Source organism: Octopus bimaculoides, chromosome 2, assembly GCF_046866305.1.
Source record: "Octopus bimaculoides isolate indiv1 chromosome 2, ASM4686630v1, whole genome shotgun sequence".
Taxonomy (NCBI): Eukaryota; Metazoa; Mollusca; class Cephalopoda; order Octopoda; family Octopodidae; genus Octopus; species Octopus bimaculoides.
The window spans coordinates 130,759,593-130,903,771 of NC_142929.1; the positions used below are offsets into that span (position 1 = coordinate 130,759,593).

The 144,179-nt window shown below is 35.2% G+C and overlaps 6 protein-coding genes and 1 long non-coding RNA gene across 22 annotated transcripts in view; 4 read left to right on the forward strand and 3 right to left on the reverse strand.

Moving 5' to 3' along the window:
- LOC106879232 (uncharacterized) overlaps positions 1 to 9,897 on the forward strand; it is a 35,652-nt gene extending 25,755 nt beyond the window's left edge. Inside the window, exons 2-5 of one of the 4 annotated variants that reach the window (XR_016240746.1) lie at positions 4,854 to 5,004; positions 5,943 to 6,182; positions 8,821 to 9,244; positions 9,580 to 9,897. This is a non-coding gene — a long non-coding RNA (uncharacterized LOC106879232). Of the gene's footprint in view, positions 1 to 4,853; positions 5,005 to 5,942; positions 7,132 to 8,820; positions 9,245 to 9,579 lie in introns of all 4 variants that reach the window. The other 3 variants (XR_016240745.1, XR_008263429.2, XR_001410606.3) reach the window with 3 other exon arrangements.
- A 31,537-nt stretch (positions 9,898 to 41,434) lies between these two features.
- On the reverse strand, positions 41,435 to 87,321 carry LOC106879229 (valine--tRNA ligase). Of its 8 annotated transcripts, none has more exons than XM_089347677.1 (28): positions 86,367 to 87,321; positions 83,353 to 83,530; positions 79,944 to 80,019; positions 77,858 to 77,961; positions 77,223 to 77,347; positions 75,479 to 75,643; positions 73,854 to 73,935; positions 69,123 to 69,242; positions 68,203 to 68,311; positions 67,109 to 67,288; positions 65,438 to 65,562; positions 63,411 to 63,514; positions 62,104 to 62,185; positions 61,668 to 61,744; positions 60,304 to 60,394; positions 58,514 to 58,619; positions 57,729 to 57,799; positions 56,706 to 56,831; positions 55,382 to 55,486; positions 54,717 to 54,785; positions 53,951 to 54,029; positions 52,782 to 52,909; positions 51,028 to 51,177; positions 49,317 to 49,523; positions 48,129 to 48,240; positions 46,036 to 46,208; positions 43,490 to 43,639; positions 41,435 to 41,959 (listed from the first exon to the last, which is right to left on the reverse strand). In XM_089347677.1, exons 1-28 carry the CDS (start codon positions 86,375 to 86,377, stop codon positions 41,891 to 41,893), a joined length of 3,174 nt encoding a protein of 1,057 aa, XP_089203803.1. In that variant the 5' UTR covers positions 86,378 to 87,321; the 3' UTR covers positions 41,435 to 41,890. The 8 variants fall into 8 exon arrangements, with proteins under 8 accessions (XP_089203803.1, XP_014784201.1, XP_052821557.1 ...); XM_014928715.3 differs by having other exon boundaries at positions 86,575 to 86,763; XM_052965597.2 differs by lacking the exon at positions 86,367 to 87,321 and adding an exon at positions 85,213 to 86,321.
- A 928-nt stretch (positions 87,322 to 88,249) lies between these two features.
- Positions 88,250 to 106,412, forward strand: LOC106879230 (prostaglandin E synthase 2). Of its 2 annotated transcripts, none has more exons than XM_052965599.2 (6): positions 88,250 to 88,358; positions 94,077 to 94,292; positions 99,149 to 99,348; positions 102,030 to 102,242; positions 103,834 to 103,948; positions 106,045 to 106,412. In XM_052965599.2, the coding sequence occupies exons 2-6, from the start codon at positions 94,161 to 94,163 to the stop codon at positions 106,192 to 106,194; spliced, it is 810 nt and encodes a 269-aa protein (XP_052821559.1). In that variant the 5' UTR covers positions 88,250 to 88,358; positions 94,077 to 94,160; the 3' UTR covers positions 106,195 to 106,412. The 2 variants fall into 2 exon arrangements, with proteins under 2 accessions (XP_052821559.1, XP_014784204.1); XM_014928718.3 differs by lacking the exon at positions 88,250 to 88,358 and adding an exon at positions 89,929 to 90,319.
- Positions 106,413 to 108,538: 2,126 nt separating this feature from the next.
- LOC106879227 (bublin coiled-coil protein) lies at positions 108,539 to 114,724 on the reverse strand. The gene is made up of 2 exons (XM_014928707.3): positions 114,581 to 114,724; positions 108,539 to 111,082 (listed from the first exon to the last, which is right to left on the reverse strand). The coding sequence occupies exons 1-2, from the start codon at positions 114,705 to 114,707 to the stop codon at positions 110,904 to 110,906; spliced, it is 306 nt and encodes a 101-aa protein (XP_014784193.1). The 5' UTR covers positions 114,708 to 114,724; the 3' UTR covers positions 108,539 to 110,903.
- A 75-nt stretch (positions 114,725 to 114,799) lies between these two features.
- LOC106879226 (spliceosome RNA helicase DDX39B) lies at positions 114,800 to 124,271 on the forward strand. Of its 2 annotated transcripts, none has more exons than XM_014928706.3 (10): positions 114,800 to 114,847; positions 116,006 to 116,238; positions 116,579 to 116,706; positions 118,091 to 118,370; positions 118,631 to 118,749; positions 120,098 to 120,229; positions 120,925 to 121,034; positions 122,226 to 122,370; positions 123,460 to 123,607; positions 123,702 to 124,271. In XM_014928706.3, exons 2-10 carry the CDS (start codon positions 116,031 to 116,033, stop codon positions 123,713 to 123,715), a joined length of 1,284 nt encoding a protein of 427 aa, XP_014784192.1. In that variant the 5' UTR covers positions 114,800 to 114,847; positions 116,006 to 116,030; the 3' UTR covers positions 123,716 to 124,271. The 2 variants fall into 2 exon arrangements, with proteins under 2 accessions (XP_014784192.1, XP_089203812.1); XM_089347686.1 differs by lacking the exon at positions 114,800 to 114,847 and adding an exon at positions 115,437 to 115,551.
- A 1,791-nt stretch (positions 124,272 to 126,062) lies between these two features.
- On the reverse strand, positions 126,063 to 134,133 carry LOC106879225 (uncharacterized). The gene has a single exon (XM_014928705.3). The coding sequence runs from the start codon at positions 133,714 to 133,716 to the stop codon at positions 128,047 to 128,049; it is 5,670 nt and encodes a 1,889-aa protein (XP_014784191.1). The 5' UTR covers positions 133,717 to 134,133; the 3' UTR covers positions 126,063 to 128,046.
- An 8-nt stretch (positions 134,134 to 134,141) lies between these two features.
- Positions 134,142 to 144,179, forward strand: part of LOC106875939 (GTPase-activating protein and VPS9 domain-containing protein 1) — a 93,545-nt gene continuing 83,507 nt past the window's right edge. For all 4 annotated transcript variants that reach the window (XM_052965593.2, XM_052965594.2, XM_052965595.2 and 1 more), the window contains exon 1: positions 134,142 to 134,203. The gene's annotated coding sequence lies outside the window, so the exon portion shown is untranslated. The remainder of the gene's footprint in view (positions 134,204 to 144,179) is intronic.

The window sequence follows — 144,179 nt, forward strand, 5'->3', positions numbered from 1 at the left end:
GACCCGAATGCTTGCAACAGAGTAAACTCTGCTAAAGACACCCAATGTGTCTGATGTTAGGCAATAGCGGGATTCCAACTAAGAACGGAAAGGGACGGAACAACTACTACAAAGCATCTAACCCAATGTTCTTACAATCCACCGCCTTGGATAAGTATAAGTACTTTTTTATTGACTCCGACCCTACCCCAAAAGGGATGTAAGGCAAAGTTAACCTCAGCGGAATTTGAATTCACAGAGTCTGAACGAAACATAAACTGCGAAGCATTCTATCTGCCACTCTAACGAGTCTGCCATTTCGCCACTCCTGGGCATCCCATCATGACTTGGGCCTTAGTAATGAAACAAAGTAATTAAACACATTCGGGTTATAATATTTATTCATTTATTTATTTATTTATTTGCTTACAAGTTATAAATTGTTGAAACTATACCACTGAATTAAGACAACACTATATTAGTGAATTGAATGAATTAACGTTTGAATATACGAATAGATTAAACAGTCTACAATTGAATTATATTTGTGAACACTTTCAAAGGATATATATATATATATATATATATATATATATATATATATATATATATATATATATATATATATATATATATATATATATACATATATATATAATGAAGAAATAAATAGGGTAATTATCCCCTTATACAGCACAGCTAATTAGCGCTCTAGTTGAGCATCAGGAATATAAAGTCAAGAAAGGTAGTATGTACAGGACTGCGCACAATTAATAAAATTCATTTTGATAATCTGCTTTCATTTTATGGCACGAAGGTATTAAACTTAATGCCGCTTTTAATACTAAACTTTGCCCTCAGTCATATAAAAATTAATTTTAAAACTCCCTAAATTAAGGATTTTAGTTCCTCACATATATCGGCGAAGTATTAGAAATGTATGCATTTATTTCTGTATACAGAGAGAGAGAGAGGGGGGGAGAGAGGAGAGAGATGAGTGTTTATGTATTTGCCTCTAAATATGTGTGTGTGTGCGCGCGCGCACTTATGTACATCAATATCACTATGTATATGCATCAATATCACTATATATATATATATATATATACATATATATATATATATATTTGAGAGTAAGTCTGAGGAAATCTGTCCTGCTACTGTCTATCATTGATTCTAGGCCAAAAATTGTTGGTATGTGGAAAGGTTAAGTAAAGCGAAATGGCTCAAGCTAGAACCGAAACTGTGTCACGAGTAGCCAGTCATAGCGCAAAGTTGTCCTACATATAAAACTGTACTCTGCTATTTTACTTGGAGAAATCCAACAAACGTAAGCGACACCTCCGATATACCACTGTCTTATAGAAAACATTTATCTTAATATAATAACCACATACTGGTATGGTAGTCGCAGTGAACCAGTTCTTGCGAAGATCCTGCTGAAAACCATAGCACTTAGATTTTCTCAGCCTAATGTATCGACATAAAAGGAAAATTATTACCCTAAAGATATTAACATCTACGTAAATATGACCCAACCAATCAACACTGGTTGATTAATTATGGTTGACACGGCACACTTCAAAGGAAGTGTACGAGTTTTCCCGCCAAAAAGATTCGTCGATGATTCTAGAAGGGTAGCCTACAGTTATAAAAGATGGCAAATTCCACCTCAGGTCGGAGTTACTCAGCTTTCTTGAGAAATCTGACACATATTTCATAGTTCTGTCTTAGCACGTTGGTTTCTTCCCTTCTTTTACTTTCCTTATGTAACATGATTACGGCGTACTCGGTAGAAGCCACCAACCTTAACTTGTGATGTCGAGTAACGCATATTAATTATATGTAGCGATTTAACTTCCTTGCACTACTTTCATAACATAATCTAGCAATTTGTATTGTAAAATATTTCTAACTGCTATATTCGTTGTACTTTGTTATATTGATTTATCAGATGTACGCTTGTAAATGTAAACGATGTACATTAATAAAATATTTGAAAACTCATGTAAATTTTTGTGTGGCCATAGATTTCAAACGCAGCCTACCTACTTTTGTGAGCAACAACTGAAGAATACATGACTAACCGGCACACTGAACTGTAATTGCCACGTTGGAACTCTGAGCAAAAATATACAAGAATGCTATCGGTTACAAATGCTTTTCATAGAATGATCATGGTATATTACTGACCAATCACTAATCCAATATGTAAGCTATAAATAGACAAAATTGAAGATCTGTACTTCTAAATCACAAATTCAGTCAAATGTATACAGATAGGTTGAGCGAAATGTATACATGGTAGCTAATCATAGTAACAGTCAGATCATCCCTCATATCATACCTGTCTTATGTATGTATGTATGTATGTATGTATGTATGTATGTATGTATGTATGTATTATGTCATTATTCAATTTATTTCAAGATTAGTACGAATAGAGAAAAACCAGTTTCTAACCTAGATCCAAGCTTCCTTGATTGGAATTTCAACATCAACAACAGAGTATTTTTGTATGTATGTATGTATGTATGTATGTATGTATGTATGTATGTACGTGCGTATGTATATACAGGGGTTGGACAAAATAATGGGAACACCTAACATCATAGCATATCATAATTTTGAAATACCTATAAAACCGTCAAAAGCTTGTTTATTTTTATGTTTTTTGATTATTATTGGTGTTGCTTAATATGTTTTGCTAAAATTGCTGTTTCTTTTCAGATATCAGAAAAAGGTAATTAAAATTCATTAAAATGACAGATCTATCAGACTTTCAAAGAGATCGAATTGTTGGTGTTCGTTTAGCAGACGCTAGCGTAACTAAAACAGCTGAAATGTTTGGTGTATCAAAAAGTACTGTCTCGAAAGTAATGACAGCCTTTGAGAAAGAGGGAAAAACTTTCTCGTCGAAACAAAACTCCGGAAGAAAACCAAAACTTTCAGATAGGGACCGTCGGACTCTTACGCGAATTGTTAGAAAGGATCACAAAAGTACAGCTCCCAAAATTATTGCAGAACTTAATGACCACCTCGAGAACCCACTTTCCACAAAAACTGTTCGCCGGGAGCTGCCCAAAGCCGGATTTCACGGGAGGGCTGTAATCAGAAAACCACTACTTTCAAAACAAACGTTGCAAAGTGTTTAGAGTGGAGTAAAAAACTACAGAATTGGTCCCTTGAGCAGTGGAAGAATGTTATTTTCTCAAACGAGTCATCCTTTAACTTATTTCCGACCACCGGCCGAGTATACGTGTGGAGACAGCCAAAAGAAGCATTTGACCCAGACTGCCTTCTTCCAACTATTAAACATGGAGGAGAATCTGTGATGACCGGGGGTGGGGGCTATATCTTGGAAATCCACCGGCCTAATGGCTTCCCTTCATGGCAGAATTAATAGTCAAGACTATTTAAGCATTTTATCTGTTCAAATTCATCCTATGGTTGCGGAACTGTTTCCGGAGAGAAACGCAATCTTCCAGAATGATAATGCACCAATTTACACAGCTAAAGCTGTTACTGAATGGTACAAGGAACATTCTAGTGAAGCTGAACATCTTTTCTGGCCACCACAGTCTCAGATTGAACGTTTATGGTGCATTTTAGAAAAACAAGGAGTCGATATCCTCCACTATCAGCACTACAAGAACTGGAGACTGTTTAAACTGGAGAATGAACAAAAATTCCTTTGGAAACAATTCAAACTTTGTACGAGTCCATACCTCGTAGAATTCAAGCTGTAATTAATATCAAAGGTGGTCCTACCTCTTATTAAAATAAATTTGTTTGAAATTATAAAGTATTTCCATTATTTTGTCCAACCCCTGTATATGTTCAGATTTGTATGTTTTGTTTTATGCATGTATTCTCATGCATATAGTTGCATATCTAGACATACTCATATATACTTAAATGATAAACTTCTGGCAAGTTTTACAGATTTTTACAGTTCCAGTGGTGGATTGGATCTGTAGTCTTCGAATCAGCTTTCTCCTTTCTGCTTTTGAGAAGCCTAATTTCTCAAGATTGGTATTTAAGCAGTATGTTATATATCCCAGTGCCCAAATTATTACAGCTATAAGCCTGAACTTGTAATCTGGATAGAGTAACTGTAGATTTCTCAATAGTTCAGCATAGGTATTTTCTTTTTCGCTGATCTTTAGCTTTATGATGCTTCTGCTAATTATTCTTAAAGCTCAATATTACACATCTCTCGTCTTGCAATACACCTTCTGAAAATCCAACTATTATACTTCACTGGTTGTTTTAGGCATGGTGTTCTAAGACTGATTAACCAATGTGTCCTTCCTTTTGATGAACGTTTTGCTCTTATTTCTAGCAACTCGAGTGGCCACTCAAACTCTCTCGTTCGTTCGTTATTGTGTTCTGTAGTAAAGTGTAGTGCTGCTGATAATACTGTTGATGTTTAGTCCCAGTTCAGCCATATCGAACAGACATATCGTTGGTGATCCAGCTGTGACAATACTATTTTTGATCTGCGTCCAGTAGCTGATTTATTCTCGAAGCTTGCCAGTCAACTATCCAAAAGACTGCAAGCCTCTTTGGCAGAAGAATGAAATGAATTTTCAATATTTGATTTTAAAAATTATTTTTATTATATTATAGTTATTTTTTTTTTATAGAATTCTGTAATATTTCTCTTTACTAATTCCGAGTTCTAATTATTTAATTTTTTTCTTAGATCTAACAACTTTTCAAATATGTACAGACTAGCAACTACTTCGACACTAGGCTTGTGTTGGACGGCATTGTTTTACGGTTTAAATATGTTGCTATTGTTGATCTTATTACTACTGCCAGAGCACAAGTGTGATAATGTTTTATTACGTCATAATTTTTTTAAATAGGTGGCGTCATGGCTTCAGAACCGTCTCTCTAATGTATCAGATGATTTAAACAAATACGATTTCAAAAGAAATTATACATTTCCTGATTCTCTATTCGTTTCCAACCAACTTACATTTACAAATAACTGTGGAATTTCTATGGATACAACTGGTAAATTTATTATTTCTTGTCAGTAGATTCATTGGAAGATTCACAATATAATTTTCACTTTGTAATTTATAAAGTAGAATGTATTTAATAAACTGGTTATTAAACTTTTGAATATTTTACATTAAGTGTAGAAGCCGTATAGGTTAGAATAGTGAACAGTGATTGCTTTGAAGTAGCTACTCAGTTGAAAATTTCATCACGATAAATTGAAAAATGGTGAGTAAATCACTTCACTCATGCTGGTAAGTCCTTAGTGAAGGTTTCAATGTCACAATTTTTCGTTTTCTATCGATGAAAATGACAAAGCTGTTATGTATAGACTAAATAAACAGATAGCTTCCGTGGTAAATTATTATAAGTGTGTCAGCTGTCGTAGTTTAATAAATCTGATATTTTACTTTTATATTGATTAAAATCAATTTGGATTTTGAGAGGAACAACATAACAGGTGTTACAAGATGCCTCCACGGAAACAAATTTATGTTCTGTTCTTTATTCTAGTGTTGATCCCAAATTTATTTAATGAACGTAATGTTACATCCGAAAGGAAGGTTATGATACTGGGCTATTGCTACTGTTGCTAATGAGATATCTATTTATCCCGCGAGACCACGGCTCTGTTCGTGGAAAGATTGTTTCAGCCTATGTTTGCAAAGAAGCATCTTATCCTACTGATAAGGCTTACATGGCGGACTGTCTCGGCTGTAGCAATTACATTTAAATTTAAATGTACTGTCTGTCAATATTGTTTGGGTACATTTTTTATTGGTGAACGCGTTCGTTTCATTTCTTTCCTTGCCCCCCCCCCCCCCAAACATGTCTGAACTTTCCTCTTTCTAAATCCCCACTTATTTCATGCCTTTAGCAGAGCGAAAATCTGCAATGTCGTCTCACCTCTCAAAAAATTAATTTTCAATGATTTCATCTTTCTCTTACAGATATCTTTGAAACAAAGATGAGAGTGTCACCTTTATGTTCGCTTTCCAAAACATACCCAGGGTTGGAAAAAAAAAGCATGAAATATTGATCTTTGTTATGAAAAAATCGTTAGAAAGACAAACACTTGGTGATGCAACCAATGCGTAATGACTTGGACTGATTTACAAAGATAATGTATTCCAGATTTGAGATTTGCACTTCACATTCAGCATTGTATGGTAGAATATACAGAAACTAAAGTAAATAATATTGTAAAGACATGTAATCTAATGTTCTGTTGTTTCTGCCAATTTGCTGTCTTACACTGATATGTACTACACCTAATAGAAAAGTATAGCTGACACCTATAAGAGTAGATAACGTGACTGCTTAGTAAGCAGTCACGTTACCTGCCTTTTGTGTATGGATGGATCAAAATATCAATGTGCATTTGAGGATATCAAAGAGGTTGATAATCTATAAGCGACAGCATTGTTTGTTCCTATTTGCTTGGAATCAAAGTTATTACACATCCTGTGTACAACAGCCCAGTCAAAAGATCTTTTCCGTAATGAATGGGTAAAAATTGGAAATAAAATTTGTTTTCAAACATGATTAATCTAATCAATGATAATATAAAGACAAAATGAAATATGCTATTCCATTATGTTTGTCATGAAAAACAAAAACAATTAGCAATTTTTTTGCTTCATCTGGTTTTTAAAAAATTACTGATCACAACAGAAATCGATGTATATTTTTGGTGAGGGGTGAGGGATAAGGAAGACAGCTGAAACATATTCAACATAGAATTTACTACAAACCATGTAAATATTTATTATATTTTACATTCGTTGACATTTAACCTCTAACTTTAAGAGAGAGATCGCAAATTAAGTTTTGTCGCATTCATGTATATATATATATATAACAGACGCAAGCGTGGCTCTGTGGTAAGAAGCTTGCTTTACAACCACTTGGTTCCGGGTTCACTCCCACTGTATGGCACCTTGGGCCAGTGTCTTCTATTATAGCTTCGGGCCGCCCAAAGCCTTCACTAAGGACTTACCAGCTTGTAAGTGGATTTGGTAGACGGAAACTGAAAGAAGCCCACCGAGATGCAATTCGAAAAAAGCCCGCCTCTTACATAGATATATACGGATAGACAATCTTCTATGTACTATGCTGAATACATGAGGTGTTCGTCTGGTATGTTGATTTTTTTGTTTATTTTTATGTGTCTTGACCATACTATACTGATGAGTAGAAGTTGCATATTACTGTAATAACTACGAAATCATGGTCTATAGTTTAGTTTGTTTTTAAGGGGCTAGCTTTGAGAGCTGCATTTCCTCGCGTTCGGTAAAAATGTGTTTATTATGGTAGTTTGACCTTTGAGTCCCTCTTAGCGTGAGGCATTCATGTATAGTAATGCCCTTATATAATATAATATATATATATAATATATATATATATATATATATATATATATATATATATATATATATATATATATATATATATATATATATATATATATATATGTATGTATGTATGTATATCTCAACACACGATCTCAGATCAGGTCACTTGCTATGCAAGTACACCTCCGTATATATATATATATATATATATATATATATATATATATATATGTGTGTGTGTGTGTGTGTGTGTGCGTGTGTGTGTGTGTGTGTGTGTGTGTGTGTGTGTGTGTGTGTGTGTGTGTGTGTGTGTGTGTGTGTGTGTGTGTGTGTGTGTATAAATTCAAAATTCAAATAAGTTATCATTATCTTAAAAAATAATGATAAAGTGGCCACCAAACATAATCCAAACCCTGACTTTTAATATATATATATATATATATATATATATATATATATATATATATATTATTTACAATAGTTTTAGTGACCAATATTGGTGTAATTAGGGTGTGTTCCCCTCAGGCCAGCACTAAGTATGCCGTCCCCACAACGTCAACCTCACAGACCTTAGCATATTCTTAGTTCGTAAAACCCATTCCTGTTAGTAAGCTCACTGGAAAATTGAATCTAGATCGAAGACTCGGCACGTCGTAACTTTACCTTCACTCCATTGTATTCGCATTGTGAAAGCACGCGGCGTAGTAGTTGGGCTGTTGTATTCATGATCGTATGATCGTGGTTTCGATTTCCGGACTGAACGTTGTTTGCTTGAGCAAAGCCCTTCATTTCATGTTACTGCAGTCCACTCAGTTATAAATGAATTACAGCAGTATATAGGAAGTTAACCCTACGCTGGACCTTCGTCTCGTTCGAGGAGGGAACGCTGTAATCTCAGTCACTTAATTGCCATGGAAACCAAGTTAAGGTCCGAAATATATTTTCTCTTTTTTTTTTTTTTTGTTTCAGTCATTTGACTGCCATGCGGAGCACCGTCTTTAGTCGAGCAAATCGACTCCAGGACTTATTCTTTGTAAGCCTAGTACTTATTTTATCGGTCTCTTTTGCCGAACTGCTAAGTTACGGGGACGTAAACATACCAGCATCGGTTGTCAAGTGATGTTGGGAGGGGGACAAACACAGACACACAAATATATGCACACACATACATACATATATATATATATATATATATACGATAGGCTTCTTTCAGTTTCCGTCTATCAAATCCACTCACAAGGCTTTGGTCGTCCCGAGGCTATAGTAGAAGACACTTGCCCAAGGTGCCACGCAGTGGGACTGAACCCAGAACCATGTGGTTGGTAAGCAAGCTACTTACCATACAGCCACTCGAGTAAGATATTATAAAAGATGAATTTTGGTGATGGATTTTCCTTTGTTATTTTTAAATTTTAGAAATTTCTTACTCCAGAAACATTTTCCCTTTTAAAATGTTCTTATTATTGTTGTTTAGCCCTAGGTCAGTCGCAGTTGAATGAACCTATGATCAAAGGCACTTCAGCTTTGTATATCTAGGACTTACTCTTTAAAGCTGTAAGATGTAATTTGAAGCAATTTATCAACTATTTCAAGCATGTCGAGCGACCATGTAGATGTTCTTTCGTAAACCTTCGCTCACACACGGAGACATAATAGAATATCTCATATTTTAGTCCGGAGAGAAGACAGTGCCCATGATTCTTTATAGGGGCAACCGAAACTGAAGAGAGGGAGGAAGGTATCCTCAAATCGCAAGTCTGGTCCAACTTCTTGCAACAGACTGGACTCCGATAAAGGCATGCAAGATGACAGAATTTGGTGTTTAACAGAGCGATAGATTAAGTTCATCATCCAGTTAGTTCATGGAGAAATTTGAACTGGGCTACATATATCACAAGGTAGCCATTCTCACATTCTTACAGTTTTACCATTCTACTACCATGATTTTTGTATTCTTTTATCGACCCCGAGATGAGGCAAAAGACAAATTTCACCACAACGGGATTTGATCTCAGACCGTAGAAAGTCAGAATAAATACAGCTAGTTTTTCTCTCCGACCGACGTTCTAACGATTCGGCCAATTCACTTTACATATAAATGCAGTTTTATCTTTATTTTCATTTCTTTAGAATGACTCTGAATTTTGTCGATGTGGTATCGAAGAGTTTATGATTTAGTTTTTAATTAATTATTTCAGAAGTCTAATTAAATGCTTCGTTCTCTTTTTTATAGATTGCAACCGTTTCTCGACACGATCAGCCAATGATAATTTGTTTGATTAAAACAACACATTCGCGTAGTCGCCAATACTTTCCTCGAGTGGTCCATCATTACAATATGTTTTACAACTGTCTACAGCACAATTCAGCTGCAGCCTTGTCACTGCAGCTTTTACAGACAAAGATTCAGCGTAACACTGTTGTCAGTCTTACTATAAAAAAAAAGTAAAATTTCCATTAAATCATGAGATGATCTTAGTGAGTCATTCGCAGATTCAGTGATTCATGCGGTGAAAATACATACTAGGTTATAATAAATTTATTTCTCTGATTGCTTTTTATTATTACTGATTAATTCAAGCGGTGAGCTGGCAGAATCGTTAGCACACCAGACTAAATGCTAAGCGGTATTTCTTCCGGCTTTCCATTTTGAGATAAAATTCTGCCGAGATTGGTTCTGTCGTTCATCCACTCGGAGTCGATAAAATAAAAACTAGTAAAGTACTGGAGTTGATGAAATCGACTAGTTCTCTTCCCTGCAAATATTGGGCTTTGTGCCTATAGGAGAAAGGATTATTTGTAATTAATTCTAATTTTGACACAAGGCCAGTAATTTTAAAGGCAAAAGGTTAGGCGATCACATAAACCCCATTGATCAACTGGTACTTTATTCTTATTTCTTTACTGCCCACAAGGGGCTACACACAGAGGGGACAAACAAGGACAGACAAACGGATTAAGTCGATTATGACCCCAGTGCGTAACTGGTACTTATTTAATTGACCCCGAAAGGATGAAAGGCAAAGTCGACCTCGGCGGAATTTGAACTCAGAACGTAGCGGCAGACGAAATACCGCTAAGCATTTCACCCGCGTGCTAACATTTCTGCCAGCTCGCCGCCTTTCTGGTACTTTATTCTATCGACCTAAAAAGGCAAAGTTAACATAAGCAGTATTTTGAAATCAAAGCGTAAAGTGCAAGAATTGCTTCTAAGCATTTTTGTTTGACGCTCTCACGTTTCTGCCAACTCGCAGCCTTTTTATTAAACTTGACTATTTATACCTTGGTTAAGCAGAACCTGTTTGAGTGAAACTTAAGAGAATTTTAATTTTCATTTAAAATTCATTGTATTCAGTGTTTGAACGCATCTCTGGTAAACGCATTGTTTTTCAGAAACAATCTCCGGTTTGTTGGCGTAAACCCTCTCTTTCAGGTATCCCCATGAGAAAAAATCTGGGCTAGTCAAGTCAGGGGAACGTGAAGGTCAGTTGACATTGCTGTAGCGGGAGATTATTCTCTCTCCAAAGCACTGCCGTAGCAACTACATTGTTTCTCTTGTGGTATGAATTTTTCATGTGGAGATACCTGAAAGAGAGGGTTTACGTCAACAAACCAGAGACCCTGTGCAATTGAAGGAGACATCAATAGAGAAATCTGAGAAGTGGGGTCTGAAACTCTTGAAGGTGTTATGGTGCAAGTTTTGGAAAGAGCACGGGCGTGCAAAGCCGAAAATGACTGCCATTTAAGCGATGTCAGTTTTCATACGTGATGTAGTGGAGTTGCAAAATTTAACTCGTGCATATTAATTTCCATTATGTCCGTTATATTGTATTAAAATTTCATGCATTTATTTGTAAAGTTAAGGAAGTTATTAAAAATTGAAACTCGTTAGTGACTTTTGGGACACCCTGCACATGGTAACGCATCACATTACAAACGGGCTTTTATAGGGGATGTCTTATAATGATGAAATACATTTAATTAGTAATCATTTTCTATGTTGTTGCTATTTAACACTGTCAACGCCAACAAAGCAGACACACGATCAAAGGAATTTCAACTGTGTTCATCCCGTGTTTTCAGTGGCTTTTAGCACAGGCATGGCTTTGTGGTAAAGAAGTTCGTTCTTCAAACTACATAGATTTGAATTCAGACCCGCTGCATGACACTAACCACTTCTTGTGGTAAGTAAAGAAAGCATTATTTACTAAGTGATTTCGTTTGTTATTTATGTTGATGTTATTTAAACCAAGTAAGCTTTAATCATACAGACTTGGCCATTCCGTTTATATCATCAGGCATAAGATACTATGGATTAGGGACTCCATGAGAAATTTAGTAAGGTGGATCAAAGATTCTCTCAAAGTTCAACAGGACTGTTAGTTTGCTTTATATATACATATATAAGTATGTGCGCACACACACACACATACATACACACACACACACACACACACACACACACACACATATATATATGTATATATATATGTGTAAAAGAGGTCATGGGCCAACAGATTTTTGGGATCTGACGATACGCCATAAAGCTAAACCCTTTATAGACGGGAAACCTAAGGTAATCTCATAAACCGGCCTTCCTCATATATATATACACACACATATGGAAGGGGTAGCAAATCTTCCCGATCCCTCTTTCGTTCTCGAAACCCTGGACCGATATGCCGGCAGGACCCCACACACACATACACCCAATAGTCTCTTCATAAGGTCGTATGTCCCTTTTTAAGGCGGTAGAATATGATTGGAAGGAAACTTCACAACTATTTCTCGGTAATCGTCTGTTTATTTTCTTGTGACGTCACATAAATTTAATTAAATTTTGATGAATGTAAACCAAAATTTAACGATGATACTGAGAATGGACAGAGGCTCTTAGTAATCCTGTAAATGTAGTTTTTATAAACGGCGTGAAAAGTTCTACAAATTAACCTCAAATATGAAAAATATCAAACATAACGAAGTCTAGGAAAAATCTATATTTCTTTAAATAAACAACTAACCGAAATAGTCTGTCCTCTAAAGATATAAGGAATCAATATTTTACATCTGTTATATTATTTAATGTCAATAAGTGTAACCTTCACATTGAGATCAAATAGATAACCTTTTCCACTTTAAGCACATGGAGTGAAATTTATAGGGTGGGGACTAGTCAATTACCTCGACCCCTGTGAGCAACTGGTACTTACTTCATCGACCCCGAAAGAATTAAATGCAAAGTCAACCTCGGCAGAATTATAACCAGAACGTAAAGACGGACGAAATGCCGCTAAGCATTTTGTCCAGCGTGCTAATGACTCCGCTAGCTCGGTCAAATAGATAATAAAGCCAAAATGTGCTTATAGAAGTGACACAACAGAATCCGAATAAGTACGCAAATAAGAGCTACAAAGAGTTCACAAAGGGAAATAACTTTGTTGTGAGAAAGTAGAGAAATATGATGTTTCGAGCTGAAGTCTTTATCGAGAAGAGGAACTTCTTTTCTAAACATCAGAGAGCTCTGCACTTTCATTTTGGAAACTACGTTTACAGATGTAAATATGTATTGATGCTATAATGCATCTTACTTCTCCTTTTCCTTCTCCTTTTTCTCCTCTTCCGCCTCCCCTATTCTTCTTCTTCTTCTTCTTCTTCTTCTTCTTCTTCTTCTTCTTCTTCTTCTTCTTCTTCTTCTTCTTCTTCTACTACTACTACTACTACCACTACTACCACTACTACTACTACTTCTGCTGCTGCTGTTGTATAGCATGTGCATGTCTGGTTTATCAGCAAGGATAAGAATAATATTTCAAAATTTTTAACACATCCCTGCAGAATGGAAAGTGAGTAGCATTCGCTACGGAGATTTGTCTCGGAAATGATTTAAAAAAAAAAAACTTCTTGTATAAAACACACATTAATACAAACAGCGCCAGCAGACTACAAAACACGGTGTTTCGTCGTGATTTCGCCACCTCAGTGATAGATATTAATTCGGTTATTTGAAACTAGACAGGATCTTTTGTCACTACATAGAAAACTGGAAGCAAAATATCGCTGGCGGGTGTTGAAGCTTGGTAAGGTGGAATTAAGTCAGTTTAAGAACACGAATCAAAGAGGATTAAAATCATGACGTCTACATGTATTTTTGATATGTTCCTGTACACTAGAACATGAAAAGCATTCGCTGCGGGATTTTGTCTCCAGGAAAGAAAGACTTTGTGTGTGTGTGTGCGCGTGCGCGCGCATGTAAAGATAGATAAATAGATAGATAGATAGATAGATAGATACAAACATAAATACATAGAGAGAGAAAGAGGGATGTATAGAGAGAGAGAGACATAAGATAAACCTCTAGCTATACGTGTAGTCTATTACCATGAGTATCTTTATCGTTTAATCATTTAAGTGATATTGAAAGATACACATGGAAACTGATCAAACATATAAAGATGCATATTTGTATTTTGTATGTATGTATGTATGTATGTATGTATGTATGTATGTATGTATGTATCTATCTATCTATCTATCTATCTATTTATCTATATATCTACTTGTGTTATGTATTTATAGATTTATAGACATATACAGTAAACGTTGATGTATCTATATATGCATACCTCTCTGCATTTTTATCGTTATTTTTTTAAACGCATACACACTCACACATAATACACTCAGAGACAGGGACAAGAAAAGAAAGAAGCGTGAGAGATGTGAGGGTGAGTTTGCCTGTGGGTGAATGAGCGAGTATGTGTGTTAACATGCATTCTTGCAAAAATGTACAATACAAGCGTCTACAAAAGCGTTTAGCTGTGTCGACTTTTCCACTGAATCTCGAGATCCAGAAAAAGCAATTTCAAAAGCAGCACTACTGTTTCTTCGTTATGGGCTTCGCTTTCGGTGGCAGTTATATTAGGGTACTGAGATTTTGTAGGTTAGAAATCCCACCCCCTTACGTAATTACATTACCATTTTTGCTGTCTGACAACTCTTATCTGTTTTTCCAGTTTAAACTGTTATCTTATGGCACGAAGATGATCTAACATCACGGAAAGGTCGAGTACATAATCAGGTATTAATAAAAGAGGAATGATAGATACAAAGACACATAATAAACAGCATTCCAGCTGTGTCAGCATGGTATTGTAAGCAGAGAGCAAATATCGGGTATGGATAGAACAGAAGAGAAAGAAGGAGCGTTGATTTGAGAAAGGGTTTCAATATTGTATTCTTTTTGGTTACATAGCGTTTTTAACAGATGTTTTGAAGGCTCCAACGTAAATGTATGTGTGCATGTGTGTGTGTGTGTATTATTATTGGTTGGCTATTTCGGATTCAATCTGCCAATAGTTAATGAGGTGTCAGAACGGAAGTAGTAGTAGAGGTGGTGATGGTGGTGGTGGTAGTAGTAGTAGTAGTAGTAGTAGTAGTAGTAGTAGTAGTAGTAGTAGTAGTAGTAGTAGTAGTAGTAGTAGTAGTAGGGGGGTGCGGTTCTGTTGTTGCACAGCCGTTGGTGAATCTCTAAATGAGGTGGCGGAATGGCAGTAGACTTTCATTATAAACATTGATAAACATTAAAGAGTCTCCTTACTTCGACAAAATTGGTTTTAAGAGAGAGAGAGAGAGGTGGCAAGACTTCCTTTTGTAACCCTTTTTTTATTTTTATTTATTTTTTTTTTTTCCTACACAAACCCCCGTTTTCGGCTACGGAGAATACGAATCTGCAAAAAAATTGGCAAAAATCGGCATTCTGAAATTACCCCTCCCCCACCCCCTAAATTCTTCATTTTTAACTTTTTCTCTCTTTTACACTTTACTCTTTTTACTTGTTTCAGTCATTTGACTGCGGCCATGCTGGAGCACCGCCTTTAGTCGAACAAATCGACCCCAGGACTTATTCTTTGTAAGCCTAGTACTTATTCTATTGAATCCGAAAAACTGCAATGTTTTTTGTCTGTAAAATATTTGAAAGACCGTAACCTATATGATACAACTCTGAAATATAGGATGTATTCGAGAGACTCCTACGAACCCACCCCCACACCACCATACAAAGATAATTATTATCTAACATTTATTTTAACGTTGTGCTTTTGCATATAAGACGGCTAATGACGTAGCCATTTTTTATCCTTTCTACTATAAGCACTAAGCTTGAAATTTGGTGGCAGGGGATAGTCGATTACATCGATTCCAGTACTCGACTGGTACTTGATTTATCGACCCCGAAAGGATGAAAGGCAAAGTCGACTTCGGCGGAATTTGAACTCAAAACGTAGCGATAGACGAAATACCAGTGAGCATTTCGCCTGGCGTTCTAACGATTCTGCTAGCTCGCCGCCTTAAGGGATCCATTTTAAGTGAGATCCGCCTGCTTTCGGTCGAAATCCTGACTGCGCCCATGATTTACTCATTAAATTCTATTCAGTTTAATTAGACACGCGTTTTTATTGTGCGTGTGTGTGTTTGTGTGTGTGTGTGTGTGTGTGTGTGTGTGTGTGTGTGTGTGTGTGTGTGTGTGTGTGTGTGTGTGTGTGTGTGTGTAAATGACAAATTAAATTATTTAAATTGAACCAGGCACAATATTTTTCTCAACATATGGAAAAAAATCATTGATCTGATATTTTAACCGCTTACTATAAAAACTTTGAGACGTTCAATATGCATTCTTATTGTTTTACAGGTTTCTTTACGAAATACATTCGTCAAATGAAAATCCAATTCTTTCAAAAGTTGCTGCATTATTAACAGCAGCCACATGTGCATTTTCAAACAATGTAGCATTTAAATTCGAAGAGAAATTTCCAGAATGTTCTATCTATTGGTGACAGCTTGTGTTTCCTGGCTTATCATTGGATATTATTTAGATACCAACAGCTTGGACTATATATACATATATATATATATATATATATATATATATATATTTATATACACAATGATAAGCCGGGAAACACAAGCTGTCACCAATAGATAGAACATTTTGGAAATTTCTCTTCGAATTTAAATGCTGCATTGTTTGAAACTGCACATGTGGCTGCTGTTAGTAATGGAGCAATTTTTGAAAGAATTGGATTTTCATTTGGCGAATGTATTTCGTCAAGAAACCTGTAAAACAATGAGAATGCATATTGAACGTCTCAAAGTTTTTATAGTAAGCAGTTAAAAGATCAGATAAATTATTTTTTCCATATGTTGAGAATAATATTGTACCTGGTTCAATTTTCCTAATCTAATTTGTCTTTTACACACACACACACACACACACACACACACACACACATACACACACACACATACACATACACACACACACGTATGTATATACGTATATGTATAATCATATACATTCACGCATATATATACACATATAAATTACACTCACACGTCTGTGCGTGCGCAAGTATGCAACCACTTCCTATATCATGTAACATGTGACATGGAAGAGTGAAAACAAGGAGGGGAGGGTCAACTGAGCAAATTAGCACATATCTTCCTTCCCCTCCATTTTTCATTTATTTATTTGTTTGTATGTTTGTTTATTTGTTTGCAACTTTTCTTTCTCTAAAAGTTGCAACTCCAATATTTCACAAAAATGTCCGACTGAATCAATTTCTGCCTTCCAGTCTCTGTTTTCTTTTTAATTGCGACACAAGTCTGTTTATGATGTGCTCCATTATAACCAAAACAACACTCGGTCAAACCAACTTGAGATAATGTATTCTTTGTATCCACACACACACACACACACACACACACACACACATACAAACTATTCTATTTCTAACTAATATTCCCGAACCTTACTTAAACTATATTTATTGAAAATGAAGATGACAAGAAAAGAAGCGAAGAAGTCTGACTCCATTCTCATAAAGATTTAATCGCGCTAATATGAAGAACTGGATTAAATTGAGTAAATGTTCGGTGAATAAGGACAGCTACGAAGAATATGTCATTGCTAATGATCCCCAATACAGCTTCATTGCTGGATTTACCATTAAGCAAAGCACGTACTTAGGGCATCAAGGGGAGGGACACCACAGAAATGACAAATGGTTTACGGCACAAAAGAAATCACTTTAAATATGCTAAAATAATATTCGAAGTGGTTTATATGATAAGAAATATAATTTTGAAGTGTTCAAGGTATCATAATGAGGATCTGATTACAAACTTTGCAATTTAAAAAAGTAGAACATTTTTCAGGTATAAATAAAGTGGAAGTATACAAAAACAAACATTATTTTCCATCTTACTGTTAATTTTGTTTCATTTTTGACAAAAATTTATTTTATGGTTTATTATTTATATGTTGGATTACATATATATAGGGACACCAAAATCTTTTAAGTACTTAGAGTCTCTATGGGTCTTAATCCGGCCTTGTACAGCTTCAAAGAAGTCTTGTCCACTGGAGACCTGTTCTACGTCACCCACTAATTGGATTTCACCTTAAAGAAATTCGGTGATTGGTGCTAATATCACCAGCAAAACTTTCAACTGAGTATGGCATACGAATCACCTACCAAAGCTTCCCATCTAAAACTGTCTCCTCTCTTGAATCGGTAGTTCCCTATAAGATCACACTCTTGCGACGTGAGTTAGCTAGGCTCTTTCTGTCTTACATTTCATCTGGTGTACCTCTGGGGTTTGGTTTTGTTCTCCACTCTCTTCCAGCTGTACATAAATGACCACGTGCTGTCACGTTCGACAACATCCGCTTTTACGCAGAAGATGTGACCCCTTACTCCTCTTTAATTTTTCCCTACCACGTATCAACCACAATGGAATATTACTCCCAGATCTGGAACGGTAACGCTGCCGTCGCATACAAAGACATTCTAAACCGCATCCAGAGAAAAATCATTCAACTAATTGACATAAAATCATTCACAGACACTCAACTTTGCCAAAGAAACGCTTGTTAAGAGGCACTTGTCAATGGTGCCTACTATGCGGCAGCATTAGCAAGTGCTTCTACAATGGACCCGAGCCGACCAATGCTTTGTGAGGGAATATGGTAGACAGAAACTATGTGGAAGCCGATCATGCGTGCGCGCGCGTATTTACCCACTACAACCACTTGACAACCAGTATTGACTTGTTTATGTAGCCGTAACCTGCGGTTCAATAAAAAAAAAGGACCGACAGAATAAGTAGCAAACTTTAAAAAATACTGGGGTCGATTTGTTCGACTAAATCCTTCGAGGCGGTGCCCCAGTATGACCACAGTTCTAATTATTGAAACAAGTGAAAAGATAAAAAATACAGAACCAATACCCATAGTATTTATGTAAATACAGTTAAAGGCAAATGTATGATAATTTATTCACGTGAATAAATTATCATGCATTTACATTACACTACCATAAGTTATAATGTAAGTAGTATTCACAGAAAATGTCTGAAAACGAACAGAGTATTTCCTCGTAATTGTTCAAACATCTTTTCGTAAATTATTTTTTGCAACATGTGTGTTCTAATCAATTCTTATTAATTTTAATTTTTTCATATCTTACAGTATCCCCTATTATTTCATTAGGGAACATATCTCTATTTTCTTCCTTAGTCCATATTCTTTCATTTTCTTGCTTATTCTTGCTTGTTCCTAATAGTGAAGATTTGGTCTTCTCAACAGTATTTGTCGTTCTCACCCAGCGAAGCCTACCATCTTTTAATACATAATTTTCGCAACTCGTGTATTATGATCGATATTCCTGACAAAATAATTCACAAATGATATTTCACAGATAATAAAACTTTGTCGAACAAAAGTTACATTTTAAGTGTGTCTTTCTGTATGTGCGTAAAGTAGAAAAAGTATTCATGTCAAAGTATGTAGTGTTCGTGAATATCAGACGACCGTACTTCGTAGGGTCTCTCAATGGATGACTGGATCTAATTTCTTGGCCAAAAACGGTACCTTATACAGAGAACTCCAGAAGTTGTTCGTCGAAAAACGAACGCACATAAGCAAACGGCACGATATACTTGGCTGAAAATAACCACAAGAACTATCTTTTGATGATTTTGATGGGTTTGAAAATCAAGACTTTCACGATAACAGCAAGTGAACAAAAGTAAAATGGCCACTTATTTGCAGGCCATAGTCAGTCATATATCTCTATGTGTGTCTGTATGTGAGTGAAGGACAGAGTAAGAATTAGTGAAGGAGACAGAGAAAATGTTAATGTAATTGTAGTTAGATCTCGTAGAAAGTTTCTTCTCCAGACGTAGAACGGCACGAGCTGTTATATTTTGCCTCAGTGAATCTTCTCAGAGTCTTACGCGTTTAAAAAAGGAAAAAAAAAAACACAAAACTCGCTCAGAATGTCAGCAGTAGATCGTCAAACACTGGTATTTCGAATAAATTTACTTTCCTCAGTGATGAATAGCCACTAGACATTCTGAGCTAAGCCAAAATATTCGTTCCGGTACAGAAATCTGTAAACACAACATTCAGTCATTTTTGACCTGGCTAAAATTTAATAAATATACGCGTTTTTAACAATACACGTCTCTTTGAAAAGTTTTTCTGAGACAAAACATTACGACTAGCATCGTTATATATTCTAAGATATATATATCTTAGAATCCATAACTTGATGGATTGTGGGACCAAGTTACTTTTTTACCTAGTTTGAAAAATGATAGATAACTTTTAACGAAAGAAGGGCGACAAGAGTATAATCAAGAATATAGTTTTTAAAGTTGCTCTTTCTTAAGACTCACCTTCAGTACTGCCTCTTCGCTACTTCTAGAAAACCAAACGCTTCCATATTGAAACAATTTCAAAAGAAATTATGTATTCCATAGTTTTCTATTAACTTCAAAATAACAGTTGAATTTATACAGATACTGCTAATAATGATAAGTAGAATATGTAATGATGTGGGTTTTTTTTTGTGAGTAAGGCTTATTTCTGGGCTCTGAGTGAATCAATTTATGAAGAGGTTATATAGTTCCTAGAAAATTCTACTGAGAACGCATGAACAGGATTTTTCAAGTAGAGAGCTGTTAAGTGACAAGTGGTAGGCAAACATTTTTCATTGAAATAAATAGCAAAAGTATTTCCGGTTAACTTTTATTGAAAGGTAACTTGTTATTAGATCCCAAATGTCGGATACGATTAATATCCTTGCCGACGGAGGATGTGTGCTAGACAGAAGTTCTTAAGATTACAGAGCACAAGATTAGAAAATATACAATTTCTCTACCTGCCCAAATTATGTATTCTGTCTGAGGGTGTAGGTTACAACTCTAAAAACATTACTAGTTTTTCAAAATGGCAATAGTATTTGCAACTACACGGTGTTGCCTTTTGTTTTTAACACCCTTTCTTTAGTACACACATAACAATTAAGCTAAATGCTATTTGTTAAACAATCGTCTACATCTATTCTCGAATACAGCACACAGATTTTGGGAGAATGAGAGCTGGGAGGTCGTTGTTTTGTTGTTGGTGCTTTTTTTTCTGCGTTGTTCTGGTTTTGCTATTTTTCATTTCAGAGAAGTTTAATTGCTTGAAGTATATTAATAGAATTCTTCAGCTGTGGAAATTTGAAACAAAACATCGAAAAAAAGGATAATAATTAAGAGAGAAATTGATATGTAACAACCTCAGTGCGTTTTTTTTGTTGCGGTGACTTCAAAGTATATCAGATTGTTAAAATAATTTTTTTAATTCATTTCTGTATATTAATATTACTGTGTATTATCAGAAATCAGTACAATTTCGAATTTCTTGACAGTATTTTCACAACAAATTTTATATGTATTTGTATTGGCATTGTTATTTTGTTGGTATTGTTGTTTAGCCTAGATTAATTCTGATTCAGTAAACTAATAAACAAAAGCGTTTTACTGTGACCATCACATCATTTGCTTCCTACATAGTGTATCTAGTTAAGACCCAGAAACCGTGGAATTCGCAAAGGAATCCGCTACTGACCAGCGTCAGCCACAAATAATCTAATAGAAGAAAGTGATTTTAAAACAGTTTTAAGTTAATAGATATGTTGTGAGGAACCGGAAAAAATATCGACGTTTCGAGTGTAGGCCTTTTATCAAAACAGCGCAGAGACATTGTGTGAAAGAAAAAAAATTCGCTTGTTGGTACTTAGTAATCACGGTAATAATGGAAGAAGTGGCTCATGAAGCTGAAATGGCATAGCAAAGGTCTACAGACTTCGGATTATTGCAGCGTATATCAAGCAGATATCATTTGCTTTGACCATTCGATCTACGGGCCTGTTTCACCTATGTACACAGTATTGCAGAGTTGGCATTTCATATAAGTCATTACTGGATTTATCGGTGAAATGGTTAGCAACTTAGGTGGCAGATTTATAATTGTGATGCATATAAGAATAGTTATTGTATATTTATTTGTCCACTTTCTTCATCATTATCATGACTGCCGAAGTTTTTTTTTTTTTTCTATTATTTCTCTTGATAAAGATCCTACGCACAAAATGTTAGTTCTCCCAGTTCCTCGCAGCAAATACATTCTAACATAAACACAAAGTCACATTTCGGTGGGGGAGAGGAAGGTTACGCCGACCCCAGTTCTTGACGGTGTCTTGCAGTAAGATCGAACCTGAAACCATGTGGTTGCGAAGCGAATTTCCTAACCACGCATTCATGCCCGCGCTGTATGCATATGTGTGTGATTGTGTGTGTGTGTGTGTGTGTGTGTGTGTGTGTGTGTGTGTGTGTGTGTGTGTGTGTGTGTGTGTGTGTGTGTGTGTAGATGTATAACGGATGCATGACCAAAGATTGAAACCACAGTCTTCACATTTGTTTCTTTCGTTCTCGGATTGTGCTCTTAAAATCTTGTCATATTCACTATCATCTTATGTTTACCAGAGGAGGATCTAGATAAGCATCTTTGTAAAATACTACAAACAAATTCTGTAAAGTATAGAGTCGAGAGGACCTTTTAGTCTGGTTGAGAACATGACAATCCCGCTAGTAACGGGGCCACAATAAAATGTACTAAGTACCCCCTGTAAAGTGGTTGGCGTTAGGAACAGTATCCAGCCGTTGAAACCAAGTGGATAAGTAGATATGCAGTGCCTGTTTTATTGACCTCGATGAACTTCCAACGTAAAGGGACATAACAAAATACTGTAATACATACATATTGTTTTCCGGAATTTGGCACGCCAGAGCTGGGACATTTTGAAAAATAACCCCAATGTAATCGGTAGAACTGTACGCAAGTCTTATTTTATGAAGACAATTCGTGTATAGTTCTGCAAATTATATTGATTCTTGAACTGATGAGAACACGGATGTTGTTACGTAAGTAAAACGTTAATGTTCGAAACCGGTACACAATTAATTCTTTATTCTGTATATTTCTCATTTTGTCTTGCCCGCTTATGTTCTGGTGCTTTGCGAAATTTTTCTGGAGCACATTATTTCTCTTTGTGGTTGAGTCGTTGATGACCTCTTTCTAGCATATAGGATGTCCACTTAGTGGTCATCCCTTCTTATACACATGTACGTATATTTATATGTATAAATGTCTAAATATATATGTATGCATGCAGACACCTATGTGTATATGAGGATGAAGTTGCGTGCACATATACACCCATACATATATATATATATATATATATATATATATATATATATATATATATATTTATATGCACATATACATACATACATATACATATATATGTATATATATATATATATATATATATATATATATATATATATATATATATATATATATATATATACATACATACATGCGTGCGTGTGGGGGGGATATGTATGAGTACGTACATGCACATATATGTTTGTGTGTGTATGTGCATGTACATATACATGTTTGTGTGAGTGTGTACGTCTGTAGATTTTATGAACGCCGGAGGTTTTATGTCTATGTACTGTGAGAATATGGTTGCGTGTATTTTTTTTCTTTTTTCTTTTTTTCTACTTATTAGAGTAACTTCCCTTTATTCAACGGTTTTTCATATCGTCTATTGCCATTAATAGCCGACGAGAATGCATCGTAGCTCTTCGCTTCGACATTCGAAACTCCGAGTACTATACTGACAACTTACTATTTGTTCTAAATTATAGGCGCGGGCGCGCATATTCACGCGCGTGTGTGTATTTGTGTCTATGTTTGTTCCCCACCACCACTTGACAACCAGTGTTGATATGTTTACGTCTCCTAAACCAAGCAGTTCGGCAAAAGAAATTGATAGAATAAGTACCAGGCTTTCAAGCAAATACGTACCAGGGTCAATTCATTCGATTGAAGCCCTTCAAGGTAGTGCCCCAGTATGGCCGCAGTCTAATGATTGAGTGGCTGTGTGGTAAGTAGCTCGCTTACCAAGCACATGGTCTCGGGGTCATTCCCACTGCGTGGCACTTTGGGCAAGTGTCTTCTATTATAGCCTCGAGCCGACCGAAGCCTTATGAGTGAATTTGGTAGACGGAAACCGAAAGAAGCCCGTCGTATATATGTATATATCTATGTATGTGTGTGTATATGTTTGTGTGTCTGTGTCTGTCCCCTCAACATCGCTTGACAACCGATGCTGGTGTGTTTACGTCCCCGTAACATAGCGGTTCGGCAAAAGGAACCGATAGAACAAGTACTAGGCTTACAAAGAATAAGTCCTGGGGTCGATTTGCTCGACTAAAGGCGGTGCTCCAGCATGGCCACAGTCAAATGACTGAAACAAGTAAAAGAGTAAAGTTTCCTATTTTAGACAGTAGAGTCTGCTTTGATGATAATTTGGCTGCTAATTCTAGCAGACCCGGAGACCTGGTTGAACTAATCTTTCTTTTGGTTAAACATGAGGACCTAAAGCAGGACGGGAGATTGTTTCCAGATTACAAACTACAATCTGATCGAGTAGACATCACGCTATCCCAGCAAACGGGATGTATTGTATATCGTGACCTACAGGCATGTTTCAACAATGAGATATTCAACTGTATATATGTGTATGAGTGTGTTGGTGTGTATGTGTATATGTATATATGTGTGTGTGCATTGTATTTATACAAAGACGAGAAAGAAAGCTGCATTAATATATACCAGATGATAGTTCTGGTATGAATGTGAAGCAAACTTTTTGATTTATTTTCTTCCTTTTCGTGAAGGTTTAATATTTGTGTTAATAAGTAACACAGTATTTGGAGGACGTTTCATATCAATTTGTGTGTATGTGTGTATGTGTGTACCACAGGTTTATACACACACACACACACAACTTTACATGTATTTACATAGATTAATAAACAAAGGAACAACTGCGCAATAGAACTATTTCGGCCACATTAATATATTAGATCTTTGAATGTTAATAATAATAATAATAATACTTTCTATTATAGGCACAAGGCCTGAAATTTGGGGGAAGGAGTTAAGTCGATTACATCGACTCCAGTGTTTCACTGGTACTTAATTTATCGACCCCGAAAGGATGAAAGGCAAAGTCGAATTTGAACTCATTACTTAGCGACTGATGAAATACCGCGAAGCATTTCGTCCAGCATGCTAACGATTCTGCCGGTTCGCCGCCTAAATAATGGTTTCACATTTTGTCACAAGGGCAGCCATTTGCGGGGAGGGGATGTGTCGACCCCACGACACCGAAAAGATAAAATGCAAAGTCGACCCCGGCGGAATTTGAACTCGGAACGTAGCGACGGGCGAAATACCGCGAAGCATTTCGTCTGGCGCGCTAACGATTCTGCCAGCTCGCTGCCTTTCGCCACTTCGATAATAATAATCCTTTCTACTATAGGCATGAGGCCTGAAATTTCGAGGGAGGGACTAGTCGATTACATCGACCCCAGTACTCAACTGGTACTTATTTTATCGACCCCGAAAGGATGAAACGCAAACGGTGGAATTTGAACTCAGAACGTAAGGACAAACGAAATGCGCTAAGCATTTCGCCTGGTGTGCTAATGATTCTGCCAGTTCACCGCCTTAATAATAATAATAATAATAATAATAATAATAATAATAATAATAATAATAATAATAATAATAATAATAATAATAATAACAATAATAATAATAACAACAACAACAACAACAACAACAACAACAACAACAACAACAACAACAACAACAACAACAACAACAACAACAACAACAACAACAACAATAATAATAATAATAATAATAATAATAATAATAATAATAATAATAATAATAATAATAATAATAATAATAATAATAATAATAATAATAATAATAATAATAATAATAATAATAATAATAATAATAATAATAATAATAATAATAATAATAATAATAATAATAATAATAATAATAATAATAATAATAATAATAATAATAATAATAATAATAATAATAATAATAATAATAATAATAATAATAATAATAATAATAATAATAATAATAATAATAATAATAATAATAATAATAATAATAATAATAATAATAATGGCGACACGATAATGTTTGTGAAAGTGCTACATTGGAAACTATGCGAAAAGTGAGAGCTAGAGAGAGGCAAGACGTGGTACGGGCGCAAACCGCAGAGAGTGGCAAAATTCTCTGGGATTTCCCAATCCAAACATATCAGGTGTTAGAGAATAACAGACCGGACCTAGAGGTGGTGGACAAGGTGAACCACATGTACTATATAGTTGGTGTTGCGTACCCCTTTGACCCACGAATAGTCAAGTAGGAAGGCGAAAAATAGATATAAACAATCCTCTTAAGTACAAAATATCCTGGCCATGAAAAATGAAGAAGGTGAAGATGGTGCCAATTATTGTTGGGTCCTTGGGGACAATATCAGAAGACATCAAGAAGAATATGAAGGAAATTGAAATAGAGTGCCCGGTAGAACAGTTACAAAAGGTTTGCCTCCTTGGCATGACCAGAGTAATCAGGAAAGTATTAGATAGTTAAAAAGAACAAATAGCATGGTACCGTAGGCTGCAAGCAGCAAGCCCGTAACGCATGCAAGGTTCCAGGAGTTACAACAAAACCTGAGATGAAAAAAATAAACGGAGACGACGACGACGACGACGACGACGACGACAACGACGACGATAATGGACTGTCCGAAGACGACGTATGAGTGTTCAGCTTTTTGGCCGAACGACCTGCACAAATGATTTCTTTATAGTGAACAAATGTTTGTGCTGTACAATAGCTCGCTCTCTCCATCAAATCGACGTTACCTGAGCAGGTGCACGGTGTGCCATGCGCCAAGTGTTGAAGTGATTGGAGAGCATTTTACTCAAGAACACAACGCACCACCCGGTCTAGGAATTGAAACCACGATCTCCCGATAACCACTATGTCATAATAATGATAATAATAATAATAATACCTTTCTGTTATAGGCACAAGGCCTAAAATTTTAGGTATGTGGGATAGACAATTATGTCGACTCCAGTAATCAACTAGTTCTCATTTCATAAACCCCGGAAAATGAAAGGCAAGCGGGTCTCGGTTGGATTTGAACTCAGAATGTAAAGCGCCTGAAGAAATGTCATTAAGCATTTCATCCGACACGTTAACGAAATCTTTCAGAAGATGACAACTACAGTTGTGTTATTAAGCTAAGAGGCAAGAATCACTTAGTCACACTTGAAGCACAGAGTCAAAAGAATTCATAAAATAGAGATCAAATTTGAACAAAATATGCAAGCAATCCTATACACAATATATAAGCAACAGAGAAAGTGAATTGTTAAAAATGGCTTTTCTGGAATTCGAACTAAGATTGAAATTTTGTTTTCTGTTTTTTAAATAAGCCATTTGACTTCCGTTGCAGAATTTATTGGAAGATCAATAAAGATGAGTGATTATGTGTGCTTGGATACGAACTCACGACCTTTGTAGCGAGAAACTAACACTCTTCATATTTAAAGCAAATCATATTAAGCATTAGTTTCCTTTGACTAGGTACTAAAACTTCATATTATACAGAGAAAATCTATATGGAGTATGGTCATGTACACAGCTTTCTCAAGAGTATAGGCGCTTTAAGTAATGGGAAACTGTTCAGTTTGTAGAACGAAAACCAGTTCAGATAAAATATTACATGTTTTATTGAAGTGAATGTGTTAGTTTACCAAACAGACGTTTTAAGTATTTTCATGGAGTCATTAAAGCTAGTCACTGATTCAGATGGGAATATTAGTGCTTAACCTTAGCTAATACTGTCTAAATATCACCTTAATCTAATCATTGAAGCATAAAGATTATTGTAATCTTCCTCTTAAATCAATGAACAGGATTTAAGCTCACGGCAATATTTTTTCTTTTTATTTCTATTTCAGACAACTTGTATATTGTAATCAATTCATATTTAAATATTTTTTTCATTTCTTAATATGAAGGTGATGACGAGACCGTAGTGTTCGTGGTAAAGTCGGATGTTCGCAAGTCGGTTTCGCATCCCATTCATTAACGGATGACGTCGAGGGAAGAATTATTTTTTTATACAATTCTGTTTTTAGGCAATCCTATTCTATTCGCTTTAACTTAAGTGACAGGCGAATATTTGAGTATAGGAGAATGCTTTTGGATTTGTACCTTTGTTTAAAAAAATGAACTATTTTAATTATTTTCACAATACGTGATGGTTTGATTTCTATTTACAACAGCTCTAAATCTCGTGCAAATCACACATTAGCTCACGTAGGCCTCAGAAGAGGGGATGGACATTGCTGGAATGAATTGAACCATGTGTGTGCAAAAGTAAAATGTTCTCTTATACTCAAGTGACGGTACTCAATCTTATTCATTACAAACTACCACCAATTAGTTTCGATTAGTTTATTACTCTCTGAATACGAAGTAGCTGGGTTGATAATTTATTGAACTTCCATTTATTGAGAAGCAAGTTCAAATCTGCTCTCGATGTTGCGTTATTTCTAAGCCAGTGAACCAACCTTGTCAGTGGTGGAGTGAGCTCACAAATGGCGGGAGGGCGATTGTGGAGTAGGTTCTAAGGTGGAGGTTATGTGTTTAGAGGAGTCGTGAAGTTTCTTAGAAAATATCTAAACCAGATATAATACTTATATTTTAAACACATTTTCAAAAAATGTTTGTCTGGATTAAAATATGTGTTGGAGGACATTGTGTTATTAATGAACAGAATAATGATGTGCTTAGTGATTACGATATTCGGCTCACAATCGTAAGGTCGTCAATTCTATTTCCCGGTAACGCATTGTGTCCTTGAGCAAGATACTTTATTTCACATTGCTTCAATTCACTCAGCTGGCAAAAATGAGTAGCATCTCTATTTCAAAGGGCCAGCTTTGTCGCATTCTGTGTCACGCTGAATCTCCCTGAGAACTACGTTAAGGGTATATAATTCTTTGCGTCCATAAAAGAGCACTAGTTCTAAAAATCCAAAACGAAAGCGGTGCATGGGATAATGGAATGGCATAAGATAATTATAGCTTGTTTGATTAAAGTAACGTGTTTTGGGTGGGAAGTGGGGTTCTACAAAACATGCAAAGAGGGATTTCTAAAACGCTCTTTGGTAAGCACGGAGTGCTGAGTTACTAAGGGTTGGGAAGGTAGATAAACCAATTAATGTGTGCAGGATCCACTCCTATCAATATTGACTTCGTTTTTATAGAAATATTGATTAGATGGTCTAATAGAGTTATCACCCTTAGCCGTTATGAAATTTCTAAACGCTCTTGTATAGGGAGTTTTTGTTTGCTAATTGTATAGATAGCCTCTGTGTATCGAAATTTTCAACACACTTTATCCTGTAGACATATACAACGGAGGTGAAAGGAAGATGATAGGTTTGGACCAACATTCCACCTCGTAACTCCATTCAAATATAATTATTATCTAACATTAATTTTGTGTTGTTTCCAAATTAGACAACTAATAGTGGACCCATTGTAATAACTGAGAACCCTTCGATCGAAATCCTGCTATGCCCATGACATATGTGAGACCCTACTGTATGTGTGTATTTAGTTTGAAGAACTCTTCCCTGATGTATTTTATCTCAGTTCCTGTAAAGAATAGGCACCAGATCTTTAAAGGAAAAAAAATCAACAGAGCAGATGGAGCGACATAGAAAACAGTTACTATCATAGCTTAGTGATGAAATCACTGACCTTGGAAACTATCGATCCTGAGTTTAATCTTGACAAGAAATTGCCGTGTATAAATGTATACCTTTGTTTCACGATAAGTTTGCTTTTATTTTCATATATGGTTCACAAATTGAGTACTTAGCGTTGTACTTGTAGTGAAACTACCTCCCGCCATTAGATACAAACTACTATCGCCATTACATACAATCTTCTCATTTAAATATAAATAAATGCGAGCGTAGTAGAGAACCCATTCCTTGTCCATCACGTGACTGATCATTATTCGAATCGGCAACTTCTTCGAACCGTTCCCGCCAGAACGCAAACTGACCAATCACGGCCCCTAATAAGGTCACGTGACGGAGTAAAATTCTGAAGGCATTTGGAGCCCTCTTAACGCTATATATAGAGCAACTCATACCCAATAATTTGTCTCGGTCCAGTTTCTCTTTGAGAACTGTTCCGTGTACCACACTACAGCAGCAGCAGTTCCAGCGACCACTTCAGCAGCTTCGTCCAGCCACGATGACCTCCGCCGTCGCCACATCAGCAACAAGAGTCTACTACTGCTATCCAGCATCATCATCATGACCAACACGATTCTACGATTACTACTAACCAGCAACAATCTCTACCAGCGTCAACACGATTTACTATGTACACCACACCAAACTCCGCGGCACATCTCTCTCTTCGATTCTGTTAGGTGACTCAGCTTCACCACGGTAAATAAACAGACAAGAGTTCTTAAACAGACAAGAAATTCTCAGCCAGCGATGAACATCTGTATAACAAGAATCACGGCCCGGCATCGATGCCACGACATCACAACTAGTGATCAGCACTGCCACACTCAGCCTCTCCTCACTTTCACATACAGAACTTTTCCTATAGTGTACTAACGATCTGGTATAATTGTTCACGTGTTATTGACTCTCTTTCTATCTGCTGTAAACACTCATACACACATGTATCACTCACATACATACTTTTCTTTGTACGACGGCCTGTCTTTGATTATGTTCTTATATGTCGCATTCACACTCTCACACAGACATACATCTTTAACGCCATAATAAATATCTCTGTTATTCATCTAATACGGTTGTGGTCTTTCATTACTGGTCATCTATGTTATCGTCGTATAACATATCATGTATATCATTCATTGATATATAATTGTGTGTTCGACCGTGTGACACGTTTAAATAAAAGGAGTCCTCTGTTTTTTCCATTCGTCACCATTACTCCTTTTATGAGTTCGCACGGTCGTCCCTAACATACTTTTTGTTGTTTAGTCCTGGTTTAAACCAGATCTAACAGATTTATGAGCAAAAGCATTCCAGTCGGGTTATTTCATATCTACATTACCTCATATATCCTTTCTTTATATGTGATGGTGGGTAGAGGCGCAGCCAGGGTCTACATTTAGTGGGAGCGAGCACATAAAAAGAAGGCGCCGTGACATACCAAACAATTTTAAACTCATTTCTCTTATATTACGCAAAATATTTCATTAGTTATAATATACGTAATTGAATTCTACATTCGTTAGTTTTGTGTTTCAGTAACAATGTCATTATGTGTGATACTTACAAATACTGATATAGCTAACTAAAGAGTTTTTTTTTAATTGTTGAAAAGGCACCAATTTTGAAAAATGGGCTCGTGGGAAGCGGTCGCTCCTGTTGTTCCCCTGCTAGCTATGCCACTGATAGTAGGGTGTAATTTGAATGAGACTTAGCATCTGTTTCTCGCAGGTCGAGTAACCACGTACAAGCTTCCTCGTTGATTCGTGTACAAATGTGTTGATGGAAATATGTTTTATTATCCCAGGGAAGGCGTGATGCGATTAACGTTGAATTAGATGTCGACACATGATGAGAATACATGAGATGACATGGCATACTATATTGCAGTAGTTACTTGATTAACTAACTGATTTAATGTAAGGAGCGGAGTTTAAGGAGAGAGACATGCAATGGAGGCGGTAAGATAGGAAGATGGTATACAACCTGAATATTCTGAAGAGTAAAAGTCGTCATAGTAGAAGTGTAGAAAAAAGAAACGCAACAGTCGTCACTCGTAAGCGAGTGTAGCGTAGACTTGGGTGAAATTCCTCTCTCCCATTTATTATACATACGTGCATTCGAACGTAGCAGGGAACAGCTATTTGGACCACTTTGTGCCCACCACTCTGATTGGTTGGTATTGGCGCAATTTGTCTCTTACTCTGTCGCGCCAACTTGCCGTGTATAACCAGTCGGAGGCACTAAATAGGATTGCGCGGGACAGTCTGTTTACAACTCTGCTTTAGCCTACAGCTCCTTATAAAAACTCAGCTTTTCCTCGTTCCGAAGTCTTTCGTTCCAGACCTTTTAAGGTCTAGCCACTGACCAAAAAAGACACAGCCAGTTCCAGTGACAACGCCAGACAACACCACTACCACCACCACAGCAGCTACATTGAGACTTACCGACTTTGTCCAATAGCATTACGGCAACCTCCGTCTTCGTCGCCACCGCCATCTCCCTATGTACACAGCTCAGAAAGCGACTCATCCAGGTTCCAAGTTCACTGTTCGTGAATTACTACTCAACAGCGAATATACAACCTGTATGAACTCCTGTACAAGTGACCCAGGCAGCAGCATCACAGCCACGACTTCACGTACGACACGTACCTGTAACCGGCTCAGCATCATAGTTGCGACTTCTCGATACAGTATTTCAACTACCATGTACTATTAACTACGAGCTGGTATTATCTTTCTTGTGTCTATGAACTTACTTCTCACTTCGATGGCTACAGACTCTTTCACTTTCATATCGCGATCCTTAAATGTTCTTAATACGCGCATACATCTATGCCTACATATACACATACACTTTGTTCTCATGATGGCCTGTCTATTATTTTGCATACATGACGCACACACAGGCACACATGTTAACATATCAACAAATGTTCTCTTAATCATTCTACGCGGTTGTGTCTTTTTCTCTCTGGCATATATTTGTTCCATTCAATTTTTCTTTATTGTAACGGCTGGGTGATGTGGTACTAAAGAGCCATTCCCCTCACCTCATATTGCACAGTCATTTACTCAAGTATGGCTGAGTAGCAAGCCCCACGCTTTCGCTAATCGTCTTAGATGTCTTTGTAGTGACAAACAAATACGGATACTCTCTTGGCCTTCACACAAGATGTCCGAGACCCACAGGAACATTAAAAATGTGACAGCTAGAGTTAGTGAGGGCTGTACCAGCACTAGGCTGGTACTCAAATTCAGCCGAGCGTACTGGAGCAACGCAAAATTAAGTGTCTTACTCAAGACACACCGCACTGCATTTTCTAATAACCGAACTTACCACCTCATAATCGGGAGCTTAATACCCTAATCACTGGGCCATGCACCTTCAGATAACAGGGGCATAAAAAGTTGGTTATTTTGATAAACATGCCTCCTCGAATAGTAGAATTATTGGCTGCTGCCACTGCTGTTCAGTTACTGTCGTTCCCAGTAGTGTAGCTAGAGTGTGTGACACCCAGGTTAACCCTTGAGTTCCTCCCCACCATGTGGCGTATAACTAACTGGCGTTCTGCCGGCTACAACGATGAGTATTCTGGTTGATTCGATCAACGGAACAGTCTGCTCGTAAAGTTAACGCGCAAGTGGCTGAGCACTTCACAGACACGCGTACCATTAACGTACTTCTCTGGGAGATTCAACGTAACACAGAATGTGACAAGGCTGGCCCTTTGAAATGCAGGTTCTACTCATTTTTTGTTTGCTGAGTGGACTAGAATAACGTAAAATAAAGTGTCAAGCGCAAGAACACAACATACCGCTGGGAATCGAATTCACGGCATTACGATCGTGAATCGAATACCATAACCACTAAACCACGCGCCTTCATTCAGGCGCATAAACCTGTTCAGTTTTACTCAGTAAACCCAAAAGTGCCACCCCATAAAAGCATCGTTTCAGCCGTGATCATTTCGTCGTTTTTGTCAGGTATGGTGTACATTATAGACTACGTTATCCAAATGTGCTCTTCGTTCTCTATGATGATATGATATGATCTGGAAGTGATATGACTTTCAGTTCTTGCAGATCTAATAATTGGCTCATAAATTCATTTATTGAAAATAGAAGCATACCTATATGTAACTTCATAAATATAAGCAGTAGAGGTGGAAATAGAAGAGAAAGAAACGGTATGTGTTTTGTGAATGATCAAGAGGAAAATATACTTTTGCAACATCAACATGAATGATGTTATTAGAAAATACCTTAACGTTTAATGAGCGTTCAATATTAGCTTCGTTTTGTGAACAAGATGTAAAAACTGCAAGAGCTCCTCATTATTAATCGATAGGACTGTTTTGGCAGGTTTTTCTTCCAAACAATTTAATTTGGTAACTACAAGTCGACACCTGATACACCTGAAGAACTAAAAGTAACCAGAAAGACGAATACACACTTGGAAACAGAAACAGGAGAATGAGAATACGTAAATAACGAAAATAGAAAATTTAATCGAGAAGAGAGTAAGAGAAGGATATAATGAGCGATAAACATGTACAAATATTTCATCATATATCAAAGTACAGAAATAATTCTATGGAAAACGATAGCTCGTTAACTATTCTATTGCCAAAGAATGTCTTTGGGATTGCCTTCTGGAAAACAAACCGTCATGAAATATTTAAAAACAACCCTCAACCTGATGCATTTCGTATTACAAAAAATGTTCCGTGTTTGTTTGCTAGTGTACACCTCTCCAAATAAATGTTTGTCTTTTGTTCAAATAATTTTATTTCACTCTTCACAAATACAGAAATATTTCGACACCAAAAATAACAAAAACATCCGATTTTTCTCTACTCATTTGCTCAAAAATTGTTTCCGAAGCACTGCCTTTCCGATCTGGAATTACTCAGTAATGTAGAAAAATAACATTTGTCTCATCAATAATAACAAATATATGCTGATAAAATAATAACGTCGGGTTGTTACCTAATGTAACGAGGAAGCATCATAAGATTGTTGATTGAATAAGATGACATAACGTTAAGTTCTGAAACCAACATATCTATTCTTGTTACTTGACTATCAGAAAGTTATTAAGATCAGAGAAAAGTTAAATCTCAATGACTTGAACATACTAGATCAAGGCTTCTCTAACTTTTTATTTGATAAACTCCTTGTAACAAAATTTCATTTTAATTCCACCCCAAACAACTTAACAAAACAATTTACATGAAAAAAGAATTAGTAAACTATAAATGTTTGTAGTTTAGAAACAAGGCCAATAGTTTTGAGGGAAAGTAATTGATCGATACCATCGACTAAGGACTTGATTGGTACTTTATCTTATCCATCCTGAAAAACTGAAAGGCAAAGTTGACATCGACAGGATTTCAACTTAGATCGTAAAGAGCCGGAATAAATACTCCTATTTTTCCGACGTTGTAAGAATTTTGCCAGTTCAATGCAAACTCACTTGTGTTATTTTCTTAGTCTTTGTCACCCTCCTTGACGCTCCCTAGCACATGACGCTTCGGGCGACTACCCGAGTTGTCGGTACCTTGAGCCGGCCCTGATTGCGGATGTCACAAAGCACTATGTTCTGTTCGAAGTGCTTCTCAGTTTGCTTAGTAAATAATGCTTATGGCTCATGACTAAACTCAAATTTCACTATATACCAGCTTGGAAAAGCTTGTAAAATGGGTTCAACAGGTGCACACTCCTTGGGACAGGGCTGGCTCAAGGTACCCGCAACTCGGGCAGTCGCCCGCGGCACCATGTGCTTTTTAGTCTACATTTTCAGTTTTTCTCCTTGTAAAAGTTTTTAAAAATAATACTTGTAAGGGTGCTGAAGTTCACCGCCAGCAACCCTTGGACCGGCCCTGCCTTGGGATATTTTGGTACAGTTTTACGTTAATCCAAGTCCATGTAAATATGGGTGTCGATTCAATGAACGAAAGTAAATTCAATAGATTCTTCTTTAAGAAATGTGTTTCAATTTGCGCTTTCCACTTTAAGTTTAAATGGAGAAGTAATCCATTCAAGAATTTCCACGTTTAGAAGATGCTTGAAATTTTGTGGATTAAAGTTTGAAATCAACATTTGTAAACGGCATTATTTCTTTGGTTTACACGATGACCCAAGTTTCAACCAGGCTTTTCTTGCATAAATTTCAGAAGCAAACCTACATTAAATTGTTTTCTTGTATTAAATAACTGACATATACATATAACAGTAAAATGTAGACGGATATTATGATAACTGTCCTGTAACTTCAACCGAATTCTGCGCCAGTTATTGATTTCTGTTGGCAATGTCACTTTATTCCCGAGATAATAGCATGGAACTAGATTTTTGTAAATCTGTCGGGAGAAAACAAATCAAAATATGATTTAATCATATACAAATTACTTAGCTTCATAATTTATTAATCACTAAGCCATGAGGTTCCTTATTTCATAATTGGAATTAAGCATTTTTTTTCCATTTCCTCTCTGATTTTATTATATGACAATGGGTGAATTCCAAAGTCAAATGAAATACACAGACCGTTAAACATGATATCGGTCCAAAAGAAACGGAACTCCTTTATTTTAAAAAAAGCAAATTTATAGCTTTATTTACAATTTAATTAGATTTGTATCCTTCAGAATACTCTCTTCCATTGCTGAAACGCTACTCCCAGCATTTTTACTAGTTTGGGAACACTTCTTGAGACACATTTTTATGGATACTGCGCAGTCCTCATAATGAATTTTCTTCGATCACTTCTGTCATCTTAAATCGGTGATCTTTCTTGATGGTTTTCAACTTTGGGGACAAAAATGTCAACAGAAACCAAATCCAGATAGTAGGGCTACTTGGGAACGAGTGTTATATTCTGCTTTGCCAAAAAACAAACAAATAAAAAAAAGTCACAGATAAAAAGTAACACTTGAGCCGGTGCGTCGTAGCACAAATTTTGTTTGTCCATGCATCTGGCCTTTGCCTCCGCCCTGTGTCTCTAAAAACATCTCACATTTGAATAAAACTCATAGCTGGTCGTTTAATCACAAAGAACAAGTTAATGATAAACGATGCCCATCTAGTCATTTGAGTAACATATACAAATGGCCTAGGTTCATAATTCCTTACTAATGGAATTAAGCAAGATATACAAACAGCTTCCTTTCTCTTCCTCGGATTTTATTAAAGTGACACAATTTTACCTGGAAGGAGGTGTCTCCGGATCTTTTATTACAAATTCTTACTTCTCATGAGTTGGTGGAAATAATACCAGAAACGAGCTTTCAATTAACAGCGACACTTTATTCTTCCATTAAATAAAATTATACAGTGAACCAGATTAATACATCACGAAGAATGCTGTCTGTAGTTGGTTTTTCAACTCAGTCGAACTTGGTTTCATGTGCTTCATCAACAAAAATAATGTGATATAGCTTCCTGAACACAACCTCTCCCATCTGCTTAAAATGAAAAACATCATTAACAGAAAGAGGCTCAAACAAGCATTTTTAATTTGCCGCTTTTGGTGGTCTATTGCGCAACGTGATTGGATACGAGCTCTGCATCCTGCGTAAAAGTAAACCAATCCAAATGCTTGACTCGACCGAGTATTCCAATGTCATATGACCGATCACATGATTAATCATTAGAGACTTGTGCGTGAAGCCTTTTTTTTTTTTTTAGACTATTTAAGTCTAAAACATGCAATTATGAAATCAGTCTCCCTACACAGTGACCAAAAATAGCTGAGGTGCACTTTTGTTTGCTATGACGTCGATGGTCCAACTTATCGAGACTGAATTCTTATTTCGACATCGTTAACCACACAATTACTTGTTGTCACATGTCATGACACTTTTCAGAAAATTTTATCAGCACGCGAACGATCAACCTGCTCGACTAACTGACTGTGAGTCGATTCTCTTTTCATTCATCTGTCAATCACAACGACACAAGTTTTGTGGGAATAAGGTGCTTCTTCAATTTTTCTTTTAAAACCACAAACTTATACAGATGTCTGCTTTATGATCTATCAGGAGACGATTTTCACAGATCACAACAAATACTTTCGCAACGTGGTTGTCGTCTCTTGTCGAGGAAAGTCGTCTACATTTGGGATCATCTTTAGCGGATGTTCTTCAAAATTAAAAGGCTAGTGCCACTCATAACATTATGTACGGCTCAAACAGTCCCTCTGCCATAGGCCAGGTAAAACATTAGAAATGCATTTTCCTAATCTGAAATAGAATTTCGCATAAACATGATGCTCTTCCCAATTCTTTGTTTTTTTAACTTGTGGCAAATACGTGCGTGATGACTAACCGACGTTGATGTTATTAAACTGAAGTTCAAGGTCACTCGTAAATACTATGGAATCGTATGTTGTACTAGTTGATTAGCACACTGCTTTGAAAGTCTGGTTTTCTTTTTGGATAGGACTAATGAATTTCAACGACTGCTTGTACTTGAACCTTGCGGCCCACTTTATGTGCCGTTTTAAATAAGAAGCAGACTGAGATTTATACGAGAGGAGAAAAGGAATCTGTAGCATCCATGCCTTTCTTGAAAATATTAGTGACTAGCGGGACCCGTGAATATTTCACGAAATTAATAGTAAACCTATTGGGTTAATTCTGAAAACTTTATCAAAAAAAACCTGAAAGCATAGCCTGTGTTGTGTCTGTATGGAAAGATAGTCGCTCATCTGCTAATCATTGAAAAGTGAACGAAATTGGAATACGATGATTACTTAATACTTTGTCTACTTTATGCCCAATTTTATAGACTTAATACACACACTCATAAAATATATATTCACTCTTATTTTGCCATTTTCCCCATAAACAAAAAAATAATAATATCGCTGTACATATGATACAACCTTTAGTTAAATTGCATATATCTGCCATGTAAATAAGCTTGAATATTTCACGGAATTACACATGCGCATGCATTAAGTGGTAGGTAATATAAAAAAACTTAGTTCAATTTTTAAAAAAATACACTTTTCACTATCCAGTCACTACCACTACCATCATCATCATCTCTCTCTCCCTTTCTTTAACTTCACCATCAGAACATTACCCCTCCGCTAAAATTAAATTTTTAACTCTCCTCCTCTACCTCCAACTTCTTTTTTTAACTACATAATAAATATTACATTCCCCCTACCTCACGTCATGGACACTTCTCTCTCCCTCTTTCTGTCGCACTCTTCACCTTATCCTCTTCTTCTTCTCTTTCTCTTTAACTAATCACGGGAAAGAGTTACAATTACATTCCCTCTGCCTCAAGTCATGGACGCTTCTCTCTCCCACTTTTTCTCAAATTAAGTAAAAGTGTTAACGACGGGCTAAGTAACACAATGACAGACAGAATTATTATAAGATGTAAATAACAGGAAATTACTTCAAACTGGTAACAATATCAAGTCAAAGACTCAATCCTAGACCATGCTTGTAATTTGCAAGTATCAAAAATGTTTGTAAGAAATGATGTTAAAATGAAAATGCTAATAACAAAAAATTTAGAGTTTACTTTAATGAAAATTAATACAATTGTTATGGCTAAAACACTCTTTTTTACCATTGACTATTTTTATTTTAGGATTCTTACAATACTTTCTTTCGCTGAGTATAGATTTCTATTGCAATTCGTTTGATAAATCGATTTCGTTCACTAAAATGTTATTTATTTACCCAGTAAAACCTTTAAGCCAATTATTTTTTTACTGTTCGAAGATATTCAAAACAAATATAATTGAAAGAAGACTAAAACATCTATTTTGTTAGAACATTATCCAAGACACACACACAAAAAAAAGATTTTTGCTAAAAAAAAAATCGTAATAGGAATAATCAGATTCACATAAATGAGTAAATTTACATGTCTACGTAGTTTTTAGAATATATTTTCTTGTTATCGCAATGTATTTTAAGATTATCAAGCAGTAAATAATTGGATGAAAGTGTACTGACATGATATAAGATAAAAAATGAACATAACTTGATGGCAATTAGAGAGATTTTAGTGGCAATATTCCACAATTCATCTTTTTCTTTCTTCTTTCTGTAAGTATAAAAGTGTACTTCAGCACATTATCAAAATGAGGAATACTCTTTTCCAGTTCAAATTCACTCTATACATCTATACATCATCTAATAATCTGGATATGTGTTAACAATAAATGGTTGGCTGAAAACTTTGTAGTTGTAATACTTTACTAACACTAGACCCAATAAATCGGTTTTGAGTGAGTGCCAAGTAGAGTCATTCATTTCTAGTCTTCCATGGGCACACGTTCAGGTCATGGTAAAATATTATATTGCTAAGAAATAAGTGAGGGTTGGCAGTAAGAAAGGTGACAGGCCATAGAAAAAAATGCTTCTATCTGACCCATGCAAACTTGGAAAAGTGGACATTAAAACTATAATGATCATAATGGTGACAGACAATGCAAATTGAAGTGAATGTCATCTTCAAAACCAGCTGGTGTACATAATGGACATGTTTCAGACTTATTAGAGCTCTTCAGCAGGCATATTCTACTCAGTTGGCAAGACTAAAAGTGATCAATCTATTACATTCCTACTGTCTTTTTAAACAGGTGGGGAAGTTTAACTTTTTTTTAGAGACAGTAGAAGTGGGAAGTTGTGACACTCATACCTTTTCAAATAGTGGTAATTCCATAAGTGAAGTAATTTTAACTGGAAATAAAGACAATGAGGTATAGATTTCATTTACAAACAAGTCATTGTTGACTTCTAATGTTTGCTTCCAACAAAGAAACATCCAAGTGATTGTATGAACAGCTAGAAATAGCAGCAAAATCACATTTTGGATAATGTGGTCCTACTTTCTTTACACATAGGTAAAAAATTAAAATGGACATGGCTAGAATGTCATGACCATTCTATGCACTGTCTTCTTTGGCATAGTTTCTATTGTGGATACCTTTCCAAATGACAACCACTTTACAAAAGTGTACTGAATGCTTCTTTTTTTTTTGTGGCACAAACACTAGTGATGATTGTTTCGTAAATTGTAAGGCTAAGGACCTAAAGTGGCCCTCATAACCAAGGGAAAACAAAAGAGAAAGTGGACAATGATCCTAAGTGGAGGAATAAGGGAGAGTAAGAGGAGAGGGTGGAGGAGTATGGCAGGGAATACAGGGAAGGGAATCATCATCATCGTTTAACGTCCGCTTTCCATGCTAGCATGGGTTGGACGATTTGACTGAGGACTGGTGAGATTAGTGAAACAGTTGACAAAATTGGAGAAATAGAGTTGAAAAAGTGATATGGAGGATTGTATAAGGAGAGTTTAGGGCTATCTAATAAACAGGGGAGTGGAGGTAGATGGCTTAGTGGTTAGGGTGTTGCACCCATGATCCTAAGACTGTGGTTTCAATTCCTCAACCAGGTAAGATGTTCTTGAGCAAAACACTTCATTTCACATTGCTCCAATCTACTCAGCTCAGGAAAATTAGTAATCCTGCACTGGACTGGCATCCCACCCAGTGGGGAATATGCCAGAGTATGTGGGAAAACAACCTTATGGGCCTATGGCTCAAGAAGGACCTTTGATCCTGGTTTTTATAGACAAGTGTGATGGAAAGGGGCCAGAAAGGGAGCAATAGACTGGAGTGGAGAGAAATCCTGAGTCACTGAAGGGGAAAGAGATGTGATGGTCATAAAAGTCAATTAAAAGGTGGGGAAAATGAGAAGGGATGTTGAAGAAACAAAAGGTCCGTGTCTAAATAAATATAGATTCATATCTGGGAATATAATTTGTGAAAGTATATTAGATATTCCAACAGATTCACTCATTCACAACTTTGAAGACAACAATCAAATAATTATAAATGAAACAACAAATTGATATATCAAAACATGTATGAAAATTATGTCATAAAATCAAATACATTTCTAATTAGTAAGTTATTTAAGAATTAATTATTTTATTTTAACTCAATAACATTTAAGTTACAGAAACGTAACATTTACAAACGTCTCATGTTATACTGATACTTGTTTTCATTTTTATATTTCAAATATATTCCATTCATTATCTTTCTTTATTTTAATTAAGAGGAATATTTTTTTTAAATAAAATTAAAATGAGTTAATTAAAAATATGTGAGAATTATTTTTGAAACAAGTCGGTAGGAGTGAACATATTTGTTTAAGCAGTACTTGGGTGTATGAAAGTAATTTCAAATTATAACAGTTTTTGTGTCCATAAACCAAAAATGATTGCCATACTAGACAATGAGAAGTAATAGAATATCTTCTTCAAATTTTTCTTCCTAAATGATTGTTTATGATCAAACTTTGTCATGTCATTTGAAAAGTAGAAATATTTCCAGGACCCAAGACCAGAAAAAGCAGCTTTACTGCATTGTCATCAGTGCACTAATCCCTTTTGTTAGTTTTTCAACTTCAGCAGAGAGTTCAGACACCTGAAAGAAAAACAAAACACTTGATTAACAATCTTTAATCAAATCATAAAAGTCCAAACAAAATATTTCATCAAATAATAAAAATAATAAAAATAAAATTCATAGGACTGAATGAATGTTAATTTTCAGTAAAACTAAATTCAACTTCATGGCAGCCTTAGTACAATTATTTTTAGATAATCTTGTTTTCTTAAGGTCTGAATACAAAAATATTTTCTTAGTTTTAATAAATCATCCTTTTTCTTGCAGGTTTACCACATAAGATGTGGGTGAATGGGGAGACAGCAATAGTTACTCTTAATCTACAGTAAAATAAAGTTTTCAAAAAGTATCATTAATTGACAGATGACAACAAAGTAATATTTAGTTAATTTCTTTGGGCAGACTCCACAAAATTCAGTCCTGAGAAGTTATAAAGTTTGATGGTATAAACTAAAATGATGTCAAATGTTAATTCTGTATACAGCTTCACTAACTTACTCATCAAAAGCCACAACTACCATGGCAAACATACAAGAACACAGAATGTATTAGCTTAAAGTGGTTAGTACAGTCTTTAACCCTTTAGAATTCAAATTACTCTATCAAATGTAATGCTTATTTATTACCTCTGCCTTAGCAAAGGCGGAGGTATTGTTTTCAGCCGCGTTTGTTTGTTTGTCCATGGACAAGATATCTCAAGAACCACTGGATGGATTCAGATGAAACTTTTAGGGATGTTTGGCCTTGTGACTGGCATGAACTGATTAGATTTTGGGATCAATCAGATACTGGACAAGGATTCTGGATTATTTTTCCTGTTTTTTTTTACTTAATCTTTGAGAGCAGTTGGGTTCATTTTTAGTATTCTTGTTTATGAGAGCAGTCGAGTTTATTTCAGATATTCTCATTTTAAAAATCCTCTCTGGCTAATCATTGAGAAGACGTTGGTGTTGTCTTGGCAGAAGTTTGTGCTCTCTGAGTGCTCTTGTTTACATTGTTTTGAATTAATTATACATTACCTTAGAACTTCAAGATTTTGATGATGTGATTGTTTATCTTTAGAATGACATTGTAGGATAGTTGTGAGAGGTTGGATCTGACTGGTTTAAACATAAAACAGGTAGAATATTCGGGCCAGATATGGCTGTCAACAATGTCATATATTGTATTAAACAACAGAGAAAAAATTAGTTTCAAAAAATATCTGAAAGGGTTCATCTAGGTAAATTAGGTTAGAGACAAAGAGTTCAGTTGAAATGTTTGCTCTACATAAAATTACATATTACTTATCAGTCAACAAGTGGAGAAAGACTCACAATTACATTCATGATTACTAGTTCACATCTCAACAAAATCAAAACCTCAGAACAGATACATGAAGCATACATGTTATAAAACTTAAAAGAAATCTAAGTTTAATAATAGTTTTTGTATAAGAGGAGATAGAGATGGAGGGTGTAGTAATGACATATATCAATGCATAATAATTGTTGTTAACACCAATATTTAAAAATAATGTCATTCTTCATCAAAACTTTTATGGTTTACCTTTGAAGTGTTTTGTTTCCTAACTTCTTCTGGAACTTTTGTTTCATAATCAGGTTTCTGAATACTTTCATTTAGTTTGTTTAGTTGAGAATTAAGTTTCTCTTTCTTGCCTTCCAGCTTAGAGATTTCTTTGTTAATATCAATAAGACCCTGAAAACAAGAAGTGTTCTAAACTTAAAACAGAACACAGACCATTCATGGCATTTAAAAGGACATCCTATTATATTCATTTTAACAAAATTAAAACAAAATTAATTACTACACTTAGTTTCATCCATCACTGTCTGTTCTGGGTTAGAAACACATCTGTCAACTTTGCATTTTATCCCTCAGGTGATTATAAAGAAAATACTAGTAATATGCTGGGGTTAATGCAATCATTTGCATTTCAATAGTTTTATGTAAGAAAGCAAAATTCATCTCCAATATTCTGTTATTTAAATTTTTCAGTAAACTCCGCTTGCGAAGACTTGTTGAGGCAAGTGAAATCGAACTAAATTCGCCGACTGGCACCCGTGCCAACGTCGTCTCCTTCATTGGACACAAAACTCAGCTTGCGAAGACTTATTGGGACAAGCGAATAGCGAAATCGGGATAGCACCTGTGCCCAGCGTCGCCTTTCTGGCACTTGTGCCTGTCACATGTGTAAGGATTTTCGAGCGAGATCGTTGCCAGTGCCCCTGAACTGGCTCTTGTGTGGGTGGCACACAAAATACACCATTTTGAGCGTGGCTGTTGCCAGTACCGCCTGACTGGCCTTCGTAGGATTTTCAAGCGAGATCGTTGCCAGTGCCCCTGGACTGGCTCTTGTGCGAGTGGCACATAAAATACACCATTTTGAGCGTGGCCGTTGCCAGTACCGCCTGACTGGCTTTTGTAGGATTTTCGAGCGAGATCGTTGCCAGTGCCCCTGGACTAGCTCCTGTGCGGGTGGCACATAAAATACACCATTTTGAGCGTGGCCGTTGCCGTTGCCAGTACCACCTGACTGGCCTTCGTGCGGGTGACACGTAAAAGCACCCACTACACTCTCGGAGTGGTTGGCGTTAGGAAGGGCATCCATCTGTAGAAACTCTGCTAAATCAGATTGGAGCCTGGTGTTGCCATCCGGTCTCACCAGTCCTCAGTCAAATCGTCCAACCCATGCTAGCATGGAAAGCGGACGTTAAATGATGATGATGATGATGATGATGATGATGATGATTTTTCCATGAGTTCATTATATTATTTTTCATCTCTGTTATCTCTTAATCTACATTTTTAGTTCCATCACTGATATATTGTCACTGCTTAACTGAGGACAGCCCTGACTGAGTTGACCTATGATTAAAGAGTTTAACAACAATCATCCTGTCTCTTTACAAATATAGTGTGTCTAGGATTATATTATCCAATGGGTCATCAATATTTTTCATCTACTTTTTTTTATGTTGACATGGGTTGGATATGACTCGCTAAGGCAGAGAGTTACAGACACCTTACCTGATGCTAACCCGCATTTGTTTTCCAATAAGGTATTTTACTTCACATCTTTGCAGAATGAATCATGGGAAATAAAAACAACTTCACCACTATAGCAATGTCAATGTAAAGACACACAGATACAAACACACATACATATACAACATACCTACATAGTGCCCCCCTACCAAATTTCACTCACAGTGGTAGAGAAGGATATAGCTGCTAATTTCAACAGGTCAAACAACTACATAGAGGCTTCTTCTTTGTCTCAACCATTGGTTTGCCAGAACTGTGCTTAGCTATTTCATATAGCCAACACAATTCAAGATATTTATTTTTGTTATGGCCAAACAATTTCCCAACTATGGACACTGGTTTGATATATTTAGATTTATATCAATTAGACTCACTGACCAACTTTAAAATATTGATTTCATCCACAAGTTTTGAAGAAGGCTGAAGCCATTTAAATCAACCAAAATTATTTGACCAAAATTATATTTGGTCCACTTACAAGTATTACCAGTTAGTAACCATGATGTCTTTATTTCAGCTTTACCAATTTACCTTTCTTACTTGCTTCAGTCATTAGACTGCCACCATTCTGGTGCACTGCCCTGAAGGGTTTAGTCAAACAAATTGAGCTAGTGCTTATCTTTTTAAGCCTGATATTCTATCGGTCTCTTTTGTTGGACCATTCAATTACAGGGATGTAAACAAACCAACACTGGTTGTCAAGCAGTGGGGGAGAGAGGACAAACACAGACAAAGACACACAGTGTGCATATGAGTACGAAGCTGAAAGCTCATCATATATGTATAATGATGAGCTTCTTTCAGCTTCACACACGTACATACATACATATATGCATACATACGTACATATATACATGCAAACATATATATATATGACAAGCTTCTTTAGTTTGTCAACCAAATCCACTCACAAGGTTTTAGTCAGCCTAAGGCTATCATAAAATACACTTGCCCAAAGTGCCACACAGCAGGATTGAACTTAGAACCATGTGATAAGCCACAAAGGTAAAAATTGAAGTTTAATATAAATTGATATTTTGACTTACCTTTAGCATCAAGTGAGTTTCGCATTTGGCTGATACGGTAATCATGGCACAACCAGTTGGAGGTTCTTGGTTGATAAGTATATTTACATGATCACTTGAGGCCAGGTTGGCAATAATGTCAACAAATGATTTCAAAATATTGGCACTTTCTTCATCAGAACACTTTAAGTAAACTAGAAACGAAACCAAAATTACAATTAATTTATGTAATTCAATGACAAACGACTCATTAAAATTGGAATATCTTATTGCTTATTTCAGTTCCTTTATGTGCAGTTACCAATTATCTGTGATACTCACTTGTGTGTTGTTCTTTCTGTAACATATTTATATTCAAAACCAGTCTTTACTATTGGTACAATGAATCTTCCTAACAAACATTTGATCTACAAGTGATGTTTTTTTGTCAAAATGATTCAACATCATCATTGTTGTTATAAACATTTTAATGTCTACATTTCCATGCTTGTATGGCCAGATACTCTTCCTCACATCAACTCTCACCTGTTTCCAAGCATGGTAATAATACACCAGTCTGTTAAACAACAAACAGCCCAGACATGGTTACACAGAGAACTAGAAACAAATGACATCGTTTCAACATATATGAATGAAGATGAGGGGAAATACAAATTCACTCAGACACAATTTGCACATGGCACCTTAGGCAAGTGTCTTCCATTATAGCCCCAGGCCAAACACAGTCATGTGTATGAAAGCAGCTCATCATGATATGAATGTGTGAGTGCATGTGTGCACACGCGCGTGCACATGCCCATGTCTTGACATCAAGTGATGGTTGTAAACGAGCATCACCAGCACACATGTGATGTTATTCATTTCTGCTCTTCAGTGAAAAACATATCAGATCATGGAGAAATATTACCTAGCCTGGAAACAAGTGAGAGTTGGTGGCTGGAAAGAGCATTCTGGCTATAGAAAATCTGCTTCAACGAATTCCATTTGACCCATGAAAGCATGGAAAACTAGCGCTAAATAATGATTATATATATATATATATATATATATATATATATATATATATATATATATATATATATATATATGTGATGGGCGTCCACTCGTGACTGAGGAAGACCATTGCCGACCTTCAAGAACATTCTGCGTTCTAGTACTAACTTACATTTTGCATTTACGGCTCCGTTGGTGGCTAATGAGCCCTGCTCTTGATAAGTATACACGACTGCAAACATTGCAGATTAAGCTTTCTCCATTCACTATACGAGCCGTACACTTTCGCGCAGCTCGCTTAAATTCTTCGTGCTGGATACGTGCTCTCTCAAAAGTGTTGATTCCCTCCTTAACCTGCTTCCTCCATCTGTGGCGATGACAGGCATTATTCTCCCAGTCAGTGTCCTGCATATCACACGCCTTTAATGAGGACTTGACACAGTCCTTAAAGTGCAGCCTTGGTTTCTGTCGGAGTCTCCTTCCATTCACAAGTTCTCCATAGAGCATCTGCTTAGGAATCCTGCTATCCTTCATTCTAATAACGTGTCCAGAGCCTTTCTATGGAAAATACTTGGCAAACTTGGATGTCCAGATCACTTTATATCTATAATTAAATCATTTCATGATGGGATGGAGGCTTGGGTCAATGTTGGTGGTGGCATGGTGGGACCCATTCCTGTAGAGAATGGTGTCAAGCAGGGTGACATCCTTGCCCCAACTCTCTTTTCTTTGTACTTTGCTGCTGCTTTTACTCATGCTTTTGTTAAGGTTAGCTCTCTGGGAATTTATGTCAGATATCGATCTTCTGGCCGCCTCTTTAATCTTCGCTGATTTGCTGCCAATTCATATATATATATATATATGTATATATATATATGTGTATATATATATATATATATATATATATATATATATATATATATATATATACACACACACACATACATACATATATATTATATACTAATTACTGATGATAGTAAAGCATTATCTGAGTTAAATATTGTTCTGAACAGTTTCTCTAATATTGGTGCAATATCTATATGATACAATTTTGATGATTTATGTCAAGTTTCACCAAATAGTAAAGTGCTTCAACCTCAGAACGTCAGTTTACTTACCATCAGCTTTTGTCTTTGTCAAATTATAGTCAGCCCTCATTGATCTGACACTCTTTACCACAGACTGCATAAACTCTACATTCTTCTCAATATCTGGATACCGGTAGTCACACTAAAAATAAACATGAACCATTCACTAAAACTGTGAATTATAATAACTCAGTTACAATAAGCATTCTGTTTTAATGTCGTAGGATATATATATATATATATATATATACATCTTAGAATCAACAGAATAATAATTTGAAGTTTTATGTGTTTACCTTTTATCGTTTACTTGTTTCAATCATTAGACTGCAGCCATACTGGGGTAATGCCTTGAAGAATTCAGTCAAACAAATCAACCACAATAGTTTTTTTTCCTAAAGCCTGGCAATTACTGTCAGTTTCTTTTGCCGACCCACTAAGTTACAGGGGCATAAACGCACCAACATCAGTTGCCATGCGGTGGTGGGGTTGACAAACAGACACACACATATATATGTGACAAGCTTCTTTCAGTTTCCATCTAACAAATCCATTCACAACACTTTGGTTGGCCCAGGTACTTCTGGCTAACAAGAAGCAAGTCAAAACACTGGTGTTCCAGAAGGCCCCTGCACCAATGAGCCAAGTGTGTTATGAACTTACTGTCATCATAAAAGGGAGAAGTTATTCTCCTATGATGTACACCACAGCAAACATATTTTGTGTTTGAACCGACCTGGATGTATTACAAATAAATATACAAATAATCGTTAACAAAAATATAGTTTCAAGAACATGAAGGACTCAGTCTTTTTTATCTTTTGTTTGTTTCAGTCATTAGACTGTGGCCATGCTGGAGCACCACCTTGAAGATTTTTAGTTGAATGAATTGACTTCAGTACTTTTTTTAAGCCGAGGACTTATTCTAGCAATCTCTTTTGCCGAACCATTAAGTTACAGGAACATAAACACACCAACACCAGTTGTCAAACAGTGGTGAACAAACACAAACACACACACACATACAACAGGCTTCTTTCAGTTTCTGTTTACCAAATCCACTCACAAAGCTTTGGTCAGCTCAAGGTGCCACACAATGAGACTGAACTTGGAACCATATGGTTGGGAAAATTTTCAATTTACCGTACAATAATATTTAAGACAACACTTCACAAAGTAAGTGACCCTGAAATGAGTGAATAAAAACATAAAACTTACTTCTTTTGTTGTAGGATAAGGATGTACACAAATACTTGTCGTATCTTTCTTGTTTTCTCCAGGTAATCTTTGAAATAATTCTTCAGTAACATATGGCATAATTGGGTGGAGAAGTCGTAAACCAACATCAAGACAGGTAAAAAGAATATTGCTTGTAATAGTTTTAGCTTCATCATCTGATCCATATAAAATTGGTTTTATGCTTTCCTGTAAAAAGAAAAGTTACGATATTCAGTATCTTTTCAAAATAAATTAAATAATAAACATATTTTTTTTTAAATAGAAGCTAAATCCTTGTACTTACATCAAGAATAATAATAAGTCTACCTAAAGCTACAGGTTCATAAGGCCATAACTCATCTGGATTTTCAAGGTGTTTAAGTTTAGAATACAAGATTTCTTCTTCTTGAAGAAGACAATAGTCCATTGTAAGATTAACTCCAAGTGCTACTGGTACTCATTTTTAACCGAGTGTATTGGAGCAATATGAACTGAAGTGCCTTGCTAAAAGCCACAACATGACCTGAACCAAGAATCAAACCCATGACCTAATGCTTGCAAACTGAACACCCTGACCACTAGGCTACCCAACTTCAGAAGAGTAACGAAGAAATTACTTTAAAAAAATGAAAATATCCAAATAAAATTACATTTTAATGTATCAGAGATTGTTGTTGGCACTCCATCGCTTACGGCGACAAGGGTTCCAGTTGATCCAATCAATGGAACAGCCTGCTCATGAAATTAACGTGTAAGTGGCTGAGCACTCCACAGACACGTGTACCCTTAACGTAGTTCTCGGTGATATTCAGAGTGACACAGTATGACAAGGCTGGCCCTTTGAATTACAGGCACAACAGAAACAGGAAATAAGAGTGAGAGAAAGTTGTGGTGAAAGAGTACAGCAGGATTTGCCACCATCCCCTGCCGGAGCCTCGTGGAGCTTTAGGTGTTTTCGCTCAATAAACACTCACAACGCCCGGTCTGGGAATCGAAACCGCGGTCCTATGACCGCGAGTCCGCTGTCCTAACCACTGGACCATTGCGCCTCCACAGTATCAGAGATAAAGACTGCGAAAAGGAATTTCGAAATTCACATGTATCTTATTATAAAACATGCCACAGAATGTTTTATTGTTATTATTATTTTTTTGCTATAATGAATACTTATTAACCATCACAAGGTCAAGTCCTTGTTGTGGTTTGGTAGCTTGCATGCCTCAATGATCCTGAGAGATATACCAATGGAGCACAAGATCCTGGTAGGACTTTCCATGCTACACAAGTCAAAAGAAAGAGGTCAGAATATTGGGGACCACCTCTTTGCAGGGGTGAAAAGAGATTTGCATAAGGCCAACACCCTACCTGGAATAAAGCAAAGTTACAGAAGGATTGATGACAATTCAAAATCAACAAGACCTGGGAGGGAGAAGAAGGCCTTCTCTCAAGGAAACATATGCCCTGACCTGAAACCCATAAAGGAGGCAGAAGAGAGGACACCCTAAAAATAGCTGGAGGAGGGGTTTTGATGTAGAGCTGAAAAAGTAGGGGTTAAAATGAGAGAAGCAGCAAAGACAGAACAGTGAAGAAAAGTAATCAATGGCCAATGCTCCATAGGAAGTGAAGGGCTAACACTCTAGCTTTCTATCTACACTCAATATCAGATTAAGAAATCAAAAACAATTAGCAATAAAATTCGAAATTTACTTACCACATACCAATCACAAAGCTCATACAACCAGAAATTGTAAATAGCAGTAGTAACAGTTGGGAAGTCATAATTCTCAAATCCAGATGTTGACAACATAACAGCTTCTGAAAGACGACTCAATATCCATTTGTCCATAATGCTTCCTTGATTCTTCAAATAAATTATATAAAAATTTCAAATGTAATTTTCATTTTACAGATTTTCTGAGAATATATATATCATTTAATAATATTCTCATCAAAGTAACTGTCATATGTCTTCTCTAGCCTATGTTCATCTTAATTTCACAAATGTTCATTCAGTTACAATCTTCTCTTTTTTGAATACATCAACATCATCATTATTATCATCATCATCATCATCACCATTGTTTAACGTCCGCTTTCCATGCTAGCATGGGTTGGTCGATTTGACTGGGGACTGGTGAACCAGAAGGCTGCACCAGGCTCCAATCTGATCTGGCAAGGTTTCTACAGCTGGATGCCCTTCCTAACGCCAACCACTCCAAGAGTGTAGTGGGTTCTTTTACGTACCACCGGCACGAAGGCCAGTCAGGCAGTATTGGCAATGGCCATGCTCGAAATGGTGTATTTTATGTGCCACCAGCACAGGAGCCAGTCCGGCGGCACTGGCCATGACAGCAATTATTTTTCACAAAACAATTTACTTCTACGTCCAGCTGTTGTTTTGTAGTGTTTTTTTTATTACATTTCAAAGCTTTAAATTTTTAAATCTTCAAATTAAGTGACAAGGGAAAAAAAGAGAAAAAATTTTCACTGTCAAGAAAAAAATTTCTCCCAATTCTCCTGGTAGACTGAATCCTTTGCAGATTTTAATGCCATCACTTGGGCTTTGGTCATCTTTAGCAGAGTAAACTCTGTTGCAAGCTTTAAGACCAGGTTTATGATCTGAGAATAGCTTTATCTTTTCTTCCCACTAATCTTGAAAGACCATAAAAAAGGTCTCACATAAAAAAAAAGAAACAGCATGTGATGAACCCAGCACTTTGTCTTCTAAATGAGCAAAGCCTTGACTCTTTGCAGTTGAGGAAATTCCTGATGATATTTATTCTTCAGGTGAAGAGTTTACACTTAAACTAGCAATGAGAATGATTCAGACATTCAACCTGATGAAAATGATGAGAAAAGTAGCAATTTGAGTGAATAAATATGGTAGTTGAGAGATAGGCCTATCACTGTTATTCTCCTGAATTTTGTTTTGTGACTCTGTCCATGAGTTTGCCTTCAATGAAGAAATATGGTAGTTGTGAGAAAAGCCTATTATTGTTATTCTCCTGGATTTTTTTGTGATGCAGTCTATTAGTTTGCCTGCAATTGTTACTTGTGAGCTGAATACACAACTATTTTTTGGCTCAAGAGCCCAGGTGGAGGGTAAAGTTAGATGCAGAGACCCAGATCTGAGAGAGTTAAGTTTGGTATTATTCTATTGATCACTTTTTGCTGAAGCACTAAATTTCAGGGATGTAAACAAAGCAACACCAGTTGTCAAGTGGTGAGAGAAACACAACAATACATTCATATGTGCATACACACACCATATATATGTATGTATATGAGAGACTTCTGCACAGTTTTCATCTGTTAAATTCACTTCTATTATTGATCAGGGTGTATAGTACAAAACACTTGCTCCAAGGTGCCAAACAGTGGGACTGAACCTGAAACTACATGGGTGTGAAGGGAACTTCTTAACCACACATGCATTCATTAAAAGAGAAACGGAAAAAAAATTACCTCTTTTACAGGTGATGGTACAAAACTTTCTCCAAGAGCTGACAATGCAAATTTGGTTACATTCCAAAGTTTATTGCAGAAGAAGCGATAACCTTGAACTCTCAAAACATCTAAATTAATGTCTCGTCCTGAAAATGATATAAAAATCTCAAATGTAATCTTTCATTTATGGATTTTTTCTTTGAACTTGTACATTTTTTGATAATACTCTTTCTCTGCAATATTCTCATCAAAGTAACTGTTGTATGCCTCCTCTAGCCAATACCTTCAGTTTTTTTTTTAGCCTTTCATGTTCAATAAGAACCAGTTACAATGAATGTTGCTTCAGATTCCACCACTAAGACAAATCCATTTTATGTCTAGACAATGGAAATTATAATAATAATATAATAATGTTTTCCTAGTTTTGGCAGTGTTTACTTTATTTTAAACTGGTACTTTATTTTATTGACTTGGAGAAGATGAAAGGCAAAATCAACCTCAACAGAATTTGAACTCAGAACATAAAGAGTGGGAAGAAATGTTGCTAAACATTTTGATCAACATGTTCCTGATTCTGCTATCTAGTAGGAAGGAGACAAGACGATTACACTGACTCCTAGTCCTTGACTAGTACTTTATTTTATTGCCCTCAGAGGGATGAAAGGTAAAAGAAGAAATGCTACAAGGAATTTTGTCCAATGCTCTAGTGATTCTTCCAATCCACAGCACTTAGTAATAATAATAATAGTCATTGACTATTACATCCACTTTCCATGCTGGCATAGGTTGGATGGGTTCATCACAGTGTGATACAGTTCTTATTTGAAGTTAATGCCCTCCAAGATTTTTCAGAGACTACACCTTACTCATACATTCTAATCATGTTTCTATAACTGGATGATCTTCTTGATACCAGCCACTTTACAGAGTGTAATGGGTGCAAATAATCATGGCATCAACACAAGAGGAGTTGTATCCTTGACAAGACTAAAAAGTCCTCTTGGCCCCTATATTGTCAGTTCATTTCCCAACCACTTTACAGTGTACAGGCTACATTTTTACAGACATTCCACAGATCTTAACTGTTTCATAATAAATAGAAGCACTATAACAAATAATAATCCTGAATGAAAAATTCAAGAACATTTAAGAAACAAAATGAAATAAAAGAAATTATGGTTCCTAACCTTGAGAAGTGTATGACACGAGAGCAAACCTCAACGCATCAGTACCACATTCAGGAATACCTTGAGGGTAATCAGCTTTCTGAAGATATAAAAAAAAAGAAATGATCACGTAGGTTTTAAAAGAAATAATTTGTAAAAATTCATGTTTAATCTTTTACTTGTTTCAGTCAATGGACTATGGCCATGCTAGGGAATTACTTTGAAGGGTTTAGTCAAACAAATCAACCCCAGTATTTAGTTTTTAGTCTGGTACTTATTATATAAGACTCTTTTGCTAAGTTACAGCAATGCAAACAAACCAACCCCGATTGTCAAGCAGTGGGTGGGACAAACACAGACATAAAGACATGCACACATGTGACAATCTTCTACACACTTACCATCTACCAAATTCAGACAAAACAATATTAATAGTAAAAGACCCAACGGAGGGTCCAGTGATTATTATAAATGGATGTATGAAATGGACAAGCCTCATCCACTTTTCCACGTTTTCAATGATTGGATGGAGTACATTTTGAAGCAGATTTTCTAAGGCTGGATGCCTCTCCAGCTCCCAAGTAAATAATATTTCCCGAGGCCAGACATATTCTTGCAGAATATTGGAAATGATTGGAAATGAATGATACATGTCAGTGACATTCATTCATACACACACACACAATATATATGAGAAGAGTGGGGAGTAATCTATTTCTTTACATATTGCAGTTGTTGTTTCACTTGTTTTAGCAATCACGGTGTGGTGTCAAAATAAAACAATTACCTGACCAGCCTTGGCCTTTGAAACTTCTTTTTCATCCAAATTACTGTCTTTCAGTCGATCATGGAGACCCTGAATTAGAAGACATTTAACTGTTAATTCACACCAGCTTTTCAGTGAAATATAAAAAAATTTAATAAAAAATAACAATCAATTAGCCAATTTGTGAATTGAATTTGAAATTTTCCTCATGTTATGTTGGCATTTGTTGGACAAGTCATCAGATTCTGAGTCAGTTTTTATTCAAACTACTGTTCTCTTTGATGGTTCGGAAAACCACATTTCATTTTCAAGTTTCGATTATGGTTTGGTCTTTATGACTGGATACTTGTCTTATCATTAATTACTTTACAGAGTGGGAAAATATCAGATGAGGATATGAACTATTTATTAAGAAGAAATCTTTTGGGGATATATAGAATATTGATTCACAAAATTGATTATAGTACTCTTTACCAAGTCAGTTTGATGTTACAGAAATAAATCCAACTTGTAATATCTTATTATATTTTACTTTGTTAAAATCTTTCATTCATTATTTGAAAAAAATATCAAACTTAGTTTTTTGTTTAAGCTACAGGATTTCTTTACCAGTTCAAAATGAAACTATCCATACAACTAAGACTGTAAAATCAAACATGTAAAAGATTCTATATTATGATGTTTACCTGAAGACTGATTCCAGTAATAACATCCAAAGGATCAATAACATTGCCAAGAGATTTGCTCATTTTACGTCCATGAGCATCACGAACCATAGCATGAAGGTATACCTGGAAGAACAACAAGAAAAATTAAACTGATGAATGGACTATGGTTTATGCTGGTTAAATTTACTTTTGTTTTCAATAAGTTAGTCTAGGAAGAAAGGGTACCAACCCATGACTTTCACAATCTCTTTTAAACTGATAAGATCAATGCAGCTGATGCTCCAGTCAAATATCTTTACCTCACTGTCTGCAGAAAATACACGAGCAGGAAGGGAAACAAGGGTCTGGTTTGAATGCCTAGAACAGAGAAAAATCTGTTAAAGGCATCCAAAATCCAGGAGGTTGTGCTTTATATCGGGCAGTATGTCAGAGTTACAACAACCTGATTTCAGCTGCTAAAGCTGAAATCAATTAAAAGCATCTTTTTCAGGTAGTATGTCATGTGGTTAAAGAAGTTCACTTCCTAACCAAGTGCCTTCAGATTCAGTCCCACTGCGTGGCACTCCAGGTAAGTGTTTTCAACTATAAATCTGGGTTAACCAAAGCCTTGTGAATGGATTTGGTACACAGAAAACGAAAGAAGCTTTGTATGAGAGAGAGAGAGAGAGAGAGAGAGAGAGAGAGAGAGAGAGAGGGAGAGAGAGAGGGAGAGAGAGAGAGAGAGAGAGAGAGAGAGAGAGAGATTGGGTGACGTTCAATGTCAGTGGGTGTTTGTGTTTCTTTGTTTTGGCATTGCACGATAGCTGCTTATTTCCAGTCTTCCATAAAAACATCTCAGGCCATGGGGAAATATCACCTTGCTTGGAAACAGGTGAGGGACAGCACTGAGAAGGGCATCTGGTTATAGAAAATCTACCACACTAAATTCTGTTTGACCCATGTAAGTATGGGAAATTGGACATTACAAGCTTCATCTATAAACGGGATCTATAACTGTTTTAGTTGAATTAAATTATGTTCTCATAGAAAACCTAAAATAGGACATATAAAATGGATTCCACTCATTTACAGACTGACCCATAACTTGGTGCAACAGAAACAATGCCCCAATACCCATTCAGTAAAAGAATCAAGCTAATAAATATTGATTCTTAATGTTGGCACAATGGCCCAAATTTTATGTGGAGAGATATGGTGGGTCACTAACCCAGGAATGTAACTAAATATCGCAAGGAATTTAGTCTGGTATTTAACCATTCCATAACCCTTTGAAGTACTAATATGACAAAAATCAAAACAAGTGGACTATATTGAAGTTGCTAAAACAAATTTCTTGAATTACCTCTTTGAATGGTAGTTTTCCAAGGAGTGCATTACCCATCATCACCATACGAGCAACCCAGAAGAACAAGATATCATGTCCAGTTTCCAACAAAGTACCAGGATAATAGGCTTGGAGATCAGGTGTCTGCAAAGATAATATTCACTTAAAAATTATAATTTTCAACAAAGTTTCTAATTTCATAAACAAGATACAATGTATCAGCACTAAACATTTTTTTAAAAAATTGATATTTTTAATAATTTTACTTCATTGAATAAAACAGTTTTTCATTTTGAGATATTACATTTGCAACAAATTTGCAGATGCCACATCAACCATGTAGCAGTACAAACAATATTTCCTGCTTGTTCTTGGAAGTGTGAGGGCATGAAGCCTTGTAGTTAGGGTGTAGTACTCATGATCAGAAGATCATGGTTTCAGTTGTGGAACCAAGTGGTGCACTGTGTTCTTAAGCAAAACACTTCATTTCATGTTGCTCCATTCTAAACAGTTGTAAACAAGTAACCCTGCAATGGACTGGCATAACATTCAGTGGGAACATTACTATCTTGGTCACTGATACACCATGGAAACCAGGTAGCCAGCCCTATGAGTTTGAGGACTTGAAACAGTAACGTGCAGAGTTTTCATACAAATTATGTAATTTAATGAAGTTCAGATGCTTTAAGAATTTAGAGAAAAAAAACAAGTTTGTCCATTGACATCATCTAATGTGATATCCTAATGTAAAAAAGCTGCATTAACAAGATTTTCTGGCAGGAAAATCATGAGTTAAAGGTAAATGTCAGTGTCAGAAGGCCACTTTAGAAAAAAAACTCTAAAGTAGCTACAAAAGGTGTTAGCAAGTGGATTATTGAAAGAATGATACTGATATAAAGTGGGATTTAAGAAAGAAAAAAACTATCATTAATTTAACAATTGTAAACAATTATCTTAAATAATGAAGAAATACTAAAATAAGTATGAAAGTGAAAAGAAAAATTTAAAGTGAAATTATCTGAAATTCTTGAAGTTACTAACCTCATCAGGCCAACCAAATATAGAAAATGGGAAAATACCAGATGAAAACCAGGTGTCAAGTACATCTTCATCTAAAATGAAAAGTAATAAACATAAATACAAATGTGTGTGTGTGTGTGTGTGTGTGTGTGTGTGTGTAAAAATCATCATCATTTTAACATCTACTTTTCCATACTTGCATGGGTTAGGCAGTATTTGTTAAAGCAGATTTTCTTCCTGTCACCTACCCTCACCTGTTTCCAAGCAAGTAAATATTTTGCCATGGCCAAGTACGTTTTCACTGAGAACTAGAAACAATGGACACTGCTTGTAGGACAGTGATGCTTGTTTACAACAATCACATGTCACTGCAAGGAGACACACATACACACCCGCATGCATGCATATATAAATGCATATTAGGTTGGAAAGAAAGTCCTGCTGTATTTTTAACATGAACAAGACCCTTTTTCAATACTCAGGTTAAAATAGGCATTAATTTTTACATTTTAGTGATTTTTTTCCCACTTCTTTGCAGATTATTTTATAACATAGTGGTTAAATTCATATTGATTTTACCCTTTTAAAATAAGTTTAGATCAAACTCATATGGCACCGCATGCAAAAGGGGATTTTTAGCAATGAAAGGGACAAAAAATGTTCATTCTATTTATGGAAATGAAGCTTTAATGATTTTTCCAGTTTCACTTGGGAAATTTTTCTCACACAAATTTCCTTGATCTGGATGACCAAGGTTAGAAATCCTTATCATCATATTTATTATTATTATTGTTATCATTATTTACCTTGTTTCAGAGAAATCTTCTCCACAGATACATTGAAACGTTCTGCAGCATTCTGCTTAGCTTCCTCTTCAGTGCGACCACTCACCCAGTACTTATCATCAGTACCCTGAAGTAGACAAACAGAGTATATAAACAATCCAATAAAACCAAGCATAAAACAAGTTTTCAAATGTGTGTGTGCATGTGAGAAATTATCAACACCACCACCATCGTTTTAACATCTACTTTTCCACAAATGTGCAGGAAATAATAAGCACTAAAAATATGCAGACAACAGGCTCCCTCAAATGCTCAGGTGGATCATTAGAAGTAGTAGATAGCTTCTATTATCTAGGGGAGCAAGTTAGCAGGTAGGGAGGGAGTTCTGAAAGGGTAGTTGCTGGGATAAGGGTAGGGCTGGGCGAAGTCCAGAAAGCTTCTACCTTTGTTGGTAACAAAGGGCCTCTCTCTCAGAGTGAAAGGCAAATTGTATGATGCCTGTATACATACAGCTATGTGAGACATGGGCTTTGACTACAAAGGACTTGTGAAGGCTTGAAAGAAATGAAGCTAGCATGCTCCACTGGATGGGTAATGTCAGTGTACACACACAAATGATCTAAGAGCAAAACTGTGTATAAGAGGCATCAGACATTGTGTGCAAGAAAGAAAACTGCACAGGTCTGGTCATGTGATGCATATGGATGAGAACAGCAGTGTAAAGAAATGCCGAGCTCTAATTGTGGAGGGTACCGTGGAAGGGGTAGACCTAGGAAGACATGAGATGAAGAGGTGAGAAAGGATCTTCAGATGCTGGGCCTCAATGAAGAAATGACAAGGGACCAGGAGATGTAGCGATTTGCTGTACTAGATAAGACATGTCAAACTAAGTCTTCCACACATACAGACTTGTTTTTTCAGGTGCTGGTGCCACTTAAAAAAAGCACCTGTGCCAGTGTTAAACACACCCATGATGGTGACACATAAAGTACCCAGCAAATTTTTTGTTAAGTGGTTGGTGTTAAGAAGAGTATCCAGCCATAGAAACCAATCCACAACAGACAGTTGGAGTCTTGACAGCTCCCTGCTAGCAAGCTCCATGTCAAATCGTCCAAGACATGCCAGCATGAAGAGCAGACATTGATGATGATGATGATGATGATGATGATGATGATGCATGGGACAGATAGAATTTGCTGGGGTAGATTTTTATATGATTGTTGCCCTTTCTGTTGCTAACCCACACATGTTTCTGAACAAAGTAATATTTCCTCATGACCAAACATGGTTTCACAGTAGTTTGGAAACAAGGGACACTACATGTATAATGGTGACACTACATGTATAATGGTGACACTCGTTTACAACTATAAAGTGATGCCAAGACATGAAGGCATAAACACACACACACACACACACACACACACATATACACACGTATGTCTACAATGGGGTTATTTCAGTTTCTGTTTACCAAATCCACTTACAAAGCTTTGGTTAACCAAAATGTTACTCAATGGGACTGAACCTGAAACCAAATAGTTAGGAAGCAAACTTCTTAACCACACAGCCATGCCTGCACCTGAAAAAGAAATTCATTTATCTTTTATCTTCTACTCGTTTCAGTCATTGGACTGCAGCCATACTTAGGTATTGCCATGAAGGGTTTAGCTGACCAAATCAACCCCAGTACTTATGGGTTTTTTTTTAAGTCAAGTACACATCTCATAGCCATGTCTATACCTAAGGATAAATCAAAAAGCACATAGTAAAAGTATGCCTAAAAAGAAGGAAAATCAAGAGATAATTACCAAGCCCTCTGGTACATTGGGATCATTAACTGTGACAAAATAAGCTGGGATTCTATGTCCCCACCACAACTGCCGAGATATGCACCAATCCCTGAAAAATAAAAGCATAATTATTAAATCTAGTCATTACAATGGATTAAATCTAAATTCATCATCATTTTCCCATACTGGCATGGGTTGGATGGTTCCACAGGAACTGGTAAGTCAGAAGACTGCACCAATCTCTGCTGACTGCTTTAGCATGGTTTCTACAGCCAAGTGCCCTTCCTAACACCAAACACTTTGCAGAATATACTGGGTGCTTTTTACGTGGTACCAGCAGCAGTAAGGACACCAAGTAACTTGCAAGACAACACGACCCCTCAACTAAGGTGGAGTGTAATATTGAGGGACAACAAAGGGATCTTGTATATGGGGGGAAATATGGCAGCCTCAGGTGGGAGAGAGTAAAAGGAGAAAGGAGATAGTGACAGTGAGTGGACCAAGGATTGGAAAGGGTGGTCTCAATTAAAATCCAGTTCTCTTAATAGGACAAATAAGTTAATCCATAAAAAATTCAACAAGGTATTAAGTAGCTAACAGTTTCTGACAGGTACAAGGCCGGAAATTCCAAGAGAAGAGCTTAGATGATTAAAGAAATCCTAGTACTTAACTGGTATTTTATTTTATTAACCCCAGAGGAGTGAAATGCTAAGTTGCCCAAGGCAGGATTTGAACTCAGAATACCGAGAGAATGAACAAATGCAGCAAAGCATTTTGTCAGATAATCAAATGATTCTGCCAACCTATTGTACTTAATTGTATGTAATACAGGAACAAATCTAGAATATCGTTTCTTGTCTGAACAATCTTGACATTTAATTTTCAGCCCATCATAAAAATTACTTTTACTTTAGCAGAGGCTGTTTTTGTCAAAGATTGATTGAGATTTTTCTACCAATGTTTTATTTATTTTATAAACCATGGAGGTTTGAATGCAAATATTGCGGTATCAAATTAACCACCAATATCTAGCCCAGCACTAAGCAATTTTTACCGATGCCCTACCTAAGAACAAACAAAATATAAACCTAAAAGGAATAATAAATAAATATTTTTTTTTAATGACAACTTTGACATACTGGCATTGGTTACTTACAAAAATACGGATTTGTTAGAATTTTTAGTGCATGTCTTTTAAAGTTGGATAATATTCCTAAAAATAACATATTTAACTAAGTAGATTTAATCATGTAGAGTGATTTTTCTTGATCAAGAACACAATATCTGTACTAAATATAAGGTAGATTAAATAATAGGTGAACTGTAACACAAAAGTGAATGAGTTACATAGAGAACAGTAAGAAGAAAGATAAACAAATTACCTTGAATCCTCTAACCAACGATACCAAGTTTTTTTATGCATATCAGGTATAATCTTCAGATTGCCTTCTTTGACATCCTACCAAAAAAAAAAAAATGTTTTGATTGTAATATTCAATACCATAAAAATAATGTAATAAAGTTTTTAAAAAGAAAAATCAAAATATATAACATTTCTTTTTTGACAAGAAAGCAATTTAACAGAAATGTTGAAAATAAGTGGGAAAGAGACACACACAAAGTGTATTTTATTTTAGAATTAAACAAAAAAACTTAAGGTAAGCAAATATAAATATTCTTTCCTTAGAAAGTAGCACAATTCCTGTTTAGGACCCCAGAAGCTGATTGTTGGATTTTGTTCCTTTCTTTCATTATTTTACAAACAATTTTGCAGTAAGAAGTACACTAAACCAAAATATAAAGGAAATTGGAACTTACTTTAACAGCTTGTGCAGCCATGTCTTTGAGATCAACATACCACTGTGGTTTGAGGAGGGGTTCTATAATATCTTTTGAACGACTGAAAATTGAATAATATAAAATTAGAATTTAATTTATAAAAAACATTGTGATTTTACTTGACTATTTCAGGGTCAAAATGTAAATATTAGTAAAAGTATTAAATGAAAGTTGAATGCTTCAGACATAAATTTTAAAAGTAAAATTTATTTTGTTTGGATTCTATTTTATTCTAGTTTCAATAGATACATTATTGGTAGCAACACAATAAAAAACAAACCTATCAGCATATTGATATATGTACATTAAATTTTTACAGCTTTATTAGCAAAGTATAATTAATGTATATTGATTGAATTGCTGATGTCATTACTTCCAACACTAACAGTACTATCATCAACACTGCTGCCCCTCTTCTGAAATTCCTGACCTGCTCATAATTTTCCTGCAATTGTCAAGAAGAACGTTAACCACATTAATCTCACCTGTCTGCGAAGGCCACAAGTACACCTCTCTCTTTCAGACCAACACAATAAAAATTTCAATTTTTGGGGGTTACCTGAATTTACTGTAACTACCAATATCACTAATTAATTTCTTCATCTCATTAGCTTCACACATTCCAATAACACTTCCAGATTGTATTGCTTGGTGCCCTTTCCCTCTAAGCTAAGAGATAATACCTTTAATTTTTAATATCCTTTGTAACTAAAATGAACCTGGATTTATGTCAAATGATACCAAATCATTTTTAACTCCTCTCCTTTCCAGTCCATCAATTTGGTTTCTTTGTTTGTTAATAGAATATCTGTTTATTTCATAGTAACATGTATTGAACAAGGAGTTATTTAAGGAGGCAAGATTTTACTTCCTGTCACCAACCCACAGCTGTTTTTCAAGTAAGGGTTACTTTTATTTTATAGGTCTTCAAAACTGCAGGGCAACCAGTCACAATGTCAACAAGGAATTTAAACATCATTAGTTTCACTCAAATGATGATGAGCAAGGAATATCAACATCTACACATACATTCTCTCCTTCTCTCTCTCTCTCTCACACACACACACATACATGACAGCTTGCTACAGTTTCTGTCCACCAAATTCATAACAAATTACTGATTGGCCCAAAGCTTTAGAAGAAGATATTTACTAAAATTGCTATGCAGTGAGACCTAACCAAAACCATGTAGTTGTGAAGCAAACTCCTTAACCATGCAGACATGCCTGTAGCTTAGCTGATATAAAAGTGCAGCTTTGAAAACAGTAAAAATATGTCAACATTACCTGCATGTTGGTATAACCATGGGGTTGTCAACAGAACTTTCATAGAGGCCTTTATCTTTCAAAGCTTGTGTCACTGCTTTTCTAGCATCGAATCGTTTCATGCCCTAAAAATAAAAATAGCTGCTGTAAATATTTCTGCAAATCTTAACTTTCTTTATACAGAGATTTTGGATATATGATATTAAATCACAAGCAGTACTTAGGTAATTTTGATGCTACTTTCAGGAGGGAAAAACTCATTGGCTCAAATTTATAGACTCTAGATCAGTGGTTCCCAACCATTTTGTGATCACATACCACTTGGAGGTTTCGTATAGCTGCCGAGTACCACCTGGTTCCAGAAAAACTCAATTCGATCAGATATCAATTTAATCACAAATAGAAAACACAAATGAACTAACAACAAAGAACACAACTCAATTTAATGTAAGGGCTGAATCTGTTTCTTCTCCACCACCTGGTCAATGCAGGGCATCACCTTGCTCACAGCGCATTGGAAATCATGGCTGGGCACAGCAAAATGGTTCTGGCTCTTCGACTTGGTGACCAGTAAAGCTGAGAACCCCTGCTCAGACTCCCACGTAGAGAGGAAAATCAGTAGCTGGGGAACAGCGTGACGGGCTAGCATCGGGTACGAGAAGGCCGTGTTTAGCCAGAAGTTTATAGGAGAGCATTCTTTGGGCTTCGTCTTTGCTGTCTTATCAGCCTGGATATCCATAAGTTCCTCTTGTTCTCCAGTCCCAACAGGCAACTCAGCTGGATCAATGGAGAATGGATTGGCAATGATGGCACAACAAGTCACGTCTGGGAAGTAATGCATCAACTCAGTCTTGAGCAGTGAGAGGTGACGGACGATTTCTAAGGCAAATTCATCATTGGGTTTGCTGTCAAGTGTAGTCAGCAGTTCAAACATTCCATAGCATTTGCTCTCCACATTCTTCAACCATAGATCCAACTTCCAGACAAACACTCCCAACTTTGAGATGAATTCTGTGACAGTGCACTTGGGCTCTTGAAATTACAGGTTTAAGTGGTTGAGGGCTCCAAAAATGTCTGATAAGTAGGCCAACCTTGAGATACTCATCCTCCAGATCTTTTTGAAAATTGTGTTCCTTCTCCATGAAGAAAACAAGAAGTTCATCCCTCAGTTCAAAGAAACACCTCGTCGCATTACCCCCAGGAGAGGGGGTAAATGAAGTCCATTTAATGAGATCAAAAATAAGTTAAGACAATATGAAGTTTATAAAATAAAATTTAAACAAGTGATCTAAATTTTTATCCAAACTATAACTGAAGCTATTATTACTAATATATCATATTCTTCTTGTACAAAGTTCTTTATTTCCTGAAGAAGTTTAAACCAAGAAAGCTTAGTGATCATCATCATTGTTTAACGTCTGCTTTCCATGCTGGCACGGGTTGGACAGTTTGACTGAGGTCTGGCAAGCCAATGGGCTGCACCAGGCTCCAATCTGATCTGGCAATGTTAGGCAGCACTGGCCACGATTTCGATTTCACTTGACTCAACAGGTCTTCTCAAGCACATCATATCGCCCAATGCTTCAAGGATACTTTTAAATGGGCTGGTCATGCAACACTTTGTAAAGGTGCTACACCAGTCATTGGGTATGACTCCTAATTGCTTTATCTACCAGGGTACTGTTGATTCGAGTAGCTGGTCCCTCAATTGGGTCAACATTTGGCAGACTCTCCTCCTCCCATTCATTCTCCATGTTCAGCAGTCTTTTATAATGGCATCTCCAAGCCTCTTTCTTTGCAGTGTTACACATTATACATATGTATACATGCTCACTCACAATGGGCTTCATGCAGTCTCTGTCTGAACAAATTCCCTCACATGGCATTGGTCAGCACAGGGCTATAATAGAAGACACTTACCCAAGGTGCTGTACAGTGTTCCTAAACTTGAAACCATGTGGCTGTGAAGAAAACTCTTTAACAACTATGTCTGTGCTTGTAATATAAACCATATCATAAAAAATTTAAAAGATAAGAAAATATCTTACTGAAAATTGTCCACAATCATTTGTTATGTTTCCTTCTTCGTCTATAACGGTCACAAATGGGAGACTGTGTCGTTTACCAACTTCATAATCATTGTGATCATGGGCTGGTGTGATTTTTACAGCACCTGAAGGGATGTATATATGAAATGATATTTCAGTATGAACCTTTATACATATCTTCTATATATGCAGAATGTAACACTATTTCAGATAGTAATAAAGTTAATAAATATTACGATAAAAACAGAAAGGATTTCATTCATTTATTTGTTTCAGTCATTAGATTGGGGCCATGCCGGGGTAATCAATCAAATCACCCACAACACTAATTTTAAGTCTGACAATTAATCTACCAGTCTCTTTTTGCTGGACTGTGAATGAATGAATGTATGTACGCACACACACATGTATGCGTGTGTGTGTGTGTGTGTGTGTATTATACACACACCTCACACACAAATACTTATGAACTTTTCTGCAGTGATGGTAACATATTCAGCCTTAGTTGAATTCTTGCTTGCATGAAAATTTTAGAGAAACTTGTCCTTGTCATGCTGTTTGCAGATGACTGTGCACTTCTAGCATACACATGTATGGCCCTTCAAACAGTTATGCCTAGCTTAGCTAAGGCAGCCAAAGCCTTTGGCCTCACCATCAGTCTGTAGAAAACTGAAGTGCTTGTTCCAAAAACCACATACTAACTACCACAAATCGGCATAAAAAAACACTCCCTCAATGCAGTCAAACACTACCCTGAGGAGTGTCATTTCTAATGAAGCAACCTGTGAAAAGGAAGTTGACAACTGCAATGCCAAAGCCAACATCTCCTTTGGATGTCTACAGAAGAGTATATGGCAGAATAAATCACTGCATCTATCCACCAGAATTAGAGTCTACAAGACAGTTGTCATTCTCTATGGGTCAGAAGTTTGGGTGCTCTACAGGAAGCAGGTCAAACAGCTGGAACACTTCCACCAGAGATGCCTTCACTTCATCATAGACATCTCATGGAGAAAATATGTCACCAACAATGAATATATATACATATATAAAATAGGCTTCTTCAGTTACAATCTACCTATTGCTTTCACAAGATACTGGTCAAACCACAATTATCATGGAGGATATTGGCCAACAACAACCATACAGTGGAACTGATCCCCTAACCACAGGTCTCTGAAGCAGACTTCTTAACCACACAACCATACCTATACCTATTACACACACACACACACACACACATATATCTGAGAATGACCAGTGAACATTTCTTACAATATATTCTAAGAATAATCATGCTGTTATATATGAAACACAATATTGCTGAGACGCTTCCAAAAAAAGAAAAGTCGTTGGAAAACAGATCATAGCAGTGACTCCTTCTAAGAATATCTGAAGAAGGAATTGTATTCCGAAATATCATCGGACTATGGATAACTAATTTACAATAGGTATATAGTCCATTTCTTGTATTATAGTGCATTGTTGTACCATTCAAAACTTTTTTCTTTACAAACAATACACAATGTTTCAAGCGAACTACAATACTCTCCAATTTCAATACAAATTATATCATCTACCAAGATTTTAGTAAATTACATATTCAAATGTAATATGCTGTCCAGTAGAATTAAGGTAATATGTTCTCAAGTCAAACAGCAACAAACTCACCTGTTCCGAACTCTTGATCAACAAAGTCATCACATACAATTGGAAGGCGTCTTTCAAGAAATGGATGCTGGACAAATTTCCCATGGAGGTGTTTGTAACGTTCATCATCAGGGTGGACAGCAACTGCTGTGTCTCCCAGCATTGTTTCAACACGTGTTGTAGCAACAATTATTTTTTCATCTATGTTCATCAGTTAAATTAAATTAAAAATCATAAATTAGAACAAAAGGAAACTTAATTCAGTAGATCGTTCAAAGCAGTATTTCTTATGGAAAGGAGTCAGGGAAATGAGGTAGACATATTTCCATGGTTAATAAAATTAGGTGGTTTTGAAATTTTTTTTAAAATTGTCTAATACCACAGCAAAGAAAGATGAATTATATAGTTGCAAACTTTTTGTCTTCTTAATAATATAAAGGGAGAAGTGGGGGCAAAATATTTCACTATTTTTTAGAGGGGGTGGCTGTTATTTCTCATTTTGAGGCCCAGACTTATTTAAAGACATCACTATATGCAAATAGGAGTAAGATGGGGATGAGCCAATGTGAGAACCTTTATGTAGTCATTAGGCCTGCAAGAAATAACAGCCAAATGTCCCTCAACCATCTTAAGAAAAAATAGGAAGTATACATTGGACAATGAACACATTTCCTAAAATGTCTGATGGTTTGAAGGTCTGATCCTTTTTAATTGTTTTACTTAAAAAGGTGAGTTTCCCCTTTCTGTATGTGACAAATATTTCATTAATATTTTAATTGGAAGTAAAAAGGGAGACCAAGTAAAACCAATCATATTTTCTTCAATGTTAGGAAAGGGAAACATTCAGAGCTGTAGATCCAGAGGACTGCAAAAGCAGCTTAAAATGTCCGACTAAGACATTTAGTAAACAAAAAAATAAGGCAAAATTTGTTGAACAGCAATCACATTGCTCTGCAACTTCATTCAGCCTGTCTTGCTGCCAACAACTCCAATCTTACTTAAAGGAAAACTCAATAGAGTAGGAAGGAGATAATAAAGTATAAATAAAGAAATATGTCCCAAATAGATGTTAAATTTAACAAACAAAACAGTAATGCTCAGAACATCATCCCTACCTGAGTCTACTACAGGATAGGCAAATGAGACAAGAACTCCAAATTCAACTTTGTCTTTATAGTTAGGTACAGCAAGGAAAGTACGTCCACTTATTTCTTTTTTATCTACCTGGAAATATATTTAAAACGAATAACACAATAAATATTCACTACAGGAAATTGTCCATCTAATTACATGCAAATACTCCTGATGAAAAAGTAAAAAGAACAATGATTGTTTTCCCTTGTATCAATCATTACAAAGAAAAGAAAAGAAAAGTTCATCTTTTGATGATTTCTGTGAAAGCAAATTTAAAATTTATCTCCATTTTATCTTTTTAAATTTGGATATTTGCTTATTGTTGACATTTTAGATTTCAGTGAATTTCTTATTTTTAAAAGCTCAATTATTATTAAGAAGATTAACTCTAATTATCAGTTAAGCAATAACTAAGCATTTCGTCTCGGTTCTCATGTCAGGAGGCAGTATCTGTGACAAAATGAAAACAGATACAATGTAGAACATAGGCTTAGACTTAGGTCTGTCATCAATCTCAGGACTCATAAAGCTAAAGTTTGACATGGTTTCCATGGTATATAAGTGACTGAGATTACAACATTCACCACTGAATGAGACACCAGTCTGTTGCAGGGTTAGCTTCCCAGCTTTTATTGGAACTCATTTACAACTGACTGTACTGGAACAATGTGAAATGAAGCTTTCTGCTCAAGAACATAATACACCACCCAGTTCAAGAATTGAAATTACAATCTTACAATCACAAGTGCAATACACTATCCACTAGATCACACACTTTCGTTTTAGAGCATACTTGAAGAAAAAAACATAAAATATGTTTCTATGCAACGAATGCCAAATCTCTCCATACTACCATCATAAGAATATATTATTACAAAATAATTAAAAAGTAGAAATGTACCTCAATATCTGAAATAGCAGAATTCAAAGTACAAGACCAATTTACAAGTCTGACACTGCGATAAATCAATTTCCGTTGATGCAAACGGACAAAAGCTTCAGTGACAGCACGGCACAATTTCTAGAAATAGAAAGAAAAGCAACATGAGGAAACTTGAAAAAAAAAAGAAGAAAAAGTAAAATGTTATGTAAGTATAATATGCAAGTTCAAGAACTGAATGTGTTACAAGAAACAAAAATAATACACTGAGCTCAGATATCTATTTTGAGAACTACAATGATCTGAATTGATTAAAAATAAATAATTAAATTTACGTTAAAATTCCATCACACACATATCATCATCGTTTAACGTCCGCTTTCCATGCTAGCATGGGTTGGACGGTTTGACTGAGGACTGGCGAGCCAGAAGGCTGCACCAAGCTCAATCTGATCTGGCAAAGTTTCTACAGCTGGATGCCCTTCCTAACACCAACCATTCAGAGAGTGTGGTGGGTGCTTTTACGTGCCAGTCAGGCGGCTCTCGCAACGACCACACTCAAAAGGTGTTTTTTACGTGCTACCTGCACGGGTGCCAATCTGTGGCCCTGGCAACGATCACACTCGGATATACTTTTAACGTTCCACTGGCATGAGTGCCAATCAGGCAGTACTGTCATCAGCCACGTCAGCAATTTTGATTTTGATTTCACTTGCCTCAACAGGTCTTCACAAGCAAAGTTTATTGTCCAATGAATGAGGGGTACCCATAAGTGGGCTGCTTACACTGGCATAGGCCGTGGGTTATGGTCTCACTTGGCTTGTCAGGTCTTCTCAAGTACAGCTTATCTCCAAAGGTCTTGGTCACTAGTCATTGCCTCAGTAAGGCCCAATGTTCAAAGATCGTAAACTAAAAATACATGATACCCACTCATTTTTGACAAAATTCAGTTAGCCACTACAAAGAACAAGACAGGTTCCTTTGATAAGTCAAAATCATAACCAGGGAATTATAGAATATTCTGGTCATTTTATAAGATCTTTCATTACTTCCAGGAAGAATTTATGCTCAATTTAATTTTCAGATTAAAGACAATTTTATTATTAAACAGCTCTTAGTGAAGCATAACTCTAACCATTTATAAAATACTAGCAGAAATACCCGGCGTTGCCCGAGTTAAAGAGAATAATGAAATCTAAAAATGCCGTCTAGACTACGCATCATCTTTATATATAGAGATGTATATACACACACGCACCCAAACACACGTATATTTATGTATATCAATATAAATATATGAAAGTCAATGAAGTTTCGTAAAAGAAGGTGATCATGTACATACTTTCTTGCTGTTGTGATTATAACACCTCATTGTAAACTATGTTCCTTGTTTTCCCTTGTGGAGCATATACAAATAGGTTTTTTGTTGCTGCCCACTCTTGAGCAGCCAACATACAGTTGTCCATGTGAGAAGCAGGGCTCTTCCAAGAGAAGACCAGCTACAGACAGTGTTTGACCCTGAGATTTGTTTATGGACATGGCAAAAGTCACACGAAGGGGGAATTCTAGTCTTCTGAATGTAAAAGGAATGTCTGCTCCTGATGGAGTAAGAGGAATTCTTGGAATAAAGACGTCATCCCCTTTTGCACATCCAGAAAGAATGGTAGCCTCGATAACGTGTGACATCATTTTCTAAATAATGCTCATCTGTTATGTTCGGGTTAAAATTTCATCAACATCAAAAATATATGAATTTTCATGGGAGTTATGGCCGTTATGCAAAGAATATAATTTCCAAATTTCATAAAGATCCATTCAGTACTTTTGACGTAGTTTTGGATAAGAAAACAAATGACTAATGTGTGTGTTTGTGTGCATTGTATGTGTGTGATGGGTGTATATATGTATAGATATCTGTATGCATGTATATATGTATATATGTGTACATATTACATGTACATCTATATATATATATACATCTACACATATGTATACATATACATGTATGTATAGATCTATATATATATATACATATACGTGTACATCTATATGTATACATATACATCTCTCTCTCTCTCTCTCTCTGAAAGTATCTGTCATTACAGTATCGAAATGGTGTACATATACATGTATATGTATACATATACATCTCTCTCTCTCTCTCTCTCTTTCTGTCTCTCTCTTTCTCTCTTTCTCTCTCTGTGAAAGTATCTGTCACTACAGTATTGAAATGTGATTGTTTCGGTTAGTGGAATAGTTTCATTTTTAAAGTGAAAGTATTTGACATGAGTGTTTTTGTTTCACTTTTGACACGTAATACTTAAATAGTGGAGGAGACATTATGTTGCCGTGTGCTCGAACTCTGCAAGAAGTTAATAATTTTTTTTGACTAAAACACAACTGGAACCCTAAGTAAGGCATGTGTAAAATTTGAATGAAATTGGTTGCGTAGTTCTCGAGTTTTAGGGATTCACACAGACAGACAGACAGACAGACACACATTCTCATTTTTATATATATAGATACTCACAAACACACACACTCCTCCTCCTCTTCATCATCATTATTTTAACTGATACTTTTCCATGCTTACATAAGTCAGATGGGATTCAGTGAAGCAGATTTTCTATGACTGGATACTCCACTTGTCACTTACCCTCTGTTTCCATGCAAGATAATATTTTCCCCCTAGTCTGGACATGTTTTTGCAGAAGATTGCAAACAAAGAACACTGCCTATATGACAGATGTTTTGTTTACAATTAGTACATGATACCAAGACAAAGGGACATAGCCTTTTAATTCCATTATATGATGATGATGATCATCATCATCATCGTTTAACGTCCGCTTTCCATGCTAGCATGGGTTGGACGATTTGACTGAGGACTGGTGAAACCGGATGGCAACACCAGGCTCCAATCTAATTTGGCAGAGTTTCTACAGCTGGATGCCCTTCCTAACGCCAACCACTCAGAGAGTGTAGTGGGTGCTTTTACGTGTCACCCGCACGAAAACAGCCACGCTCGAAATGGTGTCTTTTATGTGCCACCCGCACAAGCCAGTCCAGGGGCACTGGCAACGATCTCACTCGAAAATCCTACGGGAGCCAGTCAGGCGGTACTGGCAACGGCCACGCTCAAAATGGTGCATCTCATGTGCCACCCGCACAAGAGCCAGTCCAGGGGCACTGGCAACGATCTCACTTGGCTTGCCGGGTCTTCTCAAGCACAGCACATTTCCAAAGGTCTATGGCCTTCAAAAAAATATTGTCTTGTAGTTCAAAATGAACACTCCTATCTTTCAGCCTCTAAATTAGGTTGATAGTGAACTTGCATTCCTAACGGTCAGATTTCAAAACATATGATGATGCATATGACATTTCATCTTAAATCTATTGATAAAAATCCCATATAAAGCCTTACTAAATCATAAGGAAAACCATTCTTTTACTTCTTACAAACCTTTTCGTGAAGTGAAGTCATTTTTAACTACTGTTCCTTCTACCCAAATACTGAAGTTTTTATCTGTCTTAACACAGTACACAATGGAATGTACATCCCACTATATGTTGCACATTATTTTGCTGAAATCTTTATAGTATACAATATGACATTTTTTTTTACTTCATTTTAGTTATAAAAGCAACAATCTCAACATATTATTTCTTTACTTATAGAAGTTGAAGGAAATTATTGTTACATGCAGAAAGTCAACCAAAACTCATTTCTTCTTTTACTCTCAGAAGGTTTCCAGTGAATAAATTCACCAGGTTTTCCTTCTTTGTTATATTAATGTTTTCTAATACAATCACAATACCAGATTTATGGAGAAGAATAGAGTTAATTCAACCCAGCATTTAATTTATACTTATTTCAAAGGGATGAGGTGCTATGTTGACCTCAGAAGAAATTGAACTATGAATGTGAAGAGACTTTAAATACCACAAGGCATTTTGTCTGATGATCTACCAATTCTGCAATTCTATTTCTTTCTCAATTAATAAAGATTTTTAACATAAGAACATGGCCACAAATTTGAGGGATGGGTGTAGTTAATATGAAGCTCATCCCATAAGGACAAAAGACAAAGTCCGCCCTAGAATGTAATAGGACAGGACTAAGTATGCAAGGTATTTTCTCCAACAATCTAATGACTCTGCTAATCCACAACTCTCTTATTGAGATTAAATAAGATGTCCTATAAATACCGCTTATTTATAGGACCAGCTCCCATCATGGAAATAGTGAAATATTTTGGCCTTTCTTTATTTATGAGAAGACAAAATTGAATGTGCTACTGTATAATTATTCTCTCTACATGCCCTTGATTTCTTAGAACGATGTCTCTAAATAACAGGGCATCTTAATTTCATTAATATGGCAATATGTTTGCTGCTTTTTAAATTCTCACAGCTTCCTTTTAGAGAGTATGTGGCTTCCCCTTTCTCCATCACCACCACATCACAAGAAACAGTGTTATAAGTTAAATGTTTACATACTTAACAGCCTGGTACAGAAAGTTCAAATACTCTATAGTCTCATTTTCAATAGCCTAAAACTAGGTTATACTTTCAGTTATGTGGAAATTTGGTTATCTTTCTGATCACAAACACGTTTCAAGAATTAATGTCAATATCTGCTACAGACTTGATAGAACCAAAAATGAATAGCAAGGCTCTTCTGAGTGATTTAGTTTTTCAATCTGAAGTATTGATGTTATAAATAAAATACTGGCAAATATAAGAGCTTACAGGGTCCATAGTAAAACAAGTGCGGTCCCAATCCAGAGAGCTACCCAACATCCGTAGCTGGTGATAAATTCTGTCTCCTTTCCTTTAGAAAACAAAAAAAAACATTCAAGACATATCTAAGAGTATATACACACACACACATATAACATACATATATGTGTATACATAAACACACACAAATACAATACACATATAATACATACATATAAGTATGCTTGAGGCACAAACAGCTACTAAAAATAAATTTGAATAGAAAGCCATTTAACCCTTTTGACACCAGCCTACCTGAGACTACCCCTAGTTCTCTAATACAAGATTCTTGTTTTAAAGTGATACAAATTAAAATCCTTCATCAAAATTCTATGTTATTTTAAGTTCCAAACACCAAACAAAATTATTAATAAATTCATCATTATCATCATCAACGACAGCAACAACATCATTTAATGTCCATTGTCCATGCTGGTATAGGTTGGACGGTATGACCAGAGCTGGCAAGCTGAGGAGCTGCACCAGACTCCAGTCTGATTTGGCATGGTTTCTACAGCTGGATGCTCTTCCTAATGCCAACCACTTTACAGAGTGTGCTGGGTGCTTTTACACGATGCTATATGTACTTTTACATGATGCCACATGTGTACTTTTACATGGCACCAAATGAACGCTTTTACATAGCACCGCATGGGCACTTTTACAGGGCACTGCAAGGGCACTATTATGTGATGCCACATGGGTGCTTTTATGTGGCACCACCGCAAGGGCACTTTTATATGACACCACATGGGTGCTTTTATGTGGCACCACTGCAAGTGCTTTACACCACCAGCAGGATCAGTATTAACACTTCTGCTGTGGGGTAACAAAATTAATTGAAACAAAAGCAAGGCATTTCAGCAAAAATATGGTAAGAAAAAGGTTACTAAAGCATATATTAAGTGAATCGTATATTCATATGATTAACTTGCTATACAGTGATACTGGCTGTATTAGTATTTCTAAACTAAACAGTAAAGACAACTTTTTGGTAACTTCAAGACTTGTCATCACAGGGCATATTTAGTTGTAACAGAAATGTCTGTGAGTGGAGCTAGAGAATACTATAGATTGAGCTTCATTAACCTTTTTGATGCCAACCCACCAGAACTAGCTCTTAGTTCTATGTTACAAATTCCCTTTTTTGTCGTTGATTCTGAATTAAAACTGCCATTAAAATTTCATGTTAATTTATATTCCAAACTACAGTTCAATAATGATTGTTATTTTAACTTTGATTTTTCTAAATATAGTTGGTATATTAAATTAATTAACGTATCAACTATCATCATCATCATCATCATCATCAGAAATCAAATATGACACATTGGAAAATGGCTTAAGTGGAGAATAGTGAAAATAATGAATTTTAATAACTAAATGCATTCTCAGATGCTTTTATGCAGTATTACTTCCATCCATTTATAAAATTAGAAACTGTTATTTTTACAATTTTCTTTTTTTTCCTAGTCTACCAACTGAGTCAAAAATGTAATGCTAACTTAAAGATGCTTCCATAAATAAACTGGTATTCCTCAGAATATGTCTTCCAATTACTGAGGAAAAACACATGATGACAAAATGTTCCTTACTCATTTTTCCATTTCCATACTTCTTTTAGAAAGTTTTCTCTACCAAGTTCATGTCGAGTGATACCCTGTTCTTTAAAAATTTTCTTCTCCACCACAACTTGTGTAGCAATACCTGCATGGTCACAACCAGGATTCCACAGCGTTGCTTTACCGTTCATGCGATGCCTGAGAAAATTAAAAAGGAACATTGGAAATTAACCTCCAATAAGAACAAAATAAATAGCTGGTAGTAATTTTATGCATGTCTTGAACATATAGCACTATAAAATGCAAAAACAGTTTAATAATAATAATAACGAGCTTATTGTAGACAGTGCTCAGGTACACTATAACTCATCAGGAAATATTAAAAAAAGGGGACAGAAAGTGGACATATAAATCCAATAAAGAAGACAGCAATGAAAGCTAGAAGTACATGCACACTGCCCATAATAAAACACAGTAAGATAAAAAAAAAAGAGAGAGAGAGAGAAATATATTGACTATTTAAATAAGAGAACAAGAAATCATCATCATCACCATCATCGTTTAACGTTCGCTTTCCATGCTAGCATGAGTTGGATGATTTGACTGAGGACTGGTGAACCAGATGGCTACACCAGACTCCAATCTGATTTGGCAGAGTTTCTACAGCTGGATGCCTTTCCTAATGCCAACCACTCCGAGAGTGTAGTGGGTGTGCTTTTACGTGCCACTGGTATGAAGGCCAGTCAGATGGTACTGGCAACGGCCACGCTCAAAATGGTGTATTTTACATGCCACCTGCACAGGAGCCAGTCCAGCGGCACTGGCAACGATCTCGCTTGAATGACTTTTCACGTGCCACCAGCACAAATGCCAGGAAGGCGATATTCATAATTTAGTATTGCTCCAGCAAAAATTTATAAAAACAAACATTATCACAATCAGCAAAAATTGAGCTAGTTGCTTCATTTGCTTTATTTTAAGTTATACTAACTCGATTTGTTTTATATTTCCTGAGTTTTTTGTTTTTTGGCTCAGTGATAGAACAAGATACATAAAGTTGGTTTTTAGTTTAAATTATTGCAAGTATGTTGTTCAGAAAACCATACACAGGATCCAAAAAGGAGCAGTTCTACAAGGAAGGGTTGCTTAAATTTTTTGTCTAAATCTGTTGGGATGAAACAGATGAAAGGTAATGTGTATTGTACAAAGAGTGAGACTACGTGGATATATAATATAACTAACATATTTGGAAAATATATCGAAGGGAGAGAGTGGTGGGGGAAGAGCAGATAAATGTGAACAATAGGAGAATCATTGCCAAACCAGCAAAGTTTTCTTTTAGTTATTGATTAAGAATGGGTGTGTTTATATTTGTGAGATGGATACACTATTACTGATGTGTAACAGTATGGTATAGAAAATAATTAGTAATGGGCTAGCAATTAATCAGAATTGAAGTATTTTTGGATTCCACAGAGGAAAAAAGGTAAAATAAGTGTTACATGTCCACTATTTCATTTAAAGAACGAAGAAACATGCCTTCAGATGTTCTTTGATCAAAATAGAAACAATTAAATCAGAAACAATAAAATACACATAAGAAATGAAATATGTAAATATGGATTAGAATTAAGAGGAGTAGTAACAGAAAGAAAACCTCAGATCAATGTAGAATTTCTTTAAACAATTATTTATCTGAATATGAAGATAATTTTACAAAGGAGAAACTAAATTTTAAAACAAATATTCCAAAAACTGAAACAAAATATCAACAAACCATCTTGTTATGGTATCTTCAACAGCATTAGTTAAAGCATGGCCTAAATGAAGGGAACCAGTTACATTTGGTGGAGGAATGACCATAATGAATTTTTCAGGTGGTGAACCTCCTTTGTTTTGAGACTGAAAAAATAACAATTAACATAAAGAATTTGTGATCTTGTGAGAATTAAGTATTGATATTTTATTCTTTATTTCTTTTTAAAGTTAATAGTTTTCATTTTTTTAAATAACATCAAAGATTGTGATCCGGTTACTATATACCAGTAAGTTTCATAAAGCAGTAGTGTGACAATTAATTTTAAAAAAACCTCTAATTCAGCACCAGTGAGTAGTCAGAAAAAAAAATGGATGAACGAGAGTTATTGTCTAAAATTAATAATATACATTTGGCAAGTTAATAATGTAAAGACAGAAGAGTAGATGAGAAAAAAATATTGTCACAGATATATACATATTTACATTCTATTAAGTTAGCAAGAACATTCTATATTATTAAAACTTATTGTTTATACAACATTATTGAAAGAATAAGGTAGCAAAATTGGTTGCAATGATGGACTAAAAACTCCCTATCTAAACTATGCTAGCATAAAAATAAAAGTTTTTAAAATTGAAGCATAAACAACTTACTAAAGCATATTCTGGCTTGAAATAGCCACATTTAACCCACCAGTCATACCAAGCAGCTTCCACATACTGTGGGCTGTATGCATCTGGCATAGAACATTTGGTATCTGAATAAAGAAAAAAAAAAAGAAATTCTAAAAAAAAAATCTAGTTTTTAGACTGGAATGTTTTTCAAAGGGGGTTCCATGAAAATAAATTGGGGAGTTCTATAAAATAAGGGATCTTTTAATAAAACTGTAAAAAAACTTATTCTATAAAAAAAAAAATTCATTATTTCAAAGTAATGAATAAATTTTTGTTCCATTTAAGGTCTTACTAGATTAGTAGGGGTGTCTGCAAAATATTGATAAGGGTTCAGTGATTTAAAAAAAATCGGAACCCGTGGAAGAGGTAGGCCCAGGAAGACCTGGGCTGAGGTGGTGAGGCAAGACCTTCGTACATTGGGCCTCACCGAGGCGATGACTACTGACCGAGACCTTTGGAAATGTGCTGTGCGTGAGAAGACCCGGCAAGCCAAGTGAGATCGTTGCCAGTGCCCCTGGACTGGCTCTTGTGCGGGTGGCACATGAGATGCACCATTTTGAGCGTGGCCGTTGCCAGTACCGCCTGACTGGCTCCCGTAGGATTTTCGAGTGAGATCGTTGCCAGTGCCCCTGGACTGGCTTGTGCGGGTGGCACATAAAAGACACCATTTCGAGCGTGGCCGTTTTCGTGCGGGTGACATGTAAAAGCACCCACTACACTCTCTGAGTGGTTGGCGTTAGGAAGGGCATCCAGCTGTAGAAACTCTGCCAAATTAGATTGGAGCCTGGTGTTGCCATCCGGTTTCACCAGTCCTCAGTCAAATCGTCCAACCCATGCTAGCATGGAAAGCGGACGTTAAACGATGATGATGATGATGATGATATAAGGGTTCCTCAACAAAATAAGTTTGGCAACTGCTGCACTAATGGGCCTCACAAGAAATTACTATTAATGGTTTTCATTGTTTTATTTGCTTGAATACATTGGTTTTCTGTTTATAGTACACACATTGCACTGTTCTACTATGATGTTATTTTGTGATGAACCTTAAGACTAATAATGTCTTAGTTTTTATTTAGGATTCATTTGAGGAGTTTCAACTTCACTGGTTGGTTAGGGTTAGGGTTAGGGTTAGGGTTAGAAGTTAAAGTTTAAAAGATTAAGATTCTGTAAAATGTCTAAAGCAAACACTGCAAAGCTTGCCTTTGATGGTAGATTACTTCAATCGGGCCTTAAACAATTTTAAATTCGTTTGCAAGTAGGATGCTAATAAATTTAATTAGAAGCAAAGCCTGTTAGAATAATTAGGAAGAAATGGTTGTTACTTGACGAATGATACAAACAAAAATGCAGTCTAAATTATTCTGAAATGCTAGGTTAGGAAATAACAAATAAGAGTGTTGTTAATGGATAGCTAACTGTCATCATGGCCAAGCATGGTTCAGTAACCTTTACCATGCTTTTGCTAGTCGTTTTCAATGACTATATAGTTGTGAGCAGACACAAACACTTTCTCAGCCCCAAGTGTGCTGCATCAGTACTCTGGCTGGTGCTCATATTCAGCTGAGTAGACTGGAGTAATCTCAAATGAAATGTCTTGCTCAGGGGCACAATGCACTAACTAGTACAAGAATCAAACATGACTTTACAACTGTGATTCGAACATCCTAACTACTAGACCACTGACTTTTACACATTCTGTTTATAATACAGTAAGAAGTTATAGATTGGGATTTGAATAAAAGATTAAGAATTTTAAGATTAACAAAATATAAAAAGAGCTGGAATAAATATAAATAAAGAACACCATCAATTCACACCTGCCTTCTTTTAGAAGACAGACTTGTAATGGTGTTAAGCTAGATCCTCTCTAAATTCCTTCATGTAACAGTTTGATTGATTTTGCTTTTTCATAATGAATATAATTCAATACAATAATTGAAAGATTTAGAAATAAATATCAATAAATATAACCTGACAATATTCAGAATTTTGTAGCTGTAAAATATTCTGCAATAACAACACTTTTATTTTTAGAAAGAAAATTGAATAAAAGCTTCCTTACCTTTTTTCTCACCCTTTGGCGTTTGAACATCATAGGTTATAATGGCTCGGTCTTTTACCTTCTTTTCTTTTTTCTTCTATAATTAAAGAAAGAGATTGTGAGTAAACACATGACCATCATCATCATCACCATCATTTAATGTCCATTTTCCATGCTGGCATGGGTTGGACAGTTTGACCAGAGACCACATTAGGCTCTATTGTCTGTTCTGGCATGGTTTCTACAGGTGGATGCCCTTCCTAATGCCAACCACTCCATAGAGTGCACTGGGTGCTTTTTATGCAGCACTAGCGCCAGTGCTTTTAATGTGGCACCATTTAACATCCACTTTTCCATGCCAGCATGAATCACATGGAATTTGTTGAGGCAGATTTTCTATAGCCAGATACCATTCCTGTTACCAATCTACACTTGTTTCCAGGCAAAGTAATATTTCCCCATGACCAGATTATCATTGGAAACGAAGGACACTGTTTGCATTATGGTGACACTTGTTTACAACTATCACATGCTGTCAAGACAGGAAGATCATAACACACACACACACACACATGCACACAGAGGCATCTTTCAGTTTCCAGCAACTAAATCCATTCACAAGGTTTTGATTGACTCAAAGCTATAGTAAAAGACACTTGCCCAAGATGTCCTCTAGTATGAAGATTGTTTTTTACAGTCACCTTGACTGGGATTGAATAGGTAAGAGGATTCTAATTTGGACAGTTAGAGTTCTTGCAGGCTGTGCAAAGCTTTGCAATTGTAATCTTTTTTGAGATGGTTAAAAATTACCTCCTAACTGGGTATGATTGATGATTTTTTTTCCAAGTAATGTAAGAAGTATTCTTCGTTTGTATTGCAGCACTTGTGTAAGTGATGTTTTTTGTAAGCCTGCAGTATTGAGTTCAAATTCTGCCATGATGGTGGCTTGGTATTGGATGGGATTTGTCAATCTACCTTATGTTAGACATTACATGATGATTATAGATTTATAGGACTGAATTTAACTTTCTCCAGTGAACAAATTGTTAAATAGGATGCAAAACAAATTACAGTAAAAAAATATGCTGAGAATTATAAGGAAATCTCAATGAATCACAAAAAAATAAAAATTGTTTTTCTCTACCGAGAAATTTTTTGTCATAATTGAATTAAAATATGAAATTTAAGCAGGTGACTGTTATTGTGTGGCCTTAATTAACACTGATCATCATCATCATCATCATCGTTTAACGTCCGTTTTCCATGCTAGCATGGGTTGAACGATTTGACTGAGGACTGGTGAACCAGATGGCTACACCAGGCTCCAATCTGATTTGGCAGAGTTTCTACAGCTGGATGCCCTTGGAACATAGGTAGTTGGTCAAACAACTGGATGCATTCTAGATATCTGGTATTTTAGACACCATGCTTCTAATTGATTGAAGATCTTACTTCACATTCCAATATGCAGTTTTTGTTGTGTTTTTATTTTTTTGTAATATCTGTAGGTTCCGGTGTACATAGTCAAAGCATACACAAGAACCTATACACCAATTGTCCTCTAATGAGGCAGGTATGTGGCAATGTACAGATCAATGAAAAAGAAGATAGAAGCCTTTCGAGAAGTGGATCTTTCATGGATTGGGCAAAATAAGCTAGAAAGACAGAGTAACAAACACTGTAGTACAAGAACAGCTGAAAGTCCAAACACACCTAATGTTGAGTGCACAAAGCTATTGTATTATGGAGATACACGAGTCATTGTACAGGAAGTGTGGAGAGGGAAGACAGCAAGAGGCCATCAAAGACATTTGAGGACTAATGACATCAGAGACTGGACTGGACTGGAAACAAGAGCCTGGCTGGTTGTATGCATGCAACACAACACAAGAGAATCAGAGAGTTTTGCAAGCCAAACTCTGGGCACAGGGAGGGCACCTGACTAATGAGATTCTTGTGATGGCTATAACAGAAGCAGGCAAAGTAACTACAGCTAGAGCACAACACAGGGCTTGAAGCTAAGGAGATTATTGATATTGTTATTTTTTGTTTGTCTTCATATTTTGGGACTAAGTAAATGGGATGGTATTCCTGCGATAGTGTGGTGCTAGGGGTCTAAGCATGACTAAACATGTAGTGCCAAGCACTGAGATCAAGAGCTTATTGCAGCAACAAACTGTGCTTTTCACACATTTAGATGGTCTTTCAATTTGAATATTTTTATTGCTGTTTTGACTACCAGAAATAATGCAAAGCATGTTGCTTTGTGTTCTTTATATTTTGTTGTAGAAAAAAGAGGGTCTCAGACAGGAATGGCATAATCCATAATGGATTTACTATATTGAGTGTAGCATTTGGTTCACGTTAGGAAGGACATTTCGCCATATAAACCATACCAAAGCAGACACTGGAGCTTGGTGTAGTCCTCTTGCTTGTGGGCTCCTGTCAAACAGTACCAACCCTTGTTGGCATGGAAAACGGACGTTAAACGACGACAATAATTAGTGTTTTTGTTACTTTATGTTTGCCAAATGTGGTGGCTACCAAAATACCTACTTTTAGTGTGTTCATGCATTGTTTGACTACGTCTTCATAGACCTTGCGAATACTGTAGTATTGTTAGTAATTCCTATCACCATTTTCTTCTGTATGTGCGTGTTATGTATTTGTAGTTGAACGTGGGTAGTTTGTACTTTATGTTGTCTTGAATGGGAGTGCATTTTGTAAGATGGAACTTCTAGGGGCTTGATGTAGGGTCGGAGTTGTAAAACTACGTCTTGGGATGATGAGAGGAAACTCAAGCGATCTCTCAACTTGCCAGAAATAGCAGCTAAATCTCATTTAAATTACTCTCTGTAGTCTGAAAAAAGGAAATATATATATTACGCGTGGAAACTATTTCCCCATATGTTCTGATCATATTGATTTCATTGAAGTGAAGACGATGCTAATTTTAAAGGCAAGAATATTCTAGTTGGTGTGTAAATGTGTATTTTAAAGATTCCAGATGAATGAAAAGTAGTGTTGATCTTCATGAAATTTGAACAGACGTTATTAATTAGATTCTAGAATTGATAAAACATGCAACATCTTAGATCTCAATACCCGTTCATATTAATTACTGAATTAGCAACGGATGCTAAATTTACAAAATTATTCTAAACTATCGTACATGATGAATTTTCATATAACTATATGAATGATAAAGCAATTTTAACTCAGACACAAACGAAAAGAGCAGGAAATATAGGGAATTGTATAAACTATGTACACGTGAATTTCAGTAGCATTTCATTTTACCGGTGCTTTGAGGTTATAATGAATTAATGTTATCCGGGTAATTTAATACTTTAGACAAAAAATATTTTAGAAATTAATTGAAAACGAAAGCAGTTTAATTAACAATTACTATCTGAATGTTTCTTCTTACCTCGCTATTGTCATCTTTCTTGGCCTGTAATTTCTCTTGCTTAGCTTTGAATTTTTCAAGTTTAGCCTGCTTTTGGGCTTCCTTTTTCAGCTGGGCAGCTGTTTTAGGTTTCGGTGCTCCGTCCATGACATCGCCAGACGACGGAGGAGCTTCCACAGAAATATCTGCCATTATTTCACTATCAATTAAATAAGTAATATCGATTTAACACCGGCTTTCGAACCAACACATTCAACAATACACCGACGTCAACACATAAAACACCACGAAGAGACGTGATGCACTCAATCAAACTTTCTGAAGAAAACTTCAATTCATAAAAACAATCATTAAAATCATTTATGATTTTCCAGGAATGATCAATAAAATAATAACTAAATTTAAATATAAACAATCAATTTAGAAGACTAACAAAAATACTGAAACAGTCTGATCATATCGTTACTTTCAGTTTATAATTAGTTAATATTTTTCATTTTTATATAATCATTAACTAAGTTAAAAATATCTAAAATCATAAATTAGCATTTGATGTGTGATGATTTATATGAAAATAAAACTTTTTTTTCATTCTAAATAATCATAATAATTTACAGAAAAAAAAGCTCTTGCTTGTTAATTTGAAATATCAAGTTAATTAAAATCAATTAAATTAAATACTTACAATGCTAGTTTCTAACTAAAGGTACAACAAATATAAATCAAACATCAAGAGCAATTTTAATTTATGAAACAATTTTAGAGTTACACCGCCTTAATAATGAAATTTCTCTCTTTAATTGCGTCAGCTTCTCAGGTCGGTCATTTCAGATAACTTTATCAGACTAATATCTTAGATTTTGATTTGCAACACGAGTATGGGACAAATCCCGCATACCTCACATTTAAAGAATACATTAAGTAATTAAAAGTAAAAAAAAAAAAAAATCAAAATAAATACGTAAATTTTCGAATGGAAAAATCATTAAATGATTAATTATTTAGTTTTATTAGTAATAAATGCACCCATGAAATGAAATTACAAGTGCGCAGGGTGTTCGCTAAAGGTAATTATTTCAGTCTCAGGAAATATCATCTGGTCCTATTATTTATATAACATTAGCAGCAGTGGGAGTGGATAAGGAAACCAAGATATCGAAGATCCAGCATGGCCTAGGAAAGCAACGATTATCAAAAGAATTGAAGCAAAGAAGCATATGGAGAAATGAGGGAAAAGTTTAAAAACAAAAAACACTTAAAATTTCTTGTTCACGAGAGATAGTGAAGAGCGGCGACGGTGAAATAACAGAATAAAGCATTATAAGTATTGTACTGTAACATACATTAGCACTTGCATCATAAATTTGTAACTCAGTATTTATATTTAAATATATACATATTTGAGATAATTTAGTGAAAAACTATGGAATTTACAAAAGCCAACAGTGAGAGAAAGAAGAAAAGAGTTTTTAAAAAATTACAATCTTCCACTTGTGTCTTTCGAGACATTACTGATCGCTGAACCACTGACCAGCAAGTTTTTTTTTTTTAATTTTTTATTTCGTAAGCGCACCCCTACCTGGGGGTAAAACCCTGTAGTTATGCCCCTACAATCACTAAATTATTAAATGATGTTCTGATGATTGCTCAGCTGTTCCAGTTCCTCAACTCGCAATCATCCTCCGAACATCAGTTTCCCCTGGCGCATTGTATAATAGATGGTGTGTGCATGCTTTTATTGTAGTTATTTATTTATTGATTTTTTCTCTCTCCCATGTTTACGTTATGTAAAATGTGTTCTTTTTCACTAAATTAGAGCAAACTCTCCATTTTACAAGAGAACAACAATCATAAACATGAGCTAATAAAAGTTCATTTTACTTCTGTCTGATATTCAGAATTTCGTCCAAGGTATTCTGTTCATTGAGCACATAGTTTACAAGTTCTTTAAACGTTGTTACTACACCTTTGCTATACATTTTATTCTCTCTTACAGGTTCACCACGAGAATTTGTTAATACATGCACGAGTTTGGTCCTTTCCAATACTTTCAATAGCTTCACAAGTATTGAGTGATCGTGTGTCACAAATTCATTAAAAGCAACATTTCAACCTTCGCAAAGGTTGCTGATGCTAGCCTCCTCATCAATGAAAGTTTTTAAAAGGAATCGTTGAAGATTTTTTGTGAGATAGAAATATTTAATTTATTAACACTTACTAGATTTATATTGAGTTACTACTGACACGGAGAGAATGTTCTTTGGTAGACAAAAGACCACAGCGTATATTTATGTATGCGTATGCGATAATATGGATTCAACCATTCATAAAAAGTGTGTGTGTGTGTGTTCGAGGTACGTTTACGTGCTTGATATTATATTTTGACAAACTACCGAGATGAATTTGTCGAAATTGACAACATTTGATGATGTTGATAGTTGTGACAACCAGGGCAAAGTAGACGCTGTGGGGTTGTGGCGACAGTCTTGTTATTGTTGCTGCTTGAAGCCAGCAACGATATGTATGGTTTCGAATGCCAAGCAACTGACTCATGATCTCTTTGTATATTTTGATAATAGACTTTAACAAGTTGAGTCATGAACAGAAGAGTCAAGATAAAACACTTGACTGAGTGATTTAACTCAAATAAACTTTTGGGTAACTAAAGTATTATAAAGATAACTAAAGTAATATAAAGATCAAAAAGTAATATAAAGATGCATTTTTCCTTTAACAATTTTACTGATGTTTCAAGGTTTCACAAGTTCGGATTTCGAATCCAGTTTAAACTTCCTCTTACGGCAAAGCTGACAGTGGCAAGATTTGAACTCAAGACATAAAAGACTGTAACACAGATCCTTCACTTCCTTCAGTAATGGCCCACTTTGGATAGTCTTGATATATCTACTCTTGGTCGACATGCGTATCATATCTTACAAATTAAGGACAACTCGGTTTAGTCCCCCGACCCGTCCACTTCCATTGGCAATACCTGTGTCAGCAAAAGTTAAATAAAGAATGACATAAAAGACTACCTAAAAATCATCAACAGTTCAATGGCCAACAAAGACAGTAAATTTCAAAACTCTTCTGGAAAAGTTCAATACCCACAAAGGACACTTCAGCGGCCCCTGCACTTAATAATACTAAGCTCTAGATGCATCCACCAAACAAAATATCTGTTCGAGACCTTCATAGATTGTGAGGCGTAACATTTGTAGCGACTTGAAAAGTTTTAATTACGTGTTGTTCCGACTTGGTAGTTCACGAAGTTTCTGTTCATGGAAGTAGTACAGGTTTAGTGAAAGGTATCTATGTTGCATATGGATTATGCCTGTATATTGAAGGTTAAAAAATGAAAACCGACATTAGCTGCATGTAAGTTTTTAAAAGTAGTAGAAAGTATGCAGGTATAGGCCTGCGATTTTGAGTAAAGTGAGTTCTATCCCAGTTGGAGGAAAATTACTGTTGGTATAAATCGTTCAAGTTCTTTTATTTTATTCTATTTACATGTACATGCATTTACCAGTAAATCACATGTATATAGCTCTGGTTATTAAAATACTGGATCTTTTCTGTCTGTGTTGTGGCGAGAGTCATTGACACCCGTGGGTGATTGGAAGAATGGACAAGCCGAACTCTTATAGAGAGTAGCATATTGGTTGAGACAGGTCGATAGGAGTCGTTGAGAGGGCGTTTTGGCGTCTCGCGAACTACGTCGTGTGAACATTGCTTTTAGCTCCGCATCGTCAAATTATATATCCAACGTTTGTCAAAGATATAAAAGTGGCGACGAAATATTCGAAGCTTGCGTCGCTCGTTAATTTTTTTTTTTTTTTTGTACGAAATCAAAGAAAAATCATTAACATGGAAGACTTATTGGCTTGTGTGGTGCAATTGCAACAACAACCATACCAAGTGGAAGTAATGTTGAAGAAGTCTGAAAATACTTCGGGTTCGTTCTCGTCAGACGGCGTAGCAAACTCAATTGGATAATTTATTTATAACCCAGAAGAAGGTACTACTTTTTCTGCATATTTTAGAAGATACGAAGAAATCTTCAAAGAAGAAAGTAAAAATTGGAATGACGAGAAGGTGCGACTACTTCTAAGAAAGTTATCCCCAGCCGAACACGAAATATACTGTAATTATATTCTGTCGAAGAAACCAAGTGAGATTTATTTCGATGAAACAATTAATTTGTTATCGAGAATTTTCAGTGAAAGATGTTCCCTGTTCATTACTCGTTGGTAGTGTTTAAATTTAGTTAAAAAAGATGACAGAGATTTCGTCACCTATGCTGGGGTCGTTAACAGAAAGTGTGAAAAACTCAAATTAAATGAAGTAACCATGTATTTGTTCAAATGTCTCATTTTTGTCCAAGGGTTAACTGCAAGAAAAGATGCTGATATACGTTCCCATATATTAACAAAATTAAAACAGGACCAAAAATTAATTCTACAGGCAGTGGCTGAAGAATGCCAGAGGATTATAAATCTAAGATATTATGCGGATAAAATTGAAGGAAAAGGTTGGTCTCAGATACATGCGTGTCGACTCGAAACGGATAAGAAAAAGGGAAAACGAACGTCAAGACCTAATCCATGCTATGGGTGCGGTGGTTTACATTTTAGAAGTAATTGTCCTTTAAAAATCGTAAATGTTTTGAGTGTGGTAACAGTGGAATTTCTACACGAACTTTTCGCTAGGGAAGACGGAGTAGTAACAAAATGAATTGGCAAAATGACATACATGATTAGAGGCGAAAAATGGGAACATAAAAGACATTTAAACCAGCTAAAAATTAAAAAAATACGGAGACACCCATGGAAGTGTTGTACGACACTTTTGATGTTCCAACGTCACAAGAAATCGAACCTAGTCGTCGTAGCAGCACAGGAAAGAGAAAGCAAATAGAACGGTTGGAAATAGTGCCTAAACGGAAGAAATATTAAATTTTTCTCGGAAGAAAATCTCAAAAAGGAAGAATGAAAGAAAAATAAATAAATCGCAGGAGTAGCTGTGTGGTAAGTAGCTCGTTTACCAACCACATGGTTCAGGGTTCAGTCCCACTGCGTGGCACCTTGGGCAAGTGTCTTCTACTATAGCCTCGGGCTGACCAAAGCCTTGTGAGTGGATTTGGTAGACGGAAACTGAAAGAAGCCCGTCGTATATATTTGTGTGTCTGTGTTTGTCCCCCCAACATAGCTTTACAACCGATGCTGGTGTGTTTACGTCCCCGTAACTTCGTGGTTCGGCAAAAGAGACCGATAGAATAGGTACTAGGCTTACAAAGAATAAGTTCTGGGGTCGATTTGCTCGACTAAAGGCGGCGCTCCAGCATGGCCCATAGTCAAATGACTGAAACAAGTAAAAGAGTAAAAGAGAGTAAAGAGAAAATAATATTAATTTCCAACGGAAGTCAATCTCAAAGGGGGAGATGTTGTGGCGAGAGTCATTGACACCCCTAGGGGATTGGAAGACAAGACTAGCCGAACTCTTATAAAGAGTAGCGTATTGATTGAGACAGAGGTCGTTGAGACGGCGTTTTGGCGTCTCGCAAACTACATCGTGTGAACACATTGATTTTTACCTTTGCATCGTTAAATTATATATCCAACGTTTGTCAAGGATATAAACGTTTGGCAACCAAGATTTCCATAATTAAAGTTTATTGAAAATTTTGAAATTTGATACACTAATGTAGTTTTCCAAGCTGAATTGCTGGAATTATTTCACTTTCTCTAGAAAAATTTTTTTAAAGAAGTTATAGAGGCTTAAAGTTTGATCATTTTCACCCAAAGCTGTAACGGGGTAATTTGGGATTAAATTTCTATAACAAGAGGTGTGAAACGGATGAAATCCATAGATGGGAAACTTAAGTGAGTATAAGGCTAATCAAAGACAAAGGCTTTAATGGACATCAACTTCTAAAACATTGCTTTCGCTCAAATTTTGAAATGGGAGAAACTTTCATATTTTTAATTTGTTCTTTCTTCCTATTTCTTTTCTTTTAATCAATTTATTTTTTCATATAGACGTTGTTTTCAATCGTTTTCTAAGTTGAAAAGTCAACTCTTTCGCATAGTTATTTTTCAATGTTGAGTCACAGATTGGTAACTTTTTGTTTAACGGAAGAAAAATTGAACTGATATCATTCACTGAATGAATGTATTCTTTATATAACAGAATTAATGTCAAATAAAGATCACAGTAAATTAGATTTACAGAAAAAAAAAAGGAGACTAGTTTCCAAAATTAGAGTTATTTCCCTTAATTGCAGTACATTTACTTAAAGCAGACGATTATATAATTTTTATAATTAAATATATTATTAAATATAGTTTTTATACATAAAATTTTTAATGTAATTGAATCTTTATTTGAATAATTAAGATATTTGACGAAATTTTCAGTATGCAATGGATGATTTAGGCAATATTTAGTTTCGATAATATTACATTGTTTAAAAAAAAAATTAAATGAAATTCTTCTTGAATTATATAAAGGACAAATATCTTAATAAGAAGCAAAAAAATATTAGCAATTAAAATTCTGGTTTGAATTATATTTCATAGTTCTTGATATAGTCTTATATGATTAATCCCAGTTACACATTCCTGCACGGAACTTCGAAAGAGTGCATCACGTGAAGATATTCCCCTCTGTCGGCATGGCTGTCCGCTTAGGCTCACAGAGCTTGTGGACTAACTTTCGTAAAATAGATAACAACTATCTGCAGAAAAATTACTTTCTGTTTAGAAAGATCGATACAGTGCAGAAAGTCAATCATGCCAAATATTGGAAAGGTCGCAGTTCAAATCACTTCAGTAAGAAGATATTCAATCGTGTTTCCTGTGTTGCTGGGGTCACATCGTTGATATGTGCTTCCTATTACCGTTATGTGTGCGACGATACATTCAATAATATACCAAATGTGCTCGCAGCGAAAGAGAAAGGTTTTCCTCAGTTCAAAATTTCCAGATCGGTATGTAAATAATCTTTCTCTTTAGAATGTATTTAAAAATAACGTGTATGTATTTATGATTTATGCACTTACATTCACACATTTATACACACCATCATTCCTACGCTCATCTAATATTAAAACACATAAATACATAACATTAACGCATGCAAAGAACAATAAGTATACCATATATATATTATACTCTTGATTCTTTTTCAGAGCTAATTAAAAGTGAAAAGCGAAGTGTTATACAATTTTTATCCTTGAGTTTTGAAAGTCAAACATGACACTTTAACTCTTTTAAGCATGACCAGAAAACCTTTGCAGCCAAAGTGTAAATAATTGTGACATTTATGTAAATAAATGCTATTGTCATTATCGTCTTTCATACATTTCTTATCTATTTGTTTGTTTATATGGCATCTTTAAGCCTTTATATTTCTGCTGTAACAGTGATTGTAGTCATAAATTGGTTATATAACTTGTCAAATATATTCGTATATCTGAATCAATTCACTGCTAAACGAAGAAAATCAGGCCTATATAATTCTATCAATATCGAATCTCGTTTTCCAGCTAATTAAAATTAGATAAATGATTTACACGTTGATATTCACGCATTCCTATTCTTCATGGAAACGAAATTCATTACAAATAATCTGATAAGTGTTATTAAACTTTCCACATGACATAGTATTGAATGAAACGTTTTCTAAAACTTCTTCATGAAACAATCGTCTACCTAAATTGAAACGGAAAAAGTGGGGTGGAATTATTTTGTCCCATTCTTTCGTATTCAAACGTCCTTGACCTCTGGTGCTAAACGAGATCGATGTCACATTAAGCAATCATTATTCAGCTAAATTATGACATTAAATTCCCAGATATAACAACAGGTCTTGATCCAAAAAATGTTTTGTCATCTGATAGTGTTGACGTATAACATTATGTAGGGTTAGTTGTGGTTATTTCACATAGGGTCGTGGTAGATTGCATAGTTCTTGATGAGAAATCTAAAACTGATCCGTGGATATTACAGTAACAGTAGGGTAGCTAGGAATGAGGGAAGTCCATCCTAATCGACGCTTTTATGGGGTCAGCACTTTTAGGACAGCTATATAAACCTGAGTAGACTGTATTGCCAAGAACTGGGGGCGGAGAGCTCAAAATTAAGGGCTGCCATGGGTGGTACACACTCCGGCTATGCCACTATACAGTAATTGTGGGATGAAATGAAAACAATAAAATATATTGGTTTCAAATTTTGGCACAAGACCAGCAAGTTCAGGGGAGACCCCAGTGATCAACTGGTACTTCTTTTATTAACCCCAAAAAGATAAAAGGCAAAGTTGAACTCAAAACATAAAGACGAATGAAATGCTGCCAAGCATTTTGCTTGATATATTAATCACACATTTATTTCCCTTGGTTCAATTTTGTTTGTTATGCCAAAACAAAGAGCTCTCCTACTTCTTCCCAGCAGATTACTTATTAAAATCTGAACAAAATTATACTCGGTACAACTCAAAGTTGATGGCCCAGCATTTATAAAACTAGGATGTCAATGCAGTGTGGATTATGAATAAATATATGATGTTAACCCTTTTATTACCATATTTTTGTTGAAATACACTGCTCTTGTTTCACTTAATTTTGAAAATTATGAATAATTTAGTAAAATAACTTTGTCATTAATGAACTTGTCTGTGGAACAAATTGACATGAAATTTTTATGGAAGATTTTAATTTATATTTCTTTAAAACATGAAATAAGTTTCCTAGAACCTGGTACAGTGTCAGATGGGTTGGTCAAAAAGATTAATTATATTGTATGTATTTAGCCTTGCTGTGATATTAGATCTATAAGGGTGTGTATGCTTGACACCCTTGGAATGAAGCTTGGACTAATTGGTTCCACTTTCTTCAAAGCTCATCAGGACTCGCTTATCTCTCCCTCTCAAGATGTCACGGTACCATTAAACAAATAAGCTTTTCTAGGTACAGTTTTGTTTATATTTTAATGAATAGTCTTCTACTATAATATTTTGACATCTTGGGAAAAAGAGTGTTAATACAGCATGAGATGTAGACACATAGTCATATCTCTATATACTTAGACTCACTGTGCAATGACAAGGCCTGCGGGGTTTTAGACCGTTGCCAGTACCGCCTGACTGGCCTTCATAGGATTTTCGAGCGAGATCGTTGCCAGTGCCCCTGGCACATAAAATACACCATTTTGAGCGTGGCCGTTGCCGTTGCCAGTACCGCCTGACTGGCCTTAGTGCGGGTGACACGTAAAAGCACCCACTACACTCTCTGAGTGGTTGGCGTTAGGAAGGGCATCCAGCTGTAGAAACTCTGCCAAATCAGATTGGAGCCTGGTGTTGCCATCTGGTTTCACCAGTCCTCAGTCAAATCGTCCAACCCATGTTAGCATGGAAAGCGGACGTTAAACGATGATGATGATGGGTGAGAATCAAACTATCTGAATTTGCTATTCTTATAGATGATGATATCTAGTTTTATTTTCTTGAGTTCATATTTTACAATTGCTATCATAATTGTCAATATTGCACTGAAATACAGCTTTACATTTCTGAGATATAATAAATAAACACTTTCTCAAATATGTATGCTGTTGCTATCACGCAATGGTACATAAATACTGTACACACAATAACTGTATTTGGAAACTTATGTTTTGCATTTGTATTCTTTTATTCTATTGCACATTACTAGTTATTGCTGATCATTTCTCACTGTGTCTGTTGTTGCCTTGCTATTCTTTATTACCATTCAATAAATATAATCTGCTACCAAAGATACAGACTCACCTATCAATCCACCACTAACTCCCTTTTCTTTCATATTTAATATTCTTACTCTACAAAGCATGTCCAAATGATTAGACTATTTTTATTCCTTCTATGATACTTTCATATATTTCAGTTTATTCATTGGTGATTAGTGTCTAAATTTTGGGTGGAACCTGACTTAACACTGCTGTCTGTCTTTATGACAGCTAATTGGTTGTGTTGTTAGAGTGTTGGACAGAACGCCTCACAGTATTTGTTGTAACCCTTTGGGTTCAAATCCTGCTGTGCTTAACTTAGCATGTTATCCTTTCAGGGTCAATAAAAGAGTATCAATCCAGAGTGACAGTCTAGTTGAACTGTTAGTGCAGGACAGAATGCCTTGCAGTATCTTTACATTCTGACAGCAACACCTGTAACAACACTGGTGCCAGGCTGTATCGGTCCAAGTTAGTGGTCTTTCTCTTAGATAAACATCAGTGGTGTGGAGAGGGGAAACTGGTATGCATGGGTAATTGTGAGTCTTATTCCAAAAATCTCGCCCAAGTCCACATATATATAATTAGGTGTGATGCAGAGCCAACGTTGACTGACTGAGGTCTTGCCTGGCCTTTGGAGTAGATTATGTTGCAACCATTCAGACCAAGTCTCTGTCTAAGTTATAACTCCTAAGTTATGTTTTCTTCTCTTCCTACTTGTTTTTGAGATCCTACAAAACCAAGCCATGTCCTCAGAAATGTTGTTAGCAATAAGAAAAGGAAAGTCATCTGCTGTTCACTAAAAGTCATGCAATATCATTGTTGTTTTTAATTATGTTGTCTTAGATTTTTCTTCATTTTAATTCTGATTTCTTCACTATTTATAATTCAGAATTACACCTTTATTCTTTTTACATTTGGTTGTTGTTCAGCAATGTCTAGCACTTTTAATTCTTATATATGTTCTTTCCTTTTCACCAGATAAAGAGCAAACATCATCCACTTGATGTGAAACTAACACTTTTCCAATACCAAACATGCCCATTCTGTTGTAAAGTTCGAGCCATGCTAGATTACCGAGGTTATTCATATGATGTTGTTGAAGTTAACTCTATTTGGAGAACACAGATCAAATGGTCAAAATATAAAAAAGTTCCAATACTTGTATGTGAAGGTATTGGAGAAGATAATTATTTGGTAAGTTAATTAAATATAATTTGCTAATAAGTTAAAATTCTAATAACATAATTGCTGTATAACCGAAAGCAGCCTTTGGCAAAGCTTTTTGGGCAGAGGCCTTATGAATAAAGTTTAATGTTCTACATACCATCAGCTGTCAGCTTAGTCCCTTTATCATTAAATATATATCGTGTGTGTGTATGTGTAACATCAGTATAAATAGTTAGGTTACTAATGATTGCAGAGATGTGGGGGGGGGGTTATGATACAATAACATTCTATCTTGATAAAATGATGTCCTTCAATTTCTTGATGCATTGGAAATTGGGATGCATGTTAGCACACTGAATCATTCTAATTATCAGAAAAGAAAAATTTTAAAAACAACATCAATTTTGTAAGGTTATTTATATTTAGCGGGGTGGGTGCTCTGAAAGTGTAGCTGCTAGAATAAGAATAGCCTGGGCAAAGTTGAGAGAGCTCCTACCTCTGCTGGTGACAAAGGGCTTCTCGCTCAGAGTAAAAGGCAGACTGTATGATGCATGTGTACGAACAGCCATGTTACATGGCAGTGAAACATGGGCCGTGATTTCTGAAGACATGCGTAAGCTTGCAAGGAACAAAGCCAGTATGCTCCGCTGGATGTGTAATGTCAGTGTGCATACTCGACAGAGTATAAGTGCCTTGAGAGAAAAGTTGGACCTAAGAAGCATCAGATGTGGTATGCAAGAGAGACGACTGCGCTGGTATGGTCATGTGGTATGAATGGATGAGGATAGCTGTGTGAAAAAGTGTCACACCCTAGCGGTTGAGGGAAACTGTGGAAGAGGTAGACCCAGGAAGACCTGGGGTGAGGTGATGAGGCACAACCTTCGAACATTAGGCCTCACTGAGGCAAGGACTAGTGACCGAGACCTTTGGAAATATGCTGTGCTTGAGAAGACCCGGCAAGCCAAATGAGACCCTAACCCGTGGCCTATGCCAGTGGTGTAATCAGCCCACTTAGGCATACCTTTCTTTCGTTGGACACTAAACTCTGCTTGTGAAGACCTGTTGAGGCAAGTGAAATCGAAATCAAATTCGATGGCATCCGTGCTAGTGGAGTGCTAAGAGCAGCATCCAGGCGTGATTGTTGCCAGGGCCACTGACTGGCCCCCATGCTGGTGGCATGTAAAAAGCACCATTCAAACGTGATCGTTACCAGCATTGCCTTACTGGCACTTGTGCCGGTGGTAGGTGGAAAACAACATTCGAGCAAGGGCGTTGCCAGTGCCGCTAGACTGGCTCCTGTGCAGGTGACACATAAAAGCATCATTTGAGTGTGGTTGTTGCCAGTACCGCCTGACTGGCCCTCGTGCTGGTGGCACCTAAAAGCACCCATTACACTCTCGGAATGGTTGGCGTTAGGAAGGGCATCCAGCTGTAGAAACTCTGCCAGATTAGATTGGAGCCTGGTGCAGCCATCTCGCTCACCAGACCCCAGTCAAAACCTTCCAACCCATGCCAGCATGGAAAGCGGGCGTTAAACGATGATGATGATGATATACAACATATTCCTGGTACATATTTTATCAATTCCAGAAGGAGGAAAAGGAAAGCTAATATGTCAAGGTTTGGAGTCTTGATCAAGGAAGATAAATCGGATCTTTTTTAAAACGGGGGCCACATTTTTCATTAATGTTTTACGTAGTGTTTTTGGTACCGAAAGACTTTCAAACTTCGTATACTTATCTATTTTGTGTTATAGAACAGAAAAATATTTTTGTATTCGAATTTATTTCATGTAAAAAATTGTCTTATTTCGATAATTTCAACCAATCACTGACGTCCATTCAGCCGATATACATTAAGTGCCGACTACATAAACAAACGATTCTTCGTTTTATTTGCTTTTTTTCATTTTAAATTTGCTTTAACCCTAACCCTAACCCTAGGGTTAGGGTTAGAGTTAGGGTTAGGGTTAGGGTTAATTGTTTCAGAATCGTTTGTTTATGTAGTCGGCACTTAATGTATATCGGCTGAATGGACGTCAGTGATTGGTTGAAATTACAGAAATACAACAACTTTAACATGGAATAATTTATGGATTTTTTTTTTTTTTAAGAAGACTAAGAGAAAAAGATGTTTTATATGACACATTCTACCAGTGTTCCAAGTTTCAAAGTGTTTCGTTAATGAAAAATGTGGCCCCCGTTTTAAAAAAGATCCGATAAATCTAAAGTATAATGCATTTAATTTGAAATTTGACTGCTTTAACTATCTCCAAGACAGTTAAAAAGTTCACTTCACAATCTTGAGGCCTTGGGTTCAATCCCACTACATGACATCTTGAGAAAGTGTCTTTTACTGTAGCCTCAAGTTTTAGAATTAGGTAGATAGAAATTGTGTAGAAATACCAGATAGACTGTACATGTAATCCAGAGATCTAGCCTTGTTTTACACAATATGAAGGCTGATTCTGCGTAAGGATTATGTCAACGGTGCACATGTCTAGACTATTCAGCCATTATGTCTTAATATAAATAATTAGGTTGTTCAGTTGATTGAACGACTGAATGCTCCTTTTTGAAATTGATGGGAGATCCATCATCACCATGATTTTATTCATCATCGTTGTTTAACGTCCGCTTTCCATGCTAGCATGGGTTGGACGATTTGACTGAGGACTGGTGAAACCAGATAGCTACACCAGGCTCCAATCTGATTTGGCAGAGTTTCTACAGCTGGATGCCCTTCCTAATGCCAACCACTCCGAGAGTGTAGTGGGTGCTTTTACGTGCCACCGGCATGAGGGCCGGTCAGGCGGTACTGGCCACGGCTACACTCAAAATTGTGTATTTTACATGCCACCTGCACTGGAGCCAGTTGGGCGGCACTGGTAACGATTTCACTCGAAAGTCTTTACACATGCCATCCGGCACAAGTGCCAGGGAGGCGATGCTGGGCACAGGTGCCATCATGATTTTACTTTCGCTTGCCCCAACAGGTCTTCGCAAGCCGAGTTTTGTGTCCAATGAAGGAGACGACGTTGGCATGGGTGCCAGTCGTCGAATCTAATTCGATTTCGATTTCACTTGCCTCAACAGGTCTTCGCAAGCGGAGTTTAGTGTCCAATGAAGGAAGGTACACATAAGTGGGCTGGCTGAGGCCTTAGATTTAGGTCTCACTTGGCTTGCCGGGTCTTCTCACGCACAGCATATTTCCAGAGGTCTCGGTCAGAAGTCATCGCCTCGGTGAGGCCCAATGTTCGAAGGTGGCAGTGGCTACGTGGCAGTGAAACATGAGCCATGACTGTTGAGGACATATGTAGGCTTGAAAGAAATGAAGCTAGTATGATCTGCTAGATGTGTAAAGTCAGTGTGCATACATGACAGGGTGTAAGCGTCCTGAGAGAAATGTTGGACATAAGAAGCATCAGATGTGGTGTGCAAGAGAGACAACTGTGCTGGTATGGTCATGTGCTGCATATGGATGAGGAGAGCTGTGTGAAGAAGTGTCACATCCTAACAGTGGAAGGAACCCGTAGAAGAGGGAGACCCAGGAAGACATGGGATGAGGTGGTGAAACACAACCCTCGAATGTTGGGTCTCACTAAGGTGATGACAAGAGACCAAGACGTTTGGAGATATGCTGTGATTGAGAAGATCTGGCAAATAAAGTGAGATCACAGACATGGCCAATTCTAGAGTCGCATAACCATTCAAGCGTGGGTTGATGCCAGTGCAGCCTGACTGGCTCCCATGCTGGTGGCATGTAAAAAGTACCCACTACACTCTCAGAGTGGTTGGTGTTAGGAAGGCCATCCAGCTGTAGAAACATTGCCAGATTGGACTGGAGCCTGGCACAGCCTACCGGTTTGCCAGTCCTCATTGAAACCCATGTCCAACCCATGCCAGCATGGAAAACAGACGTTAAATGATGATGATGACATGAAATATATATTCATCACCATCATCATTTAACATCTGTCTTCCATGGTGGCATGGGTTGGATGGTTTGACAGGAGCTGGACAGCTGGAGATCTGCACCAGGTTCCATTTGTCTGTTTTGACATGGTTTCTATAGCTGGGTGTTCTTCCTAACACCAACCATTTTACAGAGTGTACTGAGTGCTTATTATGTGGCACACTGATGCCAGCAGGATTGCCAAGTGACTTGTGAGATGAAGACAGCTGTGTTCGGTGAGCGGTTCAAGGGATAGGGATAGGTGTCTTACTATGGAGGAGATACTCGGCTACTCCAATTTGAAAAGAGAGGAAAGGAAGGAGAGACAGAGTTAGAGAGAAAGGTAGATTGACAGTTAGAGAGAGAGAGAGAAAAATAAATGTAGAGCAGGGGGAGTATAAGTGGTACAAAGGGGATAGAGGGGTATGTTCCATGAGAGTGTCAAGGGAGATGTTTTGAGATGGGGAAGAGGTAACTGCAGCAAGTAATGGTGTGAGAGAGAGAGAGAGAGAGGAATGTAAAATATATGGAAGATGTCTTTAAATGTGCTGTAAGTCATCATAATTCATTTAATTTACTTTCTGCTGCTTATTTGTATGAAATGATTTTCCATTTGATATACATTTTAGAATGGTTCTGTTGATATAAAAACAATGTATTAAGGTAATTTTCCTTTGAAGCAGAGTATACGTAAAGTTATCCACAAATAATTTTGGTTAGTTATATATTTTGAAAATATTGAAATAAAATTCTCTACTTTACATTGTTATTGGTGAAGATTTGATATTTCATACATTAAGAACCATTTGATCAATTTGAAAGATTACTGTGTTAGTTTCTTTATAAATCTGAGCATTAATTATTTGTATGGAATGCTCTAAATCTTATGATTATGTTTTTAATAAATATTTTTAAAATTTCTTTTCTAGCAAATTAATGACTCATCTGTTGTGATGAGTTTATTTGAATCACATTTATGGGACAACTCACAGTCAATAGAAAAACTACTAACATATTTCCCTGCAATTGAATCAAAAGATACGAGAGGCAAAACTGTATATGAATTTCCTAATAAATATTTTATCATGTTTCAAGAAGGTACACCTTATGCTAACGAGCAATTTCTCAAGTAAGTTCATTTGAATGTGGTTTCATCAAATTTGGTTTGTGAAATATTTTTGTTTTTTAGAAATCCATTTGCAGAGTTGTTGGAGTGTTGAATGGATCAAATATCTTGTGGTATTTGTTAACTCCCTGTACTGAGTCCAAATCCCACTAAGGTCAACTTTACTTTTCGTCATTTTGGGGTTAATAAAAAATGTACCAATCTAGGATGGTTGATGACAGAATTGTTAGTGAGGTGAGCATGATGTCTTATATTTTTGTTGTCCTGGCTCTCTGCATTCTGGCCAGCAGCACATGGAATGATACTGGTGCCAAAACTGTATTGACTCAAGTTGGTGCCCTTTCCTTTGGATAACAGTGGATTCAAATTTTGGTACAAGGTAAACAATTTTGGAGGTGGAGTTGATTTCATCGACCCCAGTGCTTGGTTGGTACTTATTTATTTTATTGACCTCAAAAGGATGAAAGGCAAAGTTGACCTTGGCTGAATTTGAATTCACAACATAAAGACACATGAAATGCCACAAAGATTTTACCCAGTGTGTTAATAATTCTGCCAGCTGTCTGTCTTTTTCTTTTAGACAACACTAGTGATGTGGAGGAGGGAGATTTGCATGCATGGGTAAAACTTCCAGTCTTTCTCAAAATACCATGCTTAGGATATGTTTGTACAAATGGGTCATTATTCTAGATGTATGGAGTCTCCCATGAAAATTTACATTTCTAAGATTTTAAATATTCTAAGAGAGTTCCAAGTTGGATGATTGTTTAGCACTAGAAATGTAACTTGATATATGGTGAAAAATTGTGGAACAAATGTGAACACAGCATTTTACAAGAGTGTTGATTGAATGTATATACGTTTGTGTGGTGTGCGAGTGCTAGCACAAATGTGTCTGTATGTCTACATAAGAGTACATATATTTATGTGTGTGTATTGTATGCATATATGTATGAAGAAATGATCTAGCTGGAGAGTTTTTAAAATTATGTTGTTCATGTAGAATAGTCTGTTTTGTTCTGTTGATGACAGTGTGTGTATGTTGAATATGTCATGTTCTGTTATAACTTATGTTGGAAGGAATGTGAAACTGTGAGGCTGCTGGTTGTAAGCATGTCACAGCTCTGAAGACTTTGCTATATTACCACAGACTCTATGTTTTGTCATTACGAGCTGTGATAGATCTAAAGTTCAGTGTGACACTGTTAACTCTATGTTGTTGCACTGCTATCTGTGTGTTGGGTTGCCACTGTGAGAACTGTAATGGCTGTGTGCTGGCTAATAATAGCACTGCTGTATGAGCTTGATGGTTGTCATGTCACTGCTATGTGAGATGTAATGATTGTTGTGTCACAGCTGTGTGAAGGCTGTTGTGTTACTGCTGTGTGAGTTGAGGGCTGTTGTGTCAACTACTGCCCAAGCTGTAACGCCTCACATATCACTGTATGTGCTTAATGGCTATCATGTCACCACTGTGTGAGCTGTAATGACTATTCTGCCTCTGTTATCAGCAACTAGATATGCTTGCTGATGTTGTATAATACTGATTGCTGATTGGTTGAAAATACAGTTTTATTTGGCCAGTTGAATTAATCCATAGGCAGGACTTCCCATTGCTGGTACACCAAGAATATAGTTTACCTTTATCAAGAGAGTTCACTACAGGTCATTTAAATAGTAATAGATTTATTTATTATCTTTTTAAAATTGAATTAAAAAATGTTTTTGAATAAAATTAAGACATTCTACATTTTTGAATTTTTTTTTACCTGCTTTTAATTTTGCATATTTTAAATGAATATTTAAATTTCTCTTTGTGTAAATTAGAAAATTACTGTTTTTAAATCTCACAATGTGAGATATTCAGCAACAGTACTTTGTGGTAAAGATTGTTTGCCAACATAACATGGCAGTCCCGGTCTAGGATGAATGTTGCTGTAATTTAGCCCCAGGAGACATTGTCTCCAGCTGGCTATACGATACAATCTGTGTCCTTACATTTTCAAACAAGAGAATCTAGCACGCCCACTCAGCTCAAAACAATATCTGTGTATCACAATTTTCACGATATACAGATATTATAGTAATTTTCTAATTTATAAGTTGGTGACTAGTTGTCACTGTGAAAACTATATATTTTGAACAGGAATTTGGCAGCGCCACCTCTAACCGAACAATTATTCTGTGCTGAGGGAAATAACCTAGAAATCGCGATACACAGATATTGTTTTGAGCTGAGCGGGGGTGCTAGATTCCCTTGTTTGAAAATGTAAGGACACAGAGCGTGTCGTTTAGCCAGCTGGAGATGATGTCTCCTGGGGCTAAATTACAGCAACATTCGCCTGAGACTGGGACTGCCATGTTATGTTGGCAAACAATCTTTACTTTTCTTTCTGTAGTACATTCAGCTATGAATACCATAAGGATTTTATGGAGAGTACTAGGTCTGTCCTAAAAGAAACCAAACATTTTAAAAATCAAGTTTAATCAGATTTTTCTCCTTAGAAATACAACTCAAGTTTTTCCTTCATTTCTTGGCATTTATCTAATTTTGAATTTCAGTTTTAATCTCTTTTAGACATTTCTCAAAAAAAAAAAAAAATCATTTTTGCTTTCATCTTTCCACTCCATTCTATTTATCTTTGACTATTGATTATATTGACAATATAAAATATATATTTCAGAAAGGAACGTAAGTGGCGCAAATGGGTAGATGACCGACTTGTTCATACATTGTCTCCCAATGTTTACCGCACACCTTCTGAAGCTCTTCAGGCTTTTAAATATTTTGAAAACGTTGGTGACTGGAAAAATAATTTCTCAAAGTTTGAGTGTTTCTTTATTGTACATATTGGAGCTGCTGCCATGTATTTTGTTGCCAAGATGTTAAAGAAAAAGTAAGTAGTAACATTTTCAACTTCCATTTTAAAGAGATGCTTTCAGATTTTTGTCAATAAATTAATTTCATTATTGTTTTTCTATTGCTGGTGTGAGTTAGATAAAACTTATTGAGGTAGATTTTTAACAGCTCAATGTTTTGCAAGTAAGGTATTTTTTCATTCCACCAGCCTTTACTTGTTCACTGAACATTTGTTTAATGGAAAAAGTAAACAATGTCACTGTCTTTCACATGGTATAATGTCAACATGTGGAATGGATTATTCATACTTTCACACGCACACCACTGCTCTTTCGATGGCTTTATTCTGGGTTAACTCACAATAATAAAACAGATTTATTTAGAAAATAAAATGAATAAATGCCAAGTAAGTGTGATGTTTAATTTCTGGTGCTTTACTGAATTCTAAAATATGACATATTATTCTGTTTGTCTCAACCTAACGACTGAAGCTCTGTCTAAAGGTCACCACTTGTGTCCTTGTTAAGCTCCAGGTTAACTCTGATGCTATAGAACTATACTAAAAAAGCATTTTCAGCTATGAACATCTCATCAATGTGTCCCTTATGGATACACTGACAAGATGATTATGGGGAATTATTTACTATGACTTGCAAGTGAAGAAACTCATTTGACTTGCAGTCAGTTGTAGAAAGAGTATGGCTATATGGTTGAGAAGTTCACTTCACTAGCAGATGGTTTTGTATTCAATGCTATTGCATGGCACCTTGGGCAAATGTCTTCTACTGTAGCTCCAGATCGACCCAAGTTTTGTGATCAGATTTGGCAGATGGAAAGTAAAAGAAGCTTGTTGTGTGTGTGTGTGTGTGTTTACATTTTCTAAAGTTCATTTCAGAAAATGCAAACAAAATCACATGCACATAGGAAATCGCTGAAATACAAGTGGTGACATTGTTGTCATTTCTCCTGTCAACAAATCAGCTATTCTGTGCCTTCAGAGACATGTGGAATAAGAGATCCTTTAAAAAACATTCAAGGGCATCCAGTATATATTCATCTAACCCAGAGGTTCTCAAACTTTTTGGGCCACTTCCCCCCTCATGGCCACATAATACCCTCAGCGCCCCCACCCCTATTTTTATGTATAAATATTTTATATTTTATTAATTTATATATACTATGAACCATTTGATATTTAATATATTATATAATTTGTATACAATACTATAATTTTATAATAAATTCATAGCATCCCCCAATTGACTGCCTTCCTCCCAACGCCTCCTTTCTCTCTGCCCCTTAGGCACCAGCACCCATCTGGACCATCTCAATGCCCACCGGGAGGCAATAGCACCCACTTTGAGAACCTATGATCTAACCTATGCTACTGTGGGAAAATGGACATAAAACAGACAAATATAAATTTTAACAGAACAATCCAGATTTACTTCTTGTAGCCATGTTGTAACAAAGCATTTATTTGCTTACAGGATCAAGAAAAATATCATATTTATATTGATGGTTTACCTGTGTTGTGTTGTGTTACCTGTCAGTTCTTCTATGATGATCAGGATATAAAAGTTTTTGACTATTTCTTTTGATGAATTATTGCTATATTATACTTGCAGACACAAGCTTCATGATGATGTACGCTTTTCCTTATATGAAGCCTGTCGAGAATGGAACAACGCCTTACAGAAAGAGCCATTCATGGGAGGAAATTCTCCAAATTTAGCAGATTTAGTGAGTATTGTTAATTACATCAGAACTTTGGATTGTATGCTAATTTAATTATAAGTGAGCCATGTTTTCCTATTTTGTGAGTGGAGTGTTTTGATTCAAAGACATTCCTTACATATTTCGCAACACAGGTGTAGCTTAGCTTAATACTTTAGTAACTTTTGTCAACAAAGAGACAAACAGAAAGGCCAGTGGTGCTTTATCTTACAGAATTTTCATAATAGAAGATTAAAGTGGTTAGGTTATATAGCAAAAATGAAATCTCTGGGATTTTCTAGGGAAAAGGTGTAGTTAGTTTATGGTATGGTAACATACTGTGACCTAAGTTCTAAAAGAGGCTTCACAGGATGAGGATGATAAGCTGGAGATCAATGTCAATTAAAAAAACATGATGTGAAGCTGTGGTCCTATGTGCAATAATTATATCAATGGAACAATAATGATTTCTAACATGCACGTCATCATTGTTGTTTTGCACAACTCAGATAATTCATTGGGATAGATTTTTCTGTAGCCAGATGTCCTTCTTATCACCAACTCCCACCTGTTTCCAAGCAAAGTAATATTTTCCCCATGGCTAGACATGTTTTTCATGGAATATTAGAAATGAATGACATTGCCTGTATAACAATGATGTTACTATACAACCAAGCAATACACATACATACATGACAAACTTATTTCAGTTTCTTTCTACCATATCCACTCAGAAAACTTTGGTTGGTGCAAGGCCTATAGTAGAAGTCATTTACCCAAAGTGCTGTGCTGTTGGACTGAACCCAAAGCCATGTGGTTGGAAAGCAAACTTCTTAACCACACACCCATGCCTGTACCCCTATCGTGTCTGGCTAGAAATTTATGGAGAGGGAAAAGCTGGTTTTATCAATCCCCAGTACTTGATGAATAGTTTAGAGTTGGGAAACAAGTTGAGGGAATTTTGAAGGTTAGAATACCCATCAGAAAAACAGGTCTATGATGATACAAACTGGTGTAGAAAATCAGAATGACAATAGATTCAGCTTTGATATAGGAGGAGTGCAAAAACCAGATGATTATGTTTAATGAAGTCACCAAGAAGGATGACTTCAGACAGTAGTGATACACACACACACTCACTACAGCAGAATAAGAGATAGTATGACAGCTGCTGATGTTGGAGGAAAGTTGTAGATATAGATGAACATAGAGGAATGAAGACAAGAGACTGAGCCAGAATCACTGTTAGCTTTTTGTTTGAATGTAAAGTGTGACAGGTCACCAGAGATGGGTTTCAGATTCTGTCTCAGTGAAGAGCAAGATGGTGGAAATAGTTGAGAAGTTTTATTTTCATTTTCTTTCATCTCCAGTGCTTTTGAATAACAATATTTATTTCTCTTTCCAAAATTCTGCCCAAGTGGCCATCGGAACCAGTTCAGTGCATTCTCCTCAGTACACCAGCAAAGCATTAAAGAAAGTAGAATCTTGTAACAAACATTATGTAAATAACAGTACTGTGAATAAATTTTATTCATTAGTTGTTGTTTAAGCAGATGTTGGTCTTATTGAACATACCTGTAATCAAAAGTATTCTATGACCATCTCATCTTTTTCTAAGTCAGACTGCTATTTCCAGCAGAATGAATGGCCATAGAAAGACTCCTTTTTTATTCAGTGTTGTAAAATAATCAGTTTCTAATCTACCTCTTGTTGGTAGTCAAAAATATTCATTTTCTTAAATTCCAACTGTATTCTTACCTGTGAATTATCAATCTTCAATTTAACCCTTTAGCATTTAATCTGGCCATATCTCACTCAAATATTGTTTTTCTTTGTGTTAAAACCAACCAAATCCAACCTCTTACACCTACCCTACAATATCATTCTGAAAATATACAAACACCATTGAAATCTTGATAATGCTTGATTAATTCAAAACAATGTGAATCCGTAAGCAATACATTTGACAAAGAAATCTGAATGCTGAAGGGCTCAAGAAACTGTCGATATTGAAGACAGCTTAAATTAGAAAGCAACTTTTAATTTGAATCTAGATATCTATTATTTTCTTTGTTTTTCTTTTTTATACATTAATTTAAATATTTTTTACTTCAATTTTTCAGTCGGCTTATGGTGTTTTGAGCTCAATTGAAGGTTGTACAGCATTTCAAGACTTGCTTGAAAACACGAAAATAGGTAAATGGTATTATAGAACCAAAGAAGTTGTTACTAATCAGAAAGGAATTGGCTTACATGATCAATTTAGAGGATAACTTTGAAGAAACTAGCTGTTTTCAAAATTTCTGGATTAAACAGACACAGAACTTTTTTTTTTTTTTTTTTTAAATAAAACAAAAAAGTTTAAAAAGAAAAGTTTGTTAATATATTTGATGCTAACATAAACTGTAATTAAGCTTCATTTTCAAACATTTGGCTTGTTTTTCATCCAGAGATAATTTCTCAAATAAAAGGAAAGTGTTATAGCCATAAATTTTTATGTTCTACATTCTAATTACTTGATATATTTCTTTGTAATCTGTTAATGATAGGAACTGATGATATATAATAGCTGAAAGGCTAATATGCTGGATTCCTGGTTCTTGAATTATAATTGCCATGGATATCTTAATCCAGTTTGCTATAATCTTTCAGCTGGAATATAAGACATCTGGTATCTACTTCCTTGAGTTATGTACTTAATACAAGTTAGTCTACATTACTCCTTAAAGAGCATAGGGCCAGTTTCCTGATCTCTCCAGCATACATATCCCTCCTTAGATGGCACACCAATCCATGGCAGGATTACTTATTTTACCAGTTGAGTTGACTGCAGCGATGTGAAATGAAGTGTTTTGCTCAACACAATGCATCGCCCAGTCCAGGAATTGAAACCATAATCTTACAATCACAAATCCAACACCCTAACCACTAAGTCATGTATCTCCACATGCTTAAAATAGCATCATTCAATTATTGTTGTTGTCTAATGTGACAAACTGGTAGAATAAGATAAAATGCTTAGAAGCATTTTTTCCTACTCATTATGTTCCAAGTTCAAATCTTGCCAAGGTTGACTTTGCCTTTCATTTTTTGGAGGTTGATAAAATAAGTATCAGTTGATGTAATCAACTTACCCACTCCTCTAAAACTGCTGGCCGTGTGCCAAAATTTGAAACCATTATTGTGAACTCTAAGGCAGTAAGCTGGCAAAATTGTTGGTGCATCAGGAAAATGTTTAGTGGAATTCCAACTTTTTACATGAAGTTCAAGTTCTGCCATAGTTGACTTTGCCTTTCATCCTTTTGGGGTTGATAAAATAAAGTACCAATCAAGTACAACAGTTAATCTAATTGAATTGTCCCCTGAAATTGCTAGTTTTGTGTTAAAATTAGAAATAATTACTGTTGACTCCATAATTATGGAATCTCCATGACAGTAGATGAAATATTAGAAAGAGAAAACATAATTTCTTGAAATTTTGAATAAAATGCAAGTAAACCTAATGAGCTACCTAGCCCTGGGGTATCTGAATGTAAGCTTCTTATGCTATTGCAGTAACTATGTGTTGGCTTCTGTCTCGATGAAAAATACCTGTGGACACTCAAACTGGCCCACTATCTACGTTATATTCTAACAGCACAGATCTGGCCTCTCATACCAATCCTACAATGCTATTCTAAAACTAAAACAATCACATCATTGAAATTGCAAAGCTATGAGATAATTATAGTAAAGTATTTTAGTTTGGTTTGGAAGATGCTTTCTTAATTTGACCAACTTTTATAACCTGAAAGTAAGAACACTGTTCTGAATGAATTGAGGCTAACATTAATTTAAATCTAATCTTGGTCTTGCTGTTTATCATATACTCGTCCAACCCATGCTAGCATGGAAAGCGGATGTTAAAAAACAATGATGATGATGGTGATCATCATCATCGTTTAACGTCCGCTTTCCATGCTAGCATGGGTTGGACAATTTGACTGAGGACTGGTGAAACCAGATGGCTACACCAAGCTCCAATCTGATTTGGCAGAGTTTCTACAGCTGGATGCCCTTCCTAACGCCAACCACTCCGTGAGTGTAGTGGGTGCTTTTATGTGCCACCGGCACGAAGGCCAGTCAGGCAGTACTGGCAATGGCCATGCTCAAAATGGTGACTTATTTAAATACATTGAATGATCCAAATGTTGCTGGATTTTTCTTCTCGGCTTTACCACCAGATCACTAATATCTACAAAGGTTTTGCTATTTTTTAAAATTGTAAACATCTCTGTATACAGGTTTCTCTATTGTTGATACCCCATTATCTACCCATCCCTATTTGACATTTTTTTTTCATAATTCATTATTTGTACATAAAATATCTTATGGCGTAAATGTTCTAAATGAAGTTAATCTTGATTACACTAGCAAGACAATTTATTTTCTCTCTCTAGCAATAATGTATATATAACACTCAGAATAATATTTCAAACAGGAACTCTGTTATTGTTTCACTTTTGTTTTGAAAGGTCTCAGATTTTCAGCAATCAAGTGACTTCAACCTAAACCCCAAATAAGCAGCCAGAAAAAGTGTATTTTGAAAAAGTACAAAAACAAGAGAGTCTAATTTCCTTTTTACTTCATATATAACAAATTTATTCCAAATATCTTAGCTTGGAATATTAAGTTAGAAAATTAAGATTCTAGTATAACATTGATTAATAAGAATTATATATAACATTTGTTATTTGCATGGTAAGTGATGATCTGAGATTGTGTGAACAAACACATCGGGGAAGAGTCATGACAACCATTTAACACACACATACACTATTAAATAAATTCATTTTACTTGTTGATAATATTGCATACCATTAACTGTTGAAGTTTTATATATCTATGATTTGGTCATAATACTATCCAGAAATAAAAATTTATACTAAAGAAAAAAATATTACAATATATTCTTTAAATTAGAATTGAAAATTTGTATATTCTTCCTAGAAAACATATGCAATCAGATTAGACTAATGACACCTAGCCATACTTGCATTTGATGTAAAATTTTCTACAGGCACAATAAAGGCATTTCAATCCAATAATTCCTAAATTGATATTTTTAGTGATCCTCTCCCACCATTAAATAAACTTATTTAAAGCCTGACAAAACATTCCAAATTGTAAAGTTCAACAATAACACTTCACATTTTCATTATCTTTAAGCGGGCATTCTTCAAATCTTATAAATAATTTTTTCAGCTGATGGTAGTAATTAGTTCAATGTCTCTCAGCACAAGGTTTTCATATAGTTATAAACACTGTCCAACAAAGTTTTACAGATTTTCTTTAAAAAAGATATAACAATAAAGATTCTTTGAAATCAAGTGTTCTCTAAGAAAACATTCAACAAACTTTGAAACTTTAATGAAAATTTCATGGAGTTCAATAAAGTTTCAGAATTTAATGAAATTAAGAACATTTCATCTTGAAGTTCAATAAATTTACAAGCACTTTCATTATGAGTAAGATACTATACAATTTTTCAGAATATTTTAATCTAGTAATGGAGATAATTTAAATTACATCAATAAATATAAGAAACAGACTTTATATCACCTGGGGAAAATTTTATATACAAACAATACTAATTTACTGAAATTAAGTTGAACAAAAGATTTCAAAGAGATAGTTCAGATATGTAATATTTTGTTTAAAAAAAAAAAACACTCCAGACTCTTGCCCAAAGGCATGCTGTCTCTTCTCTATGTATTCTATCACTACTATAATGGCCTCTGTTCCTCAGAGCTGCTTGGTCTTGCATCTCCATCACTCATGGCCCATTCATCTTTTCACCTCTTATCACTTGATGCCTCCAACTCCCTTAACCCCTCACTAACCATTATACCCAGTTCTTTCTCTTCTGAATATCAATACTCCAGAATCTTCTCCCTGCAACAGTTTAAATGGAACATTAACAGCATGAAGGCCATCAGTTTCAAAGGATCTGCAAAGGTCATGAGCCATGTCCCTTTCTCCAGACTTAAGTGAAAAAAAGATCATTGAGCTACTAATTCATAAATAAGAAATTAAACTCATCAATCTCTGCTGAATGCTTCTAGTAACTCAAGTTTAAAATAAAGGTAAAATTGATTTTAAACCAGCAAGAAGAGGAAAGCTGATTTAATAATAATAATGATATACTTATACAAACTTGAAGACTTAGCAATAGGAAAATAGTTGAGAGTCAGAACAAAGTCAAAGACTTAACTCATAAAGATCTTATAAATTACATCACAGAACCTATTGTAACAGTATTATTTATATGGAATCTCAGAATGAAAAGAAGGAAAACAGGAATCTACATTATCATTTGTTATGCTAGTAGAGAACTCTGAAGTTATAAGATAAATGAGGTGTTCATACCTTCACTAATAAGATAAAGGGTATAAATAAAACCATTTTTATTTAATCACAACTTCCATGGATCACAAATGGCCACTACTTGCCACAGTAACAAAAAAATAACAAGGAAGGGAAATACAGTACACTGTATCAGAAAATTGTTTACATCTAATTTAGATAAAAATATTTAAATCTAATTCAATTTCTTTCAAATTGATTAAGGGACCAATCTTCAAAATATCATTCAGTGACTTATACAACAATCAGTATATACAATGTATTAATATTTTGTATAAGAATAATAGGAAGGAAAAAATAAATACCAACAGTCTTGTAGCTAATTACATACCAGATACTTTGGTGATCAAACAATTCACTAAGTAAATAATCTACACAAAGAATCAGTACGATGCTATCATCTTGAATATACTGGACTGGAATGTAAATGGAGAAAGACTGATTACACAAGGTCTTTTTGATTAAACTCTATTGTCTTTCAATACAATATTAGTAACATGTAAATAATACATCCAATTTACAAAGCCAGAATTAGGTTTTGGAATGTCCGTCAACATGAAAATGTTTTGTCTCATAATCAATGTTCAGGCTGGTCAGAACTGTTGCCACTGTTATTCTGCATTTGTAGCTCTTGGCGAATATCCTTTGTAGAGGCAAGTAGATCCTTAAGCCGAGCATACAGTCCATCACTCTGCTCTTCCAAGGTCGCCAGACATGTATCCAGCTGGTCCAGGGTATTATTTAGGGATACATATTCTGAAAATATAAATTTCTGGACATTAGAAAAATATAAACATAAATCATTCTTTAAAAGCTAAAGTAGCATAAAAGAATATAGACCAGTTTTAGTGATCAGGTAGATATATCTCTGTTTAATAAGTAAAAAATATTACTACATTCTGAGTTCAAATGCTGCTGGGGTTAACTTCATCTTTCATCCTTTCAGGATCAATAAAGTAAGTACCAGTTGAACAATGGAGTTGATATAATTGACTTAGCCCCACCCCTATAATTGCTGGCAGCATCGTTAGTATGCCGGGTGAAGTGCTTAGTAGTATTTTGCCTCTCGCTATGTTCTGAGTTTAAATTCCACCAAGGTCGACTTTGCATTTCATCCTTTCAGTGTTGATAAAGTAGGTACCAGTGAAACACTGGGATTGATGTAATCAATTTATCCCCTCCCCAAAATGCTGGCCTTGTGCCAAAATTTGAAATCATTACTATTATTATTATTATTTTACTATCAGTGCAGTTAAACAGTTTGGATATGAAGTTCCATCTAATTTTCTAGCACCATCATCGTGTAACATTCGCCTTCCATGCTGGACAGTTTAACAGGCACTGGCCAGGCAGACGACAGCACTTATCTTCTGCGTCTGTTTTGGCACGGTTTTTATGACTGGATGCCCTTCCAAACACCAACCACTTTAGTGTGGACTGGATGCTTTTTACGTGGCACCAAGTAACTTGCAAGACAAAGAACTTTTGAGAGGGGAGGGAGCATTGGAAGATGGGATCTTGTGTCAGATGACACGAGGTTAGTGTCACAGAGGAAGAGAGAGACATAGACAAGAGCAGGCGTCTTGCTGCATAGGAGGTACGAGAACCTTTGAGAGGGGGAGGGGGAATTGGAGGAGGTGGTCTCGTGTCAGATGACGAAAGGTTAGAGTGTAACAGAGAGACAGAAACAGGTGTCTTGCTGTAGATGAGGTACATGGTTACCTGGCCAGTAAGAGAGAGAAAGAGTGATCAAGAATGAGGACAGTAACAGGTGTGCTGCTGTAAAGGAGATGATACATGGTTACTTAGCCAGAAGGAAGAGGAAGAGAAAGTGGAAGACAGTAAGAGTACAAGAGAGAGCAGAAAGGAGATGGTGGCAAAGTGCCATGGCAAACTCACAAGGAACGGGGATCAGAACATAGATTGGATGGTAGAATAAAGGAAGAGAGAGCTAAATGGTAGCAACTACCAGGGCATTCCATCAAGGTACAGAGGTCAAAACTTTCTAGAATACTTCAACCTACAAAAGTAACACTGTATGTTGTGGACCAGAAGCCACTACATTTGCTTCAAACATGCAAATAACTCTCCTCCATTTTATCTGTCTTACAACCATAGTTACCAAGAGCAAAAACTTTATCTAACTGAACCTGTTTTACAAGGTGACTAACCTCGATAGTGCTTACTTTATTATCTTCGTCAAACTCTTTAATCTTTCTCTCCAGTGATCTGAGCCAAACAATGGATATGAGACACAACAGTTCCTATATCCCCAACAAAAGTAGCCTTTCTAATCCTGACAAAAACTGTCCATAAGTCCTCACTTTCAAAATCTAAACAGTGAAGGAGACAGTTGTAAACTACTTCCTTTGTGAGCTTGAGTTTCTCTCTCCGTCATTACTAACAAACAACACAGCTTCTGTGTAAACAGATCTAAAAGAAATATTTGTGCTTGTATGTCAATGATCAGTTATTTTAAACATTACCCAATGGATAAATTACAATTCAGTTTCTTTTATCAATATTATGACCCAATAATATATGTTAGCTAAACAGTCTTGCACTACATTTTGTTTTGTTCATTGTATATGAATAGAAAACAACTAAAGCCCATAAATTCACAAGGACTAAATTTTAAATTCCTGATATCTTATGTCAACTTGCATTTCAAATAAGTATCCTCTTTAGGACCGGAAAATACTAGAAAGTCAAGCGACCATATAGTGACACGTTATTTGTTTCCAAGCTATATTTTTCCTGCTGGTGTCAATGCCAGAAGTTCGACCACATAGATTTCACTTGTGAGGCCTCTTAAGGTCATAGAAACTTCCTTCGTTTATCTAAATAACAATTATGATTAATTCTTACAAGGACTCAAACTTTGGGAGAGGGTAAAGTATATCAACCACAGTATTTTACTTTATTGACCCTGGAAATCAACTCGGACAGGATTTAGCTAAATTCTTCGGAGTTTAAAAGAATTTAGCTAAATATCACAAGCCTGATGTACTTCCTACTGATTCTGCCGTCAATAAAATTGTTTCATTTATTGGCCACCAAGGACCAATTTCTACATACAACAGGGAAAATATAGACATAGGGATTACAATCATATGATGGACAAAATAACTATGAAAATGAAAGGAGACCTAAGGATGTTATACAATGAACATATCAAAAAATATAAATATAAATTGAAATCAATACAGGATAAATATATGATTATATAAATATACACAAAAAATTTAAACAAAATACAAACTAAAACATGAGGCGTAAGTTGGATAGCCCAGCTGCAGTGATGCGTAGGAATCCACTGGCTACATCAGGTCCAGAACACCCCAAGAATCCTACCCAATACTCATACGTGTGCATCCGAAAGTATCATTTCTCAAGTTAGATGAACACCTTAAGACCCAACTAACACAAGAAGTTGCTTTTGGTGGACGTTCGTTGTACCCACACTCCAAATCATACTCTGGGGACCTCTACGTGGTTACTTGAATAGTTAAAAACACTAGTTAAATAGCTAAAAACTACTCCCTACCATCTTCAAAACAGGAAAGGATACATTGGAGAGTGCAGTCCAAGATACATTGAACAAGTTGGAATATTGCTTGGTAATTAACAAGTTGGAATATTGCCTGTTCAATTAAGTCTGACTTGGGGTTAAACAATAATATTGATCCACAATCAATTTTATAAGCTATAATATTGAGCAGTGTGTTTTGACTTATTTAAGGAAAAATTTCTTAACGTCTTCCGAATTTGTAGTTGCAAAATGCTAGTGGCCTTCTCACCTTAGGCCTCTTGTACACTTTTTGTGGAAATACTTAATTTCGCTTATTTCGACTGAAAAACGTCCATCTGTTGAAAAACAAAGTAATTAAGGACAAGATAATTATGAAGCTGTGAATTCTAAAGCATTTTAAATGTTAAGTAGCTTCCCCAGTCAATCTTTTTTTTCCATTCAAACAAATTGTCAACAATAATAGCGAAACCCATATTCTACTTCTCTAGAGTAATGACCAGTTGTCTTGATGAAAGATGGAATTTCAGCGAGTAGAAATCTTTTTAAAAATTCAAGTACCACAAGTTCTGAAATTCATTTTTAGAAAGACATCTTCTCGAAATTACAGCTTAAATTGGGAAATACACGCTCTTCTATAACATAAAAGTTAACTTGGATGATAGGTGTCAAAATTATTTTGAATCATCTTTTTACTGGAAAAAGAAAAAGATTATTTTTTTTACCTTGGCTACAATGGTCCACAATATCGTCAAGGTCTCCTATGTCCTCCGGATCAATTACAACTTCGACGTTTTTAGGAGATTTCATCGTATCCTCTGCATCAGACGGTTCTCCGTCTCCGCAAGACATCTTACTGATCACATGTTAATCTGAAATAAAACATTTGCTGATTGGTCGAAATTGCAAACCTTACCGACCAATTACAGAGCAGGTTTTAAACCACAATTACTTAGTTGTAAAATCTCTAATATCCTTATCTATTTTTGTTGGTAAGTAGAATCATTATTTCATCCATTTGCATCCCTAATAATATTTAATAATAGGTTCATAATTTCATTTAATGGATTATTGATTATTTGATTTATTTAAGTTTTGAGATATTTTCTTGGGAATGTATAATTTTATTTCCTCGTTTTTAATCTTACGTCTTCGCGGTACAATTGACCTTTTCCATATCATATCAGTTATCATTAATTTTGATTTCATTAATATAACTAAACATACCATTTCAATACCACTCCGAAAAGGAATTTATATTCAAGAAAAATGAAATGCAGTATTTTAGATATGCATTTTACATTCGTTTAAAATTGTTCTCACAGTTAATGGAAAGTTCGTTTTTTTTTTGTAATATGTGCTGATGCGTCGCCATTTTTATACTCTGGGCTTCTTCTTTAAATTACTTCTCGTCCGCCTTTTATTAAACTATTATATAAATAAACTTGCACGATAATTGTATTCAGTAGTCTTAAATGAGTAAAGAATAATGTTAGCGAATAGATTCGAAGTTTTCTCATTAGTTACCCACTATAAAGGCCTTTGTTTCCTCAATAGTGTGTGTGTTTGCTCTTGCTTTCTTCTCCACGCATGCCGGCTCGAATGGCCGAAGCTGAAAGAGGCTCGGCAATAGTTATTACTTGTTGTAATGAATATTTTCCTTCGATCTTTTTCAAGCAAGCAATTCGTTAGCGGAGTAAGTTTTTTTTTTTTTTGTATTAATCACTAGGATATTCGGTGTCTAACTTGGAATTTATTTGTAAACTGTTCAAAATGAATATATCACTACGACGATTGGCAATATTAGTAATACTTATTCATTTTAGTAAACATTGCGGCTTTCTTGCAGCTTTCCTAAATGGTTTTTAAAAATGATCTATCTTGTAAGTTTTTTTTTTTTGTATTAATCACTAGGATATTCGGTGTCTAACTTGGAATTTATTTGTAAACTGTTCAAAATGAATATATCACTACGACGATTGGCAATATTAGTAATACTTATTCATTTTAGTAAACATTGCGGCTTTCTTGCAGCTTTCCTAAATGGTTTTTAAAAATGATCTATCTTGTTTGTAATCTGTTTATTCTTGCATTTTGGAATCTCTTTTTTTCGTGTAAATAAATACATGTTTTGATATATTTATTTTCAGAATTGTCAACTTTCTGAAAGTAGCCATGGCTGATAATGAAAACGAGAATGAACTTCTTGATTATGAAGAGGAGGATAATGAAACCACTGCTGATGGAACTGGCGATGGACCCACAAAAAAAGACGTGAAAGGAACTTATGTGTCAATTCACAGTTCTGGTTTCCGAGATTTCCTTTTAAAACCTGAATTACTTCGGGCCATTGTTGATTGTGGTTTTGAACATCCTTCTGAAGGTATTAAAATATTGAGATTAGTACTAACTTAACCTTAATTTTGATGTAATATTTCTGCGTGAAATCCCATTTTTAGATTGTTCATGAGAGGTTTGATTGAGGTTTTTACTGCTGGGGAATTGAAAAAAAAGAATTTCATACAGAGGGCATATTGTACGAAGGCTATATAAATCGATGTATTGTATTTTCGGATCATCACTCTTTCTGTCTCCACCCTCTCTTCTATATTGTGAGTAAACACATAGCTCCTCTACAGCAGAAGACCTGTTCTGTTTGGTAAATTTATTTAACATATATTTGTAATTGGTAAATTTATTCAATGTATTTTTTTAATTTACAGTTCAACATGAATGTATACCTCAAGCTATTTTGTCCATGGATGTGTTGTGTCAAGCAAAGTCCGGTATGGGTAAAACTGCAGTATTTGTGCTGGCTACACTTCAGCAGCTTGAACCTGTGGATGGCCAGGTAACTTTAAGATTTATTTGAAATATCTAAACTTTGGGGTAAAACCACGTCAACATCAAAGCATTGTCATACAAAATTATATTTAGAGTGAAAAATCATTGAGAAGGTGAGAAAAAGTACCTGCAAGCAAGAGGAGAGTGTGGTTGAAATATGTTTTATAAGAGACAACTGTGAAATTGTATTAGATGTCTGTTTCGATTGTGAACTGACATGAATAACAGTTGAGTATTTGTAAAGATATAAATAATTGAATATTATACATTGAATGAGTGGTCACTTATTCTTATTGAGGAGTAAGGCCACAATTAGACATGGAGGATTCTGTTTACATAGTCGAAATAGCAGCTGAATTGAGATGTCCTTAAATCTGGTGTAGTGGATTAAGTATTTAACATCTAAACAATCCAACTTTTATTGCCATTATACTAGTGCTTTGACATGTTTTTAGTGGGTCAACTTCACAGAAAAGGCTAAACCTTAATTTTAGGGTTGGCATATAGAATAAGAGTGGAAATAAATCATATCTGTTTATTCATGTAAATAATTGAAAATGCTTGTTGGCACCTGTACCAGTGGAGCGCTAAGAGCACTGTCCTAGCTTTATCATGGCCAGAGCAGCTGTCTGGCTTCCATGCCAGTGGCACGTAAATAGCACCATTTGAGTGTGATCGTTACCAGCGTCGCCTTACTGGCACGTGAAAAAAATCATTCAAGCAAGATCGTTGTCAGTGCCGCTGGACTGGCTCCTGTGCAGGTGGCACGTAAAATACACCATTTTGAGCGTGGCAGTTGCCAGTACTACCTGACTGGCCTTCGTGCCGGTGGCACGTAAAAGCACCCACTACACCCTCGGAGTGGTTGGCGTTAGGAAGGGGATCCAGTTGTAGAAACTCTGCCAAATCAGATTGGAGCCTGGTGTAGCCATCTGGTTTGCCAGTCCTCAGTCAAATCATCCAACCCATGCTAGCATGGTAGGCGGACGTTAGTTAAATGATGATGATGATATATCATTTTTGGAATATATCTAGATTCATTTAATTAGTCATTATTCTATAAATTTTTAAACTTCTCGGAAAATTGAACACATAGAATAAGAAGTCACTTTTATGAAGGAATAAAGCCACATTAAGACTTGTGAAACTGACTCTACTTACAGTCTAAATAACACTTGAAATTATTGTAAAATGAATATATCTTTGATTAATCTCTTAGTATCTAAATCAACCAGGTCTGGTTGCTTTAATGACAGTACTATTTATTTGATCTGCATTTTAGTAACTAATTCCCGGAAGTTTTAAGGTTTAACAAGTTTAATGTAGTTACTGTTTGAGATCTTTTAAAGAATATTTTAGTTTTATAATTTTAATATTTTTTTTCTTTTTAGGTGTCTGTGCTTGTTCTAGCACACACTCGAGAGCTTGCATTTCAAATTAGTAAAGAATATGAAAGATTTAGTAAATACATGAATAATGTGAAAATTGCTGTCTTTTTTGGTGGTTTACCCATTAAAAAAGATGAAGAGGTCTTGAAAAAGAATTGTCCCCATATCGTTGTTGGCACTCCTGGACGTATCCTAGCATTGACAAAAAACAGCAAAACATTGGTTTTAAAACATGTGAAACATTTTATACTTGATGAATGTGACAAGATGTTGAATGAATTAGGTAAGTGTTGCAATATTGCTGCAATCCATTTTATTTATTTTATTATATAGCCTATATGCAGACATAACTTTTATTTATCTTAGATGTGCTTAACTCTGCAGAGATTTGAATTTGTCTGAAACCCTATCATGCAATTGTGGTGTTAGTTGCTTGGTTGGATGTTGGTTTTGTATTTTCATGTTATAATTTTGCTTTCTTAATTAAATATGTAGTTGTAATTTAAGGCAATCATTAAATATATGCCATATTTTGTTTTTCAGATATGCGAAGAGATGTGCAAGAAATCTTCCGTATGACTCCACATGAGAAGCAGGTCATGATGTTCAGTGCAACACTGAGCAAAGAGATTCGTCCAGTTTGCAAGAAATTTATGCAAGATGTAATTATCCCCAATTATTCCCTTAGGCCGTCTATCAATGCACGTTTACAGCATTGTGAAAATGGCTGACGGATACTGCTAGTCGCTTTATTTGGATGGAATGAAGTCAAAAGAAAGCTGGTTTAAGATAATTCTGAGCTGTAATTAGGGTATTAGGCAGTCTTTTTTAAAATTGAAATATTATCCTGAATCTGATGCACCAGTGCAGGCCACCAGAAGTCTTTTCATCATGAGAAATTCCACATTTAAATTTTAAAAAATAAATAAATAAAAGCGCAATTTCCATTAGATACCTACTTCATTTAATTATAATTTCAAGTTACGAAGAAAATATTCCATACCTTAATTTTAATTAGTCTTCAGTCTACAGTGGAGGCACACAAACACCTTGAGCTCTCAAAGCGATGGGCAAAGTGTGACTCTTTGATGGCGTTATCTTCATAGTTTTTATTCACTTAGATTAATCCATCCTTAATGTGGCTGCAGGAGATGTTATATCTTCTCTGGCGTTCTTGCTGCTGTGGGAGTGTCTTGAATTTCTGGCATTTCTGTCCATCCTTGCCTGGCTGTCCTGAAATAGCCTCCACCAGTTGGAGTGGCAATAGCTGGATACTTCTGCTAGAATCTGAAGCTGGAGACCTTTTCAACATCACTTCTTGGTTGAAATGCTCTAAGAGTGGGAAGAAATTTGGATATTGAGGAAATCAAACAGTGCTTTTCAAGTATGGTCAACACCAACAAATGAAGATGGAGCCAATTTCTGCAGTCTTCATATCTGCAGTGACTTATTTTATTTTAAACTCTTCATTTCTTTATTTAATTAATATTTAATTATTTTTGGAACTGTTCCAGAATGCATTTTTTACAACATTATTAGACTTTAATTTAACAAGTTAGTTTCAAAATTTTATTTTTAATTTCCTAGATCTATGTAAAATATTTGTCATGAATTAAAATGTAATTTTACAAGATCATTTTATATTGTTATAGCTATACATAATTGAATTTTAGATAAATTAGTCTATACTAAATGAGTAATGCCACCTTTTCCTATTATGTAATACTCTATAATTTAGCTGTTAATTTTACAAATGTATCAAGTTACTTATATTTGCAAAAAAAAAAAAAAAAAGCAAAGCTTGATTTTAATTGAAACATTGGTACTTACAACACCAATGTATTTGATATTGTGGGTTAAATTTGTAGATTTTTAAGAACTAACTTGATACATACCTAGATACTACAACATGTATAACTTTTGGAAAATCTTAACTATAACTGGAGCAGTTTCTTGTCAATTAGTATTTTGGAAAAATGTTGATAATTTATTGATACTTTACTATTACAGCCAATGGAAGTATATGTTGATGATGATTCTAAACTTACTTTACATGGATTGCAACAACATTATGTTAAACTGAAAGACAATGAAAAGAATCGTAAATTGTTTGAGCTGCTGGATGTTCTTGAATTTAACCAGGTATAAATGAGTAGCCTATTATAGGATAGTAGTACTGATATTAGTTTGCATAGGGCTCAGTCGTATAACTCCTATATCTGGTTTCTTCATTTGAGTATTTTAAAATAATTATTGAATAATTAGATGTTTTTCAATTTTTAAGCTGTAAAGTTTTATATATATATTTATTCTCTGATAATTGAGTTATCCCAATATATAGATGCTTATTTAAAATAGCCTTAAAATTGTTTAGATATTTATAGTAGATAAATTACTTAGCATTTAACATCTCTGAAACTTGAATATTATAACTATTTTTTTTATGCCATTCTATTTATTATTTCCCTATTCAAAGGGCAGCAAATTGGTAATGTCATTAAAATGCTATGCAGCATTTCTTCTGTCCCTTTGCATTCTGGGTAAATATGTTGCTTGGGTCATCTTTGCCTTCGATCATTCCAGAATTCATAAAATAAAATACCAATAAAGTATTGGATTGATGGAATCAACTATGTTCTTCACTCCAAATTACTGGCTTTGTTTCTGGGTTAGAAAAATTATTTTCATATCCTTTCATTGTTCTTTCTCTAGGTACCTTTGTAGAGTTTCAAAGTATTTAGTAAGATCCACAATCAGTCTGCTTGGGCTTTGCATATCACACAATTTTATACTATGTAACAAAAGAAGAAAAAAAAAAACAACATTTGCAATTTCAGGTGATAATATTTGTCAAGTCTGTACAGCGCTGCATGGCTTTGGCTCAGCTACTTGTTGAACAAAACTTCCCTGCCATAGCAATTCATAGAGCTATGACTCAAGAAGAAAGGTATGTTAGTTTTATTTTTACCTCTCTCCAGTTCTTATATTTGATTGATATTGTCTTGGAAGCATTCATTTTGCCAAATTTATATTTATGTATAACGTCCGCTTTCCATGCTAGCATGGGTTGGAAGATTTGACTGAGGACTGGCAAACCAGATGGCTGCACCAGGCTCCAATCTGATCTGGCAGTTTCTACAGCTGGATGCCTTTCCTAACGTCAACCACTCCAAGAGTGTAGTGGGTGCTTTACCCAATAATATTTCTACTCATTTTGGGCTTCGCTTTGAATGAAACTTCATTAGTAGTGTGGTGGTGAGGGGTTTAAATGAAAAATTGATTCAAATGTGCATTTAATCTAAAACTAACTTAAAAAGTTGGTATAAAACAAATTATTGATCTAATGAAAAATTACGCCTTTTAAGATTCAGTTAATACAACTAATGTAGATAATTGGTAAGTCTAGATTGGAGATACAAGAATTGCTATTGGTAGTAGTCTGTATTATAGGTGAAGTGTACTCATCTTGCTCCGGGTTATATGGTGTTCTAGGATAGTTTCCACTTTTAAGTGGCATTAGGTTTTCAGGTTTTTGCACAATACTGAATTAATAGATCAGCTATATTTAAATATATATACTGTACATCAGTGCTTCTCAAACTGATGTGGTGTACTGGCAGTTTTTTTTTTTTTTTTCCAGTGTGCCAGGGACTGGTAATATTTCTTAGTAATATTAATTTATACCAGAAACTATATAATGAATATGATAGAAGTTGACAATTTTTTTTTTTTTTAATCTTATGTTTAATTTTGTAAACAGTACAATATTGCATAAGCATTTTATGTTTCTTTTCTGGAAACTCGCCGTGTACTAGCAGCTGATGGTTCGTGGACCACCACTTTGAGTAGCGCTGCTATACATGACTGAAAGATTAAAGTAAAACTGAATGACTACTGACCCATTGATTAAGAGTTTGAACCTTACCACAGCTAGTGTGCTGTGTTCCTTATGAATGCACATGACCCTTGTTATGCAATCTTCATTGTGTAGCTTCAGGAGCAAAAGATTGTTCTAATATATAAATGTCTAAATTTGCACAAGTTTTACATATTCTTGCATGAAAAATAAATGTGAACCAGTTCACAAGTTTACTATATGAACATACTATTATATGTTATATACTGTTATTGCTTTCAGATTATCGCGTTATCAACAGTTTAAAGACTTCCAGAAAAGGATATTAGTGGCAACTAATCTTTTTGGTCGTGGAATGGATATTGAAAGAGTGAATATTGTTTTCAACTATGACATGCCTGATGATTCGGATACTTATTTACATAGAGTGAGTAAAGAGCAATTTTTCTTTTCTTTAAAGACATGATTTGATCATCTTAGATCTTGAATTTTTATCTTTTGTTGTTAACATATTTTGTTGGACTGCAACCCTTAAAAGAATGTCATTTCATTCTGTACATCATTTTATTTACAGTTTTCTGTTTTGGCTTATGTTCAACAAAAGCCTTGCTCTTTGTTCTCTGAGATAGACAACAGCAGAGAAAGCCAACAAATTTTTATTCTGTTTCTGACAAAAGAATCTCTGCTCTCAGATGGGTTGCCCCTTACTCTAGCTTAATTAGTCCACGTTTCTAGAATACTTTAAAAATAGCAATTTTAATATAAAATTCCATAACTTTGTCTTTATTAACATGTAATTTTGATAGGTTTTAATTCAGATCATTCTAAACAGAAACATTGTATTATACATTGGGGACTGTCTCTGATAGGTTGGGATCAGAAGGGTTAATCAAGCTACTGCAGCTAATAGTCTCAAACAAATATTAATGCTGCTTGTGCTTTAAGGGCAGATAAGGTATAGAATGTTTGTTGGGAATAATGACCCTAGTCACCGTATTGTCTTTTGAAAGACTTAGACCTGGATTCAGAAAACAAATTGTACCTTTATTATTTTTAAAAATTATTATAATCAACTTGTTCCATTATGAAAAAGTTGACTTAAATTAATGATAATGTGGATGATTATGACTTAGGAAAATTTTGAATTTATTCTTTCTGACTCAGCATAAATGCTGTTATAGAAGTGCTTCAAGGGATAGAACATTCACGTCTCCAAAGGCTGTTAACTGACAAAGAAGAGTGAATCTCCTATTCACAAAATGAAGCTCCAATCTAAATATTTAGTGAGCTTACTTGTTACTACAAAGGTGCTCACCATTTTTTAATTTGACATAAAGAGATTCTGCATTAACCTCTTGGAATATATGAAATCCATGTAGTATTTGATAAATTCCTCTCGTTGAAATAGCTGGAAATCTTACACATTTCTCCAAATATTTCAACTTTGTTGATTTTTGAAGACTTTTTCAATTTTACAGCTTTATTAATTTTAGTGATATCTTCATATTAATAACAGGTTGCCCGTGCTGGTAGATTTGGAACAAAAGGTTTGGCTATTACATTTGTCTCAGATGAAAATGATGCCAAAGTTTTAAATGATGTTCAAGACAGATTTGAAGTCAATATCACAGAACTTCCTGATGAAATAGACATATCTTCATACAGTAAGTAAAACTTATTTGTTATCATTTAATAATTTCTTTTCCTCACTAACTAAACAATTTTAATAATGCAATATATATTTTTTTTATCTTTCAGTTGAAGGCAGATAAATAACAACCAGATTCTGAAGCTGTGTGGATGAAGTGTGCATGTCTGTGAGATAATCATTTTAAAATTACATGGGAATAACCATAAACATCCTTCATTTTTAAATGTATCAATTCCTATGTATTATAACATTAAACTTTTTATTTTGTTCATTTTTCAATTTAATTGTACAATTATATTTGGATTCAAAATGATCCTTTTGTCTTTGCATTCAGATTATCACCACCATGGTTTATTTTCCTTGTAAATCATGCTTCCTGTTGGTAATTTTAATAAAACAATCTCAGGCTAGCATTTTAAATTTTTAGAAGTATTTCTTAAAAGTTTAAAAGCAGTAGCTATTTTATTGTTTTCCATTTTCTCATTTAAAAAGTTATTATTCAGATAATTTTTATAAATTGATAGTTTTTTCCCCCCTGCACATCCCATCAGATTGGGATGGTAAAACTAACTTTTGTTTTTATCATCTCATTTTTTTGGCTAAAGTTCTGGAGAATTTTTCATGGTGAAGTTAATTTGGATGCTGTTTTTAATAAAATAAAAATATTCAGCTTGAAACAATCGGATTCCTTTTATTTATTTCGAAAGAAATTTCTTAAATCTCAGATTAAATGAGATTTGGATAATTCTTACACAATTTCTTCTGACTTTAGCTTGAAGTTAAGTTACAGATTTTGCTGTAATTTATTAAAACATTCAGAAATCACTATTGTAAATGAAGGTATATAAGTAAAATGTAAAATGAAGTTTTATTTTTCATAAAATTCAGATCATCATGTCTGTGTGAGGGTAGTTAAATTTTTTTTTTCAATGTGACTAGTGAAAATATCTAATTGAAAATGTAATAGTCTGCAAATAACCTTTTTAAGGTAGAATTTGGACATGTAGACACAACCCCTTAAATGCAAAGCAAAATTTTGTGGCTATTCCAGTAATGATGTTAAATATCTACCAAAAAAAAATTTGGTGTTTGCAAGTTATATTTCCTCAAACTTGACATGTCTCCACAAAAAATAGTTTCAATTCTGAATTCCTCAACAAAAGATTGGTATACACAATTCCTTTCCACAGTTAAGTAATGAAATTTTGAAAGGATATATCTGATTTCTGCAGTAGAAGAGGGTTAATAAACAAAATGTGAAGCTTGCAACAGGAATTTAACTTTTTAGTCTGAAGTTGTAGGTTCAGTACAGCATTTCTGATACATATAGTTAAACAATTTCACTGAGATGTACTGCAAGCACCTAATCACTAACCATTTATTTGTTTTATATCAAATTATGTGAATTGGGACATTGGTTTTACAGGATGTTTGGATCGTATTTGATGATTTTTTAGTCTCCATTTTACAGAATCGGCTTGATGTATTGAGGAACAGTCAGTGGTGTTAGAAAGCATAAAAAATTAAAGTTGTAGTTGAGAAAAAGTTAGCTGCCATGGAGGACAAGAGGTCTGAATATTGAAAAAGTTATTTCTATCAAGATTCATGCCAACATCATGACTGTTGCTCAATAAGCACTAAAAAGGTTATAAGAGGTGTCCTGGACAGCTACAACAGAAACTACGAAGCCATGGCCAACAGACATATCTCCAGTGAGGATGATGTCAGGTCACATCCTTGAATAGGAGCTTGTTCAATTCAGACTGCTATGTGAAGTTGCTAGAGACTGGTTGGAGATGGTTGCTGCTGGGAAGGCCAAATATGTAGGAGCAGTATTTGGCTCTTTACCATACCTCTAGAAAATCCAAATAGTTGTTGGAGAATTTCTACTTCATCAGCCTCAATTTTTTGCCTCCTATTTCCCCAATTGTAATCCCATGGATTCCTATGTGCAGGTGGTGGTCAAGATCTCCAGATGTTGAAAATATTGCCAGGTTACGGAGTCACCTTGAGGCTGCGGTGAAAATTGAGAGCAGCTACTTCCAAGTAAACTGCTATCTCCCAGCCATAATCTAGTTCATATCTTCTGTCTGAAATACTTTTATTTTTGGATGGGATATTCTTTTCTTTCCCTTTTATGCAAATTCAAATTTAGCCTGAAACACCCTGTAGGATTGTATTTGGTATGAAATATATATTTCAAGGGAGTTTGTAAACCTTTCATTTTGTTGTTAGTATTTATAATCTTTGTCAAGATACAATATAAAGTGTCCATTTACTGAATTCCATTCAAAGTATTGGTAGACATTAGGCTGCTGTGCAGAGTGATTTTCAATATTTGATGAAGTCCAAGTTAAAAAAGATCAATTATTAATAGATGAAAGGGAAAGGCAAAATCCTTCCATTGACATTATACACCTATTAGGAATTTGTAATAAAAGTGATATAAATGCAAGAAATTAAATACAAATGTTTGGAAGAAGTTTATTGACACTATAGGCAAACAATATAAATAACCAAAAGAAACAAGTGATACTGAAAAATAAGTGTGGAGAGAAAACTGTGCATTGAAAATATTCATTTCTCAGAAAGAAAAAAAAATTTACATGAAGCTAAGAAATAAATTGTTTTTTCATAATAGAAAAAGACCAATATATTATACTGCAGAACATTTTGAAAACGCAAAAAGCATTTATAAATGTGTTCTGGACCATTAAGAAGACTTTCTGCACAAGGGACAGCTGCACCTTTTTTTTTAATCTATTCTATCAATGTGAAATAAATGATTACAATTTGCAGTACTTAAAGCTAGTAATTCAAAACTGCAAGATGAAAACCAGAGATCCAGATAGTGTGCATATATTAGTTCCAAATGTAATCCTAAAATACACATACTTATAGCTATGTCTTCATTATTGTTTATAATATGTCAACAGTAACAGAGAAATATTTTCTATTTAGAATTTATTGAATTTGACTTACAAGAAAAGGAAACAGCTAACAATTTTGAAAGGTTAAGTATAAGTAGGAATTGATATATCAATGGGAACCAAAAAAAAAGAATTGAAATATAAATTACTACTATTAAAAATTTCTAATAAGTATTAGAAAAACTAAAATTGTCAAACAAATTTTGAAGTACATTTACTTTACATTCAAAATAACAGCAATTAAATACAAAACAAAATTCAAGCATAAAAAATTTTCTACTTCATAAGGAGATTATGGAATTCTTGATATTTACTCACTGAGTCAGATGTTTTGATGTTATATATTTGGAATTAATCTAATATCAAAGCAACTAAATAAATACTTATTTGTGTAACAAAACTAGCTTTGGAGAGTTAAAAATTAAGACCAGTGATAAGTTGTGTTTCAAAACAATTTAGTCTCAAAAAGAATTTTGATACAATTGGTTGAAAAACTGCAGTAGTTAATTTGGTAAGAAAAACAGCAACCCCAAAGCAAATTAATATGTAAAATACTCTCTATTCCATTAAAAGAAAGAAAAAAAGAATATGAACTTTGGTCATTAATAATCGATCACAATTACAATTTCATCATTCAACCCAGATAACGGAACTGGAAACGTTAGACCTCTTCCTCAAGGCTAAAGTTATTTATCCCTCTCGGTGAACTTTTTTTCTACCTGCTACTAGTCAACGCATATTTGGAGTTCACAAGCACGTGAGTAATTTACAAGTCATCTAGGGTAAAGGGGAAACAACTGAAATACTTCGAGAAAATGGCCCTATGGATTAATTGCCAAGCATACAGATGTATAAAATTTCTCTAGTAAGTCTACTTATTCAAAACATCTGGACGGATTTTTAGAAAAACGTGTCCATCTATAACTGCTAAAGAAGGCATATGCAAATGGGAGTTCATATGCAAGAAAAATGAAAATTTCATTGTAAAAATATGCCATCTTTGAAAAAACAGAAATATAATAATTAAGCTTTAAATATTATATAAGATTAAAAATAACTGAAATCAAAGATAAATATCAAGTATCAAAAACGAAATCTTTCAAATAAAATACGAAGGTATGAACTGTATAGCAGGTTAGTCCAATTTGTTGAAACAGCTACAATTAACAGCTTAAGGAAAGATGACAGCTGATACTAAGATGTGAAAGAACTGCTGGAAAATAAGTTTGTACTGAATTCCATGGATCTCTTCTGGAAAGTTGTAGAAAAATTGTAATGGCATCAATAAAACTCAATGTATACAAGAGTGAAATAAATTGCTTAAGTTACTACTTCACACAAAAGTCAAAAGGGTAGGGGGAAACACAAGCAAAAAAATTCTTCCTTTAAAATATACACACTCAACAGCAACAGTTTATATTGGAAGAAATACCAAGTCTAAAAATGTCTTTTTTTTTCTGAGTGTCTAAGATCAACAATCAGATACCAAAATTAATCCAAACTTGTTAGCATTATAAATTATTTAAGGATCACTAGCAGCATCAAACTGTGTGTTTAACTTGTTGCATGGTAAGGCTTCACTGTCTCCAGCTAATTCAGTCTTTTCAAGGTTTTCAAAGAAAGCAGCTCCTGGGGTAAACTGATCATTTATGGCCTCTTCAAGCTGGTCATTTGACAATGACTGTAAAACATTTGGTATATCCTCAACTTGAAGCTGATCATCGGCCGATGGAATAAGTTGATCATGTTCGTTTGATGGAGTGGTGTGATTTGTATCATTTGAAGATTTAGGGAGCAAACCATTTGGCTTCCCAGAAATTCCAGAGTCAGAATTCTTTACTTTTGAAGGAATATCCCCATCTCCTCTTTCAGGAAAACAATGGTTTTCTTTCTCAGTTGCCAAAGAAACAGCAGTTACTGAAGGGTCTTCAGCATTATGAGATTCATCATCATCTTCATCATCTTCATCACTGCCAATTTTTGAAAATGGCTTTGTCTCACTGACAGCAAGTTCAATCTCCATTGGTACACCTTGATCTTGACTATTTTTGCTTGAACAGGATAAAAATCCATTTGGCATTTCTTCTGCATTCTCATATCTATTCTTTTCCTTTACATCAACCTGTATATTATCAGACAACTTCTTGTGGCAAGATAATAAAGAATCTCTCGTGGTTAAGTCTCCATCTGCTAGCAACTGGGTTCCTGATGCCACCAAAGTGATATCTGAATCATTTGTTAACTGATCTACTATTGAAGTGTCATTAGTGTTTTGACTAAAAATTGTTAGTCTTTCAATTAAACTTTTAGATAAAGTATTTTCACCAAGATCTTCCATTAATCTTAAATATGACAGTTCATTGTGCAGGACATCAGATATTTTCTTGAGCACTGCATGGTAGCAATCTGCAACTCTTTGGTTTTTGAATTCTATTAGATTATTATAAAGATTAGAGTTCAAATGCTTGAAATTGATATCTTGTTCAGAAAAGAACTGACGATATAAAATTACTATTTTTTGTTGAACATCACTAATAATTACTTCAGAAAACGTTTCATTCTTGTGAAGGTTAATGATTGGGATTAGTTGTTTAGAGATTTCCTTAATTGTTTCTGAGAAATTTTGGTTATCACTTTTTACAACTAGCATATCTGAAACAGAGCTCTCACTTCCTTGGTCTACGGCAGCGTGACTTGAATGATGGAGTTCCCTATTTAATATTTTGTCTCGACTTTCACTTTGTTGTTGCTTTGTCACCTTATGCAAAGCTATCTTCAATGAATCTTCAGCAAACTGTAAGTGCATATCAGAAACTGGAGCCACAACCTGTATTATTTCACTACCAGAATCATCGCTAGATGAATCCTGGGTTTTCGTTCTTAATGTGTTTTCTATTTTGGCATTATCAGAAATAAGTGAGATTCTGTTTGATGTCAGATTAGGACGTGGGAATTCATCGAATTTAGAAGAAAATAATGTCTGGTTATATCGTGCTTGTTCTATCAGAGCATCTATGATACCCATTATGTGATCACGCTTGCTATAAGAATCAAAACATTGGAGTTTCTGAAATAAAGAGATCATATATTTGGGGTGTTTTTCATTCTGAGATATTAACTTTGCAACTTCAGCATAGATATCTGACTTGAGAGAGTCAAAACTATTAGAATCTTGTTGATCTGAAGTATTTTCTTTCTTTGTAGCTCCTGATTCACACTGATTCACAAGATCAGCTGTAGTTTTATTTGACCACGCACCTCCATTTTTGGTTTTCTTACTGCTTGAATTGTTACTAGTAGACTTGGGATAAAATTTAGCAGAAGCATTAGGTGCTTCTTGCTTGAATTCTATTGTATTCTGAGATGATTTTAATTTCTTTTTGCCATCTTCAGATGTCATATTTTTTGATGACGAATTAGCAGTGTGTTTTTGCCGAGATGATGCAGATAATTTTTTAGATCTTGCTGGGACATCAACCACATCGTCCTTATTTGTGTTAGAAAAGTTCCAAAAATACGAACAAGTCTGACTACAGCCTTTAGGACATTTTTCAGCATTATCTTTATCACAATGTTGTTTATTTAGATGTCGACGTCTGAAATTTTTGTCTGAAGAATTTGTTCGTTTTCTTGATTTAGCAGTAGGAACTGTGGAAGAAAGCATATTATTACTTCTTGCTTTTGTTTTCTGTATGGCATCAGGTTTTAGCAGGGGACTAGGAAATCTATTACTGCAGAGGTATGGATTTTGAGGGTAAGGTTCCCAACAGAAATGTCTGGGTTTCTTCCATTGATTGACACCGGTAGGGAATGAATTCTGCATATATGAATTCGTAGAAGTAGAATCGGTTCTTGAAGATTGTAAAACCAACGTGTGGAGTTGGCGTTGTAAATTATTCATTTCAGACTGTTGAACTGAAAGTTGTTGAAAACACTGACTCAATGCTAATAAAATCTGTTGCTGTGAAGCTGAGTTTTGAAATTCAGCAGGTGGTGTTAAAAATGGATTAGATTGCCAGTACATATTAGTTGGTTGGTTGGCATCAAAGGCAAATGCATTGGTATTTTGATATCTCATCATATGTAACTGTTGACGAAGCTGTTGCTGTTCAATTAGTAGGTCTTGATAAGTGCTAGCCATTTTATCCATCTGTCTTTCAAGTATATTCAGAGGGCTGTTTTCAGACTGCAAACTTTCATCATGTTCATCTTCTTGAATTATATATTCTGCAGCACGAATGTTTTCTTGCTTCCGAGCAAAGCCACTGTTAGTTCGACCAAATTGCTTTTGATTTGGTGAGTTCCCCTTAGAATCAGAACGTTGGCAACAATATTTATTTCTCTTTCCAGGAGGGAAGCTCCCTCTAGAGTCTAATGGCATACAACCCAGTAAACATGGTTGAGACTGCTTAACATGCCTTCTTGCATCTTTTTCAATAGTATAAGTTTCTTTACTAGAAGATTCTCCTCCTTCTTCTGCATCCCTTATCACATCACTGAAATAATCATCATCCTCATTAAATTCTTCATTAATATCATCCCTTTCTTCATCATCATCACCTTCCTCCTCCTCTTCATCATCATCCCTATCACAACCTTCATTTATATTCTCAAAATTATCAGCTGTAGAACCACCCCAAGTTGCCATAGTTACATCTGCACTTGTATTAGCTCCGAGGAAGTCAGTAGAATAAGACACTGAATCACTTTGATTATCTTGGTTACGAGAATAATTACGCTTAGGTTTATCCTTGTGCATTAAATCTTCCATTTCTTTCTTTCTTTGCCTAAGTTCTTCTCTTTGAATTCTTTCTTTCCTCATTTTATTGTAGAGTTCATCATTTGAAGAATATGTCATTTGGTTAAGATCTTGTATTTCTGGTTCTGGAGCAAAAGTCACTTCATTAGTCTTATCTCGATCAGATTTATCCATCTCATCATTCCAGCTTGGTAAACTATCATGGAAGTTTAAAAGCTGCTGATGAAAAGAGAGAAGTCTTTCACGTTGTTCCTTCAGACGATCTACCTCAAGTTGCTGTTCTTGCATTTTCAATTTAAGCTTAGCAGATTTATTTTGTAGAGGAATTAATTGATCATGACTTACTTGTGTGAAGGCAGCTCCATTGGGTAAGGCACTAGCCTCTGGCAAACCAGCTGACCTGGAAAGTTGTTTGCTAATAGTTTGATTATCACTCTGAGCAAGGACTTCTGCCAACTCTTCAGCAGTTTGTTCAGGGGGGCCGTCAGGAGAATCATTAAGTTTATTAATTAATTTTTGAAGATGTCTTAAACGATCCTTTGCCTCTTGGAGTTCATTGAGTTTGTCACGCACTCCTGGCTGGCTTATTAATGAACCAAGTTCAGTATTAAAATCTTCCTCAAAATCTGAAAGGTTTTGAATATGGTTTGAGTCAGAATATTTGTCAGACGCTTCACAGGAAGAACTTTTAATATGCTGGTGGTTTTGTGTTTTTTCCCCTTCTTCAGTAGACGTTACATCTTTTGCTTCAGTAGCTTCATCATTAGCACAAACCTGATATTCTTTAAATAGTGATCTTAGGTGATTAAGTCGTTCCCTTACTCCAAGTAATTCTTCCCATTTTTCATTAGGTTCAGGTATATTTAGATCATCTTCTGGAGAATCAGTTTTTTCTGTAATATTTTCAGAATTCTGCACACTATTCTCAGTGTTTTCTGGGTTGTTATTCATCTGTGACATGTCATCAGTGCTTTGAGCTCGCAAAGATTTAACATAACGCAGCAGTTCATTAACACATCTCCGTTTCTCTTGAAGATGTTTTAATTTATTTTGCAAAGAAAGACGTCCTTGACAAATTCTTTCTTGGAAATCAGCCGTATCAAAACTAAGATTCTCTAAATCGACAGTCATTAAATTGTCTTCTGACTGAGTGTTTGACAATGGAAGGTTATTTTGCATTTTCCTATGTTCTTCAATGACATCTTCTATGGTATTTTCTGCTGGTTGGTTATCTCTTTGGTATAAGGCAAACTCAGGTGCTGCCATATTATCCACTGTCGGTTCTTGTAGGAGTCTCTGTCTTTCTTTTGCTTCAGCCAATTTTTGAACAGCATCTTTTTCTATGGCCAATAAAGCAGATTGGCGTTCTTGCAATTTTTTTAATTGTTCTTTTTGTTCCATTATTTGTTTCAGTAAAATTTGCTGCTGTTCTATAGATGTTAAATCTTCACTTTTTTCAGGAAGACCAGATGTAAAGGTATGTAAAGCTGGGTCAGAAGTTTGTGAATCAACTGAATCTGTATCATCAGGTGAGTCTCCTTTTGCAGTTTCATTAGGATTAGAATTACTATTTAACAGGGCTCTTTTACGAATAATCCATAATTTCTGTAAGATTTCCATGTAGCTGCTTTCTTGCTCTTCCAATGAATTCAGAACTTGAGCTAGCTTGCTGATTTTGCGATGATCCGTGGGGTCATCTGATTCCTGTAACGTATCCATCATTAATTTTATTTGTTTTCTATAATCTTTAATTTGCATCATTCTAGCAACAATTTGATTACTGTCAGTAATAGCTTCTTGGGTCCTGTCCTGCGAAATGTTATTTTGAGCGCCTCTTTTCTCATCATTCTTTTCTTTTTCTTCAATTTCTTCGCTCGGATAACGTGCATCACCAGTACGATTCCTATTTTTCTTGTTTGTTTTTTGATTTTTTCTTGATTCGCTGTCAGAATGGCGATGATTTTCACTAATCGTGCTAGAAGTATCTTGACGAGTATAATTCGGAGGCATATCACGTCGATTAAATGATACAGTCTTTTCATTATTTTTTTCATCATCACTACTCACTTCATAATCATCAAAACTGAAGTGCTGTTTTAAATTTTCTAATTCCATTCTTTCACTTAACTCAGCATTTGGAGGTAATTTCGTACGAGAATATGATGACGGAGTATGTTGGCGTCGTTCTGTAGGAGAAGGGAGATCTTGTAACAAGGACTGACCTCTTTCGCGTTCCCTCTCGCGGTTTCCTTTCTTACGTCGCTTATTTGATTCAAGGGTTGACTCTTTCCATTCACTAACCTCTAAATTATTTGGACGCAGTTCATTCTGAATGCTATTCATACTAACGGCATCATCTGACGTACTTTGCCATCCAGAGCGGGCATGCGAATCTGACGAAGATCCCTTTGATGGTGATCCTCCTGTTGCCATGACTTCAAAACAAGCAACAACCACTAAAATTAGTGACTTAAAAAGTAAACGAATAAGAAGAATATCTTACTTTGTCTTTATACATATAAAGTAGTCATAGTGAAAGAAAGATTAGCTTACCAAATTTAGTCACTATGTTTCGAATTTTCAAAGAACAGTACACTATACTATTGACTTCCGTCAGAGAAAAACTTTTCGTTGGGGGCAAGTTGTTAACTCATATACAACATCTCGTAAAAGTTCAGTATTTTGGGGAATTATTTAATTTAGGTATATTTTAAATTTTGTAAATAATTTTAGCATTTTATTTGAACTAGAAATAGACTGTATTTAATTTGAAACGAAAATTAGACAAAATTTATAACGGAAGTTGTCAAGGACAACCATTGAAAATGTATGATCCCTACCAGTCGCTATACGCATGCGCATCAATCAATTACATGGACGGATTGTGCTGTAATGTCTTTAGTGACGAGCAACTTTAAAGGTGGGTCATCAATTATATTACGCCCTATTTATTACCTTTTTAACTTATTGCTATTTCTAAAGGGATAACGCATTCTAATGATTATGATGAACATTTAGGAGGTAGTTTTCATTTATCTTAAACTTACTGGTTTGCTGTTCAAGTTTCGTATTACTATCATTATTGTTGTTATTAAAATATGTGGAAAAAAAAGGTGGGGGGGTTGTCTTCAAACACGAAACAAACTTGGACTCATTGCTTTCTTGTCGATAGTTTTTAATTAATAATTTATAAACAATTTTAAATTACAGTCCTCGAGTGCTACACCTCACTCCTGCTCTTAATACGCCAGTTTTGTTTTTGTTTGTTTGTTTCCCACTTGTTTTATTTACTTTAATTCGTTGACAGTTTTGATTAATTTTTAAATGTTAGGACTAAAAGATCTGCTACAGTCAGTGTTTGTATGGTGCAACGATTAAAGTATTAGTTTCTGGTAGCAGAGGAAGTAAGATTTACGCCACAAGTTAGCATCTGGGAGAACTGACCTATATGAAGAAGCCAACAGTGTTTGTAGACATTAAGAAAAAAAATGTTCTCTCACATCGATCGTGATTGCAAAGCCAAGGTTGACGTAGAAGAACTATATAAAAGATAGAAGTTCATATTGTAATGCACGCTGTTCTTAAAAAAACCCAACTAACTTATATAAATAATTCCCTAAATTTTCTGACGGTTACTCCCAGTACTGTGTAGATATTTTACTGTATTATTTTTGTTTCCTTTTGTCATTTTCTTCTCTCTTTCCTCTTACTAAGTTTTAGGTTGTTCAAAATCAATTTTCAAATGTCAACACCGATGTGTTTTCAATGATCATAGCATGCTATTTTATCATATCTCAATTATACAGAGCGTAGCTTATGTCCTTTAGTTTATAGGACAATTGTCCTCTTCCATTTCCAATAATAGACTATAATAACAATTCTGATAGTATTTTACTACCTTAAGTTCCTGTTATTATTATACTGTTTGTGTTTTGCGTCCACTTACAAATTCTGTTTGTATTGTATTTTGAAATGTTTGCGTTTGAAATTTCACAAAAAGTATATGTCTATATTTATAAATTAAATCATACGACTTGATTGTAAAACTTTCCATTAGACCTTGTAAATTTGTAAAAAAATTATATTTAATCATAACAAAAAAGCTATAATCAATAGTTTATCGCGTTCGGAATTCAATATACACTTGGATAAATTCATCTGGGAGAATAATCTAAGTTATAAAAATAAAAACTTTTATGTAGCTAAATTTTCAACTCCTTGTCAAACTCTTTATTAAAGTTGATATCTTAACAAAATATTGTTTATTTACTATCTTTAATAAATCTTATGTATGCACTTCGTAAATTTGCGCAAGAAACTCCACTCATTTTTTGACATCTAAATATCTTTCGAAAATACAAAATACTGTCCCATATTTCATATTTTAAATCTGTTTACATACTATTGAGTCAAGGTAGATAGATCCAGTCATTGGTGAAATATTTTTCTTTGGATTATTCTAAAAGAGGCTAACGAGGAAGTGTGACATCAGCTGACTTTGACAAACATAATTAGTGAGTAATGTTGTATAGTTCCAAGTTAGTTGCAATCTAGCCAACTTGTGATCCAAAAAGATGTTCCCCATTGTGTCCATCTCATCTGTTTTTTGTATGTTCAGGATTACATTATCTAATGTACTCTACTTTTACACGAGAATGTAACTTGTGAGTTGATTGCTATCTCTAGCAGAGCGAGGTTCCGGCGTTGGCTCGTTAGTTTATAATAATTCAACTTGATGAAAAGTTGTTCTGTGAAGTTATTCAGTTGATGATAGTTGGAATTGAAAAGTGTGTCCGTTGAAAGGCTGAATAAATTATGAAGAAAAGATATAATGTCATAATTAGAACTTAATATAATTGTAAACAGATGACAAGTTTGATATAAGGAGGAACACACTCGCTATTAATTCGCAGTCTATTTTATGTATGTTTTTGGATTTGCGGCATTCTTCCAGAGTCACTTTATGAAGTTGGCAGTGTACCTTAAGCGTTTATAATGTAATTGAATATATGTGTATAACTAAAATCCTGTAAATCATTTAACTTGGGTCCATGTTAATATACATTTATGATAAATAAATTCAGCCATGACAAAATGAAATACGGCGTATGCCCCGTCTCATGTACTTAATGTAAACAAACAGTAATTTAGAAGAAAAAATATTTATATAATTTTGAGAATAAAATTAATTTTAATATAACTGTTGATAATATATATAGTAAGCAGAATATGAATAGCTGTGATTTCAGTGTATAAGTAAAATTTATTTATCTATTCCAAAGAATTTAAGAAATGGTACACTTAATCCGTCACCCAGTTTATCACCACTATTTGATCCTGGTCATTTGGTACCTTCTGTTGAGTTCACTTTGTTGCAAGCTTTCAGACCAAATCTTCAGTTTGAGAATTCCTTCCATCTTTCGTCCCACCCACTATTCTTGGAGACTATAAAGTGTCTACCCTTCCCTTCTGACTAAAAGATTAAAAAAAAAAATTTTTTTAATGAAATAAGAACTCTAATATGATTTTGTAACAGAAATCTGCGATGAAACTACACTCCTCCTCTTCATCATCATTTAACATCCGTTTTCTGTGCTGGCATGGGTTGGATGGTTTGAGAGGAACTGGCAAATTAGAAGACTGTACCAAGTTGTAATCATCTAATTAGGTGTTTTTACATTTTGTGCCATACATTCTAGATATAATCATTCATCCTTAGAAATTGTGTATTTTCAGTTAAATAGACAATCTCCAAATGGAAAAAATATGCAGGATGTTGTTGATGTTTTACAAGGTCCTAAAGCAATTTATAAAATTTAAATAGGTCAATAGTCTTTATACTTAAGAACTTAAAAATAAACTGTACTTATTCATCTTGTTTTATGTGATATATTTAATAAAAGAATTGAAATTCCTAAGACTAGTTACTGTGGGTACCTGAAGTGTAAAACTAACGAATAAGATGTCACAGTAATGAGCTGACTTGATGTACTTGTTGCTTTTGAGAAATGAAGTGGGGGATACATCAGCTGAGGAAGGAACTTAAAGCTGTTAATTGTTTAATCTTAGTTCAGCAAATGCATTCAAGCCATCAGCATCCTGTTCTTTTTCAAGAAAAGTGAAGTGAGGCAACATTGAAGACAGTAAGATTTGAGGAAGATGTGGCTTCAATTTCTAGAGATCAAGCTATCACATTGGCTTGTAAATATAACATTATTTTCACTTGGCAATGATGTTGGTGCTAGTGAAGTATGTTTGTGTGTATATTCTTTTCTACTCTAGGCACAAGGCCTGAAATTTTAGGGGAGGGGGCCAGTCGATTTGATCGACCCAGTACGCAACTGGTACTTAATTTATCGACCCTGAAAGGATGAAAGGCAAAGTCAACCTCGGTGAAATTTGCACTGAGAATGTAAAGACAGACGAAATTCCGCTAAGCATTTCACCCGGCGTGCTAATGTTTCTTATTTTTTTACTGCCCACAGGGGGCTAAACATAGAGGTGACAAACAAGGACAGACAAAGAGATTAAGTCGATTACATCAACCCCAGTGCGTAACTGGTATTTATTTAATCAACCCTGAAAGGATGAAAGGCAAAGTCGACCTCAGCAGAATTTGAACTCAGAAAGTAGCGGCAGACGAAATACCGCTAAGCATTTTGCCCAGCATGCTAATGTTTCTGCCAGCTCGCTGCCTTTGTGTGTGTGTATATTAGCAAAAAATTGTAGTTAATAAGTGGTGAGTGCACTTGTTGTATTGCTAAAGAATGTGACAGGCAACACAATATCAGCATATGCACCCAAACATAGTGAACAGAAAGAGCTACTTACAAGTTAGATGACATGGATATCCTATTTGCAATTGATGACTTCAGTATCCATGTTGAGAAACATCATGTGTACATTGAAGTTAAAATAATGTAAGGTAAGAAATACATCTAAGTTTTGAGTGAAGACGTGGCAGCACTGAATGACAATTAGTTACACCTCTCTCTTTTAAAAAATTGATCTATGATGATCAAAGGAGATAAAGCATTCTTCATATAGAAATAAAAGCAACAATTTTTATAGAAGTAATTGCTGGTTAAGCCACAAGTAATGAAATAGAACTTAATTATTTTTTTTTTTTTATCATATATAGAATAAAAAAAGACAAAAACATAAAGCACTTAATTTTAACATTTGCAGTATTGTTTATGTCAAAAATATAACAACTAACATGCATAGTATTTTTCATGTTGTTTTCACACTATATATAATATGATGTCAAAAGTGGAATGTTTGAAATATGGGCTTCATATTTTTAGAAGCTATAAATTTTTCATTGTTCCTTTTAACTGAGCACATTTTCAAATGTTGACCATCAAAAATGAAAAGAAGAATGAAATTCTTTGCAATTCTTTTCCCACAAACACAGACTGTTTCTGTCTGTAAATGTGTTTTAAAACTATTTGTGGTTGATATTTGTTCAAAAGTAATAGCCACACTTTGCAACCACACTAATAATCAGGCACACAGAGCAAATTATAAAAAAACATTTTCAATTGTTGTTTATTTTTTTTTCTTTTATGTCTAATGCTGATATTTTTTCTGAGTTCAAAATTCATTTTCTTTGTGTTATATATATATAAAAAAATTGATTTGAACAGTTCTTTTAGAAATGTTCTCTGTACTCTTACATATTGCACTCTTTTCCAACAATTATATTTTCTTTTAAAAGAATTGATTTGAAAGTGTAATTCAAAGGTCATTATAGTAATTGCAAGATTGTTTCTTGTCTATTCTAGAATTGAGACCAATTCTATTGGTTTTCACAATAAGATTCCAGCTGTTCAGTCATCAGAACATATTGAATCAGCATGTAAATGGTCAAGTATTCCACAGACATGTATATCTTACTGTAATTTCCAGGTTGAAATAGCATGATTCTGATAAGGCTGTCTTTTTTAATTAGTCCATTCACTAGGCTTCCACATAATTTCTGTCTGTTTTGTTTTATTCATAAGACTCTGGTCAGTTTGAGCTCATGGGCAAAAAGAACTCCTATTTTTTAAGAATTACATCATTTAGGATCTTTATCATATATATTCTTCTATTCTTTTAGTTTATCAGTATTTTATTTATTTCTAGTTTCTTTCCTGCCTTTCAAGAAAACTTTGGATGTAGGTCTCTTGTCTTCACTTTGAAATCCACACAAAGACAAAAACAATAACAGTCTGTGAGGATCAGTCCTATTATGTCTAGCTAGCAAGAGTTTAAATAGTTGACACTTATTATTCAAAAAGGCATTTTTTACTCTGTGAGGTCTAAATAGAGATGAATTAACAAATGCTATTTCATGAAGAAATCAGTCTAGCTGAAGATTGAAACAAAACTTATGCTTCTTTCATTGAGAACTTAGCCCTTACATCATGGGTTGCTGCTAAAACTCAAACAGTATTTTATTTATCACTTGCAAAATATCATAGTTAAGTCTATAGCTTTTCATAATCAGCATACAAAAAAAAAAAAAAAAATTCTATGGGAGAGTAGTCTTAGCAACTGGAGGTGGAGGGAGGTGGGGTTCTTTAGAAAAAAAAATTATCAGTTTAAATTATGTAAACAAAAATGAAACTGGTGTAACTGGGAACTGAAATTGGATCAGAGCCAGCTTGTTTAGAGATTAGCTTTAACTAAGTTGCTAGCAGAAATCTCTTTTTATAAATGAAATGGAGATAAGTCAGAATTTTGTTGTACTTCAAATCTGAACCTGTGAAGCATGGCGTTGAAAGAAGTTTATGACTGATCAATTTCCTTAAGAGCTATGCTTCTAAAATAGGTACAAAAGTTTTCAGGTTTTTTTTTTTTTCGCAATGTTTTCTCATAATTACTGTTTTGATATTGATCAACTAATATTTGTATTCTATCTATGATAAACTACTATTAGATAACAATATTATTGAATAATATTGTTATTCCTAAGAGAGATAAAGGAAAACATCTGTCACATAATACAGTTTTCATGTTTTTAGTATCCTGCAAAGATTATCATAACTATTTTATAACGGTGACATTGCTTAAGAAGCCTTCCTTTTAAGCTCCTTGAATTCAATGTTTCTTTGAGTTGATTATATATTATACTAGCAGAAATACCCGGCGTTGCCCGGGTTAAAGAGAATAATGAAATCTAAAAACGCCGTCTAGACTACGCATCATCTTTATATATAGAGATGTATATACACACACGCACCCAAACACACGTATATATATGTATATCAATATAAATATATGAAAGTCAATGAAGTTTCGTAAAAGAAGGTGATCATGTACATACTTTCTTGCTGTTGTGATTATAACACCTCGTTGTAAACAATGTTCCTTGTTTTCCCTTGTGGAGCATATACAAATAGGTTTTTTTGCTGCCCACTCTTGAGCAGCCAACATACAGTTGTCCATGTGAGAAGCAGGGCTCTTCCAAGAGAAGACCAGCTACAGACAGTGTTTGACCCTGAGATTTGTTTATGGACATGGCAAAAGTCACACGAAGGGGGAATTCTAGTCTTCTGAATGTAAAAGGAATGTCTGCTCCTGATGGAGTAAGAGGAATTCTTGGAATAAAGACGTCATCCCCTTTTGCACATCCAGAAAGAATGGTAGCCTCGATAACATGTGACATCATTTTCTTTATCACGAGTCGTGTTCCATTGCAAAGTCTTGGTGGTTCCAGATTGCGGAGCAGCATAACAGGCGTTCCAACTTTAAGTGATAATATGTGGGGAGGTAGTCCTGGAGGCTCCAACGAATTGAGAAATTCAGGAGGATAGTTCACCACTTCATTTGTATCTGGAACTGTATCAACAGACTTGTAAGTTTGAAGATTGCCGGGAAGAGAATGCATCAGGTGTTGATTAATTTTTGTAACAGCTACGTTTTTTGGAGCTAATATTGCTCTTTCACATAACCAATTGTGATTTTGGTAGTTTTGTTTAAAGTTGGGAAAGACTTTGTGCTTGAGGTCATCTACAGAATTAACAACAGAACAAAATGGCCGGAGATCTGCAACGAAATAATTTTACTCAACACTTTGCAAGTGAATCAGTGGAGGCAAAGATGCGTCTCATTTACTTGACAATTTATGCACCACATTGCAGAAATCACAATGTAAGTATATCTGAAAGGGTAGTCTTACACTGTTGTACCGTTGAATTACAAATAATGCTCATCTGTTATGTTGGGGTTAAAATTTCATCAACATCAAAAATATATGAATTTTCATGGGAGTTATGGCCGTTATGCAAAGAATATAATTTCCAAATTTCATAAAGATCCATTCAGTACTTTTGACGTAGTTTTGGATAAGAAAACAAATGACTAATGTGTGTGTTTGTGTGCATGTGTATGTGTGTGTGATGGGTGTATATATGTATAGATATCTGTATGCATGTATATATGTACATATTACATGTACATCTATATATATATATATACATCTACACATATGTATACATATACATGTATGCATATAGATCTATATATATATATATCTATACATATACGTGTACATATACATCTATATGTATACATATACATCTCTATCTCTCTCTTTATCTCTCTCTTTCTCTCTCTCTCTGAAAGTATCTGTCATTACAGTATCGAAATGGTGTACATATACATGTGTATGTATACATATACATCTCTTTCTGTCTCTCTCTTTGTCTCTTTCTCTCTCTGTGAAAGTATCTGTCATTACAGTATCGAAATGTGATTGTTTCAGTTAGTGGAATAGTTTCATTTTTAAAGTGAAAGTATTTGACATGAGTGTTTTTGTTTCACTTTTGACACGTAATACTTAAATAGTGGAGGAGATATTATGTTGCCGTGGGCTCGAACTCTGCAAGAAGTTAAAAAATTTTTTGACTAAAACACAACTGGAACCCTAAGTAAGGCATGTGTAAAATTTGAATGAAATTGGTTGCGTAGTTCTCGAGTTTTAGGGATTCACACAGACAGACAGACACACATTCTCATTTTTATATATATAGATAAATAATGAATCTAAGCACATATATAGTGTATGAGGTTAAGATGTTGGATTACTGTACACATGATCACAAGTTCAAACCTCATCTGCTTTAATTAGTACATTTTTCTTTATTAGCAACAAGTTCCAGTACAGTCTTATATTTGAGTTGTTACTGATAGAAAAAACATCAAGCTGTAAAAGTAATTTCTTTAACAATGTGGAAAAGTGAAATTAAAATGTCCAGTTCACGCTTTTATGGAAAATTATTTACTGAAGTTTGAAAGTAAACATTGTGCTAACTTCACTTAGATCTCTTTCTCTTCTCTTTAATAAAAGGTTTTTAGTGGTGTTCTTCATCTTTGAACTTGTCAAATGGTGTTTGCTTTTAATTTTCATTAGACATGCTGGTGCCATGTAAAAAGTACTAGTGATGGAGCCACATAAAAACCACTGATGCTGGACCCACATAAAGAGCACTGGTGAATAGTACCATGTAAAAAGCACCCAGTGTACTCTAATGTGGTTGGCATTAGGAAGGGCATCCAGCTGTAGAAATCAAACCAAAACAGACTATGGAACCTGGTATGGCCTCTGGCCTTGTTAGCTCCTGTCAGACCGTCCAATCCATGCCAGTATGAGAAATGGATATTAAATGATGATGATAGTTACTTGAATAGATCTTTGTATATTACTGGCATTTATTATCTTCGGAGAAATGACTTCAGAACATTAGAGTAACAAAAATAAATAGTGTAAAGCTTTTAATTTGGGACTCTTATTTCTGCCAAACTCATTACTTCATTGTCTCTCAACTTACAAATAATAAGAGAAATGTAATTCTAATAACAAGGAGACAAGCATAGCTGTGTGGTGAATAAGTTCACTTCATAGCTATGTGGTTCTGTGGTCAATCCCACTATGCAGCACCTTGGGCAAATGTCTTTTACCATGGCCCCAGACCGACCAATGCCTTGTCTGTGGAATTTGATAGATAGAAACACTGTAGAAGTCCATTATGTGTGTGTCTGATAGATATGATCCATTTTAAAATTCATGAAGGTTATGCTTCAGCAAGGGAGTGCTACCTCCAGGGCCAGTAAAAGAATCTTAAAACAATAACAACTGTACAAATTGAATATCTGATCACCTTGATGAAAGAATGTTGACTGAAAAGATATTGTAAAATAATTCCCATTGGGGAAATATTGAGATTAGAGATATTGTAGGCATATTCACATAATGTGTTTCATAAATAGAATAAAGTGTGAGGTTATTGATAAGTATGTTGTTCCTTTGAAGTTTGTTTTCTGATCTGTTATCATCATCATTATCGAATATTTTTTTATATATTTATTTTTTCTCTGTGTTATGAGCTAATGATCTGTGTAGTCACATGGGGTACAAAGTGCCTTGATAAGTAAATCTGTTCAGAGGTTACATTGTTGTATAATTGGTATAATGAGAGTTATTTTAGCATCTGTAACATGAAAGGAGGTCGATGCTTATTGACAGCTATTGATCTATACTTTATTTTCAGCAGATATTTTGCTATATTTGGAAAATATTGATGCTAATACTTGTTTCATTTATGCCCATTACTTTTGGCACATCACTTTAAAGACCAGATGCACTTCAATCTGTATTGTCCAAAAATTTCAGTCAACTGATCTTGTCCGAGTTATCACTCTTGTTTGTTGTCTTTAGATTCTAAAGACCTCTTGAAAGAGTTTTTGACCCCTAATTGTTTGGGTAATCTCAGATGTTTGGTGTATATTTTTTAATTCACTATAAAACTTTATTTTTATTTAGTATGCAGAGTGCTCTGCTTACTAAATAAGGTAACTTTCCCTTAACCATATTGTTGGTATTCATAATCCACTTCACTACATTTCTT

What these genes read in the sequence shown, in the direction of transcription:
- LOC106879229 (XM_052965597.2), bottom strand. Translation starts at nt 85,310, where the DNA reads ATGTATAGCAAAGGTGTAGTAACAACGTTTAAAGAACTTGTAAACTAT. An exon ending in ATGGTTATACCAACATGCAG is followed by an intron (nt 62,186 to 63,410) that starts GTAATGTTGACA and finishes TTCAATTTTCAG; the next exon opens with TCGTTCAAAAGATATTATAG. An exon ending in CAAAGGCCAAGGCTGGTCAG is followed by an intron (nt 54,030 to 54,716) that starts GTAATTGTTTTA and finishes TTATATCTTCAG; the next exon opens with AAAGCTGATTACCCTCAAGG.
- LOC106879230 (XM_014928718.3), top strand. Translation starts at nt 90,005, where the DNA reads ATGGCTGTCCGCTTAGGCTCACAGAGCTTGTGGACTAACTTTCGTAAA. An exon ending in AGTTCAAAATTTCCAGATCG is followed by an intron (nt 90,320 to 94,076) that starts GTATGTAAATAA and finishes CCTTTTCACCAG; the next exon opens with ATAAAGAGCAAACATCATCC. An exon ending in TTGGAGAAGATAATTATTTG is followed by an intron (nt 94,293 to 99,148) that starts GTAAGTTAATTA and finishes TTTCTTTTCTAG; the next exon opens with CAAATTAATGACTCATCTGT.
- LOC106879227 (XM_014928707.3), bottom strand. Translation starts at nt 114,707, where the DNA reads ATGTCTTGCGGAGACGGAGAACCGTCTGATGCAGAGGATACGATGAAA. An exon ending in TGTGGACCATTGTAGCCAAG is followed by an intron (nt 111,083 to 114,580) that starts GTAAAAAAAATA and finishes TTATATTTTCAG; the next exon opens with AATATGTATCCCTAAATAAT.
- LOC106879226 (XM_014928706.3), top strand. Translation starts at nt 116,031, where the DNA reads ATGGCTGATAATGAAAACGAGAATGAACTTCTTGATTATGAAGAGGAG. An exon ending in GCAAGAAATTTATGCAAGAT is followed by an intron (nt 118,750 to 120,097) that starts GTAATTATCCCC and finishes TTACTATTACAG; the next exon opens with CCAATGGAAGTATATGTTGA. An exon ending in GCTATGACTCAAGAAGAAAG is followed by an intron (nt 121,035 to 122,225) that starts GTATGTTAGTTT and finishes TATTGCTTTCAG; the next exon opens with ATTATCGCGTTATCAACAGT.
- LOC106879225 (XM_014928705.3), bottom strand. Translation starts at nt 133,716, where the DNA reads ATGGCAACAGGAGGATCACCATCAAAGGGATCTTCGTCAGATTCGCAT.